Source organism: Microtus pennsylvanicus, chromosome 3, assembly GCF_037038515.1.
Source record: "Microtus pennsylvanicus isolate mMicPen1 chromosome 3, mMicPen1.hap1, whole genome shotgun sequence".
Taxonomy (NCBI): domain Eukaryota; kingdom Metazoa; phylum Chordata; class Mammalia; order Rodentia; family Cricetidae; genus Microtus; species Microtus pennsylvanicus.
In genome coordinates this window covers 77,198,785-77,341,773 of record NC_134581.1, presented here as the reverse complement: position 1 = coordinate 77,341,773, position 142,989 = coordinate 77,198,785, and the positions used below count along the sequence as shown (strand labels likewise).

The following is a 142,989-nucleotide window of genomic DNA, read 5'->3' as shown; positions in this document are numbered from 1 at the left end:
CTTGGACAGAGTGCTATCCAGGGATGTCACAGAGAGATGGGACAGAGCCCAGGACTAGGAGTGAGGGCGACAGCTCTCTGGAGACCCCACTCTTCTGCTGGAAAGCCAGCATCAGTTTCCAAATCCCTTTGGGAGAATCCTGGGTTGTATAGTCTGAACCCCAAATGCCCCATCACACAGGGGATGGAGGTAGGAAATGGGGACAGGAAGGATTCCTGAAGCCCCTCTCCAGTGTCCCTAGTCTGATGAGTGTGCTAATTTGAGCCATTTCCAATCATCTAATAGGTATCAACCGTGCTGGCAGGCATAGAGTGTTGGTGAGGGTACAGGTGATTAAGATATTGTCTCAATGCTTAGCAGCTCCCTGTCAGGAGTCTGCAAGAAATATTAAGCAACCAAAACACTGTGAATGATTGTGAACACAGAAACACAGCTGTGGCCAATTGTGTGGCCAGCTCATTGGGCTCAGAGACCAGCCGCGGTTTCACAGACGTGGTGTATCTTGAAGGACGAAGCATGGTAGGCGTCAGGTCAGTCCAGCACTGTGTGTCTGAGATTGCTGGGTCCATAGCCCAAACATGGGCGGGGGCGGAAGGCAGCTGCTGAGAACAGGGGCTAAACTTGACCCAGTGCTGCTGTGCTCACAGGTTGAGATGTCATTCTGTCAATGGTAAGGACCTAGTGAGGAATTTGAAGCAGAGGAAGGTCTGGACAACATTTTAGGGTGTCAATACCCTCTTAGGTGCAGTGGTAGGGGTGGGTCGAACTGGAGACAGGAGAGCCCTGGGAACACTGACACCTTGGTGACAATGATGGGAGCTGGGGTCCTTGCCAGATCTAGAGGGGCCAGTGGGGAATGCCTCATGAGGAGTGTGGGTATAGCAATCAGATGGCAGGGAAGGTCATCTGCCAGCCACTCTAAAGCATGACCCACTCCCAACAATGGCTTTGGTCCTGGCACGCGTCTCTGTGTATCTGTGTGCTTCTCTCACTCTGGTGTTCCCACCTCACAAAGCATACAGAGGAAACAGGGAGATACAGACAGGCTGTAGGCAAATGAGGCCGTGAGGGTCATAAGAGACACAGACAGTCTCTGTAGGCAGGAAATCCTGAAGCTTTCACCTACTCTTCTCCCACCCTTCTATTGGACAGCATCTGTGAGAGGAGCCCCCAGGAAGAAGGATCAAGTCCCTACGTCCTGAGCACTCTGCCAACCACAAAGCGATAGCCTGGTCCCTGAGAATCCAGATGAGACTGTCGGGAAATCGTGATGTCCCAAGTTGGTCACTCAGCTGCTGTGAAGTGACCCTGACTGTCTCCCCAGGGTCAAGAGTGTCACTGAGCATGGGACTGAACAGGACAAGGGGAGGGCTAGCCAGATGATCTCTTGGCTGGAGGGAGAAGGCCCTGAGTGCCATTTAATGCAGTGTGACACCAGGGCCCCCTGGCAGCACAATATTCCATGTGATGGTAATGAGGTCTGACATCTCCTCCCGGTGCTCCAGCATGTGCCTTGCCAGCCATCCCTACTCCAGAACCCCAGGGGTCAGGGCCAAGCAAGGGAGGTCCCCAAAGCCCCACCCTTGTCACCATGGGCGATGTAGCAGGAGCCAGCTGCACTGTAGCAGCTCGGGTGGGCAGAAGGGCATCCTGGAGGGGCAAGAAGAAAAGAGATTCACGGGGAAACCAGAAGCAGATGAAGAAAGACATTTGGATGTTTGCAGAAAATCCTAGAAGTAAAGAGATCACATCCTAGCTGGTCATGGTGGCTCATACTTATTGCCCCAGGACTTCTGGGAGGCTAAGGTAGGAAAACTGTCATGAGTTTGAGACCAGTCTGGGATACACAGATTGAAACCTTTTCTTGCTAGTGTGTGTGTGTCGGGGGGTGGCTATGTTAGGCCAGTCCTTTGGGTAAGTGAGTTTACCTCTCTGAAAGTCAACATTTAAAAAAAAATCAGGGGAGGTTATTACTATTTCTGTCAATATAGGGTTTGTTTAGTTTTTGTTGGTGATGGGTTTTGTCTTGTTTTGTTTAGAAAACAGATGTTCATTGGAAAGAAAATACCAAACAAAGACCAATAAAGGTTCTGGGAAGATGAAGCCAGATCTTACTCCAACACGAGCTACTAGGGAACGAATGGCAGGGTGGTGGGGTTACCCACTCAGTAGCAAGGCTCGGCCCGCCCTCTCAGTGGGTAGTTAGGACAGTGAGGGCTTTGCCTGTTTTATCCTGGCTCCAGGGAATGTCTGGGAATCAGAACTCAGGCAGTGCACCCACCCTAATCCTTCCCCACCTTGCTCAGGCCTCCTAACTGGAGAAGACAGAGGGTAGTCAGGGGTCACCTAGGGCCACAAACACCCAGTAATCCCACTCGCCCTGTGAGTCTCAAGGAGCGAACTGTCATTATGGGAACCACCATACCAGACATGACATCAGTGGAACCAGCAGCAAAGCAGAGCTCCCTTATCTCCCACAGTAGAAGCACCTGCAGCTCCAGCATCTGAACGGCGCTGCAAACTGCACAACGAGCCTCTTTAATGATCTCTTTTAGTTCTCCCCAGGGACCCTAGGGAGAAGGTAGGGAACCACTCTCCGTGTGTGTCAGGTGCAGAAACAAAGACTCCGAGAGTTCAGTTACTTTTATAATCTCACGAACCCCTGTGGTAGCAGAGCCCGGCTCTGAGTGCTCCCTCCTCCTCCACACCCTTGAGGGTACTCACAGAGCCCTGAATAGGCCTCACATATTACAGGCCAGAAAGCACAAGGGTGGTGAACTAGGGACAGGCGGAGCGTTCAAGATTGGGTATCAACTGAGTGTCGCCTGCTAGAGCTCTGGGGCATCGAGGATGACCACACCCTGACATCAACGTCAGCATCTCCTGAGCACCTGCGTGTACAGGGCTGGGGTTGCTGATGCTGGAGGAAGAGCACAGCCGAGACCCTAGGAGATGAAAATGGAACCATGTCGCCGTTGTCACCATCGTGGTACCAAACTCAGGTACCGTTTCACGGGTGAGGAAGTTGAGACAGAGACGGGATTCTAGAGCAGAGGACGTAAATTTTTTCTGTGGTGGCTTAAGCTTTATAGCCCATGTCTGTCTCTATAATATGCTATCTGTCTTTAGTTGTTTTTTTTATTTTTGTTTTTGTTTTGTTGTTGTTCTGTTTTTTAAGTATTTCTTTTCGTTTTTTAAATATATATTTTGTTTATTTGGAGGTAGGAGGCATATGCCATGGAGTTCATGTAGAAAGCATAGGACAGGGAGTTGGAGAGATAGTTTCGTGGTTAAAGAGCACTAACTGCTCTCCTAGAGGTCCTGAGTTCAATTCCCAGCAACCACATGGTGGCTCACAACCATCTCTAGTGGGGTTGATGCCCTCTTCTGGCAGAAAGGTGTGCATGCAGATAGAGCACTCATACATAATATAAATAAATAAATCTCAAGAAAGATGAGAAGGAAGGAAGAAAAGAAGGAAGGAAGGAAGGAAGGAAGGAAGGAAGGAAGGAAGGAAGGAAGGAAGGAAGGAAGGAGGAGAGAAATCAGTTCTCTCCTTCCACCATGATGTGGGTCCTGGGGCTCGATCTGAGTCAACAGGCAGGCAGCAAATGCCTTTACTTGCTAAGGAATCTTGCATTATTTTTTCACTACAGCTCTTTAAAAACAGACACTCTCAAAGAACACATGTATCAAAACATCGCATTGTACCCCCTGTGTCTGTACAATTACTACCTGTCAATTAAGAACGTGTTTTAAATGAAGTTGGAGAGATGACTCAGTCAGTGTAAGTGCTCACTTTGAGTTAGATGCCCACAGCTCAGGTGAGAAAGTCAGGTGTGACTGACTGTGTGTTTATAATCCCAGTGCTGGGGGTCATGGGCAGGTGTGACTGTGTGTTTATAATCCCAGCACTGGGCGGTCGGGGGGGTCATGAGCAGGTGTGACTGTGTGTTTATAACCCCAGCACTGGGCGGGGGGGGTCATGAGCAGGTGTGACTGTGTGATTATAATCCCAGCACTGGGGGATCATGGGCAGATGTGACTGTGTGTTTATAATCCCAGCACTAGGGGGTCATGGGCAGGTGTGACTGTGTGTTTATAATCCCAGCACTGGGCGGGGGGGGGGGGGTCATGAGCAGGTGTGACTGTGTGTTTATAATCCCAATACTGGGCGAGGAGGGGGGGTCATGGGCAGGTATGACTGTGTGTTTATAATCCCAGCACTGGGCGGGGGGGGGGGAGGTCATGGGCGGGTGTGACTGTGTGGTTATAATCCCAGCACTGGGGGATCATGGGCAGATGTGACTGTGTGTTTATAATCCCAGCACTGGGCAGGGGGGGGTCATGGGCGGGTGTGACTGTGTGATTATAATCCCAGCACTAGGGGGGTCATGGATAGGCAGCCTTGCTGGACAGACATTCTGGCCAACTTGGTGAGTCCCAGCCTAGTAAGGTGGACAGCACCCCAGGAATGACAGCTAGAGTTGTCCTCTGGCCTCCGCATAGGCAATGCACATGTGCACCTGCACACACATGAACACACACGTGCACACGCACACACACAGAAGAATTTAAGCATTCTCAGTTTGAGGGCCAGATGAGCCTGGCTGGCTGCAGGTGGAATTCGGTCCCCAGCTACAGTTTGTCTGCCCCTGCTCTGGAGAGCCAAGCAACCAGTTGCTTCCTGAGCTGAGGTTCATCCACCTAACCAACCAAGATTCTGCAGCTACTCTGCTCTAAGCCTATGCCAAGACCTGGAGCTACTTACTACATAGTTCATGTCCTGCGGGGAGGGGTGCCGGCAACACTGGGGAAGACTGGGAGGGGAAGGAAATACTGTCAGCTCAGTGCATGTTGGGAGGTGACTCAGGAAGTTTCTCCAGAGGATCTCCTATGTGTCTGGGGTGGGGATGAAGATGGGCATCTTAATCTCTCCTTCTTACTTATCTGCCCCCTCCCGAAGTGGGCGTGGTCCATGAGGGTGATGACATGTGACTCTTTTTTGATTATTTTACCCAGGCACCTACAGTGCCTAACAAGGGCAAGTGCAGTCACAGCACAGGAGGTGGGGCCCCTGGTGACAGCTGCGGAAGGAACAGGAACAACAAAAGAGCTGCTCACCCTTCCTGCTCCAGGGTGAACGAAGTGGGCTCATGCTGCCGGCAATTGCCACCCCAACCCCGTCATCCTCACCCTGGCCACTCTGCTGACTCACCCAACACTCGATAATCACACCCCAGTCAAGCATGCTTAATTAAGGCCCAGTTACCCGCAGTCGCCCAGTGAGAGGAAAAGATGGGCCTCTAGTTTCATGCAGAACCCGAAGGAGCTGAGGGAGCTTTGGATCTGCAAGGAGACACACACCTCATGGGCACTGGCTGAGAACCTTCAAGAAAGAAGAACCATGGGTTCTCAGAGCTCACAGCTCACACTGGAGGCCAGGCCCTGTCCATAGCTTTTTTGTTTATTCATCTTAAACCTCCTTGTACTAAACACACACTACCTCCCTTTTGCAAATGGGGAAACTGACACTTGGAGAGGCTGTGACTTAACCAAGGTCACACAGCTAGGGACAGAGTTGAAGGACTCTGCTTTTTCTGTATTGCTTTGCCATTAGGAAGGAGAGGGGGAGGGGAAGTCTGTTCGGAGCCCTGACCTCCTTGCCCTGTAACCTGGGCTACTCCAGGTAGCAAATCCCATCCTCACCCACAACCAGAGGTACCACAGCATCGTCATGGTGACTCCTCTTTATATTGCATCTCTATGTGCCAGGATCTGGAGCCATGAGTTAAAGACAGTCCCTCACGGCAAACCAGGGGAAAAAGGAACAAATACTGTTAAGACACACTGGTACCCTAGAGAAGTAGTGTATGATATATCTAGATGTAGCAGCTGCCAGGGACTCCACACCCTTGACTGTGGTACCTGGTATAAAGTTAGGGCTTAAGCAATAGTCTGGAGTGAGTGAGTGAATGGATGAACGAATGAATGAATGAATGGTTGAACCATAATTCCTACTCCCCAGAAGCCTGACATTTAGAAGTGAAAATTAAAATATGTATGGACTCTTGTAATATGCTGTGTTGAATGCCACAAGAACAGCGAAAGGAAAGGGACCCAATCCCACTCAGGGAAGCTGGGCAAGACATCATGGAGAGGGAGATGCTGTAGGTGGCCATGCCTTGAGAGTACCCTACAGCAATGAGGAAGGGGGATCCCTGAGCAGAAAGGACAGCACTCGCAAAGATAAGAATACACAACCCCAGCCTGGCTTTCTGAGCACTGTTGGAGAGACTCTATATGGTTTTATGAGGTTGGATTACAGGGGAGGGTGTGAAGGGAAAGCAAGGAGCCACAGCTAGAGATGGTTGTGGGGAGGAGCTGGGACAGTTAACTCGTGTCTTCCTGTCATGTCAGAGGACAGACCTTACTCCCAGACAACTGGGATTACTGGAGGGGGTTAAGCAAAGAGATACAGTTCATCTGTGTGTTAGAGAATGGCCCTGCAGGGGTGAAAACGATGGGCTGGGAGAGGGGAGCTCTGGCAGGCAGGCAGGCCAACAGGAGACTGGAGGAGAGTGGGGACTGTGAAGAGCAGCGAGCACCGAGGGAGGAGAAGCGCAAGAGGGACCGGGAAGAAGCAAGCAGCCATTTGGCTGCGAGTGAGGAAAGAGGTCACTTAAGCTCTCAGAGACCCAGTCTGCCTTGCGAAATGAGGATAAGATGAACTACCCAGCAGCGTCATTGTGAGCTTTCGCGGAGGGAGACTGAAAGACCGGAACAGGGTCTGGCAGGCAGAGACGGCTTTTCCTCGCTGCACCTTGCTGTTTCTTTGTGCCACATCTTATACTATTGGGCTTTTAATATATACACACCATACCACAAAAATACACAGGATGTACAACTTACCACCACTGAGGGTACCATTCCACAGGACTCAATACACAAGGTTGTGCGGTCGTCACCATCCATCTCCATAATTCTGTTCATGCTACAATCTGAAAGACTGTAACCGGCAAACACTGACTCCTGTCTCCCCTTCCCCCAATCCTGGCAACCACAGATATACTTCTTGTCTCTGTAATTTTTGACTCCTGAAGTATTTCACATGAGTGGAATCATACAGAATTTGTCCTTTCACGCCTGGCCTATTTGGCTTAGCAAAATGTCCTGCGGCTTATCCTTGTTGTAGCCTCTGCCATATTCCCATTCCTGGCCAGGTATGGTGGGTTACACCTATAATCCCAACACAGGAAGTTGAGGCAGGAGCACTGCTGTAAATATAAGGCCATCTTAAGCCTCAGCGTATCCTGTCTCAGATAGATGATAGATAGATAGATAGATAGATAGATAGATAGATAGATAGATAGATAGATAGACAGAATACTTTTCAAAGTATGAATAGTATTCTTTTGGTACCCACCACATTTTGCAGATGTATTGATCTCATCGCGGTAAGTGACATATAGATTACTTCCACGTTTTAGCTACTATACCTACTAAGGACATGAGTGTACAATAAGTTTTGATGACTCTGTTTTCAGTTCTAAAAATATATACCCAGAACTAGAATAGTAAGATGTTGTGATGATTTTATGTTTAACTGTTGGAGGCACCACCACAGTGTTTTCCAGCTGCACCATTTCCCATTCCCATTACCAGCTGTGCAAAGGCTTCATTAACGCTTATTGTGGTCTGATTTTTTGCTAGAGGTTATCCTAGCGGGTGTGAGATGGACCAGCTTACCGTTTTCAGCAGGGAGTAGAACCAGGCTCACAGGGTACAAATGAGCTGTCCCAAGATGGGAAGGCAAGGTGCCTGGGGCTGGAGCATCACCACTTGCCAGGGACCTGGGAGCAGGGCTCCCCCCAGAGCAGGCTTCTGCATCAGAAGGATTCCAGGTCCCCAGCAGATCCAGCCTCCTCGAAGCTGGAAGCTCATGTAGAGCCTGTTTCTGAAGGGGTCATGCAGCATGCTCGTTCACTAACACCCCCCCCCAAGTCCACTGAGAAATCAGAAACTACTCCAGGCTTTCAAACAGAGGGATTTAACTGATGGGCTCAATTCCTTCTTATGACAGAAGAGGTGGGGAGCCCACATTAGCGACATAGGAAGCTGTTCACTTCATGGGGCGGAACCTAGGGCCATGTTCTAAGAGCTCAACCCAGATACCACTAGACAGGACATGGAGCACTGTAGTCAACCAGACGGAGGAGAGGCTTGTTCACAGATGCTAAGAAAGAGAGACGTGCTGTAGAAATATGGCTCCACAGAGACAGAGAAAGATCTTCTTTCTCTACCTTTTGGTGACTTTAATTGTCTGGACTAATCTAGAATCCAGAAGGTAAGAGAGTCGGGGAAATGTAGTTTCCTTGGGACATACCAACCAGAGCTGGGAACAGTCAGAAATGATCAGGAAGCCACAGGCAAATGATGGGCACGTTGATCCCTCCTTCCGTCCATTCACTTGTTCGTGTTTATTGAGCATCAACAAGCGGGAAGATGCAGATGAAGAACGCTGGGTCCTGTCCTCAAAATGCTTAGGATTTAGCAGCACTGTGGCTGTATCTTGCAGCATACACCCAGAGCTGGCCAGAGATTTCTGTTCATTCATCCTGGAGCAGGATGTGGAAGTACGAGTAGGGGGCGGGGCAGGGGCTGGAAGCTTGCAGGGTACCAAGAGGCTGGGGCTGAGTTCCACCCAAGCTGGGGATTAGGAAGGGCAAGTTGCTCAGCTGCTGTGCCTCCTCCCCAGCTGAAAGCTCAGCTCAGAAGGAAATGCCTCTAAAAAGGAAAGCAAAGCCCTTCAAACCCACTGTTTGTCTTTGGAACCTGGGAAGTGAGGGTGTAATGAACATGAAACGCGCGAGGCTGCTCAGAAGCTGCCTTTGAAACCGCGCGGGCCGCGTTGTCAGGGAGCAGCCCTCCTTTTCAAAGCCTCTTGGCTCCGAGCTTCCCTCTCTTCCCGCTCCTCCCTCGTCCCTAGCAGGCTCTGGCTAATTAGCTGGCCTTGTTAAATGTTCCCCGGCTCCATGAAATAGGAGTCTCTGGTTTTCTGGGGACCGGGTAGCAGGGCTGGTGAGCCCAGTGCCTCTGATATCCCCGTACCCCCATGCGCTCCTCTCCTCTTCTCAGAGCTCATGCAAGGTGTCTCTCCAAGTCCAGCCAGCCCCCAGCAGCCGCTCTCCCTGGCTGTGCTAGCATACACTACTATTTCCTCAGATTTTGTCTTCTCCTAAATGTGCCTCTTCCCAGAAGCCTTCCCAGAGTTATCATATGAGTAACGACAAGTCACATTCTATGTCTTGGGCTCTTGTACATACCCCTCCTTAAAAGACCAGGCCTGGAAGTATCCCTCACCAACCACCATTCAGCCTTACTAAACCAAAATGGCTCCAAACACAACTCCTGCTGAATATTCATATCAATTTGGGGGACCGGGGACAGGGGTGCAGACAGATGGATGACCCCCAACAGGTGTCACAGGTGAGTGACCTAGCATCGCAACCTGTCCATGATGCTGCATGGCATGCTAACCTTGAGCAAGCCCTGCCTCAGTTTCTAGGTTTCTGGCCTCATCTCCATAGGGAAGGGGAGGGAGCGCTGAACCAGCCAAGCCCATTGGTTCTCAAATGGGCTTACCCCCACCACTCTGATTCAACAGGTCTGGATGAGGCCCTAAAATCTGGATCCTGCCTCCACCTCACTGTGTAGTCCTGGCTGGCCTTGAACTCACGGCACCCCTTCTGCCTGTCTCCCAATGCTGTGATCAATTCTCTCTATTACACTATCAAGCCGACCCTAAAGACCTGCGTTTCTAATGTGACTCCAGGTGCTGAGCCCCCTGCTAAGGGCACTATGGTGAGGAGCCCAGGGGAGGAGGGTGGCCAGGGTTGGTAGATGGGTTTGACTGTTTGTCAGAGGAAGGCTGTGTTTGTGGGGAATGCAGGCAGGGGCATGTAGACGCGCAGATGGGAGGGACTGGGAAGGACCCACCCTACCACAAGCATCATGCCTTTTGTGGGGTTTGCTTGCCTACGTGTCTAAGCAAGACTTGACCAGCATTCAGGATCCAAGCTGGAAGAAGTTTGGAAGGCTGCCAACTAAAGGAGAGGTCAGGGAAGTCCCTTGCTGATGGCATTCCAGAATCCTGTGGTCCCTGCACGACCTTCCCAGGCCCCTCCAGTTTGCCTGTGCTCACAACCAGTGGATGTAGGAAGCAAGGACAGGTGTTGAACTGTAGGGGAGAGGACACAGGGAAAGGAGAGGAAACTGGTGAACTCTGAACCATTGTCACCTCGGGGCATATTTCAACAGGGATGCACCATAAAGTAATGTAGATTATAAACACAGACTCTCTCTATCTCTATCTCTCTCTCTATCTCTCTTTCCCTCCCTCCCCCCCCTCTCTCTCTCTCGCGCGCGCGCACACACACACACACAGAGAGAGCCTCTTTACTCTGCTCAAACACCCCCTTCCAGAAACAGCCTGAGGACCAGCTGGGTTAGACAGTTCCTGCAAAACCTGGCAAGGCTAAGAGGCATGTAGACTTGCGAGGGGGTAAGCATGTACACATGTGTGATGTCGGTGTGTCCATAAAAATCACCAAGAGAGTTTTGATTGGAGAGACAGGATGCAGACACATTTTAGTGAAAGGAGCCTCCTGGAAGCTGAGTACAGTGGAGGTCTCTTTAATTCCAGCACTCAGGAGGCAGAAGCAGGTAGATATCTGTGAGTTCAAGGTCAGCTAGTCTATGCGGTAAGTTCCAGAACAGTCAGTGTTATATAATGAAACACTGTCTAAAAGAAGAAGAGGAGGAAGAGAAGGGGTTGGATAAGGAGGAGGAAGAGGATGAGTTGGCATAGGAAGAAGAGGAAGAAGAAAAGAGGATGATGAAGTCTCCTCAACCCTCAAAGCTTCACAGCCCAAGACCCCCAATTCCAAAGCGCTAGACCCTAAGCTCCTGGAGGATCTGGTAAGCAGACAGGTCCTCTGCAACCGGAGCCAGGGCTTCCTGCTGCCTTGGGTCAGGGATCTGCCTTAGCTCTCCCGGATGTCAAAGGCGCTCCCGCACACCACGGTGACATCAGCTGAAATGAATGGAGCACTGTGGCAAAGAGACAAAAATTTCACAGAAAAGAATCCAAAGCAGACAAATCCCTGCCAGCCGTGCCATCCCCACCCACATCGCCATACTCTGCCCAGATGCTCCTAGGATGCCACTTCCAGGAAGGAGCCTGCCCTGCTTACAGCCAGGCTAGAAAGTGTCCCAAGAGTTATAGGAGCTTCAAGGTCACCAGCAGGCCTGACAGTCCCTCAGCTATCCGAGCCCATGGGACATCTAGAGACAGGTGGTCACAGGAAGAGAAGCAGAGAGAAGACAGCCAGGCCCTTAAAGTGAATGGGGTTCTCTGGAACCCAGAGGTGTGGACTGGACAGAAAGACTAGCAGACAGAGCTAAGAAACTCTGTGTGTGTGTGTGTGTGAGAGAGAGAGAGAAGAGAGAGAGAGAGAGAGAGAGAGAGAGAGAGAGAGAGAGAGAGAGAGAGAGTGTGTGTTTTGTGTGTGTGTGTGTGTTTATCAAATTGCTTGAAGATGTTTGAGCAAACCTAAGAGGGGCTATGAAGGTCTAGCAGAGAACTGTGAAAGCCAAGGACAAACACACAAACTAGGCATATACCTCCACATACATGTGCTCACACGTAAGTACATACACATACATGCACATGGGCATGCACGTACACATGCACACATATGCACTCGTGCATACACGCACAAACAATCACACACAGGCTGCGTGTAGGCGGTACTAGGAATGGGAGAGCCAAGGGTTGCGCTGCTGTCAGAGGAAGCCAAGAGCAGACTTGTTTGTGTCTGTGACAACAGGCTGTGACAGAAGAGGACAGAGCATGCCTGTGCATGCGGGCCACATGGGTGTGTGCCTCGGGAACCTGTGGCTATCCCTGCAGTCGACAGCCAACAATGTGCCCTCACGCTTCTGGGGGATCAGACACTTCCAGGGTCCCCTCCCCTGTTGTTGTCACAGCCCACCGGCCCCCGGCCCCCACCCCCACCCGCTACCTTAAGCTACTACTCAGAGTCTCTCTTTCTTTCAATCCCAAGATGCTCCTCTGCCCCTCTACTTCTTCCTCCCTAGGGGCTAAGATGGCAGTCCCCAACTCTGGGACAAGCCTCTCTGTTCTGGGGATGGCAACAGCACCCCAGCCAGTGCAATAACCATAAATGCCTGTTCCACCCCCATCCCCCTCACCTGACTCTGAATGTAAATAATGAATGGACTAAACAAAGGCCTGAGCCACAGCCTCCACTTCAGAGTTTGTCTCTTAAACCTGGTGACCTTGTGCAAGTTAGTTAGGTTCCCAAGTTCTTCTTTCTTCTTTTACTTCTTTAAAAAGAATAAACTTCTTGTAGGGGATTAAATGAGATAATGAGATAAAGAACGTGAAGCCCCTGGCATTGCACCAACTACAAAGCAAACACTTCCTTTCTGGCCTCAAATTCACTGTCCCAGGGGCTTCCCAAGTCACACCTTCTGCCTGAAACTGGAGGTGACCTTAGAAGTCATATGTTCTAGGCCCCACCTCACCGAGCTGTAAATAAAGACTCTGGTTCCTGGAGAGGACTGAGCACTGATCATAGAGCAGAGGTGAGCTTACAGATTCTGGCCTCAGCATTCAGCCTGCAGTCAGAGCCAGAGAAGAGTCACAGCGATGAGCTTCCAGCGTTGGCTTCCTTTGGCTTGGAGATAACACTGGGACTCTGCTCCCCGCCCCTCTCAGGAGTCTTGATCAGTTCAGCTCTGGCTCAAACTTGCACGGCCCAAGTCAGATCCCCTCCGTTTCCTGCCTGTACCTTGCTCCTCACCTCAGCTGTGACCCGCAGTGCTAAGGATAGCAGGTCTGTGCTGGGACTTGTCCTTCCCTCGAGCAAGAGTCCCAAGAAGGAATGCCGTGAGGACAACAGAGGTCACGTCCCTTCTGTTTGCAGACCCAGCACTGGAGGATTCTGAGAGAGGAGTAGGTGTGTGAGCCAGGGGTGATGAGGCCCAGAAGCTATCTGGCTGGAAGAGAGAGCACAGGAGAAGGGCTACAGAGGACAATGGGGCAGAAACCTAGCTGCCTTATTTCCAGCCCCCTTGTCTGATCCAGACTGTGTAACACGGATGAGTCATGCAACCCTTCTGTGCTTCCCCTTTCTCACCTGCATTAATAGATGCTGCATAGACATATTGGGATTTTTATTTTGGTTTTGTTTTGAGAGATGGTCTCCTCACTTCACGCTAGCCTAGAACTCACTAGTCCAGGCTGGCATCAGACACAACAGCAATCCTCCTGCCTCAGCCTCCCAAGTACAGGGATTATAGGCATAAACCATCACATATTGTGGTATATTATAAAGAAGTGGCTTAGAATAACAGATGGCACATAATAAAAGTTAAATAAGTACTAACTGTGATTATTATTTAGTCATCTATTGTAGAACAGCCACAACAACAAAGGATAAGATTCATCTGCCAGGGTCATCACCATAGGTAGAATGCTGAGGAAGGAACCCAGGACCCCCAGCATGACATGCTAGGGAAGCCCTCTATGACTGACCTCCATCCCTAATTCAGTCTTCCAATAATCATGTACAAACTACATATTTAACAAATTCCTATGAAGATAAAGAATAGAAGACTGTGGTGGTTTGAAGGAAAAACCAACCCCAAAGGGAGTGGCAATAGTAGAAGGTGTAACCTTGTTGGAGGAAGTGTGTCACTGTGGGGGGAAGGCTTTGAGGTCTCCTGTGCTCAGGCTACACTCAGTGTGGCACACAGTTGCTTCCTGTTGCCTGTGCATCAAGATGTAGAACTCTCAGCTCCTTCTCCAGCACCATGAACACTGCCAAGTCCCACCATGAAAATGATGGACTGAACCTATGAAATGGTACCTCCCCCCAAATGAATGCTTTTCTTTATAAGAGTTGTCATTGTCATGGTGTCTTTTCACAACAATCGAAATCCTAATGAAGCCAAGCACTCTTAGGGCTGATGTGGGATCCTCCTCTGTATGCTGTGAATATGTTTTATGACCATTGGATAATAAAGAAGCTACTTTGGCCTGTGGCAGGGAAGAATAGAACTAGGTGGGAAAACTAAACTGACTGCAGGGAGAAAGAAGGTCGAGTCAGGCAAATGCCATGCAGCTACCAAAGGAGAAAGGCGCCAGAACCTTACCAGTAAGCCACAGCCTCATTAATAGAAATGGGTTAATTTAAGATTTACGCTCTAGCTAGGAATATGCCTGAGCTGTTGGCCAGTGTTGTAATTAATATAGTTTTATGCGATTATTCAGGTCTGGATGACCAGGAACGAAAACACAGTCTCAGATTACAGAGGACCTTTAGCACAAGACTTAATGAATGTAGAAGGTCAAAGCAGGCTATCTGGAAGGGACAAGTCCCAAATAGTCCCACTGTGTCTGCACATCTATGTACACGTAAGCATCCACAGGCACATCAAGTTGCTGATCTAGCCAAGGCATATGCCAGGAACTGAGACCTTTCCACTTCAATTGCTACTACTTCACTTCTGAATCCCAGGGCCACAGAACTGGGGCTGGGGTGTGGCAGAACCAGGCTTCCTCCTCCGAGGTTTCCCATTGTCCAGTTGTAAGCAGGTCCTCTTCCTGCAGACTTCCTGCACCAGCTGGCCTCCTTGCAGGTCATAGCTGTTTTCTGCCAACTGTCCCAACCCAACGCCTCATCAGAAGGAAAAAAAAAATCAGTGTATTCTGCAAGGTGTGTTACTGTTTATTGTTACAGTTATTGTCTCCACTTCACCAATGGAAAAAGGAACTCAGAACAGTGAAAACACTTTACTAAGGTCATGCAAACCCTGCTTGCCTGGAAACCCTGCAATCTTCTTCCTTTTCAAAGGCATGTTTAAAATTTATTCTGTAACAATTTCATACATGTACATAATGTATTTTGACCATATTCATTTCCCTGTCTCCCTCCCCCACATTTTGCAATCTTATGCCAAGATAATGCGTTTTTCTCTTTTCTTTTTGTTAATTTAATTTGTGTATGCATGCACGTGCCACAGTGTGTGGTGGGGAGGGACATCAAAAGACAACTTTGGGGAGGGAGTCCTTTCTCTCCCTCCACCATAGGTTTCAGGAGCTGAGCTCCAGCTTAGCAAAGAGCCTTTACCCTCTGAGCCATCCCCCTGGCTTCATAATATGCTCTTTTAAATAGTATGAGTAATAACTATTATTATAGCTAATACTTATATAGCACTTCCCTTTCTACATGTTGTACATACTTGAATTATTTAATCTCCATCATAACCTGTGGGACAAGTGCTCAGTCTGATACCCAGAAAGGTTGAGCCCCCTACTCAAGGGCAGCAAAGTGAATCTTCCTCCTCAAAATCAGACTGGAAGAACCAGGAGTCACTTAGTAACCCTAGACAACAGACAGGCTCATAAGGAAGACAGATGAGTCCTGGTATGGATGGAGCAGTGATACCCAGAGCCTAGCGTGCACCACCACGAGCTGTCTCTATGAAGTATCTGCAAGAAGCCGAGGGTCTTGCTTCCTCTTGTACATGGCCTCTTCTTTTTCCCTCCAGTTCTCCCAGGTTGATGATGGCTGGAGTACTCTTGCCCAGCTCTGTCATCCACCAGCTTGGCCAGAATTCCAGGGCTCCTAGGTCCTTGGTGATGAAAAAGAATCAGCTGATACTCTGCCCAGGGGCCTCTGAAAGATGGAGGCCAGACACTGAAACTCCCTCTTATTTCTCTCCTTGGCTTTATCTCTTCAGAAGGTAACCGGCCCAGCACCATGGGCTTGACCCAGAACCTAGAACCCAGAGCCGAGACAACATGACACCCGATACCCTTGCATTATCCAACTCCACACAGAGAACAGGGTCAATGATCAGCTCAACTTAGGTTCCGTTAGTCCCAGCCCCTCAAGGGACATTTACAAAACCAGCCTCTCCCACCTTCATTGCATAGACCCAGCTCTGTTCCTCTCAACTCAGAACAAGGGCGGGGGGGGGGGGGGGGAGGGCTAATGAAAGACAAGAGCACAAAAGGACAAGGGTGAGAGCCTTACAGAGCTTGGGAATCTAGAGGATTAACCTGGATTTTGGTTTTTAGCCTCAGGCACTGTCTTGCCATAGTAACACCACAAACGCAAAGGGTCTGCACCTCTCCTTTTTCCTGGAGATTTCAAACTAGACAACTGGTTTGTCCCAGAGTTACCCACACAGAGAAGAAAAAAAGTGCCTTCCTGCTGGTGTGGGGATAGGCACACTGAGGGAGGTGGAAGTAGAGATCAGCTGACTGGGCCACCACCTCAAGGTGATTGACGTGAGTTCCCTCCCTCCTCCAGGTCCCCAGGCTCGGGCCTCCAGAGGTCTGTGTGAAAGACAGATCCAGTGTGAAGAGAAAATGGCCTGCAACAGGAAGCTAAGAAGCTCCACTGGATGAACGCTGACATTAGTGGTCCCTGCGGATGTTTGAGAGAGGCAGCAGGTAGGAACTGTGGATTCTGTGGAGAGGATGCTCACTTCTATCTCAGAGCATCCGAACATGGCTTTGTGCTGAGCTGGCATGTTTCTGCCTCCCAGTTGAACCACAAAGTGGGAGGGAGCATCCATAAAGCTCCAGAGCAGCCTCTGTGGCCCTCTGCTCCACCAGGAGCTGCTGCCTCCCCCTTTAATTGGTCATAATTTCTGAGATTTGCAGGTCCCAAGCTTGCCCAAGGCCCATTCTCCATCATGAGGGATGGCCAGACACAGTAAGCCATCCCCATTAGCCTAGAGCTGACCCAGCCTGGCCACCCAGAGCTGATATAGCAGGAGTCCCTGGGAAACAGGACCCCCCAGCTCTTGCCTTCCCTGAGAAGAGCCCAGCCTAGACCCTGGAGTCCAGAAACAAGTGCTACACCTTAACTTTTATCCAGGAGAATCTTTCATCAGACTTCTAACTCTGGACAGGATTGCGAGATAGACACAGGGTTGTTGCTGTGAGCCCCTGAGTTTGGGCCATTTGTTATAGCATCAATAGGAAACACATGAACATGCTGAGCCCTTGGAGAGTGCCTGGCACACAATAAAAGCTCAACAGCCATCACCTCATTGTCACTTTCGTTATCTTTATGGTTGGACAGGATGGAGGATGCACAGTTGCTTCCTATGTGAGCTGCTCAAAATCTGTACCGCACTCTGCTGGAGAGCAGGGACTGGATGGAAGACCGCCAGTGGGTAGGGACAGCCTTGAAGCAAAGTGTCACTTGGCACAGCCACTTTGTAAATATAAGACAGATGATCAGCATCCCTGCAGTCCCTTTCTTTTAAAGAACAGTGGTGGGCACCCGGGAGAGAGGGGTGGGCCCATCTAGCACAGACACAAAGATGTTCCTATAGTTGCCCCTGCAGAGATGACAGCTGGGAGCTTAATTGTACCCTATTCCACTCCCTACAATGGTACTGCCAGGGAGGCAGGGTGACTGAGGAAGTCTTGGCCCTAGGAAGGGTTTGGCATCAAACCTTGCACCCACTGTGCAATGTAAAATGAACACGATATGCTATAGGAAGGATTTGGAGTTAGACAAAAGGAGGACTTCTCTGGTGCCCAGATAGCGTAGGACTTACTCTGAAGACCTGATAAGTGGGAATGGCTATTTATTCTTCTGTCCTGCTACGAGTGGAACATGGGAATGGGGAAGGAGATGAGACGGACCCCACAAGCTCAGTCTGGCTAATCAATTATGGGTCACCCTATCCACAAAATATAGCTCCCCAGTAGTCCTCCTCGGTTTCTGCTCTAACCAGTGAGACTTTCCCCAGCACCTCCAGCCAGTCTCACCTTCCCCTCTGCAGAAACTCTAGTCCCCTGACTTCCCCACAGTAACCACACAACCTCACTAGAGCATGAAAAGATGTATATGCATCTGTCCCCAGTGGATCTTCTACTTGGTGGCCTTTCATAGTCCTTGGTTCTAAGGTAAAAGGCTTCTTATATAACCAGACTGAGTCCTGTGTAGAATGGTCTAGTGCTCATAGATTTCCCTGTGACAGGAACACTTCCTGTCAGACCAGGCCACACTGGACCTAGGTGATATGAGCTTGCTAGTAGCAAGATCTAGGGACTACTTATTCACCACAGGATCCCAGAGGGACTAAATTGTTTGTTTGTTTGCTTGTTTTCTGAGATAGAGTCTCACTATGTAGCTCTTGCTGTCCTGGAACTCACTATATAAACCAAACTAGCCTCAGACTCACAGAGATACACCTTCATCTGCCTCCCAGGTACTGGGATTAAATGTATTCATTGACTATACCCATCCAGGACTGAATTTAAAATAGCCTAGAAGACACGTTCTTGGGCATGTCTGTAAAAGCGTTTTCAAAGAAGTTAACACAGAAAGAATGTGGACAGCATTGTCTCATGAGCTTGGTCCTGTACTGAATAGAAAAATGGGAAAAGCTGAGCATCTGCATTCATCTCTCTCTGCTTAGTGACCAGCTGGGGATGCAACATGACCAGCTGCCCCAGTTCCTACGGTCACAGCTAGAGTCACTCTCATCATGGTTCCCTGCCACGATGGACTGTACATGGACTGCACCCTCAAGATATGTGAGTCAAGACACACCCCCATGTGCTTCTTTCCTTAAGTTGCTTAATTAGGGTATTTCATCATAGCAACAAGAAAAGTGACTAAACTGAGTGGTAGTGGCACATACCTTTAATCCCAGCACTCAGGAGGCAGAGGCAGGTAGGTAGTCTCTGTGAGTTTGAGGCCAGCCTGATCTACAAGATCTAGTTCCAGGACAGGCTCCAAAGCTACAGAGAAACCCTGTCTCGAAAAACAAACAAACAAAAAAGAAAAAGTAAAATAACTAACTGAAATTGGTACCAGGAGTGGGGATGTTGCTCTGAAGAACCTAACAATATGAAGTTGTTTTGTGAAACTCTGAAATTGGTTTGTAAAAGAAATATGGAACAGTTCGGAGCATTGGGCTAAAGAAACTCTAGATACTATAAGCAAAACTTAATAGGTCATTCTGCTGGGGATTTGAAAGATCAAAATGTCCAAGAAAATGCTGGCCAAGGTTTTACAAGAAGGCAAGGACCCCATCAAGAAGTGGGCTACAGGCTATTTGTGTTATGTTCTGGCAAAAAATCTGGCCACAGTCTGTCAGTGTCCTGTAATTTCAAGTAAGGCTGAACTTAGAAGCAATTGACTAAGTTATTTGGTGAAGGAAATTTCAAGTTAGCATGACATCCAGGCTGTGGTACGACGACTCCACACTGCTCTCAGTCAGATGGACAGCGAGAGAGGGCAGACATATATGGGAAGATACGCAGTCTGATAAAGGAGTGTGAGCAAGATTAAGGTTGCAGAAAGGCCAGTGAAGAGAAAGCAACCATAATTGTTACAAAGATCGATGCCATTAAAGATAAACCTCATGCTCCATACTGGTGTAATAGGAAATATGCCCTTAGAGCAAAGCTCTCCCCCTCCCTCAATTAAAGGCTCTGAGTTGTGAAAATGCAAATTAGTTTATAAAGAGAGAGCCTGAAGTGGGAATATCATGAAAAGGGTTCCCTGCTAGAAAACAATTACATCACCCAGGAAAGTGTTTTTTCAGGTTAGTCTTGGAAAGTGCAGTCCAGCTATGGTAAAAAGGAACCAGAATTTGCCTCAATCTGACCATACGATTTGGCAGCAGCATCCATACAGGGCTCGTTTTGCAGGCATGTAAAATGCAAGCGTTACAGATCGTACGGGTTTGCACCAAGGTTCCAGAAAGCTGCTGAAACCACATTGAATAGCAGGGTTGGATTCTCGGGCAGGGAAGGCCTGAGAGGCAATTGCATGAAGCTACAGACATGACCTTCAGGTTGCAGTGAAGATCTCAGGTTTGGGGGAACTCCCAATGTGGGGTATCTGCTGAGGGAAGCTGTAGGCACTAGGCGGAACCTAGCTGAGAGAGTAGTTAGGTGTAATACAGAAAGAAGAATTAACGAAGCGGGGCAACACACGGCCATTGGAGCCCAGATGATGCCGTCATAGCTCCAGATGCCACACAGCTTCAAGGTTTGATGTCCACACTGCTGGGTTTCAGTCTCGCTTTGGTTCAATCTTTCCTTGATATACTTCTGATCCTCTCTTTTTGCAATAGAAATATTGGAAGTATATTAACTTTTTAAAAATTATCTCAGAGGAGCGCACAGTTAAGAGATTGCCTTGAGGCTCAGAGGGTACTTAGAACAATTTATTACAAGATTTCCATGAGGCTTTGAGGACCACGGGTGGAATGTTATGATTCTAAAATGATGTGTTGAGTAGCAAGTTCACAAGGGGTAGGTTTGCAGTACGTAATCTTCATCGTCAACTTGACTGGGTTTAAATTACCCAGGAAACATCTGGAAGCATCTGTAAGGGCACTTCCAGAGAGGTTTCTACTGAGAAGACCCTCCACGAATGTAGGTAGCTTCATCCAATGTGCTGTGGTCCCAGACTGAATAACAAGGGCAAAGGGAGGAAGCCAGATGAACACCAACACTCATTTCTCTCTCTCTTTTGATTATGGACTCAAAATGACCAACGCCTGCCACCACGCCTCCCCAACCATGATGAACCAGACCCTCAAATTATGAGCCCAAACAAATACTTTCTTCCTTAGATTGCTTCCCTCACAGGAGGGAGAACAGTAATTAACACAGGCCCCAAATCCAGGGGTTAGAGAAGGAAACGTCCATTGAAAAGGAACCCTAGAAACCCCAGGGTTCTTCCAACAGGGAGCTGAGGGGGGCCACTCTTGCCAGAGCAGATGCCTGTGGGAACAGAGCAGAAGTGAACTAGGTGGCAGGGAACCAGTGCTCCATGGGGCACACTGTTCCATCAGAGGGCCCTTTCCATGCAGGAACCACTGGCCGCTTAGGTGACGTCTCTTCTTCACTTCTGAAGTCCAGCGCCATTCCCACTGCCCTTGCCCTAACTCCAACTCACATCTCAGCTTCTGGTAATCCCTCTTTTGGACCCCCAACTCCAATTCACCTGCACAAGGCCAAGCTGAAAGAGTATTTCTATTTGACAGACTTCAGGAAACATATTCACTAACTGAATCAGCTCACCCCTTTATATTACAAACGAGGAGAAGATCCAAAGACCGATAATTTGTTCAAGGTCATATGGCTACTGGTGGCAAAACCAAGGTGAAAAAAAAAGACAGATCTGGACTACAATTCCACTGTTCATTCTCTTGCCCCTTTCCACCCAAGTCTTACTCTTGGGGACAGATGGTAAAGCCAAGACAGCAGGAGAGCTCCCGAAAGCAGCGCCTGGGGAAGCCTTCCCGCACTAATTAGAGAAGTGATAACCTCATCCCAAACTCTGTCTAGACATAAAATTGAACATAAAGCTCCCTGAACCGTGCACAGTCCAACTTGTGGCTGGCACGGAACATAAATACAGAGCCCCCTATTTATTTCCCATCCACCAACCACATTTATTCCACACCACCTCAGTGGGTACGCACGTAATGTCTGGATAGACCAGTGCATCTTGCTTGGCCTGGCAGCTCCCAGGTAGAGTTACCAGGATTGGGGAAACCTCAGAGCATACACGCTGAAAAGAAGATTGTCAATTTAGCTGGGCATAGTGCTGCGTGCCTACAATCCCAGCAGAGACAGAAGACTGTCAGGAGTTTAAAGCCAACCTGGGATACAAAAAGTGTTCTAGGCTAGTTTATGCTACAGAGGGAGGCCATGTTTGTTTGTTTGTTTTAAGTGGTTTTTTGTTGTTGTTGTTGTTTTAAGATGAAGGTGACAAATGGTGGAGGCAGATAAAGAGGGGTCTGGCTGGGGCACTCAGGAATAGAGCATTTGTCTCACAAGCATCAAACCCTGGGTTCATCCCTGAACAAGGGCAAAGGATAAAGAAGAGATGGGAAAGGGTGTGGGGAGGAGGAGAGAAGGAGAAGGTGATTCCCAATGTCTTAGTGTCTTATCTAGGGTTCTTATTTACCCACGAAGCTCTGCTTGGGCAAACTGGTGAATAGAAACACATGTGTGCCTGCTTACTCGTTCTTTCGCCGTCATTCTTTCTCTGGACACGAGTACCCTGTCTCTTTGTTCATAGTACTGAGATATATTCTTATTCTTCTTCTTATTATTATTATTATTGTGTGTGTGTCTGTGTGGTACTGATTGAACTCAGACAGAACCACACTTCCTGGCTTTGAATTGAAGTTTAGCTACTTCCTGGCTATGAGACTTTGGGCCAGTGCCTTCACTTCTCTGGGCCTCAGTTTCCCCTTCAGTTACTCCTTCAATGACTCTTTATGACCATCATGGGTGTGAATATAGAGGCTCCCACAGCACCCTATTAGTAGCAGGGCCTCTACCCGTTGCCATCTCCAAGTAAGTACTTTTTCTTGGCACCTGCTCCTGGTCCTGTGGTCTTTGCCCTGTTTTCCTGCAGAGGGGGGTGAAGCTATTGTCCAGGTAGCCTGGCGGTTTCCAATTCAGCATTCCAACCGATAGCAGGATGGGTCATCTGGGAAGGAAGTGAACTTGCAGTCATCAGGGATAATCGAGAAGAATCTAGATGAGTGGGGGAGGGGAAGTCCTTTCCAATCCTGAAAGTCTGTGAATATATGGGGAAACTCTCATCAGCACCTACATGAGGAAACCCTTGCATATGAATTGGGACACTCCCTCCACAATGCCTATAGATAACAGAAAGACACACCATAAACCACACCAGCCAGCACCTCCCAGCCAACTCCTGTGCACACAACAATGGCAGGTGGCCAGCAGGAGCTGAGAGAGATCAAGAAGCTAGTCCCAGGAGCCTGTGCCCTACCACTCCCACAGCTCCTTTTACCCTAACCAGCTGCCTGCCCCGCCCCCCACCTCCAGCTGCCCAGCTGGAGGCTGTGAAGGCTGGGACCAGGAAGGAAGCCAGCTCCTTGGATGTGTGGACGGACCTGTAGGGAAGCGGGCAGTCCTGGGGCCCAGAACGTTGATGTTTTGCTATCCTAGCTCGAGTCACAAAGTCTTTTGTAGAAGGGTCAGAAAGCCCCACAGACGGGCACAAATCCAGTGCCATCCTGTAGCCTTGGCAGTTTCCCAATTAAAGAGGTAGAAGAGGCATCAAGAACTCCTACCCCAGCTCTCCTCCTATCTTCTCCTCCCCTCCCCCACCTCGCCCAGCCTCAAGACTTCCTCTTGTACACAGCCTTCTGGGTATCCCTGGGGAGGGCCAGGTGAGCCACAGCAGCCGACAGGCTTTGCTGCATCGTATTTATCTGTGCAGCAGCTGCATGGCGGTTCCTCTTTCCTAACAGTATCGGCTTTGCCTGGTATTAAAGGGGGCCCCCAAGTGCCACGAAAGAGCTTTTCAGGGAGGGTAGAGCCGGCGCGGGAAGGGTTGGATGGGGGTGGCTTGCTGGCCAGAATAGAGGTTTAGAGCTGGGGATGCATCCAAAGGCGCTTGCAAAAATGAGGCATGGAGGGTGAGGGCAGGGAACCTGCAATCGCAAGGCAGATCTCTTCCTCCACACCGGGTCCCCACTCTGCCCTCCCCCTGAGTGATGGGGCTGCAAAGAGGCATTGTGAGTGTGTTGTGTGTGTGTGTGTGTGTGTGTGTGTGTGTGTGTGTGTGAATGTGTGTGCGCGCGCTAGTGTGTTCGTGAATGTGTGTGTGTGTGTGTGTGTGTGTGTGTGTGTATGCGCGCGCGCGCGTGCCTATCCCCTCAGTTTCCCTATCACAGCCCGGCTACTCTTGCTAGTCAATGGCCTCTTTGTGGCACAGAGAGGAGGAGAGCTAGGACACGCAGTGTGGGGGGAGGGGTACAGGATGCTACTGGGACACTGGGCCACGGGACCCGGGCCTACTGCTCTCGAAGTGACCCCTGAAACCCCGGGAAGAGTTTGTCCGGGAAAGTCTATGCACTCTGTGGATGCAAAGAACACGAAGTCAAACTAGGCAGTGGCCAGAGTCTCTCCGTACTGCGCAGTGACCACCGGGGTGAGCTCCATGGTCCTATATACCAGGAACAACCCGGACATGCAGCCCCCGTGCCCCACACCCGCTAGGTGGCGCTGGCCTCACTGTGCTCAGGCAACTTGGGACAGGCCCAGCAGTTTGGGAGGCCATTTGGAGCACCTGGAAGCAGTGGCCACAGAAGGATGAGAGGCACATAGGAAGCCAGACTCACGAAGTCACTCATTCAAACTGAGTTTGTACGTGCCCATTAAATCGGACAGAGGGACAGTTATACTCCTTTGAAGATATACAAGCCTTTATCCTCAAGGTCACAGACTCAGAAACTAGAGCTGCACATAGAAATGTCACCCAAGGTTGTTTGGAGAAAGCTTGCAGAGAAAGCCAGTGCTGGGAATCCAGACCCAGAGAGAAACGAGGCCTTCTTGAACTCGGATGTGTTATTCTGTGGCAGCCAGCCTGAGCTAAGCCCTAAACTCTGTGACCTGGCACAACGACTGTGCTCTGGAGCTCACGTGCTGGGGGAGGAAGCCCTCAGCATTCACCTCCAGGGATGAGTGCCCTCCGTGCTCAGCAGAGGCTGCAGGCTCCCATCCCAGCCATGGCTGGAAGGAGGGGAGTCTGCAGCAGGAAGAATACCAGCCAAGCCCCTCTTAGGTCGAGGCTGAGATGAGAAAGGGTTGCCTGGCATCTAGAAGAACACCATCATCTAGGCTTCCTCAGCAAACTAAAGCAGGAAGTGTGGATCCTGACTCCGTGTGCAAGGCATAATGAGTATCTTCTCTTTTAGCCTTTGCTCCACTCAGGAGTGGATGTTAAGACCACTACAGTGAAGAAGTCTGAGGCTCAGGGAGGCCTAAGGGACTGGTCCAGAGTACCACTAGAGCATCCATGGCCGACTGAGGCCTGGGATCCATGACAGACTGAGTTCCACACCTCTTCTGCTATAGGTGCTGGCTGATTCTGGACCAAGACTAGATGGCTTGTACCAGAGAGCCGGAACATCAGAGCAGAGGAATCGAAAGGAGATCAGGACCAGCCAGGCTAAGAAGCCTTCAGCTGAGATGCTTAGAATCTCTCACAGCCCTTCCAAGTCAGCCCTTTCTCCGAATCTCCTGACCACGCTACCATCCGCTTAACATTCTGCTCAGTTCCTTCTGCTCCGACTCCAAATGTTTATCAACACATGCTGTAATGTAATCAGCTCCTGGGAAAATACACACCAGGTAACGGATGCCGACAAGAGTGTCAAACAGATGTCTCCTCCCTGCCCCTCCTTCCTCCCTCCCTCCCAACCTCATCAGGCACACCCAGGAGGCCTCCTCACCAGGCCACCTCCCAGCCTTGTCAGTGAAGGCATTCCTCAGGAAGCTGGCAACACAGAGGGCAGGGTCTGACCCTGGGGTGCAGCAGTGTGCCAGACACCTTCCTGGGGTCTGTGCGTCTCATCTCAACTGGCTCTCAAGGCAGACATTGAGGTCTAACTGTGATGACCAACCAGAGTGAAGCAGCAGTGACAGTCACTCTTCCTGCCCTCCCAGCAGGCGACCTCCCTACTGGGCACGGGCTTTGAAAGGGAACTCCCCCTCATGGCCTTTTGAAGGGTCTAAGAGTCTGCCTGAACTCAGAGAACATGGCAAGTAGGTATTTAGAGGCTTGAAAACTGTTCTTCATTTTAGCCAAAGTATGTGTGTTGCAAAAGAGGGCTCTGAGGGAGGGGCCATCCCATTCTTTGTCCTTTCCTCCTCTCTTCCCCTCAACAAGAGCCTTGAGACTCATAGACAGCCTAAGGACAAGGAAGTATACAGAGCTGGGGAGAGTCCAGGGAGGACAACCTCCCCTTCACCCCCTCCCCCCAGGCCTTTCTGGGGCCTCGGGATCAGCTGTGTGAGGCTGGGTGTCCTAAAGGAAATCGGTATTTGCTTTTCCCTCCAACACATTCAATTGCTCCTTTCATCTGACAGGGATTGTAAATGAGACTTTATGGGATTTCTAATGATGGCAGTTTCCCTTTATCAGCCTCCAATTCCCACTTCTCTGCTGGCCTGAGTTGACTCCGGGGGTAATGTTTGGACCAGGAATCGAGACTCCAACAGGCGCTGTCCTGGTCACTGCTTTCCATGATGAGGGCTGGAAGTCGTCAAACTGGCATCCAAGGTGACCATAGGAAGCTCACCACCAAGAAGCTGACTACCTCCCAGGGACAGAACTTCATCTCCTGGTTCTGATTCTTCCTCCATAAATGTGGAGCAATGATGCCTGTTCCTCCCATCTACCCCAAGAGCTGCTCGAAGGTCCCAGTGAGATTCCAGACCTGAAGGCCTTGGAAAAGTAGAAAGTGATCACCTGACCTGAATTTGCTAAGACTATCACTGCTGAGAGAGTCTATGTAGGCGCAACAGGGAGAGGAAAGGATGGCTGTAAGCGAGGGTGAGCTTGTTTGTGTGCACATGAGTACCCACCTGTTCTGGGGAAGGGTGGAGTCCTCAGATTTGCACCTGCTTCCAAAGGCAATCGATGAGGCAATAGATACGTGTCTGTGAGTGTGTGTGCACACACGAAAGTGTCTTCATATAAGGGTATACATGATATAAAATACAATACAAAACTCCTACACGCCAGGCATTGATGCGGATGCTCCTTTTAACTTCTGTGATGTGCCTTTAAGGGCGTGAAAAGGCCCACAGGCCAACATATTACACAAGCATCTATTGAGGCTGTACAATGGTGTTTTCAACACAGGTATGTCAGTATTGAAAGAGTCATGTCTCAGATAAATCTAATGTAACTGAAAGCCTATTCGTCTCACCCAACTAGCAGGGAGGGCCTCTGTGTGCTTGCCTGACTTTCAGTACGCGTGTAAGCAAAAATGTCAGGCAGACTAAACATACATGTTCTCATGTATGTGTGAATGCATGTACATATGGGTGCGCACCCATCTCTCCACTCCTGGACCAATTAATATAATTATTCCTTGTCTACCAGCTGCCTGCGCGTCCCTGGCTGGCTCTGAGCACTGTTGCTGTGAGCCATCCAGCCCACACAGACACAATGTGGTGGCGGCAGTACATTTGGGATGGGTAGAAATCAGCATTTTGGAGTCACTGTCTGTGAAGGTGTCAGGACCCCTTCCAGAGGAAGGTGTAGATGCATGCACCAGGTTAGGAGCAGCAGGGATGTGCAGCAGGTGGGAAAGACTCAAAGGCCTTCAGAACAAGACAGAAAGAGCCAGCACTGCCATGTTTAAAGGACCTGGAGATGACAGGACAAAGCCGTGCCTGAGCAGTCTTGGGGTGAGCGGCTGCTGAGGGGACAGGCCTTACTGTAGCTCCTGACTGCCCTGGGAACTCACTCTAGACTTCAGGAGGTGACACATAAAGCCCACACAGGATGTATCTCCCAGCCCTTCTCCCCTCCCTCCCTCCCTCCCTCCCTCCCTCCCTCCCTCCCTCTCTCTCTCTCTCTCTCTCTCTCTCTCTCTCTCTCTCTCTCTCTTGTTTTTCGAGACAGGGTTTCTCTGTTTAACAGCCCCCCTAGCTGTCCTGGAACTAGCTCTTGTAGGCCAGGCTGGCCTTGAACTCACAGAGATCCGCCTGCCTCTGCCTCCCAAGTGCTGGGATTAAAGTGTGCACCACCATCGCCTGGCTCATATTCTCCTCTTGCTCAGCCCCAGTCGCCCTGAACTCTCACCCAATCCCTAGGTTCCCAGCCTGTGGGCCTCCTGCCTTTCATGGACCTGCTTTGGCCTGACTGGGACCATCCTCAACCTCTGCGGCATACTTCCCAGCCTTTCCCAATCTCCTGGACTAGCAACAAGTCCCTACACACATGACAGTCCCACAGGTTCCTAATTTCCCTACGATCCCACTTCCTGATCCCTGCCTACCCAACTAGACTTTGCTCCCAGGAAAGGAAAGGGGCATAGCACCTGGCTGTAGACTGGCTGTAACTCCTTTCTAGGTTCTAGGAATTAAATCTAGGGCCTCTCATATGCTAGGTAAATCTCTACCACTGAGTTCCATCCTCGGCCCCCATAAATATACGTTCTTCACCTATAAATTGCGGTGTTAATCTAGGCAAGCTTCGGAGCTATAAGGTCTTAAGGCCAGAACCATTCTTCCCCAATTCCTTCCCCCTTAACCCTTCCCCGTCCCAGTAGCTCCTATCATTCCCAACAAGTAGGAAGACACGGAGTTTGCAGTGCACTTAGGGAGATTCTCGGAGTCGTCAGCACCATCTCACAGGTGAGGCTCATTAAAGTGAATGAGGGGCTGGAGAGATGGCTCCGTGGTTAAGAGCAGTGGCTACTTTTCCAGAGGACCCAGGTTCAATTTTCAGCACCCACATGGCAGCTCACATCTTTTATTCTAGTTAACCTCACACCGACATTCATTCAGGCAAAATAATAATGCACATAAAATAAATAAATTTAAAAATAACCACAACAAAAAAAAGTGAGTGATTGTCCTAGTTTCCCCGTGGCCCTTCCTAGATTTCACAAAGGGAAGCCTCGTGTCCTGGAGTCCCCCCAATTTCAGGCAAACCATTACAGCAGGCCACTCTTGTCCCCGGCTTCACAGCTAACAAACGGCTGATCCAAAACCCTACCCCAGTTCTCTTGACTCTATGTCACACCACCATCCCCTGGCTAGGCCGCCCCCTAAGCAACAGAACAACACATGGTCTCTGTTCCTTTAAATCTCAGTTACCTGCATGGGCACTGTCTGTGCTTTGGCTGTCACCCCAGGCCACTTGCCACCTTCTTGGAGCACCTCTTCCCAGAGGCATGTGCTCAAGGAGAACAGGGCATAGATATTAACCTAAATCAAATATAATTCAGAGCTCGTTTCTGCAGGAAAAGCACTTTTCATAATACAGAAAAATTAAATTATTAAAGTAACTTCATAATGGTATTAAAGTAAAAATTTAAATAAAATTAAAATAAAAAAATCTTCACCCACAATTTATTTTCATTCCTCCACATTCCCTTCTCTATACTTGCCTGTTTCTGAGAACTATAAAACAGTATGTGAACCCTGCTTGATCGTTCCTGCTTCACACCATAAAAACCTGACATGGATTCTCTTCTTGCCGGGGTCTTTGTGCCACTGTCTGATGACAGGGAACCTGGACACGGAACAGCACCTCCGTAAAGCCTGCTAGAGCTAGCTTGCCATATGGACACTGTCCTTACACAGACGTGTGGGCTCCCAGACAGAGGGACACAGCTTTCTTCCATCCATCTTTGGAAAGGTTGAGGCCAACAAATGTAACAGCCCTAACTCTCGGGCCCAGCCTCAGCTCAGCATGCCCAGGGCAAGTGTCCACAGTGTGCCCTTCTCTGCCGGATGGCAGCCGAGCAGGAGAAGTCAAGCTTCTCTACTTAAGAGTTCTATTGCTTAACCTCACATGGCTCTTGAAAAGTCTGCTCCCCAACTAAGAAGACACCCCCTTATAATTTCCTTAACCCCTAGATGACATGTCCTCTTCCTTTCTCAGAATCTTTTGTCCCTTGGGTCCCTGCCACCGAAGCGCTGCCCAGTCCTTCCCATCCTCATGACCTAAGATGACTCATCTGTGCAGATCTTCACTCAACCCTCTTCTAGACACTGCTGCAGAGTTTAAGAACCCTCATTCAGGACAGGCACAACACCTCAAGTCACACGCAGAACTCCTTTGGATTCAGGGTGGTAAACGGCCTGAATGCTAGGAAGGCACCTGGACCAGAAGCAAGAAGGAATGCACTAACTTTCTTCCAGGCTTCATTCTTTCTGGAGAATCGGATGGTTCTAGATGGGACAGGATGTAACTCAGTTGGTAGACGGTTCATTTAGCACGTATGATGTCCTGGGTTCCATTTCTATCAATATGCAAACCAGGCATTACAGGGACACATCTGTAATCTCAGCATTTGTGAGGTGGAGGCAGGAGGATTGGAAGCCTAAAGTAACCCTTGGCTACTGTGGTGATTTGAAAGAAAATGGTCCCCAAAGGGAGCAGCACTATTAGGAGGTGTGGCCTTGTTGGAGGAAGTGTTTTGTGTGGCCTTGTTGTAGGAAGTTTCACTGCAGAGCAGGGAGCAGGTTATAGAGGTTTCTTTTTGTCAAGCTTTCCTCAGTGTGACAGTCAGTTGACTTCCTGTTGCCTTTAGGTCAAGATGTAGTCAGTTCTACATCTGCCTTCATGCCACCATGTTCCCTATCATAATGGACTGAACCTCTGAAACTGAAGGCGAGTGCCCCAATTAAATGTTTCCTTTCTGAGAACTGCCATGGTCATGGTGTCTATTCACAGCAATAGTAAACCCTAACTAAGACAGAAATAAAGTAAATTTGAGGCCAGCCTATAAGAGCTTGTATCAAAAACAAACAGCAGCAACAACAACAACAACAAAACCAAAACAAAACCTTTGGACTTCAGTTCTACCAGCCATTAAGGTCCCTGGAACATCTCCTGAGGTGGCCCTTCAGTTAACCATCTTGGTTCCCTTTTGACTTACTAAATCACTGGACCTGGGGGTGAGGTGAAGCTGTATTCAGCTGGTCGTCCCAAGAGCAATGGCAGCCATGGCAATGAGGAAGCTCTGCGGTGATCTCTCTAGGAATAACAATAATTAATGCTGCTCAGCACTGTGGGATACAGAAGCACAATCGTAATCACCACAGCTACCATGGCGATGATAACAGTAATTAGGGGCTGTGGTTGCCAGCTCCCCCCAACAGCACAGCCCAGGGTGATGTTGGCCTATCAGGTGAGGGAAGGGAGTACCTATGGCAGGTGGGGTATCCTGGGGATTGGCCAGAGCTTTGGGCATCCTTTCTCCATGGGATTCTGTCTTCCGATCCTGTTTGTGTTTGTGGTCCTGCGGCTCCTCCCTTCCTCCTCCACCATCCTCATCATCTTCCTCTCCTTACACTTCAACCGCTGCTGACCTTACCCTGAGGGCCAGAGACCCTGGGTGGGGTAACCTCTTAATCAGTGTAGCACTTCTCCTGCCAGCAGAGTTCAGGGTTTGGGGGAACCTTGGGGATTTCATAAGGGTTTCCTCACATCAAAGTAAGCTTTATTAGCTAATTACTGAATGACACAGAGGGGCCTGGGAGATGGCCGGGAGGGGAAGTCATTATTGTGTTGACTTTGGGCCTTTTCCAGGCCCAACAGCTGCCTGTCTGAAAGGGCCTGTGGAAGCGGAGAGTGTGCCTCAGGGAGACTCTCCTAGAACTGTGCTTTCCCAGGGCTGCTCCCATGCAGATCAGTTGCCACTTCTCTACCCCTGTGGCTGGACTAGGTAAGAAAGGAAAGACCAAGTGCCCGCTCTGGGAGGGGCCTGTCACACTGAGGCATGTCAGGTTTCAGAGCCCGAAAGGGAAGTAGGACCCACTGTCCAAGCCAGACCCAGATTCCATCAGGAGCAGTCTGATGAACGGACTGCAGCCTCAGTGGGAAGATGACCTGGAGTTCATTCCCTTGCCTCTTAGCTCGAATCTCTAAACAATCTCTGACAGATTAAATTGAACCCGAATTTTTTTAAGTGGACACCCTCTGTCCTGACTCCCCAGGAAAGGCACACCCATCACTGCATTCCTTTCCCCAGTGGTGGGGGACACTGTTGATCATTTCTCCCCTCCACTCTCTCCAGCCTTCCCACTTGTGAAACCTGAAGCCACCTTCCAACCTCTCCCTGCAGGGAACTCCAGCCCTCAGCTCCTGCCAGTGATCCTGTTACTCACCCCTCCTATGTTCTGTTTCCCAAATCCTCTTCACCCCATGCTCTCCTCACTTCTTCCATGCACAGAAATCCATACCTCATCTCTTTTCTGCCCTTGGTTTCACCATCACCCCTATCCCATTGCCTCCCCTACCTTCTACCACTTCCAGGGCTTGAGTCCCACCCACCCCCATCTCATTGCCTCCTCCTCCCCACTCCCTGCCACTTCCAGGGTTTGAGTCCCACCACACCCACCATTCCATTGCCTTCCCCGCCCACTTCCAGGACTTGGGGCTTGAGTCCCACCCCCATCCCATTGTCTCACCCCGCCCTCCCCACTTCCAGGACTTAGGTCCCACCCTCATCCCATTGTCTCATCCTGACTCCCCCCCCCCAACTTCCAGGGCTAGGGTCCCACCCCTCATCCTATTGCCCTCCCCCCACCACCACCACTTCCAGGGCTTCTCCCTAAAGGATTTTCACTTCCAATTCTTCCCCAGCTTCCCCAGTCCCTCACTGGTCTTTCATTTCCCACTCAGAAGGAGAAAGTGAGACCCTTTGCCGGCCGCAGCCGGCTAGCTCTCTCTGTGCTTCTGATCGTCTTGCTTACTCAGCACACCAAACACCAAATTTCTAGGAAGCGGGACACCTACCGCTCCCCCTCCCCCTTCCTCTGACCCCCTACTGGGATCTGGGTTCGGCTTCCCCCTGGAGGTCAACACCATTCTCACAAAGGTCACTGGTGCTTCGGCCACTGTTTCCGAGAGCCATCTGATCCCTGCCTGCACCTGCAGACTCCGTCACTATTGGTGGTGGCCTTCCCGCCTCCCCCCCACTCCCCCGCCCCTCTCTCCCCTTCCTCTTCTTCAGTTAAATCCTCTTCTCTTCTTACTGGCTTCCATGACAACCCACTCTCTCTGCTCCCCTCCTCCCTCACTGACCAATCATCATCTGTCTGTCCCGCTCACATCGTTGCCAGATTCATCTCCTGGAAGCCCAGCTCCAGCGGTTCCCAATAAGCACTTCTCTGTTCAAAACTCTTCAATGGCTCCCTATTGCCTTTAAAAAGAAGAAGAAAGAAAAAAAAAGAAAAAATATTTATTTAAACCAACCATCATGAAATTGTGAAATCATGAACATTTATGAAATCATAACTTATAATACAGTAATCGGTCAGGAGTCTCAAACTTTCTGAATAGCCATATCCTCAAACTCCATTAAGAGAAATACTTTTCAGAAGGCCAATGTTTACAGCGTGTGAAAACAACATGTTCTTTAAACATGGCTCTTTTGAAGCAGGGAGCGGGGACCCTTGAAATCCAGTGGGGACATTAACCTCCTCAGTCTGCAGATGAGAGAGCATAGGATGAGCAGGAGGGGACACAGGATGCAAGTGACAAGACAAAGCTTTCCCATCAGGTGCCTAGTGGGTATGTGGTGTGTTCCTAGGTCCTAGGGATACAAAACAGGCATTGTCCCTGACCTAGAGTGGATCAAACATTGCAAATAATCAATCACCAATGAGACTGCGGGAATACAGAAAAGAGCTGTGGGGAGACAGGGCACAAGTCTGGTCTACCTACCACCACGAGAATGTGGCACAAGTGAACAAAAGAAAAGGAAGCTGACCAAGAAAGGGGGTGGGGCTTACAGAAGAAATACATTTGTTGGCCCCCAGGAAAGTAGAGTCTCCCCTATGCAAAGCCCTAGAACAGAGGAATGTGAGGCTTCTAAAGCAGGAATGATGCAGGAAGAGACATTGCTGAGGCCATGATAATGGCCTGAATTTGGCAGGCCAGAGAAGGAAGGGATCAGCTTGGAGCTGATCACTTGCATTAGAAAATTACTTGTGAGCCGGGCGGTGGTGACGCATGCCTTTAATCCCAGCACTCAGGAGGCAGAGGCAGGTGGATCTCTGTGAGTTCGAGGCCAGCCTGGTCTACAAGAGCTAGTTCCAGAACAGGAACCAAAAAGCTACGGAGAAACCCTGTCTCGAAATATAAAAAGAAAAGAAAAGAAAATCACTTGTGTTAAATGCCAGGTGGTGTCCTGATTTAGATCCTAGAAGAGGAAATAAAGAGAAAATAGACATTTAGGAACTTGAGAAAATACAAACAAATTCTTTATTTTATTTAATAGAGATATAGTAATGCTAATTTCTTAATTTTGCTACATGGCTCATATATAAGTCATTAACATTTAGGAAAGTAGGTGAGGGTCAAATGAAAACTACACTATCTTTTATGCTTTTAAAGATCTTTTTTCAAAAAATTGTGCTTGTGTGTATGTCCATGCGTAAATGCAGGAAAGTATGTCATGTCTCTTGGAAATGGAGTTACAGGTGATTGTGAACCACTTAAATCGGACTCTGGGAATTGAACTTGGGTCTTCTGGATAAGTAGCAAATACTCTTAACCATGGAGCCATTTCTTCTGCCTTTGTTATGCCTCTTTTGTAAATCCAAACCTGTTTCAAAATAAAATATACTTTAAATGCACAGGATGGGAATGCAATGTCTGTATCATACTTTGATATTATATATATATATATATATATATATATATATATATATATATATCTCCCTGGCAGAGAAGAAGACAAGTGTATGTGAAAACAGAGATTATAGGAATGATGATGACCAACATTAAAACAGTTTTCTCTGTTTGCTAGGCATTGTTCCAAGTGTGTACCATGTTTAATCCTCACAATCCTAAAACATGTATGTTATCTATTCCTATTATACAGATAAGGAAGCTGATCACATGGAAGTTAAGCTGGCAATTGATTGCAAACCTGAAGGATGGATCAAATTTGAATCAAGGGAGCAAAAGAGAGAATGACAGGTTTATGGGACAGCTTGTGCAAGTATGGGGGAATGAACTTGTCTAAAGACACATAGTTACTGGGGGCTATCGTATAAAGACACATAGTTACTGGGGGCTATCATATAAAGACACATAGTTACTGGGGGCTATCGTATAAAGACACATAGTTACTGGGGGCTATCGTATAAAGACACATAGTTACTAGGGGCTAGCCTATAAAGACACATAATTACTGGGGGCTGTCATCTAAAGACACACAGTTACTCAGGGCAGGAACCGGCATTTAAGAATCTGAATCCAGAGCTGAAGAGATGGTTCAGTGGATAAGAGTGAATATTGCTCTCCTGGAAGACATGAAATCAACTCCTGGCACCCACTTTGATCTGATGTCTCTGGCCACTTCAGGCCCTGCACTCACAGGTATATACACATATTAAAAATAATAAAATACATATTTTAAAAATAATTTGAAGTCAGAGCTGACCATGGTGATGCACAGCTATAATTCCTAGTACTTAGGAGGTGGAGACAGGTGAATAGCTGTGAGTTTGAGGTCAACCTGGCCTACATAGTAACTTCAAGGTCAGCAAGGACTATGTAAAGAGAGCCTTCTGTCTGTCCAGTTGGCGGTAATGCATGCCTTTAATCCCAGCATTTGATCTACAAAGCAAGTTCCAGGACAGCCAGGGAGGTTACACAGAGAAAACCCTGTCAAAATAACAAAACAAAACAATACCAAAAAAAATAAACCTGTCTCAAACACAAAACCAATAACCAAAATAGCAAAAATGAAATCTTTAGGATTGGGGAGGAAAAGAAAACAAAAACAAACAAAAAACCACCTCTTAAACCGGGTGGCCAAGGCCTTTAATCCCAGCATTTGGGAGGCAGAAACAGAAAGATGCCGTGAGTTCAAGACTAGCCTGGTTTACATAGTGAGTTCTAGGACAGTCAGAGCTGTCTTTAAAAAGGGGGGAGGGGTTTGCTCATGCCTTTAATTCCAGTATTTGGGACCAATAGGCAGGCGTATCTCAGTGAGTTCAAGGTCAGCCTGGTCTACAAAGTGAGATCCAGCACAGCCAAGACTGTTACACAGAGAAATCCGGTCTCGAACCCCCACCCCCAAATGGAAAGTGTGTGCCACCACCACCCAGCTTGTGGTCCCATCTCTTAAGCTAGGAGCCCAGAAGTCCAGGAGTCCTTTTATCCACTTAATTGTCACATTCCAGTTGGAAGCAAAAGCTGATGGTTCTGCCATGTCTTTGCCAGAGGGTGTTGTGAGGACCACACAGAAACCAGGAGCACAGGACAAGGCTGATGTGCGCAGAAGTGAAGTAGTGTCAGCATGCAAAGGGCAGGACAGTGGTGACACACACCTTTAATCCCAGCACTCCTAAAGCAGAGGCAGGCAGATCTTGGAGTTCGAGGCCAGCCTGGTCTAAAGAGTGAGTTCCAAGACAGCCAGGGATACCTTACACAGAGAAACCCTATTTCAAAGAAACAAAAAAAGAGTTGGAACCACACCTTGCACCTTTCTGATGCCTGGTCTTATTTTCCTTCCTATCAGCAGAGGAAATCTGATGGAGAAATAGGAAAATTGAAAGAACTTGGTGTATCTGAAGTACCCCCCTTGAACCCAAACCTATGATGTGTCAGGCACAAGCAAGAAAATCATTTTGGCTTTGGCAAACTTAAAAGCACTTGCCAGCCAGATGGGAGCTTCCTGACTGCCAGCCTGGCCACCACTTGCTAAATTTAACAAGGCATTCACCAGCTTAAGACCCTCCTGCGGCCACTAACCTGGCATAATTCTAATTTACAGATTTGACCTTACTTCAAGCTGAGGCTGGCTTAGGCCCAATTATTTAAGAGTTCCCTACCTAATACCCTAGCTGTTGCTCAACTTTGTGGTTTTCCCTGTGCTGACCCCTACCTTAAATCCAGTTGCTTGAGGGACTGAGTCTGAGACCTTCAGTCAGTCCCAGGGTTCCCTTCTCATAGAAGGGTCCAGCCCAGCTCAGGCTAAGGTAGATGTTTTCCTGGTGATTCTGAAAACTCACTACACTGTGGTGAGTGACTCCTCGGAACTTCGGTTTCTGTGTCCCTCCCTAGACTAGACCCAGCTTCGGGCAAGGACCAACTGTGAGACCACGCAATGCATTCCCAGGTCTGGCAGTTACTGGGTTAGAGAGTTGTTCCTGAGTTACGCACGTGACACCTAAAAGGCTACAGGGAGTGAGTGTTCGGGTGAGTGGAGTGGCTCCTTTGGGAGACCGAGGCCAGGAGCTCAGTAGAGGGAAAGGATCACCCTCCTTTATCCTCCTGCCCCTCCTACTCCTGGAAAGGGAAATTTACATTTTATCAGAATGTGGCTGCTTCCCGGTGCCTCTGTGCCCTTGGGGCTGGGCAAAGGGCAAAGGGGGCGTTGTCTGGTCAGGCCTCCTGGGTGTGTTCTACTCTCTTGACTGGGAAACCCTGTCTGTCTGCCTCTCCCTGGCCAAGGATGGGGAACAGAAGGTCCAGGCTTCAGACTGCTAAGGGCCCCTCCGGCTCAGTCACCTTGGCAAGAAGCCACCCGGATGTGGTGGGTGGCGAACAGGATGGGGCGGAGAGTCCAGGCCGTTCTGGGACACCGACTGGATGGACCACTTTCGCGGGAATCCCGCAAACCGCTCAGAAACGAGGTGCGAGCAATGGTAGCAGACTTGGTTTCTTGTTCTTTGAGGGAAAGCAGAATGCTTCCATTTCGGGACAAGGACCCTCTGAAGGCAATGAGGATTATAAAGGACGTCCCACTAGAAACCTGAGTGCCCTGATCTCATCCACTAATGCTTTCCCTCCGCTTCTCCACAGCTTTCGCGGTTGATCCTCCGTTAAGCAGCTTCTGTCCTACGTCCACATCTCGGGGTGCAGATGCTTAGCCAGCTGAGTTCTAGACTGTTCTCTGTTTCTTTCTACCCGGGACCACTCTCTACGCCCTCCTCTGGGCCTTTGTTTCCTCATCTGTGAAATGGGCCCAGGGTTGGAGGAAAGGGCTAAAAAAAGCCCCCGGAGCTCGGACAATGCCAGATCCAACGTTCACACGGCTCCCCACGGCCGCCCCCTCCCCATCTTAACTCCACCCCTACCGAGCAGCTTCTCCCCATTGCCGGCCGCTAGGGGTCACTGCCTCCCTTTGTCAGCGACCGGGGAGGGCAGCCCGCCCTCCGGCCCTCTCCACGGCCGAAAGGCGACTCGAGGGGCATCTTGCTAGCGAAGGGGTCTGCGCGGGACCCCACGGCCACGCTCGCAGCCGCAGCTGCCTGGGGTTGGGAGGTGCAGGAGCGCGGGCGGAGACCCGGCCAGGGTTGGGCCGGGCGCGTGGGAGCCAGGAGGGGGTTAACGCTAACCCCTCCCCCCGGGCTGACATCACGGGAGAGCGGGTGAGAGGCTGGATCGGCGAGTGAGAGAAAGAGAGGGAGAGCAGCAAGCGCGGCTCGCCTCGGCTCCCAGGCAGCTCCACATTGTTGCGGATCGCCCGCACCGGGCGCAGCGGCAGCGGTGGGGACCCGTGGCGCACCCGGCTCGCTCCCCTCACACCTCCAAGACCGCGCAGCCCGGAGCCTCGAGGGCAGCTGGCCGCCGTAGCCGCACACCACCGCCTGGGCCCCGAGCCCTCCGCACCGCCCGGCCACCCTCGGAGAACGGCCGGCCATGGACGCCTGCAAGTTGGAACCGAACGGGAGGGTGTGAGTGCGCCCAGGGCCGGGAGCCTGCGCCGCGCTAGTCGGGCAGCCGGGCGCGCCGGGGGTGGGTCCCTCTCCCCAGCCCGGCTCTGCGTGGAAGAAGAGGGCGGGGACCGGGTCGAAGAGGAGGAGAGCGGAGGAGGCGAAGGGGGCATGACTCGTGCAACTTGCGGCGGGCATCTGCTGAGGCTCTGAGCCGGCGGCAGCCCGGGCCCGGATTGCGGCCGCGCGGATCCCACCCAGCCCATCCCGCCCCGGCCGACGGCTGCGGCTGACCTGGATCCACCGAGCGCCAGCCGGCCGCCAGCGATCCGCCCTCGTCTTCCAGGCTGGTTTCTGGAGCGCGAGGAGCGCCCTCCTGGCCGCCCCTTTCGCCGGACCCCCGCCCTCCGATGGCTCGGATGGGGCTTGCGGGCGCCGTTGGACGCTGGTGGGGACTCGCTCTTGGTTTGGCCACCTTCTTCCCAGGTAAGGCGATCGCCTCTGCTTCCCACCCCCCATATCCCCCACCCAACCAGAGCCTCCTCGGGACTAGGAGCTGGATGACGGGCACGACTGGGTTGTAGGGAGCGAACGGAGCCAGAAAAGTTGGGTCACGCTTGGATGGGGGGGGGGGGCAGGAGGTGGCACCGTGGAGAAAGGGGTTGAGAAGCCGAACAGCCTGCCCTGCAGGGAAGCAATCGGATGCACGTCTCTGTGTAGCAAGAAAGCACTTTCTCCGCTTAGTTCTTCACAAAAATAATAATATGTAATAGGGTTCTATTTATTTAATAACCAGTTCTCAGCTCGAGAAGCAGTTTGGAAACACTGAGTGTTACATAAATGCAAAATAATCACGGTAATCACGGGCTTGGGGTATGAGACAACAGCCCCAGGGGGAGGGCGTAAGTCTCGGAGCTGGTGGGCTGTGGGCTTAGAGGGTTGCAGGGGGCTTCGTTTCTTTTGGCGGCCTCTTGTCAGACGGTTTCGGGCTCGCGGGGGGCCCCCTGTTGTCCCACATCGCCCCACAGCGGGCGCTTGGAGCCGGCTCCTGCGGCACAAGCAGCTTCTTGCTCACCTGCGGTTCCTTTTCTGGAGGGTGAGGCCGGGCCGTCTTGGGATCGCAAACTCCCGGCCTTGCGCGGGACTGGGCTCCGCCTTGGAACTCCACTTCTAAAGCAGAGGGCTCCCCCAGGAGGAAGCTCCGTGGGCTTCATGCCAGCCAGGTGGCCGCATGACCCACTTTCCCGAGAGGCCCCGAAGGTGTCCCGCGAGTCTTTCCTCGAGGTGTGAGCTGCTGGCAGAAGAGGGGTTAACTCCGCGTCCGACCCTGAGGTGGCCCGTGGTGGCCCGTTCTGACGGATGGGGTGGGGGGCGGAGGCTGGGACCGGCCCAGGCATATTGTGCTGGGGAATGAACTGGAAAATGCGTTTAGGAGGCAAATCCTACCAAGTCCCCTCGCCTGGATTTAACCCCTTGTGTCCCTGGGGAAGCAACTGAGCTGCCAACAGGACACTAATTTGGGTCAAGGTGGGGGAAGCATCTCTCTAGCCACCCCTCCCCCCCACCCCCGGAAACAAACCTGAGATGAGCTCTGGCCTTAGCAAGATGGGGCTTTTGGGGGCTAGGGGAAGCTTGACTGTAACTGGTGGTCGCCAGCCTGGGGTGGTACAATACGGTGTTGGATTAAGAATATTGGCTTCCCAGCCAGTGTGATTCTTCAAGCTTGCCAGGCAGTTTGTTAGGAAGAGACTGGCCTGACTGTCCAGGTGTGGCTTGGATGCACTCCTGGAAGACAAGAGCCTGGCCTCATTTACTTCCTTTTCTGCCTCCTTCTGCCAGCCAGCTCACTGCTAGGGCACTGCACCTCTTCATCAGTGGTGGGTGCCAGGAAAGCGATTTGGGGAAGCAGGGGCATGGGTAGTGTGGAGTACTAGCCCCTTGAGTGTCCCAGGAGGGAGCATTCCACACTGTTCACAGGAGCGTGCTGAACCCTCGGCCAGTATGGTCTGGGTGGTAATGAGAGGTTTTCATCCACTTTCTTGCTACTGATGTCAAGTGCAGTATAGAGAGAAACTCAGCCTCTAGAATGTATCTGGTCAGCACAGGCTTAAGAGAACCTTTTAAATCCCTAACCCTTCCCAGAACCCAGAGCAAGGAGAACTCGCCAAGAGCCCTAAGGATTCCTAGCATGCTAGGGGTTAACCTAATCCTGGGATGGACAAAGGGCCAGAGGATTTGAGGAAGGAGGCTCACCCCTCTCTATTTGTTGCTCTATTTCTCCGTTTTGGGTTAAAGCATGGGTTGAAGCATGTTTAATTCCATCCTTGGGGGTTAATGGCCCCATGTGCTCCGCCTACAAGACAGGGAGGTGACACTCACCTGGCTCAAAGCAGCTGCTCCCCCACCAAAAATCTAGCAAGAAGCTAGGATACCCCGGAAGGAATCACAGCCCAGAGGTATTTTAGTAGGTGCTCTGCCACTGATTGTGACTGGTGAATGGGTGCCGTGGAGGCAACCGAAGTTCCTGGGCTCACCCAGCTCCTAGATGGAGCCTGTCTGCTGCTCTGCTTGCTTTCTGAGTCCGCTGTGACAGAAAGTGGGCAGGTATAGCTACACTCAGTCTGGTCCTCCGACTGAGAAGGCTGGGAGGCCCAGCTGGCACCCCATCCCCACTGTGCACCTTCCTCTCCCTTCCTCCGCTTCTTCCTACTCTGGCCTTTCTCTGGGGATTTGCCAGTCTGCTGCTCTTTCCTGGGTTCTCCTGGGCTGTGACAGGGAACACTGTGGAAGTGGAGAGGAAGGAGACCCCAGTGTATGTGATGATTCCCGACTTCGTAACACAGCTGATCGGGCTCTTGAAGTGTACAAAGAGGAGTATGTTTCTGTACGATAGACAGTACAGGTAGGGTAGAAAGGGGCCAGGACTTTGTTCCCGGAGATGATAGGTTCCTTCCAGGGTGCTCACTTAGAGGAGAGGGTCAGTGTTACCCACGGTGTTACCAGAAGAGGATGGGGTGGAGAAGCTGCCTGGGAAGTAAGTGTCCCACCTATACCACACCCTCTCTAATTGGCTTCCCCACACCTTTGGTCTAGAAAGAAACCCACACCCTAGGTGTCAAGCTCACCATGCAAAGACCTGTCAAGCCACAGCACCCATTCCTGGTGCTTTCCTTTGAAGCTCCCCCCCCCCCCCCCGAGCTAAGCTGTTGGGTTCTTTTCCTTTTGCCTGTTTCTCAAAGACCATGGTGGGCTTGGATTTACTGGGCTGGGCATTATAGCAGCATCCATTCTCCTGGCCTGGGGTTTGCAGTGTCAAACACAGCCGTCTCCAGGCCTATTAGTCAGGTAGCCTTGCAGAGAGCGTCTGAGTCAGATTCAAGGCCTAACCCTCAAGGCTGGAGGGAAGGCTGGACACTGCAGAGCATGAGCCCAGCAGTCCCGGCCGAGTGGCCTAGAAGCTTTCTGAACCTGGACTAGTACACATAACCAGTGGCTTCCTAAAGCAAGCTGGGACCAGTTGTAGGCTGCCGGTTCCTTCCTTGGCCACTTGGCTCTGCACAATGAGTCCACCTGGGCGATCGCCTGGGCTGCCTGGCCTGTGGGCCCAGTTGTAGGCTGCCAGCGTGGCTGTGCCCACAGCTGAGCCAGCGGGCTGGGTTGTAGGGCCAGAGGGTCGGCTCCCATTGCTGCATCTATGATGCTCCCATTGTTTAGCAGCTGACTAATGTTCATTGTTCAGCACAAATCGAAAACACCCAAGGGAGGTGTGACTGTAGCTTCTGCTCTTCTGATGGTATCTTTCCTGGTTAGCTTGGCAAATTGAAAACCTCTCTACTGAGGAAGGGGCAGAGAGATGTCTACATCACCTGTTGGGCCTTTTTTTTCTCTCACCTTTAACTTTGAACAGTAGCCAGCACTTCAGGTAAGAAGGTTCTGTAGCCAGTTGTGGGACTTGGCCTCTAACACTCTGACCGGCTCACCTTTGCTCCAGAGTGGGTGTGTATACACATGTGCATGGGGCTCTGTGTGATGATGTTGGTCACCTCCAATTCACTGTTACAAGCACAGATCTGCAAGGACTAGAATTAGTATCTGTATTCATATTTGCGATCACCATGGAACTGGGGCTCTAAGTACCAAATGCATGTTCACACATAACTGACTTTTTATGGCATTCGGATGGGTTCCATTGGTAGCTTTGAGCCTTGGCAATGCCTGTGTCTACCTCAGTGACTTGAGGGTGACTTTGGGAAGAGACCCAGAATTTGCTCTTAGCTAGCTTACTCCAGGAAAAACTGCTGGGTCCCAGGAAGCCTTGGTGCTACTTTCTTGCTTCTCTGTCCTTGACTTTCCCCTAAATCCTTACAGGGAGGAGCACAAGATCTTGACGACACCTAGAAAGGCTTCTCTCTTCTTGTGAACCTTCTGTTGTCTCCTCCTCAGCCATCAGAGCAATGCTGGAGCCATAATGGGCCTGGCTTACTCCATAGGCTCTCAAGATCCTGAAATGTCTGGAAGGGGCCAGGGGACATAGGTTTTCAGTTCCTCCTTATGGATCTTTGCTTCCTGCATGGGCACTTAGGGAAAGGAATTTAGGGGAGTTAGGTACCACACTGTCCTTTTTCAAAGATAGGAAGTCCTTTGGTTCCTGTAAGAAGTCTGCAGAGCCGAGTGGGTGGCCAGGTCAGCAACATGAATGTACCTGAGAGAATCCTAGGCTTGGGCAATAGAAGGAGAGAGCTCATTTGTTAGAAAAGGAGGTGGCAGGAAGAAACAAGGAATAGGACACAGCGGTCTTGGGGGCTTAGCCTCCTCACCCAAGCCTAGCACACAAGTATTCCCCTGGGCTGCCGACCCCACTCCATAGAGAACAAGCCCACAGAGCCAACAGCAGATGTGCTGGCTGAGACAGGAGGTAACTTAAGATCTGAGCCAGATCACCTTGCAGAGGGAATGCCCTGAGCTGGAGATAACACCCCTGCATCCAGTTAACCCTTGAAGCTCCGAGTGCCTGGTGGAGCTAGAAGAGGAAAATGAAGAAGTGTGAGACAATGTGTCAGATACACTCTCAAAACCTCGACCCTTCCACAAGCAGAGGCAAACCCAGTGTAACAGGAGAGATCCAAGACAGACCCAGAGACTGTGTGATAGCAGAGGGTAGGGTCTTGAGGGCAATTGGTAGATAATCCTTATCCTGGGAAATGCAGAAGAGGAAGTTATAGGGTTTTATTCTCCAGGGGTAGGGCATGAGAACTGTGCCTTTCTCAGACTCTCAGTAGAAGGCAGAGAAGCAGGTCGCTTAGCTGTCCTTCTCCCGTAACCAAGTGTTCACCCCATCTTGGTGGCCCAACTTAGTAAAAACTGGCCAAGCTAGGTTGGAATCCCAGCTCTACTGATGACTAGTTGAGAAACCTTAGCAGGGTTGCTGCATGAGCCTCAGGTTTCCTATCTGTAAAATGGAACTAAATGTTGCTATGATATCCAGGCTTTCAAGGAGAGATGGAGAATGATGAACTAAAAGTGTTTAGCTTAAGGCTAGCATGTGATAGCACGAAATAATGAAGAGCCCAGGTTCTCTCCCAATGTCTTTCCTCTGAGTGGCCCTGTCCCTATTTGGGCATGATGCTGCAGCCACCTGGGAGCTGCTGGCATGGTGGGAGGACTCGGGTGGCCTGACTGGCTGAAGGTACCTGCCCAGGCCAGTCCTGTGGAGGCTGGGTACTCCACAGGCAGCAGGTGCTGGGCAGCCTTTGTTCTGCAGCATGTTGCCCAGGGCTCTCCAGGCACCGGCTTCACTCCCTGGCTGCAGCCCAGCTGGGGCACCATTGCCCATCTGGAGTTCTTGCAGAGGCAGCGGCCCAGGGCTGGCAGGGAGAGCCTGGGACTCTCTGCCCCCTGCTTTTCTTTAAACTTTTACATCTGAGGAGAGGGGAGATAACAGCTCTTGGTGAGGCAGTAGAGGCCGGGTAAAGAGAGTCCTTCCTGGGGTTACCTCCTTCTCTTCCTGGTCTTCCACTAAATTGTCATGAAAATAATGCAGATGGAACCCGTGTGTGGTGGGTACCACTCTCCACTCGGAGCTTCAGCTAGAATTCGCGTGAGTTGTGTTAGAATTAATATTGTTTTCTTTTCACAAACAAAGAAAGTGGATCTTAGTTTGATGACGTGTTGCCTTCCCATGCGAGTGTGGCCATTATTAGGCACCAAGCTTCTGGGGTGAGTCCAGTAGACCAGAAAGAGGAACAAGCTGGGATGGGCACACAGAAGGGGTTGAGCCAGGTCACCATTGTCCCCATGATATAGTCATTGGCTTTGTCAGCCACCACCAGCTGCCACCTTCCTGCCCTACCTGGAGGGAGGTGAGGGGTAAGTGGAAAACATGGGGAGTGCTTCTGGAGGTGACACAGAACCCGGGTTGGCACAGGGTAAGCCTACCAGTGGAGCGGTGAAGGAGAGCGATACAGGGAGCATCTTCCCCTGGAAATGTGGGCTGAGACAAGGGCAGGGCCCTGAGGTGTGAGCGTGGGGCCCCAGGGTATGGGCATGCCAGGACAGGGTGTGGGCTTGGCTCAGGCAGAAAGCAGGAGCCCAGAAAGCATCATGGGGTGGATGGAGCACCCAAGAGAGGTTTGGGGGTACAATTTGGCACTTTGAGTCAACTCCCTTGCCCGGACAACCCCCGCCACCTCTAGCCTACACAGACCCCAAATCACTCTCAGTTTATGAGGAGTCTCATTACCCAGCCACAGACAATAAAACCCGCCTGACCACTCTGGCCCGAATCTCATTAGAGGACATTAGTTCTGCTGGCTCGTGGCTCCTTTGGGACCCAGCTGCAGGCGTGGTCCAGGAAGCAAAATGGGCCATTGGCCATGGGCACAAGAATGTCCCATTGAGAGACTGAGGTCAATCGATGGGCTTAAATGGAGGCCATCCCTCCAAAGTCCTGGAATGCTTATACCACAAAGCTGAAGCCAGCTGGACTCTCAGTTCTGCCCCCTGCCTGCAGGGAGAAGCCCCAGCTCCCTCCCGGGCTGTTCCCTGAAAGGAGCTGACTGTAGGCTGCACCATCATCACCCCATAGATGAGGGCCCTTGGGGAGAGGGACAGCATACCATCCCCACATGCAACTGGAGCAGAGATACAACCCGGGGTCCTCAGTGGCCTTGGACTAAATCTTGGCCTGTCTTTCCATTCAAATGGCAGAGGGTAGAGGACTAGAGACCCTGTGGCCAAAGCATTTTCCTCATCTCTAACTGGAGTTTTCATCCAAGACTGAAAGAGCCAATTCCTACCAAGAACCACCAAGGTCCTGTCTCACCTGCTCCCTGGAGTTGGGTGCCTTGACCAGAGTTCTGTTCCCCAAAGATGGGGCTATCTGTTTCCTAGCAGGCTCTAGTGCCCACGAACAGCCAGCCTTGTTCTGCCTGTACCCCGTGTTCCTGTCTTATAGTCCCACCTGAAACCCAGACTACCAGGACACCAGCATGGCTCCATAGCTGTCACTGTGAAAAACAAACAAGATCCCTCTTGGTGCCTCGGGCTTATTGGGAAAATGCAGGCCAGACTCAAATAACTGGTGTGAGCACACTCAGGCTCCCGGGTCTGCCCTGCTCCCATAAGAGGGTCATGCAGGGCAGCCCACGCTTTGGCAGGTGAGCTGGTAGGACCGCCAGATGAGTCAGTGGAGAGGGAAGCATGATCTCTTTGGGCAGACACAGTCAACTCTGCACTGAGGGAAGGGGGCAAGTGGCCAGTAATGGCTCCAGGGCATTTCCTGGAAGCCCCTTCAAGCCACTTCTGCTGTGTAAGTGACACTGGGATGGGGAGGTGGTGCCCCTCTATGCCTCTGAGCCACACCTCAGGTGTCACCCCTTCCCTGTCAACTGCTAAGACGAGTGTAAGAGAAGGTGCATCCGGGTCAAGCCACTGCTATGAACTCTGGTGACAGTATCTCCTTGGTGAGGCTGCTACTGCAGCTCCTGGCTTGTATCTGGCCCTGACTCCAGGCTCCCGTATTCCCACACTCCCAGGCTACACCCGAAAAGGACTCTTACAAGCTCAGGAGCCTATGAGAGCTGCTCCTTCCCTGTAGTGGCTCAGTGCCCTCGCCTGCACACTCAGTCCAGGTCAAGTGTTTTCCCCACTCCAGTGCCTTTGCACCTTCCGTTCCTGCACCTTATCCACTATTTCCTTTAAAGGCTAACTCTAAACACTAAATTTGAGCTAATAGCATCATGAAGCCTTCACGTTCCGCCCTCTGGCTGCGGATAACTTCTCTCATCAGCCTTGCCGTACCTCATTGGTGCCCCATCGTTATTTGAACCTGGGCTTTATCTTCTTCACAAGGCCACGAGGACCTCTTGGTTGAATTTTCTCGTGGCCTAACGCTGGCCTAACGTGGAGCCAGCCCTGTAGTCGGCTAGGAGTGCTGCTGCGTGGAGGGACTGGTGCATGAATAATAGTGATGGTGAAAGCAAAGTTGTGTTCAGAGATCTTGGGTGCCAGACACTGTTGGCAGCATCATCTAATAACGTATGATCATCACAGATCACGTGGAATGTTCATGGTAGATGCGGTGTGCCGACTTTTATGTCTGGAAGGATGAGACCCAGACAGGTTAGGTGACTTGCCTGTGGTCACTCAGCTGACGAGTGGCAGAGTCAGAGTTCGGGTCTAAGAAGTCAGACCCAGTGTCTATGATGCTTCCACTTGGCTGAGTTGCTTCTCTTCCAGAGCTTTGTGGGCAAATGGTGGAGGAGCCTGTTTGCTAAGCGTGGAGCATTTGCAAGATAGTACATTAAGAGTGGTTCAGCTCTGTGCTTAGCGTGCTACTGCTTACACCTGTGTCCCTTTGAGGATCACACATAACCCCGTCCTGTGGTTGCATGGCCTGGGAGCTATGTGGTGTCCTTTTGCTATGTTAGAAGTTTTAGAAGCGCAATGAGTATGTTCCTGGACCATCCTGTCCCTTCTCATGTCCCTACCCCTCCTGGACCTCAGGAGTGTCCATTGGCTGTGCTGGAACAGATAAGCTACCATGTTATCCTTCTTTCCTCCCTGAGTCTACACATTACCAGTGCCATTGTGGGAGCCTCCCACCGTGCTCCATGCAGAAACAAGAAGCAGGGCAGTGGCTTCTCTCAGTAAACTTCATAACAGGTATCAAGCTATCCTAGGTGGGTCCTGAGCTCATCTTACGCTTCTGGAAGGTTCTATCCTTTGCTGTCTCCTAGGATTCCCAAAAGATAGAAAGGGAGGGGCCTCTGCAGGGGCGGATTTAGGGTGTTCACCTGTGTAGGAAGCTTTGATCTCTTGGGATGAAAGGACCAGTGCTTCCTCTGCCCCAGGGAGGCCAGGGACCAGGAGCTGGAGAGGGGGGCAGTGCATCCCTTGGGGCCTGGGATCCTCAGCCATGCAGTAGGGTACAGCCAGATAAAGAATTGGAGAAGCCCAGCAGAGACAATCCTGGGAGTGAAAAACTCAGACCTTTCCCCAGGTTGTGGCTCAGGACTAACAATGGCCTCTGCACAGGACGTGAACACATTGCCCTCAGGGTCACCCAGAGCTAGTGCTTTTTCCTGGGCCCTCACGATCCTACAGGTCACCCAATGGACTCTGGCCTCACGGCTCCACTGGCTTAATTGGGAAGTTAGCTGGGCTGAAGCAGAGTCATCTGATCGGTTCCGAAGCCAAAGAGAAATTCCTCCCAGACCCTCAGATTGTCCATGCTCCACTAGCTTGAATCATAATGCGGCCCCAGTGGCCCAAACACCAGCTGGAGCCATCCCAGACTGGAATCTACTTGAAAGCCCCCAGAAGAAGCAGACTTAGGATCTGCTTGGATCCTCCCCAAACCCGGGAATTGCCCAGTGATCACAAAGGAGCCCCCTACCCAGGAGGTTTTGCATCTATGGTGGCTGTATTGTACAGCTTTTCTGGGAGTCTCAGTTGGAGCACAGGCAGGGACAGACATCTCCCAAGTGTAAATAAGATACTGACGGAGCAGCCACACCGTGCACAAGATGATTTTATTATTACTGCCCACCACCCCCGCCCTGAAGCATCGCCATCTCATTGGCCTAGATTGCTGCATCTCTCAGAATGATGGATGGGCCTTCTCTCCCTTCCCAGGCAAGACAGCAGCCCTGCTACCCAGATACCTCCTACACAGCCCCTTCCTAAATTTATTCTTTGTGTCTGTGGTACCCAGAGAGTCATCAGTGTCCTGAACCAGCTGAGCACTGATTATCTCCGACGACTTGATGGATGGGCCTATAGAGGAACTTAGGCTACAGACCCTACTCCCCTGCTCCCTCCTCTGTCCCTGCCACACCACCCTACCCAGTCCTCCCAGGAGGCAGATAATGGGCCTGGGTCTGCACTGAAGAGAAGCGGGGGTGATAAAGGAGGGGATGCAGTGACAATCCTTGGCGCCCACCTCACAGCGCTGCTGCCGCAGGGATAGCTGGGAATTCTCCATATCCACCCCGCCCCAAGCCCTGCTTGGAGGCATCATTCCCAGGCAGCGCTTCTTACCGCGTCCACGCCCTATCACTCCATTACCCCATCCCCTCAGCGCTGTGGACACGGTTTGCGCTGTGGTAATAATTTGTGTGGTTTATGTGTGTTTCTTCATGAGTGTTTTCGTGTCTCCTGTGTGTGTACTAAGGAGGTTTATGATTGTGTATGTGTGCACACGTGAGGTCACATGTGATGTGTGTATCTGCTCCTGATTAGCTGCTCGACATCTTCGTGGGGCGGGGGAGCTCTCGCCAAACTACTGATGCTGGCTCAGAGTCTGGGTCCCTGAAGGTGAGAGGTAGCCCCTGACGACCGCTGCCTCCCCTAGCCAATGTCTGCTCTGCCCCCAGTGCCATGTAGAGACACTCGGAGGTCACTTGCAAATTTTTTTTTTCTGTATGATCAGTAACAACGTGTTTCACTATTTTTCTTCTCAAGATTGAACCCACAAGTTGTTTTGGTCGTAAGATTTTACGAGTGACCTGTGTTGGCCTGTGGATCAATGCCATACAACCTGTAAGCGTAGGTTCCCTTAACTGTTAGGTTTGGGTGGAGGCTTTGAAAGAGGAAGCAACTGAAAGCTGATAGAGAGCCTGGTGCCATACCAGGGGCCATCATTAGCTCTTCATCCATGGACCCTGAGCTTAGAGAAGGAAAATTCAGTCTCCAAAGGAGGGCCCCCTTCTAGCAGCTCTATCATATGGTCAAGATATCCCCTCCTCCAGGCTAGGGGCAGAGATGTGCCTTCCCTACCACCACCCCAGGGGGTCGCCTGGTGCCTCTTTGGGGCCATTTGGTCTCCTTTCTTAAGAAGTTGGAAGCCACGATTAAATGAGAGAGGCTCAAGATTCTGACTCTCCCACATACTCCTGACCACCCTTATGCAAGCATGGTGCATTGCTACATTCCCTTGGAGATGGCGGCCGAGGACTCAGCAGCACACATAATGTCCTGGCCAGCAGAGGATGGCATCAACCCTCTGCCCTCACATACAGCATATGACACCTCAGGTGAATTCTCCCTTAGGCAAGAATGCCCACAACACAGATGCCTGGGAGGCTGTGTAGACAGAGTGTTGCAGCCTGGTGGGTCATGTCAACGCTTATCTCCCTGAATCTTCCCTGTTTAGAACTTAAGGATAGACGAGCTAGGTCAGGTTCTCCTACACCCTTCAAGGAGAGCCCCTGCTTCCCCACCAGTCCCAGAACTAGAGAGAGCCTCCCAGCAGAACCACAACTTAGGGAGTTTCCTTGTCCCGTCAAAGAGGGCAGAGCAGGTCGGTCAAAATTCTGGAGTCTCAGTATTAGAGGCAAAATCAAATAAAGTATTAGCATGTTCACATCCTGAACCCCCTTACCCAGACCCCTTCCAGATGGTAGAGCTTCCAGCTTCAGTGTGAACCCCTCTAGGGACAGGGAGCTCTCCACCCTCCTTGGAATCCCTACATTCCCATACAACTATACCCAGATCTGTGTCCTGATACACCAGCTCCTTCACTGTCCCCTGAAATTGCCTGGGGCACATCTGATGCCCTTATCATCTGCTCAGAGAGGCCTCAAGCCACGTCTTTCTCTCCAACCCCATGTGCTTTGGTGGTCCAGCGTCACACACCTCTCAGTCTCTGGTGCTGTCTTTGGGAACAATTTGTCTGGAGAGCTAGTAGCAGAAGTACTGCCCCAGACTGAACCCAGTGTACCAGAAGTAGACTGAGCAGCCTGGGATTTTGGCCTCAATTCTCAGTTGACTGTGAGAGATCTAAGAGGAGGTGGAGTGGGCAGGCTGGCTTCACACCTCCCTCCATTGTCACCCCCATCCTCTAGTCCAGCCCTCACCCCTTCCCACCCCTGTTTTCTTTTGGATTAACTATAAATTGCAGTGGAAGATCGGCTTATCTCCCGTGGGAATTAAGGAATTAAGTTAGTGATGGGGAAAGGGGGATGGTGGAGGGAGCATATTGCAGAGGATCATGATGTGTGGGGCGGCCCTGAGGCTGCTTGGGGGCAGCCAGGGTGGTGGGATGGGACCCTTTCTGCCTGTGTCTGTTACCTGGGAGGTTGCAGTGGGGGGGGGCATGCTGTTTGTGGGCTCCAAGGTTCCTGTGCCCTCCTGGGGACCAAATTTCTGACTGATTTGGAGAGTCGGGTGACCCCATGGGGTGCCGTAGGTGGAGTGATCTCCCAGTAGCCTCTCCTGTTTTCTGGTGTTTCATGACCCAGTACAGGCAGCAGCTCTGGGGCATGTCACAACACAGGAAGGGCCAGACCCAGCATGTGGCAGGGTGGGGCGCTCACTTTTTGGCACTAGGATACTGAAGCAAATTCTGCAGGTGGAAGTTCAAGGGCAGAGGTAGTCTGACCGAACTGTCCTGGCACCCACACAGCCACTGGGCTCCCAGTTCCCCAAAGCCAAGGCTGAGGGGGTCGATAAGCTTTCCTCTACTTTCAGGGCCACTCAGAAGCCTTTTTGAGCATGCCAGGTGAGAGGTGAGGGGTCACCCAGGATCTACTCAACCTGCCTCCACCTTAACCAGCTCCTGCTTCCCTGAGACTGAGCTGTGTAGAGCCCACACCCCTGGCTACTCACTGATGCTTGCCGCCACGCCTGTCATTAGTCCCCCTCTAGCAGAGACGGTGTCTGATCGTTCTTCCCTCCTCTCCTTCAGACCCCCAGCCTGGTCCAAGCCTGAGTTTGGGGATGTAAGATGCTAACAGCAGTCAGCCAAGCCAGCCATTAGAGAGGTTGAAATGAAGACTTGGACAGGGCTGAGGACCTCCCTGTTCACTCAGACAAGCTGGGGACCTGTCCCAAACAACTATCAATCCTACGTGTAGGAGTCATTGGAGAGTAGCAGCCATCAGGGCACCGGAAGATAAGAGCCAGACCACAAGTAGCCTAATTGCACAGGGTTGGGGGTGGGGGTTGGGGGTGGGGGTTGGGGGTGGGAGTTGGGGGTGGGGGTTGTTCAACTTAGATGACAGAGGAAGCCTGAGCCTAAAGGTCTAGGCGTTTGGGTTAATCTTTGGCAACTCTAGTTAATAAATCATTGGCAGTTTTGTCCCCAAATTTCAGCCCCTAATCCTAGAGGTCTTTCTGGCTATGTCCAGGTCCCAGAAAAGAAGCCCCATCTGCTTGGTCCTGCCGCCTCCCCCACCCCCATCCCAGGCAAGAGCCTCCCATCATGCTCCCATCCCCCCAGTTGGTCTCTGGCACCCAGATTCAGCCTGCTGTGTAATCTCCAAGAGAGATTAGTGACCAGCCTTCCCTGCCCTCCCCCACAGGCTGTGGATGTCCCTAGATTCTTTCTGCTGGGAGGGCAGGCCACCCACAGAGGGTCTCCAGGTACCCCAGAGAGCAAGGCTGCCATTGTATGTGGGCCCTTTCTGCAGCCCTGTGGTGCCTGTAAGAGGAATGAGCCAATGGATTCTCCTCGAGCCGCTCCAGGTACTGTGTGTCAAAAAGAAATGCTTAAAGCAACTAGAAACATGATTCGCGAGTTTATTCATGGACCATGTTGGGGGCACCTGAGACCAGTTTGTACCGGGTCCTGCCATGTAAGGTAAAAAGAGCAGGGGAGTCACATGTTCTGGGGTTCTAGCATTTTCTTCGTTGACTACGGGAGCACTTGCTGGTTCGAGGTTGGCCAGGTTTCCCACCTCTGACTTATGATCTTGGGTATAATCCTGTCCTGGTGGCCCTTAGAACAGTTTCCCTAGCTGTTTTTACAAACCAGCCATCAGGGGACAGAGTGGTAGAAAGGGAAGCCAGAGAAAGGCCAGAGCTGAATGAAGGCAGGGCCCAGGGTGGACTCCCCTACTCTCCCTCATATGCATACACAAAGTGGGGGTCTATCCTCAAGACAGGGGGTTCCCAGCCCCTGGGAGTTGTGTGGAATGTCAGAACTGCTTGAGTGGATAAAGAGACTGGGATGGAGATGCGGAGAGCTGGCCTTCACGAGGGTGGGTCTAGAGGCTGCTCCAGGACAGAAAGCTTGACATTGAGCCCCGAAGCCTTAGGAGACAGACAGGGACAGCCCCAAGTGGAAGACCTGTGTGTGGAGGTGGGCATGGAGCCTTGGGAGGCCCTGAGGAAGAGGAAGGGCTAACGAGAAACCCTCCACCTCTTAGTTCACCCTGACCTGTGTGTAGTCCTGCACCCCAAGATCTTTACTCACCTGTCCCCCTCTGCCCAAGCTACCGCCCACCCTGGACTCTTCCCGTTTGTGCCATTGGAACCCCCAGGTCTGTTCGCTGTCCTTTCCTCTTTCCCCTTTGCTGCTGCAAGGCCTGGCGCTGTCCTTGGGACACCTCTGAGCTCAGTACTGTCACTCTTCCCCAATGTCTTTCCCCATTCCTGAGCAGCCACTGATCACTGGCAGAATGAAGAGAAGTTTGAGCATACCACTGTCCCATCCCACTGGGAAGCCCTCATGGGCTCTTCATTGCTGCCAACCTCAGTCCATGCCCGACGATCTAGGCCATGCCTTTCAGCCTTAGCACTGCTCCCTTGGAAGCCAGACATCCTTTGCCATGGGCCACCCTGCACATGGAAGCACGTTTAGCAATTTCCCTGGCCTCTACTCACTAGAGGCCAGTAGCATCCACCCCTTTATCCTCTGTGTACTGTGACAATAGATATCTTCAAGCCAGGATTACAAGCCTGTAATCCCAGAATTTAGGGAAGTGGGGGCAGAGGCAGGCAGATCACTGTGGGTTTGAGGTCAGCCTAGGCTACCTTGTCTCAGACAGACAAACAAACAAAACCAAAACAGAACAAACCACCAAAAGCATTGCTGCGGTTCCCCCCAGGCAGCACACTGAGCATCGCTGGGCTAGCCTTCTGCTGCAGCCAGACATGTTTTTCTATAGCTACTTCCCATCCTGTTATCTGGGCATAGAGTGAAGTACTCCAACTCCTGTTCCTGGGCCTTACTTCCTGCTGATGGCCGAGCCCCAGCCCTAGCACATCTGCCTGTGAGACACCCAGTTTGTTCAGGGTGACTGTCTCCTCTCCCTTCCTCTAGGCCTTTTGCTCCTTAAGGAAGGCCTTCCCACAGCCCAGCTCAGAGCCTTGTAGGCAGCAGGTGCCTCGTGAGTGTATGCTAACGTGATGGGAGCCAGCTGGCTCTGGAGCACCCCGTCTCTGTGCCGCTCTTGGCACCCTTTCTCACCCCGTAGCCAAGAGAGAACTTCGGATACTCTGTTTTTCCTGACACCTCTAAACCCACCTCGCTTTTTTCGGAGCAAACAAATCTTTTTTCCCCATTTGCTAAGTACTGGAGCACCGTAATTGTGTGTGCCAGGCTGTGTGTGGCTGGGTGGCTTTGCAAGCGTGAACCGAGTGGTGGCATGTTTCTGTGTGTCGGATATTGGCGTGTACGCGTCAGAAGTGGTACCGTTTGCACCAGGCCTCGTCTAGGGGTCTTTTCCTCCCACTAATTGCTCTACACATCAATTCCACTCAAACGAATGTATTCCCCTGCAAGCTGCATTCTTTCCCAGCTTTGTTCTGGCCTCACTGCCCGGCAAGCTCCTACTCACCCTTCAAAGCCCCGTGCACCCTCTGCGTAGGCCCTCTCATCTTTAGTCGCCTTCTGCAGATCTGTCATTTCCTCTGCGGCCACCGCACTCCGTGCACGGTCGGAACGAAGCAACAGCGCTCATGTTATTAGTCCATTTGTCCTGTGTCTTTGAGGCCAGGGACTGTATGTGATCACAGGTGTATGTTTATATCTCTATTAGAAGGCTTCTGATGAGAGTCTTCCAAGATGTTAATTAAATAAATGGGAATAAATTGCTTATTTTGTTTCCAAAGCATTTTCTTTGTACCATGTTAAAAGTGTGTCTCTGTAATGACTTTGCTTAACCTTTCTGCACTGCTCCTGCGTGCTTCTGTTCCTGTAGATGTGTTTTCGGTGCACAGGCGTGCTTGTGTATATGTGTGTGCACGTGTGCATGTGTGCCTTCATTTTGATGCGCTGAATTTAAAGGTGAATCCCCCAGTGCGTTCCGCACAGCTGACATTTCCTCGACCTCCCTGCCCTGTATCTTTAAGGACTGAAGGCGTGAGGACACGGGTGCCTGGCAGTAAGACTCTCTGCCCAAGTCCCCCGTCCATCCTAGGGGAGCCCTGGGTATGTGTGAGGTGGGCTGTGGGGCAGAGCCCTCCATGGCCCCATCAGATCACACCCCCTTTCCTATCTATCTCTGCCCTGTTTAATTGGAATTTGGCTAGTAGAGACCATCTGTTCTATTCCATCCTGTTTCCATGACAACCAAGTGGCTTGAGACTGAGGTTTGTGGTGAGAGAAGTGGCCTGGGGGATGCTGGGAAAAAATAGCTAAGTCCTCCCCTCAACCTGCTCTGTCTCGTCCCCTCGTCTTTGCCATGCCTTCACCTGCGAACTCGTGACAAGAAGCACCGCTGTCCCGGAGCTGGAGTTCCCTGGGTCTGTCTATCATCTCCCTAGCCCATTCCCGGGCTTCTTGTGGCCTCCCACACACACTGCTCCCCCTCCTTCCACTTCCATTCATAAGTACTTTCCATGCGTGCACACTGGGGCGTGCAGGGGCTGCCCTTGTCCTTCACCCCGGCAGAATGAGAACCTGCAGCTTCTGCAGGTACCTCCTTCCAGGTACCTTTTCTGTCTCCGTGCCCACCCCACTTCAAAGTTTCCCTGTGGTGGCCTCACATCTCCCCACTCTACAGTGGGAGGGTAACCCCAACTTCCACAAATGAACCACCTAAGGAGCAGGGCCTTCTACGCCCCCCCACTGGGAAGTAGGTGTCTTCAGAGCACGGAGCCTGTGATTCAGTGTCCTACAGCAAGGGCCATCATTAGAAGGGGTCCTGGCTTCTGAACCCCTCCCCACCTGCTTCAGGGAGCACCTTAGGCCCCTGCAGGTATAGTGGCGGGGATAACGCTGACTCCAAGGAGACAGTGTGGCAGTCTGAAGTCAGGTGACCCTTGTTCTCCCAGGAGCTCCGGCAGGCCCCATGCACTGGGATGTGAGGGAGTGTGGGATCCGTCCTGTCTCCAACAGCCAGATCTGCTTTCATGATGTTATTTTCTGCCCTAATTTCCTCATCTATAGCAAAGCCTTTCCGTGCCTGCTCTATTGCCAGGGGACTTGTCTGTCTTCAAAAATAAGTGGTGGAGCTTGTCAGGTGACCTGTTTGTTATGCTGGTCCCAGACATCATGTGCAGGACGTACATGAAACATTGACTAGAGCAGGGGGATGGCGATGTGCCTGGGGGTGGGGTCCTAGGGCCTTTCCAGTACCCTACCCAAGCAGAATCAGCTCTGGGCTTGGGAGGGAAGAAGGTATCTCACACCTTCATGGAGACCCTTCCTTCATGGCTGGCCCACCACCCAACCTTCTCCGTGTACTTTTAAATTACAATATAATTGACATACCATAAACTTCACCCTTCTAAAGTATGCAACTCAATGGCGTTTATTATATTTGCTGAGTTGAGAAACCATCACCACCCTAGCATTCAGGACATCTGTGCCCCCCTAGACCTGTCACCCCTTCTCTGCCCCTGCCCACATGCCCATTTAAACACATCACTTAAATGAGACCATACAGTGTGTGACCTCTTCCGCTTAGCACTCACTCCACAAGCCCTCCCCCTTAAGTGATTATGTGGCAATTCTGCCCAGAGAGCACTAATGGCACCCAGTGGCTCAAAGGCAAGGTTTACAACCTTGTCTACTACAAGGACTACTTACTTAGGGGGTCTCCTGTAGATCAGGCTGGAATACACTATGTAGCGGAGGCTGTCTGTCTCCTTACCTTCCCGTCTCCACTTCCCAAATGCCAGCATCACAGTTGTGTTGTGCTGGAGATTGAACCCAGGGTCTCATGCATGCTAGCTACACCATTACCTCCCTTGAATCCTTCCCAACACTCTCCCCTCTGCCACGGATCCCCATGTCTTTCCCTCCACACACCTTTAAAGGTACTCTTCTCTTCTGTCCCCTCTTGTCTTCCTCTCTGGTGAGATCCAACTAAAAGCCTCATCTTGGTTGTAGTACCTCCATCACTCTCAGACAGCTTCCTCCCTCACTTTTGATTCATACTTTACAGAACAAACAAAACCCAGCACTTGGCGTGCAGTAATTGTTTGTTTTCATGCCTGGGATTCTTGTTAGCCTGAGAAAAAAGAAAAAGAAACTATCTCTGTCTTTCTCATTCTCCCGTCTTCTAGTGGTCATCACTATTGTTGTCTCCACCTGTAACAAGAGGCACAGTGTGGGCACACAGCGTGTGGTCAGTAGCATCTTACGAGGGACAAAGGATGGGGGAGTAGCTTCTGTGATATGTCCAGGTTGCCAGTAGTAGCATGGAAAATGGATTTAGAAAATTTGGCAGAGGTGGGAGCAGAATGGGGATTAACCACAAAGATGTGGTAAGGTAACTTTCAGCCAGAAAGTCAAAGTGGTGGGCCTAGGGGAAGGTAGTCCCTACAGATGGGGAAACAGTACAAAAACCCAATGGGGGGGGAGGCCAGTGCCTAAGATATGTTGGCATAGAGCCCAGCACAGGAGAAGAGAAGAGCAGTGGTAAGCCTGGGCAGGTGGAGTGAGAGGGGCCAGCTGCCCTTCACAACTGCACCTGCTGGGAGCCTCCTCGTGTGACTCTTGTCACACAGAACACCTGGAAAATGCAACTCAAGGGAAGAAGGCTTATTTTGGCTCACGGTTTGGGAGGATACAGTCCATCGTGGCAGGAGAGGCAGAACAGCTGCAAAAGATGACTGAGAACATCGTAGCCCCATTCAGGAAGAAGAGACTGACAACCTGAGGAGACACTGAGACCAGCTGGAACTGCTTGCTTCCTCCTTTTTAGTCAGTCTTGGATGCCAGGCCATAGAGTGGGTTTTCTCACATCAATTAACTTAATTTAGAAAAAAAAAAACAAAAACCAAAAAAAAAAAAAACCTCCTGACATGCCCAGAGGTTTAGCTCCTAGGTGATTTTTAAATCCTGTCAAATTGACAATCGATATTACCCATCAAACCCCTCATCCTTCAAGGTCACTTAAGGATGGCTCACTTGACGGAAACCACTAGAATGCAAACAGTAGATGCTAATGCTTCTCCTTCCTCACCCATGTAGCTTTATATGGAAGAATTAAGGGGTTGGGACTTAATGGAGAGATAGCTCAGCAGGAAGAGCACTTGCCAACTTGCTGTTCTTGCAGAGGACCCAAGTTAAGTTCCCAACACCCATGCCAGGTCACTCACAACTGCAGGTAACTCCAGCTCCACTTCAGAGGCTCCAATGACCTCTGACCTCCATGGCTGTGTGTACTCATATCGCACACCCACCCACGTGTGTACTCAAAAATAAAAATAAGTTTTTAAAAATAGAATTGAGGGACAAGGGTTGGTCTGAGGGCCAGGGGTCTGGCCCTCAGTTTCTTCTTCTGAAGTACTGACCAGCTGCCCACAGTGAGGCATTCCTGTCATCCCAGCACTTAGGAGGCTAGGGCAGAAACATCAGGAGTTCAAGGCAAGCCTGAACTACTACTAAATAAATACATAATTTATTTGTTCATTTTGTTATGCCGCCAACTCCAAGGGTTTTCATGAGGACTGAAAGAAATGGTGGAGACCAATGAGCTGGAAGGGAGTGCCAGTGTTTGCCCTCGGGTGTGCCGTGGACACCATTAACCGAATGGAGGTAGAGGCTACACCAAAGCCTCTGATGTCCTCTATGCTGTTTCCAAAGGTTTAAAAGCCACCGTGGGGGCAGGCCCAGGCCGTGCATTTGAAACAGATTGGAGAGAAGCCCATGCTATGATTTCTGGGTATAGGAGGAAATGGGTTTTTCTGTCCCTTCTGCTCCCAGGGCTCAGATGTGCAGAGAGAGACATGCAGAGCCCTGGATTGCAGGATCTTCCTGGGCTATGCAAAGGCCTGGAGGCAGAAGTTCTCAAAGCCTAGAGATCTGCCTTTCCCTACTCCTTGACACTGAAGTAGGGGTTGGCCCAAGGCCCATGTTACTGCCTTACAAGGGGGTTCAGTTCCCAAGAAAGGTGCCAAACAGACCCCCTGCCCTAACAGAAGCCAAGTCACCAAATCGCCTTTTAATCTGGGTGCGGGCCTGCTGGTGTGTGCCCAGTGGAAAGGAGAACTTCCCCTGGAGTGAAAGTCATTTGATCTCGAAGTGTCTGGGAAAGTGTAAGGAGAGGGAGGAGTGTGGCCAGGCTCCAGTTCCTGGGGGGGGGGCACCCCAGAAGGCTCTTCTCTGTGTGACAGCTGACCCGAGGGCATTGTTTATGCAGTGTGCCCCCTCTCCCACCCCGTTCCTCCTCCCTCACGCCAGGATGGGTGAGACAGCTTGTCTGCAGGGTGAGGGAGTGGGCTGCCAGCTGTCACCTGCCCAGGTGGGACAGGTTGGCTATGAAGAGCTGGAGGCCTCCTCCCTCACGCCTTGCTCCACCATCATGCCTGGGGGCTTCCATGAAGTGTCCTGGCTGGTACAGTAGCCGAGTGCAGCTCTCTGCCTCCATTCCCTCCAGCTTTATTCCCAGCAGTTATCGGTGATCTGGGAAAAACAAGCCAAATCAGACGCCGCCTCCGCGTGTCCTCCAAGGCCTCCCATCTCACTCAGAGGACCTGTCTAGGCCCTGTGTCACGGGACTCCTGTGTTTCTCACCTCAACAACACAGGCCAAAAATTCCAGGTCTCTTGCCTCAGGGCCTTTGCACCTTCTGCTCTCTGCTGGAATGTGGCTCTCCCCGGTAAATACTTGTCATGGTTGCTGTTTTGTTCCAATGTCTTTTCTCAGTGAGAAACCTAGACACTGCCTCTCATTTCTTGTCTTTTCCATCATTAGCATCCATGCTTCTCAGGAACAGAGGATTTTCATGGTTTATCTAGTGCTAGATCCCTGGATCTGATAGGACCCAGTGATAACAGTACTATTTTACTGAGGACCTGATAGAACCTGTGATAACAGTACTATTTTACTGAGGACCTGATAGGATCCTGTGATAACAGTACTATTTTACTGAGTGGACATCCCAGAGGGAAGCCACTGCCAGTGCCTTTGCACACACTGACCCTCCCGTGCATGTTCATGTTGCAAACACGTGCACATATCTTCTGTTCACCTGGGAGGGCTCCAGGAAGCTGCCTCTGATGTCCACATGGCCACAGTGAGCTTCCTGTCGCTTTCCTGAGTCTTCCATTTGTCCCGTTTGTCCCAGAGTATCTTGAGGCACTTTGGGAGTAGAGAGGGGTCTCTACTCCTCCAAGGAGGAGAGAACTCACTCTGAGCCCTCCTGATGTTAGTCCAATAGTTACAGATGGACACAGGACCTGGAAGGGCCTAGGAATCTCTCCCTAGGCTAGAACCAAGGAATTTAGTTTGTGGCCTCTGACCCCATTTACCCTCCCTCCTGAAGTTCTCCCCATCTGACTACATCTCAGGGAACCCTGAGGCTGTCCCAGAAGGCCAGAGGAAGGAGGAAGACAGGCCCTACTCTCTGGTTAAAGTCCAGGAAAATGGTACAATGAGTGCCCTTAGTGAGCCACCTATCAGAAGTAGCTCCTTCCAGCCTGAAGAACTATGCCCCCTGGATGTTTGGGCAGGAACCCTAAGAGGTTCCTGCAAGGAGAGCTGACTGGAAGAGAGGAAAGCCCAGTAAGTGTGTGATTTGAGTCAGGGGTAAGGAAGGCTGATCGAGTCTTCACGTGACGAGCGCCTGTGTATGCTGTCCCCCCCACACACTCCACTCGCTGGGCAGGCCTTGCAGGTTCCACGATCAGTCCTTTGAGGCCCTTAGTGTTTGAGGACAACAGGGTACTTCAGTGATAAGCCAGATGGTAGACATCCACGGTGGGAATCGTACAGGAAGTGGCTTGCTATCACCCTGGCTGTCCTCTGGCCTTGTAGCTCCTCAGAGGTTCTTGGGATCTTCTGTCCCATGCTCTGCGCACAGCGGATGTATGTGGGTCTGTCACCCATTCCTACTCCTTGTCAAAGCATTAACAAACTAACAAGCAAGTTACACAAGAGTGAGGGCCAAGACCTTTGTGGCCTCTGGAGATGCCTCCCACCTCTTGTGTAAGGCCTTTACTTAGCTGTCCCTTTGGTATGCTTAGGAGCCCTTTGAGACAGCTAGGGCCTTCTGCATGTGGGCTCTAGAGGGTCAGTCAAAGAAACCTAAGGTCAAAACTCTACTTAAACTAAGCCCCAGTCCTTTCCACAGGGGCTGGAGAATCAGTAGGATGCCCTGGCCTCTTGGTCACGTGGCTCACCAGTCAGCTCTTCATGGTCTCCCATGTGAACACCCTGGAAGACTCCAAGCACCCACTGTTAGCATAGAAGGACCATGTGTGCTCATGAGACTCGTGGGCATTACTTAGCAGGTGCTTCGAGTCAGGGTCAGCTTCCTAGACTCAGCTTATAGAAAGTCCTTTGATCCATCAGAGCCAGCAGGATGCCTCAGCAGGTAGAGGTGCCCACCACCAAGCCGAAGGACCCAGCTTTAATCTCCATGTGGTGGACAGAAAACTGACTCCTTGCAAGGAGCTCTCTGACCTCCACATGTGCCATGGCACACAGCAACCTATACAAATAAAATAAAAATGTAGTTAATTTTTTAGTCATTTGATCTTTCTAATAACTAATCAATGAATAAGAAAATGATCTTGTCTCCTCCTCTTCCCCCTTCCCTCTCTTTCCTCCCTCCCTCTCTCCCTCCCTCCCTCTCTCTTTGTCTTCTGTGAAACAGTTTTTCTGGATAGCGCAGGCTAGCTTAAAGGTATGGTTCTCCTGCTTCAGCATCTTCAGCCATGGGATTTCAGGCATGTGCTCCCATACTCGGCTTTCTTTCCATGGTCATAGATGAGGACATGGGTGTCGAAAGTGTAGTCATACAAGCTAGCGTGGTAGAGGAGGGCTTTGGATCCAGCAACTGGAGAAAGAGGGTTCTCGGCTACACAGTGAGACAGAAGAGTCCCTGGTTGGGTGGAACAAGGAGGCAGCATGAGAGAGGGACCCAGCCCTAACCCAAACAGAAGGGAATCTCCCAGGATTTAGCACCGGACGTGACTGGATAGTGGATGGACAGTATCCATCTCTAACCCTAGCCGGGGTGGTGTCTGGCATAACAGATCCACTCCTGGGCTCAGCATCAAAAAGCATGGGGAAATGGACTTCCCCTTCAGCGAAAAAGGATGGAGATTAAACAGCAGGAAGACCTTCCCAGCTGTCAGGACCATACGCTTTTAAAACGGGCAGCCCAGGAAGGTGGAGGCCCTCGCAGAGAAGGTTAATGCTGTCATTGCCCAGAGCTCTTGTGGGAGGTGAAGTGAGGGAAAGTGTGCAAGATGACCTCGCTAGGGTCTGGAGGTGAGACCCTGTCCTACAGACCAAAGACGCTGCCCGTCCCCACACTGGTCCCACCTCTTTCTAGGACCCCATCTGCTCCAGCCCTGCCACTGGACTTCATTAAATTGCATTTTCCCAGAGCAGGGCAGGCCGGTGACAGAATGAGTCAACACCAGCTTGCTACAACTGTCGCCCCTGAAGCCAGCGGGCATAGAGGGAGATAATTGGGAGCGGTTTGACAGCTTAATGTCTGGGGCTGGCTTCCTGGAGCAGAGCAGGGTGGGGTGGGGGCAGGGCATGGTGCCAGATGGGGGCGGTGGGAGACTGGGCTGTCTTCAGACCAACCCCACCACTGCTTCCGCTTTTCCCCTCCATTTCCCCAGCACCAGCTTGTTGGGCAGGAAAATAAAACACAGAAAAGGAAATTAGATACGGAAAATAAATTAGGGTCTCTTTATTAATTTGTCAGAACTAATTAACGGCTCCCTGAGATTTGTCTCCTCTCCAGATACCCTCAGCGCAGGAAGGAGGAAAGTCTGCAAGAGGTCAGGTTTGGGCTTCCGGGTCCCTGCCCCTGCCACGTCTAACAGCACCCCTAGAGTAGAGGACAGAGACCTGTCACTCAACGGGAGTCCAGCTGAGAGACCCTACACTCTTGTCCATTTCCCTGGGTCCCTGAGCCCTAGGACACCCCTGTCTCATGTCAACTTTGTCACTGAAGCAGTCACTGCTTGCCTCATGCAAGGCTCTGGGGACCGTGTCCAGCATCGAGCGCCATTCTATACACTTGGGAGACAGGACTTAGGAGAACTGCCAGAACCTCTTCAGAATTCTTCTTTCATCCTAAGCCTATAAGTGGTAGTTTTTTCTCATAAGCCTAGCACTCAAGAAGCTGAGACAGGAGGATTGTTGCTAGCTCAAGACCACCTTGGGCTGTGTAGAGTCTAGATCCTGTCTTGAAAAAAAAATAGTCTTCACCCTCGAGGTCCTTAGGGTTTCATATTCGCAGTGTTCTCCAGAGTACAGATTAAGGGGTTAAATGTGTCTTAGTGGCTAGTGGGGAGGGACAGAGCTCTCAAGAGCTCCCTGGTCACGCCTCCTGAGCCCTGCCCACCCGTCTCCCCCACCACAGGGCCTGACTCACCTCAAGGAGTCTTACTACTGTTGTCTCACTTCCTGGTTGTGAGTGCAAATTCACCAAGCCGGGAAGCCACCCCAGCTGCCCCTTGATTTGGGTGAGAGCCTGGCTTGGCTTCCCAGAGTCGGACCCAGCCCTGCTGTGTCAGAGTGGTTTTCTGTGAAACCTCTCCACGGCCACACCTTGCGGTAGACACTGCCTTGGAGGGTTGCAAAATTCAGCCTGTTCTGTGGGTCCCACAGTACCGACAGCATCTAGACATTGTCACCTGCCCACAAAACACCAGACGCCTAGGAACTGTAGAGATGAAACCCGCTCTCCTTCCCAAGCCTGTCACCCCTGGAGTTGGTTAGAGATTGCACAGAGCTGAGATTTCCCCAGACTGGCCAGGCAAAGGGGAGAGAACACTGAGTAGCCTCCTGTAACCCAGATGAGAACACTGAGGCCTGGAGAGAGAGAGAGCCATAGCCTGCTGGGTCAAGGCAGTCCCGGGATTAGCACTTGTGTCTCCTAACTTCCAGGCCATTTGCCTCATGAACAGGTGTTGAGGCTTTATAAATGACATTGAAAGTAAATTAATTTGTCACCTCAGGGACTCTCAGAACCAAGAAAACCTCTGGGGGATGTGGGGTACATGCTCAATGAGGTCAGATTTACAAAATTCATGTCCAGGGGCAAGGTCACAGTCCCATGCACACCCCTCTGACCTTGGGGACATTAAGGGCTCTGCCACATCTCTTCTTTAGCAGTATGAAGTATCTAGAATGAGCATACCTGGGTTTGCATCCTGGCTTTCCTGTAATTGTGACCTTGGCTGTCCTTGAGTGCAGCTGAGACTCAGTTTCCCTGCTGTCATTTTAGAAAACCTGCTTTTGAAATGTAAGGACTCCAGGAGCCGTGGGTGTGGTGTTCCTAGGGTGGCTCCAGTGCCCAGTGACCTCCCGAGTAGCTTTCAAAAGGCCCCGCCCAGTCTCCTGCCACTTTCCCTCCTCACTAAGCAGGGATGGAATGGGGCCCTTGCGGCCATCCTGTGACTCTAACCAGGGCTGCCCGGCTGCCCTGCTGCACGCCTGCCAGGAAGAGGTGCTGAATTGCAGGAGTGGAACAGGCAGTTGGCATGGGGGCCTCTGCTCTCCAGGTTTCAAAGTTAGGCAGGAGGACTTTGGGTGGCCAATGGGGAAGGGGCTGGAGACAGGGGGGCCTGGCAAGGCTGGTGGCTGTGTCTGTGGGCTGGACATGGAAGGGAGTCTCAGAGTTCCCTTGAGGCCACTTGGAACTGCCTTGGACTTGAGAAACTTGAGGAGGAGACTGAGAAGCCCCTTTGCACCGTAGAGACATGCCCCATGCTTCTTACCACACCCTTGCACCCCGACCAGGCAAGACACGGGCCACTTGTACTTAATCTCTGCGGGAAGGATGCCCAGTGCCTTGTGGAGTTCCCTTGGGTCTCTGGCCCTCTGGCCATGGGATCTCAGGACCTGGCCCAGCTCTGTAGATCAAAATGAGGATGCTGATTGGATGGGGAGCAGTTGAGCTCTCCAGCTCTGAGACTTCTACAAGGCAGCTTAGAGAATCTAGAAAGATGAATCTAGATGGCACCTTAGGGAGCTGGAAAAGGTGCCATCAGCCCTGAGGGTTGGTGTCAGGTTCTGGCTCTAGCTCTAATCCCACGGTAGCTCTATCAAACTCCCCCACCTGAGCAATTCCTTGACCAAGCAGCTGTGTGTTGTTTTATTTCAGCCATTTTGAGATAAGATACCCACTTTTTGAGTAAGGAAACTGAGACTCCTGGGATTGTGGCAACTTGCTAGTTATTAAAAGAGCCCAGACCAGGCTCTGTTGGCCTCCCAAGCTCTCTCTCTCTCTCTCATCTCCCACTTCTCTCCTTTGGAGGAAAAGTTTAATGACCCCAGCTTTGCTGCCTGGCCAAACAGGTCTAATAAGCACACGGTGGAACAGGGTGTGCTTTTTCTGCAGCGGGAAGAATTGAGGACAGACATCCTCAGAAGTGAAAGGGTCAATGGTAAAGCACCATACTCCGGAGACCTGAAAGGAGAAGGAGCTCAGTCAGTGACTGGGTGGGAGGTGAGGAGGTCAGCCTTGCCATAGGCAGCGTATGACAGCCCCTCTCTGAACCCTCCGTTGGGAAGTTTCTTTCTGGGACTAAGAAGGGTAGGGTTTGCTCCTACCTGGCCAAGAGAGTCAGGTCTGATCTGTATGTCACTTTTCCAAAGACTTTTTTTATTCCAGTCCACTTGGGCACCTCTGCTAGCCAAGGCCTGGGGCAGCGTGAGAGGTTGGGCGGGTATGGCCCAACTACCTGTCTGGGTACCAGCTGATTCCCATCTAAGAATACTGCCGCTCCAAGCCCCACCTGCTTCCTTCCTTCCCCTTGAAAGGGGCAGAAGGGACCCCAGACTGGGTATGTTACTGAGCACGTCAACCTATAATGCCCTTGTTCTCTTAGGAAAGAGATTTGCAGACTTCAGCAAATACACTGCTATGCCAGACAGGGAGCAGAACTCCAAGACGCAGGACACGGTTCAGACAAAAGGCCTAGCTAGTGCCGAGTCCTGGTTCCACTGCCCTGGCTGTGTAACTTGGTGGAATTCTCACCCAACCTGGGGCCACAGTTTCCTCCTCTATAAAATGGGAGTGTCAAGACTTGCTCCAGAAGATGGCAGTGAAAGGGGAAGATTCCAGAAGAGGGTGCCCCATGCATAGAAAGAGTCCGGGGTAGAGCCATCAGTTCTCTGATTAAAAGGGCCAGAAGCACAAACCCTGCCCACCAGTATTTGTTGTTTTAGGGTTCAGAGAGCCTGAAGGATGGGGAACAAGCTTATTCAGTCTGTGTTTCGGAAAGGGAAGGTTGCTGCTGCTGGCCTTCCAATGGGACCAGGGCTGGAGCAAAGATGAGGGCTTAAAATCAGATGTGCATTTTTAGTTGCTTGAGTTGACATCTCATAAAAGGGGGAGAAATAATAATAATAACAATAATAATAAAAAGGCAGGAGCCTTGCCATTCCCCACCCCCTTTCTCTGCAGTGAGTCAAGAACCAGTTCCCACCAGTCTTTCTGGGGTTCAAAGCGTCTCCCCGCCCTAATCCTCACTTGGACCTCCCCGCCCCCACCACCACTGTGGGCAAGAGGCTTTTCCCTGGTGGGGTGTGGACTCTGCCACTCCCAAGGCCAGACTGTGCCGCCATGGTGGGCAGTGCCTGGAGTGCTGGCCAAGAGGGGGCACAGCCAGGCTTCTTTCTTGTCTTTTGAAGTGCACTGTGCGGGTTCAAGCCTCAACTCTCTCGCTTTTATCTAGTCCAGGCCTAATTTCTCCCTGCACAATGGAGGTACTCCCGCCTTGCCCCTACCTACCAGAGGCTGCCTTGCTCTACAACCTACCTTAGTCATACTAGGGAGACAAAGATCTGGGACAAGGGACCCCTGATCCTAAGTGCCGCCTTCCCACGTGGAGATGCCACCTTGGCCTGCTGCCTGCCAGCCCCTTGATCCTTCAAGGTGGACAGACCTTCAAACTCCCTCCCCAATCTACCCCCCTCTACCCACCTCCAAGCCCTGACTCACTCCCTCACTTCCCACTCAAGCTGTGTCTCCAGGACGTGTCAAGACAATGTGCTGGGTTCTGGTCTTACAGGCTTGGCTGTGCTGCTCTTGCTGGGGGTGGGGCAGTGGGGAGAGTTGGCTTTGGCCTGTTTCTTCAGGCCTCCTTCCCACCCACCCCCCTTACCCTGTGGGGGGGCAGGGCTGAACTCTAGAGCACCTCCTGTGTGTACCCACAAGAGGCCCTGCCGGGGCAGCTGCAGCCTAGGGGTGGCAGGGGATGAGGTACCACCGTTTTTCCCCCTTATCCTGCTGTACTGGGTTTCCCAGCAGTGTGTGTGGGATACCAACCTGTCCCCCTACCCCCGAGAGACACTCTCAGAGTGCTGTTTCTCACGCAGTGGCTGGCGCTGCTTCCCATTTTTCTACAAAGTGAAAAGGGTCCTGGGTTCTCCTTGGTTCTTTCATTTATTGTATAACTAACTATAAGTCAGGTTGCTATGTCTCAACTTTATTGTCCTCAAAATGGTCAGCACTTCCTCCTCGATTGCTTTAGGATTCTGGATGCTGAAAGTCAAAGAAGCTGGAGGAAGGAGTGGTAGAATGGCCCTGGATGGCCAGCCTGGCTAGCAGAGGTGAGAGGGAATGCTCCCCCAGCCCGTGGCTCTCAGCCCTCCTCTCTTAGACAATTCTCTCTTTTGGCAAGTAATCGTGGCTTTTGCCAGGGAGCCCAGTGCTTCTTTGATCCTTCAGCTTCCTAAGGAGTCATGATTAAAAGCCCTCAGTGACCTGGGAAGCCAATGGGGACCATCCCCGAGTCTGTTCCCCAGGGTTGGACTCCAGTGCAGAGTTCGTCAGGGAGATCAGATGGAATGTGGTCCCAGGGCAAGCATAGGCTTCTGGTTCTGATTCTGGCACAGCCAATCATGAAGCACCCAAGGATTGCTCTTTGAACAAGGCGGAGCTAGGGGCTGTGGGAATCTGAGACCAGAACAGGTGATTCTGTTGGAAGTAGGAGTTTTCTACTTCCAAGAGGTGTGGCGGGTGGAGACCTGGGAGGGGTAGGAGAGGAAGCTGGGAATTTAAGCGGGGTAGATTGAAGGGCTGATACTGGTTTAGATCTGCCCCACGGCAGTGGAGAGGGCAAGAGGCTGTGTCATAAGATCTGGTTTACATTCAGATCCACCTGTTAGCAGTGTTGCTTGAACAAATCACTTTGCCAGCCTGAGCCTCAGTTTCCCAGCCTGACAGTGACACCTGCCTTAACAGAGTGTTTGTGAGATCTGTTGCCCAACCTCACACAATTAGACGTGGGTGCTTCTCAGGGAAGGTGCGCTGTCTTCAGAGTTACCTACCCTCAGTTTTGTAAAGACTAGAAGCTCTAGAGCATATCTAGAAATTCCCATGGAGAATTATACAGAAGCCACTATACTGCTGTAACTGAAGAGTTGAGTTTTTTGTGTTTTTGTTTGTTTGTTTGTTTTTTGTTTTTGTTTTATTTTTTTGAGACAGGGTTTCTCTGTAGCTTTGGAGCCTGTCCTGGCATTAGCTCTTGTAGACCAGGCTGGCCTTGAACTCACAGAGATCGGCCTGCCTCTGCCTCCCGAGTGCTGGGATTAAAGGCGCACGCCACCACTGCCCGGCAAGAGTTGAGTCTTGTGGGTGGTAAGGGAGCGATGGGCAGGCAACATGCTCAGTAGTATTTATTTTTTACTTTATGTACATGAGCATTGGCCTGCTTATATTTGTACATCGTGGGCACTACCATGCTCATGAAGGCCAGAAGAGGGTATGCAGATCTCCTGGACCTGGAGTTGCAGACCGTTATGAGCCTCTATGTGGGTGCTGGGAACTGAACTCAGACCCTCTGTAAGAGCAGCCTGTGCTCTCCCTTAACCATTCAGCCATCTCTTCAGCTCCTGGTTGGTTGGTTGGTTTCATTTTGTGGTTTTAACTTTCAAAACAAGTTCTTGCTAAGTTGCTCGGGCTGGTCCTGAACTGTCAATCTCTCCTCAGCCTCTCTGACCCAGCTACTGTCCAGCTACCCACTCCTCTATTATCTTTAATTCCTTCCCCATCTGCCTCTTCTGAAAGTCATAGAAAGTCCCTAAGTTATTATAAAGTTCCAGGGGCTAATTCTTTGGCCTCCCCATCCCCCCAGTTCTGCAGCCTGGCAGAGTCAACCAAGCATGAAAGAAATGGAAGGTCAGGAGACTTAGGAAACATTTGAACCTGGAGAAAAAGGGGGAGAGAGACATATGACTAGAGATGTATAGCTAGAGGCATATGGCTAGAGATGTGCGGCTAGAGACGTACAGCTAGAGACGTTGGCTAGAGACTATGGTCCTTCTAGCCACACACCCACTGCTCTGACTGCACCTGGTTTCTTAGATGAGCCATTTGCTTATCTTGTGACCCAGAGGCAAGGCCTTTGTAACCACAACATGAGAAACAAGTATACTACATTTCTAAGGTCTTGTGGCTGGCGGATGAGTCTTCCCCAGGTGCTCTCATGGCCATTATGATCATATTAAACCCTCACATGCCAAGCCTTGCCTTCCCACACCTCTTCAGGCAGCTCCTCAATTCTAATCCCTACTACCTCTTTACAACTGTCGGACCAGTTAATTCCTCTATGATTTTTTTTTTCTTTCCTCCTGGACACATGGGGAGCCAGGACAGCTGGTCCCCAACTAAAGGGACCGCTGGAGAATCCACAACCTGCTTCTTCTCCACCCTAGACTTTCCTTGGATCTCAATCTAAGTCCTCTGTCCCTTTGACTTTCCTATTTATGTACCAGAATTCACCCACCACACTTTAGTTTCCCAATCAAATCATTAATTACCCCAGTAATTAAATCCAATTAGCAGTTGTAGGGGCCTTTCTGAGTGAGGAACCATTAGCCAGGGTGAAAATGCATGGGAGAGGGAGAAGAGAGAAAACCCAACCCCTTCCCAGCTTTAAAAATGAAAACAGGAGTCAGTGCTACAAAGCCCAGGGCCCCAATTAAAGCTGGGGCCTCACTCATTAAGCTAATTTGGCATGCTATCCCAGCAGCCTCTGGTGGGAAGGCCAGCGATGGAGCTGGCCAACATTTGGTGGTGGTGGAGGTGGGACAAGCCCTGATCACCTCGAGGGCTGCCGTGGAGCTCCAGGCCCACTCACGGAAGGGCTGGGGTCTCATGGCTTCCTGGACTTGGGGCCTGATGATGGCAGGATGGGCGGGGGTAGGATGAAACAGGAAAGAAAACCAACACCTTTCTCCTCCAGCCGTGGGAAAGGATAGCTTGGCAGTTACATACCTGCCTAGGTCTGCAGCTGAGGGAAACTCCCCTCCTGCGGTGGCTGTAAAGATTAAATCCATATATACACACATGCATACATGCATACATACATACATACACTCCGACTCTAGCTCCTTGGTGTCTGGTAGTCACCATTACCCTCCACTTCATGATTCCTGGAAATCCTCAGTGTTTTGTCTCCGGTTCCTTACAGCTCACACCACACAGTTCCCAGGTTGAGAAGCAGGGGACTAGAAAAACTAAGCCCGAGTCAGGCAGCGTGGAAGAACAGAGATGATGTGTGTTTCAGCCCTCAGTCGGGTCTCTTTGTAGCTCATCTGGCCTGCAGCCCTGGCGGGCAGAGGTAGGGGGCAGGGGTGAGCTATGCACCAGCAGAGGGGATGGTGCCCACACTCCCGTAGGGACTCCTTGCCTCAGATAGGTTCTGTGTTTCTGTCATGAAAGTGTAGACCACTGCTACCTCCAAAAGGGACAGGAGCAAGATACGTACTTATTATCAGGTACCAGGATGGAAGGCCTAGCCTCGGAGAAGGCTGTCCAGACCAGAACTGACCTCACGGACTATTTGACCTTGGACAGGTTACTTGCCCTCTCTGAGTTCATTTCTACGATGAGAATGGTCGTGACGCCTAGCACTTAGGAGTCCTGAGAATTAACAAATTACCTGTGAGCATTCAGACTTGGGCCTGGCCCAGGTGACTGACACACTACGCTAACTGTTCTTGCCATCTCCAGGAGGGGCCCAGCAGGGAACATGACCCTCTTGTGTCTCTTCAGGAATCTGAAGGCTTTTGTTGCTCAGGATATTGTCCCATTCTGGTGGTCGAAGGGGACAGGTGATACTGCTCCCACACTTGAAGGACGGGGGATGGCTGCACATCACTGCCACTGGCTGCCCCTAGGCTCTCAGGCCACTCTGGGCAGGGTCAGAAGGACAAGGGAATGGGAAAGGGAAGCAGGTGCCCGCAGAAGCCGGCTACATCCCTGTAGCTGGGCGCCATGCCCTGTGCCTACGTGCTGGCTTCCTCTGCAAGGCAGGATGAGGAACAGGCCCTGGCATGCCAGCCCCTACCAATGACTCCTGAAACCTTGACAAGTCTGAGCTGGAAGCGGGACTGGGTGAGGCCCCTGATAGACTCAGGTTGGGCAGAGGGACGGTCGGTGTGGGGAGGAAGCTGGGAAAGACCCCACACTTGAAACTGTCACTCCACAAGGGGAAGCTGGGAAGGAGACTTGGGAGGATGTGGGGTGGTGACTGGACTCAGAGCTTTTTCTGACTCTCGGGTCCCCTCACCCGATGCGTCCCTGCCAGGCAGAGCAGGAAGAGGACAGGCTGCAGTGGCGACAGGGAGGTGTTCCCCTCAGCATTTTGCCAAGTGTTAGGTGATGATTTTGAGTGCTGTGGAGAAAGAAGGAAGGAACAATGACAGTGTGTGCCAGGAACAGAGGAAGCTGCCCAGGACTGGGGAGGTGACCTCACCCCAGCTGAGTGACGCTGGGGCTCACTGTCGAGGTGAAAAGACTGGGTTTGGGGATGGGCATGAGACTTGGCCGTGGGCACTGACACTGGGAACCACGGAGCCCATTCAGATCAGTCAGGGAAACCTGAACCCACTACTATACCCACAGCCTCCTGGGTGTTCGGGGGCAAGGCCACCGAGGGACAGTTAGTTGTGCAGAACCTGGACCTGTCCACGGACCTGCTGAAGGTGACAGCAGGGTGCCCCAGTGAGGCAGCCTCCTTCTCCCTGAAGTGCCATGTCAGGACCCTCTGAAGGGCTTGCCATCTTCTACACACACGCACACACACACACACACACACACACCGAGTCATAAGTGTTCTGCTTCTCTGTGACACTAAGCTTGGCTGAATTTAGACCTGGAGTTCCACAGAAATCGAAGGGAAGCCACCATGGTGGCATCCACTTGTAGTCCCAGCTATCCTTTTTAGAATGCTGAGGCAAGAGAATCCCTCAAGCCCACCATTCCAGACCCAGTCTGAGAAATCTGTGACTAAAAAGGAGAGACCAGTACTGTCCTTGCAGGGTTGGAATGCTGGGTTGGCTGTGTTCTGTGGTTAAGACCTGGAAGAGGTCAGCACTCAGGTTGAAGTCACGGCCCTGGTTTTGTTGTGGTCTGGGTTGCCATGAAACCAGGCTGGAACTGCTGTGGGGTTTATGTTGGATAGCTGGGGGAGGATGGTTTGGAGGTCTACACTGAGCATGTTAGGGAGTTGGGCTATGACCCCTAAAGTTAATATTCTAAGGGCATCCGTGCCATATATAAGAGTTTGGGGTCACTGTAGTTCTGGGCTACAAAGCATCACCTTCAAGTTCTGTATTTCAGCCTTAGGAACTGATAAGACAATCCTTCCAGAGGGGCTGGAGCAGGAGCAAGGCCTGTCCTATCCCAGGATCTCTCAGTGGCCCTTGGTTCCCTGCGCTCAGTCCTGTTGGGATCATGGAAACTCAGCCTGCTGTGCAGTTGTGTGTTCCACATTGCATTGTCCGTGTCCCTCCGCTGGAGAGGCAGGCCCTCACTCGGTAGTCTGGAATACTCCTCTGACATTTAGCCTTTCCTATAAGGTAGCTCCAAAGGTGCCATGTGCAGGTGCCTGGGGGTATGGACACAGGGTCAGGAGGGACAGATGCCAGTCCTGGGTGGGACAGCCATCAGGACTGGCCAGTGGAATCTGAATGCCACAGGATGCATGCATGTGTGAGTGTGTGTGTGTGTGTGTATGCATGGGGGGTGTATGCACGCACATGCGTGTGCACATGTTTGCATGAATACCTCCTGAGCCCACCACGCTGGAGGGACCTGTGTTTCTCCGGTTAGGCCTTCCCACATTAAAGCAAAAGCAGGAGAGCCAGGCCCAGGGTGAGGAGAGCAAACAGCAAAACTTAATGACTTTAATATGAAAGAATTTGCCACTAATTAAGCACAAACACTCCACTAATGCAGAGAACACATGTTGTGGATTTCACTTAAGCAGGAACCAAATGAGGTGAAAATCCTTCCAAAATGATAGCAGTTTACCCTCGAAGGAAGATGCTACCTCACCTTGGTTCTGCCGAGCGCAGCCCTGAGCGTACCAAGCCCTCTGTCTTCACAGCCTCCCCACCCTCTGTGACGAGGGGTTCTGGCCATGCTCCCTCAGCAGGTCTACCTGCTTGCATCCATTCCCCTGGCTGCCCATCCTCCAGAGGCAAGAAAGTCTCTCCACAGCCTGTATTCTGTCAGACAGCCACCCTGTGAGCCCACTGTTCTGACCACCTGTCTCCCCATGCATAGCTCAGCTCTGGCCTTCAGACAGGAGGAAGCCTGCATCTCTCTTCTTACTCAGGACATACAAGGAAGGTTTCCCCATTGGAACGTCCTACAGTAGAATGTATTCCTCACCCCCTCTACACCCAGCTTGCCATGACTGGCCATACACACCCATCATGCATTGCACCTCTCCTACCTGAGCTCACAGTCCCCTCCTCTAGTCCCATGGTCTTCACCAGGGCCATTTTGTTCTCCTGGGGGCATGTGATAGTATCTCCATATGATTTTTATTTCATTTCATTTTTGTCACCAATGAAGGCGATGCTCCTGACATCTCGTGTGAAGGTGCCGGGGATGTTGCTAAGTGACTTGCAGGGCACAAGACAGATCCCACCAGAGGTGATTGTCTGGCCCCAAATGTCAGCAGTATCTAGGTCAGTTGTGCTCATGCTCAGGAAGCCGGCTCACCTGAATCCAGGCAGGTCTTTCCCCAGGCGTCATGCAGCATCTCCATGTGCCAGATGCCATACTAGGAGCACACAGGAATGGTCTCATTCCACCCTCATGGCAGCTCTAGGAAACGGCACTGTCATTAGCCCACTTTACATATGAGTAAACTGAGGACTGGAGAGATCCATGCAGCTCAAAGTTGTCCGGTTCACGAGCGGCACATGCCAACCCTCGTCTTGCCCGAACTGAACTGGAAGTCAGTGCTCATGGACTGATTACTCCATACATCCCAATCCTCTCCACAGACCACAGCCACTAAATCTCCCAGCCCCTTCTCTATCTGTCACCCCTGCCACCCAAGTCCTTTGTCTTATAGTGATCACGCCTTCCCTGTCGGCAGGCAGCTGTACCTGCCTGATAGCCCCCCCTCCCTGCAGCCATCCTAAAAGAAAGAGCATCTGCAGAGGTGGGTGCTGGGGTGGCCCACCCTGCCCTTCTTGGTACAAGGCAGACCCGAGAACTGAATATTTGTATTTGGAACTCTGAGGGCTGAGGCAAGGAAGGCACATGTCGGTCCTGAGCCTTGTGAAGGTTCCCCTGGGGAAGCCTAGGGAATTCTTCCTCTGCCTTCTCAGCAGCCCCCAGCCCCTCCCTCCTCAGCATTCGTCTTCCAAAGAGGCTGCTGCCTATACTTTCCCAAATGTGTCGGTAGCGATGCTGCGTGCTCACGGAAGGAAACCCACCCAGGCCGTGTCTGCTGAGAGACAATGGGGTTCACTGTGGTGTCGGCTGCCCTTGCCTCACTGAACCTCTCTGAATCTTGACCTCAGAACCAGAGGCCTCTCTGCCTGCAAGTCAAGAAAGGCCAGGCCAGACAAGGAGTGGCCCAGGGCTGTGGAGGGAGGGCGTTGAGCTGGTGAACACGAAGGCATAAACAGGCTTAGGTGGTGGGAGCGAGGGCTCTCTGCGGCAGCTTAGGTGAGAAAACAATTTTTCACCTTCTACTCTGGTGTGAGGAAGGCAGGGAGACGGGGTGCTAGGAACTGGGACAGAAGAGAGAGAAAGGGAATCAAGTCTGTCAGCTGGGAAGCAAGCAAGCAGGAAGGTATGAAATTGAAAGGTGGGCAGGTGGTCAAACTGACCCCCAAACTGACCCACATCCTGTGGGGCCGTTGCTTCTCATTTCTGGGCAGTGAAGACGAGTCAGGCCTTAAGCTGTGTCTCTTCTATACAGCTAAGTGCTTGCTTTCTGTCTCTGCCCCTTGAATAATGTGCTTCCCAGGATGCTGCCACTGGACCTGAGACAATGGCTAGTCTTGGCCCAGGACCACAAGTGGCTTACAACCTTCACCAACCATTGGGGGTGCCCTGTGAGTTCTGAGTGTCAGGCTTTGGACTAAGGTGCTATGACAGGAACATACCCATGTGTGCACCCTGAGCATATAGCACCACCTGACCCCTGACAGAGCCAGGAGAGGGCTCCAGGAAGTCGAGTCCTGGGGAATTTGGGGAAGGACAGAAGTCACAAGTATGTGTTTTCGGCAGGGATAGCAAGCCAGACCTCTAGCCATCTCTTGTGTCCTCATTTTCTCAACCCTCCTGATCTGGGGCTCTTCAGCCTCTTCCCTTGGAGCCCAGTGGCTCACACTTATAATTCTAGCACTCAGGAGGCTGAGGCAGGCAGACTGCCATGAGTTCAAAACCCACTTAGGTGACCTTGGGCTTGATCTTGGAGTTCAGAAAGTTTACTCTATGACTTGGGAGCTCCAGGCAGGGTCTCTACACTCAATGCTGTCCTGCAGTGGACCAGTGAGAGGTGCTCTGGGCACAGGGGTAAGGCTTGAAGAGAATAAAGGAGGCATAAGACAAGAGGGTTGAGGTTACAAAGGAAGGGGTTATGCATGGGGGCCCAACACAGGAACATTGAGAGGCTATTGGAGATGAGGGTACTGGCGGCTTAGGGGGAGTTCAGATCTGGACAGATGCTACAGAGGGAACAGAGCTGTTAAGGACCTTCTGTAGGCTGGACTGAGTAACTGCCTGGCTGTGAAAGAACCACAGCAAAGCTGGGGTACAGCCTGGATTTGATCCTGCAGGACTTCCAGCAGTTGGCCAGCATACCAAGACTGAGACCAACTGGTCAGGCCACAGGTTCCCGAACGCAGATCCAGAGGAGGAGAGCTGAGGCAGAGTGAGCTGAGCAGGCTAGAGCCACAGAAACCCTCCCGGATTCTCAGGTCCACCATTCCCATTTACAGAAAAGAACACTGGCCTTACTCAAGCCCAGGTGACAACAGGGACCAGGTAGTAAGAACCAGAACCTGCCTCTCCCAATTTCCCGCTGCCCAGAGGAAAGGTGGCAGGGATATGGCAGGTGTAATGCCAGAGAGGAAGTAGAATGGTCCAAGAGCTAACAGTTTGAAGGCTAGAGATGGACATAGACAGAGCTAGGAGCAAGGCCCTATGTTCTCGGGGTACCAGTGTAGATTCCCTGCTTGCCAGAGTTCCTGGGGGATGGGGTGACAACAGGGAATGAACCTGCAGGAGGGGTGGTCCAGGCATCCTCAACCCCTTGTTCCTTGATGGGAGAATCAAAGTCCAGCTCCCTGACTGATCTCTGTCCCCTAGCCTGTCCTGCCAGGTTTCAGGAAGAGATGGGGTTTGTCAGAGCACCCCCATGGCTGCTGCCATCCCTGGGGTTTCTGCACTGCCAGGGGGATTGGGGCTGGCCCAGTCTGTCTGGAAGATCCTGGGCCCTGGCTCCTCCTGGGTCTTTTCCCAGGCTGCCTCGCCCCCTCTTCTCCCACGCACTATGCTCCCCCACCCAAAGGCAACCGGCGCCAGCCCCACAGCCCATCATTAGCCAACTCCATATGGGGAGTTGGGGGGAGCATTTAGCCAAGAGGAAAACATGGGCAGTTTCTGTGACCCCAGAGCTGGGGGTGGAGGCGCTTGGGCTCAGACAGTAGCAATTAGCCCCTGACTGTGGGATCATAGGACATTATCACTACTGTGAGTGGCTGGTGGTGAAAGTGCAAGGAACACAGAGACCTGGAGTCATCCCAGAAGCTCTGTCCCCAAGGCCTTCTCACCAGCAGAGGTTCCTGAACCGCAGGAGGTGAGAAATGGAGATGCTAAAGCACTGTGCATAAAACATACGTACTATGCCTTCTTGCTGTGGCTCCCCTGGGAGGACTGGCTGGGCACTGGGATAAGAAATGGGACACTTATTCTGTCTGCCCCTAGTGCCCTCTAAGCCACGTCACTGTGGTCCTGTCCTGGGTATGAAGGGGAGTTTGGAAGCAGGCGATGCAGCCTGGGAACCAAGGAGCTCCTGAATTAATGGGGAACCGTGCCTGGGGCGTAGAGACGAGAAAGGACAAGTTCAAAGGGCTTTAGCAAGTGCCCTGCCCTTATGGGTTCTTGGCTGGCAGAACCATCGGGTCCAGATGACAGGCTGGCAAAAACCTTCCGAGGAGAGATGGCCCCAGAAAGAGGGTTCTCTCCTGGCCCCACGTCTTCTTCCTTGCCGGTCTACCCAAAATGCTTCCTGCTTGGACTTCCTGAGGGATCACATTTCGGAAAGAAGCTGTGCTGAGGGGAGGGAGGGTCCTAAAGCTTTAGGTCACCTCGCTGACTCAGCAGAGTTTCAGGGACCCTTCCCCCTCCCCTTTGTGAGTCATTCCCACTTGCACTTAGCTGTTCCTCACCACCGGAAGTCCTGTCCTGTCTGCCAGCTCCTGGAGGGGAGGGAGGGAGCATGCCTAGAAAGCCCTAGAACTAGCAAAGGATATTGGTTTCAACTCAGGATGTACCTTGTTGGTAGGGCATTTAATTAGCTAGTATGTGCAAGGCCCTGGGTTGGATTTCCAATACAGTCCCAGACCTAAACACACACACACTTGGAGGAAGGGGTCATGGCAGGCGTCATGGTCATTGTAGCTCTCACATATAACTAATCCCACACTGGGCAGGAAACTTAGTCAAAAGGTTAAGACAGGAGACTAGCCATGAGTTTGAGGCCAGCCTAGACTGCATAGTCTTGTTCTAGGGTAGCCTAGGCTACAGTGTGAGACTTTGTCTCACAACAAAGTAAAACCCTCCCCCAAAAGAGAAGTTGTTTTGGTGCAGGTCCTTGTCAGAGAGCCCCGCAGCCCACACCTGTACACACAGACTTTATTCTCTCTCTTGTGCTAACACTCTGCTCAAGCCGCTGCTGGAGACACTGAGGCAAGCTTCAGGAAATGAAGGCCTGGAGAAGATCTGCCCGGCCAGGTCCGGGCACAGTGGTCCTCACAAAAGCCCTCATTTACACACCCACCTCCTGAGCTCAGACCCAGCTTGCCCAGCTAGGACAGGAGTTCTAAAGTCAAAAAGGGCAGGAAGAGAAACTGCTCGTGTGGCCACGCCCGATGCATGGGAACTCTTGCCACCCCCCTGCAGATCAGCTCCACGGCAAGCAGGGCAGGGCCCTGGGGAGCAGGTTCCTCTGCCACAACTGAAGAGCCTTTGTGTCTTGTTGCTGAGCTTGGGCTTTTGCAGCCCTGTGACGTTGTGGGGGGCTGGTCCGACGCTTGCCTTGCTGGCTCAGCACTTCTGAGAAGCCAGGTCGCCCCAACCACCTCACCTGTGCTCTGTTAGGGAAACTGAGGTCCCAGAGACGTGTGTCTTGGACCCTGACCATATAGGGTGGTCAGGGGGGATCTAGGCAGTGATTAAGGTCGGGGCAGGGAAAGACTCATTGTGTACCCTAAGGTGTAAGAACCCCCCTTCTTGTAGGTACAGGTCCTATGATTTCTGCACCCCTTGCCCCCTACTCTTTTCTCTTCTCACTGCGCACATAACAGCCTTCTGTAGGTGCTCCAGGCTGAGCTCACTAGATTCCATTTCTAACCCCCAGTCAACACGAGGCACCTGTAAGTACCAGGGCTGGGTATTGGAATTAGCTTTTGTGTCATTTTCAAAGGTTTCTGGGGTTATTTCCCAGAAGATCACCACCCAGAACAAGATCCCTAGGAAGATAGATTGAGCCAGACTCTGGTTTAGGGTAGGAATTGCATTAGGCCAGAGGGGCTATTAGTCTGTTCTTGGGCAGATGACCTAACCCCTCCTGACCTGGTTAGTGGCAGGTTGCCCGACCCATTGAGCCCTCATGCACTACCATGTCATAAGCTCTACTCTATAATCTGCAGGGGAAGCTTTCTTATTGCTCGGTTAACCAGAGAGTCTGCAGATTCCCCAAACCGTGCTGCCTACCATGGCAGGCATAACGTGATCAACGCAGCCCAAGGTCAAGGACATCCCTGCTTTTCCCTTGGTAGCTAGACACCCGCTGAGTGACGGGATAAGCACTCCCCACAAGTGCAGGAAATAGTAATGGGTACAGTTGCATGGTTATATGCCATTGGATTCCTAGTAGAAGTGCCCACCAGAAAGTCAGGAGTGAGAACTATCTCGGTATCCCAGAAAAGGGGGCCTGTAGCACCCCGTTCAGTGCCTCGTGCCAGGTAGTTAATCAGTAAACATTTGTTGATTGAAGTCCCAGAAGGGGAGGCCCACTGCTTCACAGATAATGTTGTTGGTGATGATGACGACAATGATGATGGCGACAGCCAACATTATTTTGTGCTGGTACTGCTTTCTAAGTTTCCCATGTACTCCTTCATCTCATCCTTACAGGAATTTTATAAAGCAGGCATTAGCTATTAGAACCCCCATTTCTCAGATGTGTACCCTCGGTGTAAACTGAGTCACAGAAAGGTCGAGTCATTGGCCCACTGGAAGGCACCGAGGCAGAATGCAAACCCATATTGCAGACTCTTCCCAATCCCATCGCACACCTCAAATAAGGGTGCGAGAAAGACCTTGCAGAGGTTGGGAGCCATCCATGTCATTTTCCGGACCATGAAGCTGGAGCAGGCATGGAGAAAACTGAGCATGCTCTAAGACCTCCCTTCCTGACACCTGCCCCTGCAGGCACCCACCAATCCTGTTCCTTTTCTCAGGCTTTCCACCCAGCCCCTCCTCTCCATATTCAAGGGTGAGCCCTTTTCCCTTTGAAAGCCACCCAGTCTAAGAGCTAGATACTTAGATCTGATTTGGCATGCTTAGTCCAAGCCAGGGAGCCCCCACAGAAGCTTGGGAACCAGGTCCCTCAGGCTAGAGTGTTGAAGCGGGGCCTAATTGTGCTAATCTTCCCCTCTCAATGCCAAGACATTGGGGGCTTTACCCTTAATACTTCAGGAGCCCCACATGCCACCCATGGACTACCTCCTAGGCTCTGTTGATAGCCAGCCATGACAGATGCCAAGACTAAATGTGAGCATGCCTACTACTGAAAGGTCCTCATGTCCCCACCCAGTCCATTGCAGGGCCAGAAAGGGCCAGAAATGCCTTTGTGTACAGTGAGGGGACACCAGGAATGCTTCTCTCTACACCATGAAGCTGCTTTTGGGAGAACCCAGAGGAGAGAAAAATGGCCTCTATCCAGGGTAGACTTAGGGACACACACACACACACACACACCTGCTTTGGCACAGAAACCTCCCCAGCTTACATGGGGCATCAGCAGCAACCTCCCCTCCTGGCACCAACTTATCCCTGAAGGGTGAGGTCACTGCTTGGGAAACAGCACAGGAATATCAATCAGTCTGTGCATCAGGGCCTCCCCCCTGCCTGCCCCACAACTGCAGAAGGGATGAGAGGAGACGGGGTAGTGGGGACTCTGTGGGCCATGTATTCCTCCAGGCCCACCATACCTAGCACCAAGATGCTTCCTGATACCTATGCCCCTTCCCCCAACTCTCACGTTGTGGCCCAAGCCCTCCCAACTGGCTTTTCCAGTTCTTGGCTTTGTGTGGCGCAAGTTCCCCAATTATGCCCACATTATCTCAGCTGCTGGGCAGCCTCCAGCAGGCTTGGGGAGTGGAGGCTGGAGGAGCATCAGGGAGCACCCATTTATCCTGTCAGGGAGGATGGAAGAATTAATTACTTGCCAGCTGACCAGTCAGCAAGAGTGCTAGACCATCTGACCCACTGACCTCCTCTCGGGCTGCTTCTGGGTAGGGTGTGGGCGGGGCTGCCATGAGACAGTTAGAGCCAGAAGGATAAGGGAGACCCAGGCAGCCAGCCTGCTCCTCTACAGAGGCAAAGGAATTGACTGCTAGGGTCTCACAGTAGGCGGAAATTCAGCCCCCAACTATGGGCCATACACCCTCCTCACCCTGTCTCACAGCTCCCCCAGCCCCCAGCTGCCTGAGGGGTCTGGGACTTCCAAGGGCCGGTGGGGGCAGGAGGGCAGGAACACCCAATAGGTTCGTTAAGACTCTAGTGTGAATGGCAGAAAGAACGGGGATATGTATGAAATTCTCCATGCCAAGGACATGGCTTGGGAAAGCCAAAAACATGTCTTCGGCATCTCTCTCTTTCTCTCTCTTACACAGACACACACACACACATACCTCTCTTTTCCTACGCATGCCTCCCAAGGTCTCACTATGTAGTCCACACTGGCCTTGAACTTAATATCTCCTGACTCTAACTCCTGAAGGCTAATATTATAAGCACATCCCACCGTGCCTGGCTCAACATGCATTTCCTGAGAACATGTTGTATACTAAGCCCCTAAGATCCCATGGTCAATGTGATCTCTGGAAGAGAGGAATGGGAAGCAATGTGCTGAACTGACCGTGGGCTTTGGGACCTTCCCAAGAACCCCCACTTCTCCATCACACAGAGGAGGCAAGGAGAAGGAAGCCCCAGCTTCCCACTCTTGGATCCCAGGCCTCTCAAAGCCTTCCTCCTGCCTCTGCTATACTGATGGTACTCAGTAAAATGAGGATGTTGGGTATAAAGAACACAAATGTAGTCACTCGTCAATCACAGGAAGGACAGACTCAGAGATGGACAGAAGTGGAGGGCAGAGCCTGGTCTGGGGTGGTTGTCTCAGGCTAAGGGTCTCAAAAGCAAGGATTCTAGTGGAGACTGGAGGGAACGTATGCCTTGCCACCCGCTGCCCACTCCTTCCTGGGAGTCTCCATTCTCCTGGCTACCACTGCAGTTTGCCCAGCAATAAATATTTGCTACACTAGAGAAAAGAAAACACGGAAGCCTGCTGTGTAAGCCAGATGCTGAGCTGGGCTGGGCTTTAGAGACCCAGGAAGGGAAAGAACTCCCTGCAAGAGTTCCTAGACCAAGAGAGAAGTCAGGTATACACAGCCGTATTCTGAGGCAGGGAGGCTGTACTGGGAGGAACTTGGAAGATCGGACTGGGAGCTTCCTAACAAAAGGGCCTGAGTGGTTCCTCACAGGAGCTGAAGGGGAGGGGCCCGCTCGCTGCTGTGCATCTGTGCACCTTCTCCAGTTCCTGCCCCCGCCTCCTTGCCGTTTCTTACCTGTATGCTGTTTGGTTCCCCAGCAACGGGTGAGGTAGAGAAGAATGGATTATCTGGCTCATTTGTCAGATGAGGGAACCGAGGCCCAGGAAAGCTCCTAGCTAGAGCTCTGCTTGGATAGTAGAGCTTTCGACCCTCAAACAAACAAACAGCATGCTAAGTTCCTAAGGTGCCACCACTTATATCCTAAAATTCTGGAGGCTGAGGCAGGAAGATGGTTAGTTTAAGATCAGACTTGACTATATAGTCAAAACTGCCTTCAGAGGCATCTTGGGAGGGCTAGGGGAGGCAGAGCTTGAATGTAGCTCAGAAGTGGAAGACTTGACAAGTGTGTTGTCTCCATCCACAGAACGAAAGGAAGAAGCTAGCATGTGAACGTATGTACTAACATGGAACACTGACCCAATCACTAAGTGAAAAGCACCATTTGGATAATCTGTACAAGTATGATTCTGATTTTTAAAAAAAATATATAGGAAGCTAGGGAGATGGTTCACTGGGTAAAGTGCTTGCTAAAAGCATTAGGACCAGAGCACCTACACAAATGCCAGATGGGCGTAGTGGCCTGCTAGGAGGCAAAGATGGGATCTCTGGGGCAAGCTGGCTAGCCAAATTAACACCATCTAGGTCCAACTGAGAGATCTTACCTAAAAATAAAAGGCAAAGAAGCTCATGCCTTTTAATTCCAGCACAGAGGAGACAGAGGCAAGCAGATCTCTGCAAATTCGAAGCCAGCCTGGCTATTACAGTGAATTCCAGGCCAGCCAGATAGTCCAAAGAAAGAAATATATGGTAGAATCAATTAAGGAGGATACTTAGCATCAACCTCAGACCCTCGTGTGCACGTGTAACACACATGCAAAAAACAACAACAAAAAAAACCCACAGATAGTAAGCCAGGCATTGTAGTGGCATTAATGGAGAATCACAGCACTCAGGAAACTGAGACGTTGGTCTGTGATGGTGTACACCTTTAATCCCAGCACTCAGGAGGCAAAGGCAGGTGGATTTCTGTGAGTTCAAGGCCAGTCTGGTCTATAGTGTGAGTTCCAGGACAGCCAGGGCTATTTTACAGAGAAACCCTGTCTCGGGGAAGGGTGTAAGGGAAGGATGCTGAGATATGAAGATCATGAATCCAGGGCCATTCTGAGCTACAAGTGAATGATGTCATTGTCTTCGTGGTATTTTTCAGAATTATCTAGAGTGAGATTTTATTGTTAAATTCATTTATTTATTTTATGTATGTGTGTGTATGCTGTGGTGGGCACACGGAGGTCCGAGAACAATTTAAAGGGGGTCTCTTCTACCGTGTGGGTTCTAGGGATCAAATTTAGGTCATCATCCTTGGTGGCCAATGTCTTTATCCACTGAGCCACCTTAATAGGTGGTTTTTATATCGGGTAATTAATTAATTCATTTTGGAGGGGATTCTAAATGAGTTTCATTCGTGGCTCAGGTTGTCCTGGACCTTTCTATGTAACCCGGACTGGCTTCAAAGTCTCATAGCAATCTTCCTGCTTCACCTCCCAAGTGCTGGGGCTCTAGGCGCAAACCACCAGACCCGGTGATTGTTTTCATAAAAGTAATGACTTCTGTAAAAGTTAAGAGCAAAGAACAGAGAATGGTAGGTGTGGGGCATGGTGCCCGTCACTGACCACTTCCTGTCTTCCCGTCCACCAGGCACTCACACGCAGGTGGTGCAGGTGAACGACTCCATGTATGGCTTCATCGGCACAGACGTGGTATTGCACTGTAGCTTTGCCAACCCACTGCCCAGTGTGAAGATTACCCAGGTCACATGGCAGAAGGCCACCAATGGCTCCAAGCAGAACATGGCCATCTACAACCCAACTATGGGCGTCTCCGTGTTGCCGCCCTATGAGAAGCGAGTGGAGTTCCTGCGACCCTCCTTCATTGATGGCACCATCCGCCTCTCCCGCCTGGAGCTGGAGGACGAGGGCATGTACATCTGTGAATTTGCTACCTTTCCTACAGGCAACCGCGAGAGCCAGCTCAATCTCACTGTGATGGGTAAGATGCCCTGGGCCTCTTTCCCTTGCCTGTCTAAAGGGGTTGACCATCCTTAGCATGTGTCCCAGTGGCCCCAGACACCCCTGTTGGGTTGGCATGTTCCCATAGCTCCAGGCATAGAGCCTCTCACTTGACTAGCCGGATTGTCCACAATTCCCAAGATTGGGGATGAGGCCTTAGCAATGGGCAGGGGCAGTATTTAGGTTGAAGCCTCCACTGCGGGACATTGTGTTGGAGACTAGGACACAGGCAGGTGCATAGGACACCGTAGTAAGGAAGGAAGCTGCTTGGCTTGATCATGCCAAGACTCTAGGAAATCTAAAAACAGGACTGTTCGTGCAGCAAGAAGGATTTACTGGCAGGAAGCACTTCCCAAGGGAAAGCACAGCTGAGAGGCAGGGGTGACGGGCAACTTCAACTGATGCCATGGTGTTGTGCCCACAGCCAAACCTACCAACTGGATCGAGGGCACCCATGCAGTGCTTCGAGCCAGGAAGGGACAGGATGACAAGGTCCTGGTGGCCACCTGCACCTCAGCCAACGGGAAGCCTCCCAGTGTGGTGTCCTGGGAAACGCGGCTAAAGGGCGAGGCAGAGTACCAGGAAATTCGGAACCCCAATGGCACAGTGACAGTCATCAGCCGTTACCGCTTGGTGCCCAGCCGGGAAGCCCACCGGCAGTCCCTGGCTTGCATCGTCAACCATCACCTGGACCGCTTCAGGGAGAGCCTCACGCTCAACGTGCAGTGTGAGCCAGGGCCGGCCCCTCCCACCCTCTGCTGTCTACCCTCCTCTTCTGTCCCCTAGTCTCTCCCCTCGATTTTCTCCTCCAAGATTCTGCAATTTCCTCATCCTCTCTTTCTGTCACTGCCCCCTCCTTCTAACCTTTCCCCTTGCTGCTTTTGCTCTGAGGTCTTGGAATGCCAACTTGCCTTTCCTTCCAGCTGCTCCTGGGTCCTCACTGTCTCCCTTCCTTAACTGTTCCCTCTATCCCTTCCCTGCCTGCTCCCTGACCTCACCCTCTTCCAACATCCTCCCTTGCCCCACAGATGAACCTGAGGTGACCATTGAGGGCTTTGATGGCAATTGGTACCTGCAGAGGACAGACGTGAAGCTTACATGCAAAGCAGATGCTAACCCTCCAGCCACCGAGTACCACTGGACCACGTGAGTGCTGTGGGCTGACCCATCCCCTGAAAATACCCTTTGCTGGACCTCACACCTCCAGGGAGTAGGGAGGATTAGAGCCTAGGCTCAGATTTTCCCATGGGGGTTGATTTAAGAGATCCCACGTACGCACACAGACTGTGTACACACCTCTGCATATGAGTGCTAGGGTTTGGGACTAATAATAATCATGCCAGCGGGGGTGTTCCTCCTGACCTGCTTCCCTTCACTCACTAATAAAGGATTTTGTCACTTTTCTTTGGTGAATCACCCCACCCCAGTGCCCATTATTTATTTTTTTCCAAGGTATCCCCTGGGAAGCTGGTGTTCTGGAACAACCCAGTCTTCCTTTGTTCCTAGTCTTTCTGTACAACAGCCCCAGGTTCTCTGGGTGGAGGCAGCAGTGGACGCCCGTGTCCCACTCTCCCATTCTTGACTTTACAGTCTGGTTCTTGACCTTCAGAGGGGAATCGATCCCCCGCTAGCCAACTTGAACATCTCAAACCACCATTCTTGCCAGAGACTAGGTGGGACTCAGGGTATGGGGGGAGCTAAGAAAGTTGACATGGATGGCCAGAAGTCAGCAGCTAAAAGTGAGTCTAAACCATTTCTAGGAAGTAGTGGACCCTGGCAGACCCTCCCTATCAGCCTGCACTTGTAGGCACAAAACTGCTTCTGAAGGAGAGGGTGGGCAGAACCTGCTTGCCCATCAGCCGTGTACCCAGAGCAGCTGTTGACTTTACTGAAGAACAGCTAACAAGGGAAGGATGAAGGTTTTCTGTACTTGGCAAACTCCTAGAATGTTCCCCACACGAAAACGTCTTGAGACATTTCCAGCAATGGCAAGATGATCAGTAGGAGTTCAGCCATGCCTGCTTCCGCATCCGAATAGCTTCTCCCAATGCTCTTGGCCTCAGTGGCCCCACCAAAGGAGAACTAGGATCAGGACCCAGGTGTCCCTGTTGTCAACCCAGGAGAAGCCGCAGGAGCAGTAGGACAAGCACTCTCCTGAAGCCTGCAGATCCAGCTGGCCTCTGCTCTGCTGCTTCCTAGCTGTGTGCCCTTGGCCTTGAATCTCAGGTTTCATCTGTTAATGGGGAAATGGTACCCACCTGCCTTGAATAGGTTTCAGTGGCATGATGCTCAGACATGAACTGCCAAGCATGGTGGCCCAAACCCTGTCATCCCAGCACCAGGGAGGCTCAGTCAGGAGTGCTGCAAGTTCAGAACTTACCTGGGCTACGTAACAAAACCCTGTCTCCAAACCTATGAATTCCTGAATAATAGAAAACTGAGATGCAAGACACTATTGTTGTTCCTATTTTCCCTCCATTCCAAACAGTCCCTAACACATGCACTCAGCAGAAGAGCGGTAGATGCCCGGGGGCTGATTCTTGGAGCTGAAGAGTCGTTCATAACCCTTCCCTGTGTCTCCCAATACCTACAGGCTGAATGGCTCTCTCCCCAAGGGTGTGGAGGCCCAGAACAGAACCCTCTTCTTCCGAGGACCCATCAACTACAGCCTGGCAGGAACCTACATCTGTGAGGCCACCAACCCCATTGGCACCCGCTCAGGGCAGGTGGAGGTCAATATCACAGGTATGAGTCTGCCTCCCCTCCCACTCCCCATCCTCCGGTTCCTCCAAAGCCGCAGCCGCCGCCCCTTTCATTGCACCCGTTAGGAAGTCTCTGTCTTTGTAAACCGCCCCCCCTTGCTTCTCTGCAGCTCAGGCCATGGTTCTTTCTTCACACTTTCCTCTCTGCCTTATGGGGAGGGGGTGTTATAGGGTGCAGTCAGAGTGACCTTCAGGGGGCCGGAAGTGCTGTTTCCAGCAATGGCTGAACGCTTGTACGAGGGAGTCCTGCTGCCTTGGTGGAACAGGTCTGCAGGTGGGCTCACATCCTCCAAGTTCTGCAGCTGGAGTTGAGGAAGCCTGCAGGGTTGCAGGGCGAGGCTCGCCTCCAGACAGACGGGAAAGTAGAGGCTAGAGTGAGCAAGCACCCTGAAGGCATTGGATACCGAATTGCTCTTTTCCCAGATCTTCCTCTGTCATTACAGGAGAGGTGAATCAGTCAGGGGAAATGAGGGCTGTGTTGCTCCACAGAGAGGCTTCACCTGGGATGTGACCTGAGTGAGCCTCGTCTGTAAAATGGGGGTAGTGTGACCTGCCTTGAAGAAAGGGCTGCTGTCCAATGACACATAATGCAGGTCACATAAGCTAGCACAACCCAGTCTGTCAGTAAGTGGCCAAGGCTCTGTTATTATTGTCACGACCTCCATCATTATCACTGTCATTAATAGGAGCATCAAAACAAATGCACCAAGGAGTAAATTGCCACCAAATTGCCACCAAACTTCAAAAGGGGGAGGTGTTTTCAGTATCAGACCTGAGCTGCTTGCAGAGTGAGAAAGTGACACAAAGAACCTTCAAAAAACAGGAAGGGGCATGGCACTGCCACCTAAGGAGACAGGATGTAACATGCACAGCGTGATCCTGGGCTTCCAGGAAACGAGGCAGTAACGTAGTCTAGCTAGACACAGGTTTGGGGGAGCCCTGAGGATATCATCTGTGAGTACATTCCAAACACATCTGCACAGAGAGCAGCTGGAGCTATCCAGGGACCACACTGGGCTGTCCTTGGGGCTGTCCTGTCACCTAGGAACAAGAGGCTGTGGTCACTTGCTATTTTCTTCAGCACCCTGCCCCTGACTCTGAGAATGCTTATAGGAGTAGAGGTGCCGGGGTTGGAGCCTGCTAACAGCCAAGGTCACCTGCCAGGACAGGGACAGACAGCAGAAGCGGACTGCACCACTCTTTCCCCCTTCTGGGACAAGTTGGAGACATATAGGGTCTGGAGCTCTGGCCCTGAGGCTGTGGAAATGCACAGCTGCCTTCTGTGAGGAGCCATCATACCATGTGTGATGAGCAGTGTTACCTGAGGGCCAGGGATGTGTCCATTTAAGGACTCTTCTTGGCTGTGTGACTTTGAATAAGTTCTTTACCTCTCTGAACCTCAGCTTCCTGATTTGTAATATGAAGGTAGTCCAACTTACATCCCATTGTCCATGTGATCATGGAGCGCTCCCTCCAACAGGACACCAAAGCCACCACAGCATCCCACTCTGCCACCCAAGAACTCTGGGGAGGGGGAAGCTGATTGGAAATTTGGTGGAAGTAAGGAACCCAGAAGCACCCTCTCATTGATGTTACTTCTCAGCATGAGAAAACTGACCAGAAACCCTGCTAGGGCAAGTATGCCCAGCCTCAGAATCACAGCCAGCAGGAGGGTGCATCCTCCCTTCTCCAAAAGCCCAGGAACAGAGGTGATGGTCTTGAGGAAGGGCTACTCCTTGGGGCTCAGATGTAGGAGCAGAGAGGAGGAGAAGGAAGAAGAGACTAGCCATGGGGAGGAAGCGGCCATGGGTACCTGGTACCTGCTGTGTGTCCCGTGATCAGGTCTATCTAGGCGGTGGTGTGTGCTCGCCTACACATAACATCTAGAGTGTGTTCGAGGATAGGTGGTCTAAAGCAACCCAGAGCTCTGGCTGGAAAAGGGTCATACCATGCCAGTTCTGTTATTAGTCAGGAGCCAAGAGACAAGAAAACATGGCACTCCTGGCTCTCCTGATGGGCTCAGGAGCTGTGTGGGTCAGCCCCACCGGGAGCAGCTTCCAGCCTTTTTGAAGGATTCAGCCAGATGTTTAAACCTTTCCAGTGATGTTGATTCTTTAAGTGACAGGTTACCTCATCGCCATTTTCCCCACATCAGCAAGTGGCCTCTGCAGTCTCTGGGGACCGCCCTCAAGGAGCATAGCGGGGCCCCGTGTTCCCAGCCCCACTGCTCTGAAGGCAATGCATGAGTGAGAGGGATAAGTGGGAATTTAATATTTCATTCTGACTGTCCTTTTAGGTAATAGCTTTGCCCTGTGCACATCTGGAGAGTGGAACAAAGAGCAGTTGGGGTGGGGTAGGCAGGGGGCACACGTGGAAGGGGGGATGGAAGGAGGACGGCCCATGATGAAGCAGCATAGCAGGGCTATGTTCAGATTGCTGCATGGTGGCACTAGGACTAGTCAGTCACTGTCACAGTGAACGACCCCTCGTGTGACATAGTCCCAAGCTGGTTATGGGATAAGAAAGCTGTAGAAGCAACCTAGCGGAATTTGTGGATGCATTTAACAGTGTCTGGCCACTCAAAGAAGCCCATGTCCAAGGCCTTGTACTGAGAAGCAGTTTCAAAGTGCTGGGTAAGGGATCCCACCACAGTAGCTAGAGGACCTACCTTCTTCCACGAGGGCTAACACTAAATGGTGGGGAGGGGTCCAGGATATGGCCTTGACCAAATAGGATATAGCTTTCCTCCCTAAGGATGTTAGTGGCAGATTGGCCTATTGCCACTCCCAAGAGCGGGGCAGCGAAGCTACTCAAGCTTCGTGTGTCTGTCCCAACTCTTACTCTCGGTGAAGTTTGGGCTCGTCCCTTGGGCATGCCAGTTAGGCCAGTTCTTTGGACCAAGGATGGTGGGCCTTCACAGGGAGTGTCTCTGCAAGTGTGCGTGCCCAGGCATGAGTGTGGGTGTGTTCCTCTGTAAGCATGTGTAAGCCAGTGTGAGCAGGCAAACCACTGTCTGCCTGCTGAGTGTGCAAATGGAAGCCTGGGGCTGTGCTGAGGGCAAATATGCCTGTCTCCAAGCCAGCAAATGGCACGTGTTTGGGAGTTGAGGATGCAGCTGAGTCCCTATCTCTGGGAGTTCCTCTTCCAACTTGCAGGAGCCCTGGCAGACAACGGAGGAACTACACAGCTGCTTCAGCTGCAGGAAGACAACAGGGTTTCTCAGGGTAGGACCCCAGGCCTTCCCATTCTCCCTGTGGCTGATCTCATTGCATGCTGGGAAGTGTAGTTCTCACAACTTCCTGGCCTGATCTGTTGTAGGTCATTTCCTGCCAGCTAAAACATTCATCATTGGTTGTGGAAGCAAGCCTAGACATTTTCTTTGAACCTAGAGCTTAGTTCCAGACTATAAACCCTAACTCCAGTTCACCTCCAATCAACCCAAAGCCCCCCCCCACACACACACACACTAGGTCACCCATCTTAGTCTGGGAACTACTGACCCGGAACGAGAAGTCCCCCTGCTCTGAGGTCCAGTCCGTCTCAGAGCCTGCAATCCTTCAGAAGCAGGGCCAGGTGGGCCACTTTGTAAGAGGATGTGAGAGGGGCCAGCTGGGCCCCCAGCAACAAGAGCAAATGACCCCAGTGCCCGGTTCTTCCCTCTACCCAGCTGTGGCCCTTATGGTTCTGCTTCTGACATAGAGACAGATATTGCTGGGTGTGACAAATGGAGAGGTGGAGGAGAGGGGCAGGGTGTCTTTTTCCCCTGCTGGCACATGAATTAGCCATCCCTTTCTCCCACCTCACTCATTTGATGTGTTTATTTTGGCCGCGTAGCCATTCCTCTGTTCTACACAGACACTAAAGTAGTCAGAATAACGTGGATTCCCTTCGGTCACAAAAGGGCCCATAGGAACAGTAAACCTCCTTAAAGCTTACGGAAAATAAAGTAGAGGACCTGGACGGAGGAGCTCAGAGGTAGAGAACCAAGTATAACCAATCCCTAAGACACTGCTCTCCTCCTACCCCGACTCCTATGAAATGAGGTCCCCAGTGTGTCCCAGGCCCACGTTCTCTGTGGACTGAACGCTTTCCGCCGCCTGCAGTGAGCCTCACTTTTAAGGCAGAGCCATGGCATGAGAGAATATGTTCTTTAACCTAACAGAGATTTCATTGTCATGTGTTCTAGGCATTTGGAATAAATCAGTGAGCAAAACAGATCAGACTCCATCTTTGTGAAGTTTATGGGGTCCTGAGGGTGATATAGGGAAAAGAAAGGTCACTGTGCAGAAGATGGGGGACTTGTACGTTGCATTTTTAAAGATGGTGGGTGGGGAAAGTTTTCATGAGTAGGTGATGTTCAAGCCAAGCCCTGAAGCAGGTGATGGCAAGAAGCTCCAGTCCATGGCAAAAAGCCCTCAGCCTGCAGGAAAGCAGAACAAGATGGTATCAGAGGTAGAACAGGGCACAGGTCATGGAGAACTCTGTGACTTTGGGCATTCTTTGAGGGGAAAACAGTCATTAGGGGCTCTGGGCAGGGTAGTGGTGGGATGTGACTTGTACATTGATGGGATCTCGCTGGCTGCTGTATCAGATATAGTCCTTCTAAGCCAAGGGTGGAAGCAGTTAGGTGTCGATAGCCATAAATCGTCCAGGTGAGAGATGGCGGTGTCTTGGATGAGGGTGGTTGGGATGGAATGGCGAGAACTGGCTAGATTCTAGATTTACTTCAAAATATAATTTACAGAGTAGTTTGGGGCACCGACCATTCTCATCAGACAGATGATACAGCAAACCCTGTCATTCTGTGATTAGTGGGGTCAGGAAATCCAATCTAGCTGAGTTAAATGTAAGAGCATGGTATTTTTCATTGGTTCTTTGCTGGGAAAGCAGGAAAGTAACCATGGTAGAACTTCTGTTATGCACAGCGGTCATGCTGCAGTGAGTCAGCCCCACAGGATGAGCGGCTCCTTCCCTCGGCCCTTCTCTTATCCCAACTGAAAGGGGAATCAGAACCAACTGTGGCTAATCCTAATTTGCATTTATTAGTGATGAATTTTTAATTAATAAATTGGAATCTGAAATGGTTTAAAATAGAGTAAAGGGTGGTATGAGCCAAAGCTTGTTTGTGAATAAGGACTCACTTGAAGCTGGGTCTGTAATCCCAGCTACTTAGGGAGCTGAAGCCAGAGGATCACAGGTTCAAGGCCAGCCTGGGAAACTTAGTGAGATTCTATCTCAAAATGTGAAGTAAAAGAGAACTAAGAATATAGCCTGGTGGTCGAGTATTTGCCTGGCTTTGTGCTGGGCTCTATGTTAAATCCTTAGTCTCTCACACACACACACAACCCACTTAGATAGCAAGCATAATGTGTTAATCATCTTTTCGTTACTGTCACAAAACACCTGAGATAATGAATTTAAAAGGAGGAAAAGTTTGTACTCCTTTGATTCCAGCACTCCGGGAGGCAGAGGCAGGCAGATCTCTGTGCGGTCTAAGCCAGGACCACATAGTGAGACGGCAGATCTCTGTGCGTTCTAAGCCAGGACCACATAGTGAGACGCTTGTTTTAGTCGGGGTGGGGTGTGTGTGTGGTGGCAGTGAATTAATTCTAGCATACAGTTTCAAAAGTTGTAGCCCATGGTTGTTTGACCTAGGCTTTAGGGCCTATGATGAGACAGAGCATGGAAAGACTGTGAGGTGGAGTAACTCATTCATTCTGTGGAAACCAGCAGGCAAGGGTCATCCCCAATGATCGGAATTCTTTCCAGTAGGCTCTAATGATACCACCACCTCCCAGCAGTGTCATGAACTAGCAACCAAGCCTTTAGTATCCAGGCCTTTGCTGAGGACAGTCATGAAGGTGTGTGATAGAGGCCAGGTTCTAAGGCCCAGCAAGCAATGCGCAGTTGCTGCCAGTCATTGGGATAGAGAGTGCCCGTGACTACACAGTGGAAATGAATCTGCTCACTCTGAGTGGGACAGCTAAAAGGGTAGAGACCCAGTGAAGGTGAGAGGCCCGAGAATCTTCTACAAACAGCCAAAGCCAGAGAGGAACACTGGCATAATAAAGGGAAGAGTCAGAGTGGACAGATGCTGGTGGCACTGGGAGCCCAGTGGAGGACCGGTGGATGGAGAGGATGAGAAAGGGGGACAGACAACCTGGTTGGAGCAGTGGGATTTGCGTTGGTGATTCCAGAAGTTTCTCAACTCTATAACCCTAAATGTTAGTTCCCTGTCCTATTTGCAGGAAGATAGGGTCAAGCTCCAGGAAGCTGGGAATTACTCCATCCTGCATCTCTCTCAAAGTCCAGCAGGGTGTGGGAGAAGGCGAAGGGCCCCCGTGTGTCGTCTAAGCCAATGGTTCTCAGAGTGTTTATCCTACTGGTTTTTGCTGAGCTCTGAGTCAATGGCTCAGGGTCTCATGGGGTACAGTTTGGGAATTGTATCCCAGAAACCTTCAGAGATACAGTTCTGCAGCTGAGTGAGAGCTGTGTACTTGAAGTGGCTTGGCACACCAGGAGGATCACAGTTAAGTCATGAAACGGAGATGAGCTCTGTCGTGAGCAAAGACAGCGGGGGACAGAGGTCCAAAGACAAAGCCTCCATAGGAGAGCTGGAGAAAGCCCAAGAGGGAAAGCCAAGGACCCAGGGAGTCTCGACGCAGCAAGCTAGGGGCACAGTTCAGAAGTTCTTTATGGACACCTCGCTTACTATCTTGGCTTCTCTGAGACCAAACCATCCTTCCAGACAGGGCAAAGTCCAGCCTCCAAGAAGCCTTTTCTGAGTGTGTGCCACGGCATTCTCTTTCTCCTACACTCCTGAGCTCTTTAAGGCCAGCTCCCTATTGCCTGCTTGCTGCTGAGACTCCAAGCATATCAATTTGGTTCCATAGCAATGCCATGACTAGAGAGAAAGATATTTGGGGTATATTTGCTAGCTGAATAAGGAAAGAGACAGGTAAGGGTGGGCCAGGAGTGGTGGTAGCCTGTGGCCTCAACATTCAGGAAGCCGAGACAGGAAGATCTCAAGTTCAAAGCCAGCCTGCCCGAGTGAAGCCTTGTTCCAAACCAGCCAAGCAAAGAAAGACATGGAGGTGGATGCAGAGGATCCAGTCTGAGAACTGAAGGAGGATGCAGGCTGACAGTACAGATGTGTAAGGTGCTTCCTTTCTAAGGGCAGTGAGCAGATGGGACCCAGGAAACCAAGAGGAACTTGAGACTGCTCCCAGAGACTGTTGCAGGGATAGGCAGTCGAGACAGATATCAGTAAACATGTAAAGACCATCTCCTCTGTGACCTACACTGAGGACACACTGGTGACAAACGGGGAACCCAGTCCCCCAGGCTTGTGCTTCTCTCCACCAGCTCCAGGCTCAGGAGCATCTGGGTGGCCACAACTCAGCCATGTGATCTCAGGCAAATGTTTCCCCCCCTTTGGGGCCCCCGTGAGCCACGGGAAAGCCTTTCCCCCATTCTGAACCTCCGCCCTGCTCCTGCCTGCTAGCCAACAGCACCCCACACACTCACATGGGACCCATGGGAGGAGTAGGATTCCGATGAAGTGAGTGATGCTGAATTAGGGAGTGAGCCAGCTGCAGCGGGCTCCCAGGAACAGACACATGGGTCCAGACAGGCATGCTACCTTGGCCTTGGCCCTCCTGGGCCAGGCTGGAGAGAGGACTGGACAGCGGCTTGCCCTGAGTCTACACCCCAGCTCCTTACCAAGGCCAGTCATGGTCTCCAGTGCCACCCTGTGGTCGTGCTGGGAACCGTCTCCCTGTGTCTTGCCCTGGGACCTCTTGGCCTCTGGCCTGGTGTGGCCTGACTTAGCCTTCTCCCATCCATTCCAGGCCTGGAAGACAAAGGAGAAAAAGAGATCATAGGGTTGTCAGAAAAAGTCACCCACCTCACTGTCTCTTCCTTCCAAACTCTTTTAGTCTTTTCCCCGCCTTTATTATCTTTTTATTTCTACTCTGCCACATTATTGACCTTTCTTTTCCTTTTCTTTCTTTTTCTATTTTTCCTTTTTCTTTCTTTTTTTTATTTTTGGAGATAGTTTTATTCTATAGCCCAAACTGGCCTTGAACTTATAGCAGTCCCCCTGCCTTAGTTTCTCAGATCCTGAAATTATAGGTATGCGTGATTATGCCTGGATCAGTCTATCCTCATTATCTGCATATCTTTATGCACACATGTGTTGTGCTTGGCACGGCCTGCGAGCCATTAAACATGCTCGTACATGTGTATGTTCCTGGTCTGTACTACACATGTGGGCCTCCACAGCCCCGTTCTGCCTGTCCTTACTTTGTGCTTGCCATCTGTCCCGTTGGTGTCTCAACCCCAATCTGGCAATCCCAACAGATCTCCACCGTGCTCTGCATGGCAGGGCCACTACCAAGAGTCACAACCCTGGTCTGTAGCACACTGGCAGGTGACTGGCACTTATAGGGTATCTATTGAGCCAAAAGTTAGAAACCCATTTTCTGTATGTCCAGAAGGCAAAAGAAACCGGTCCTGGAATACCTACTAGACTCCTGGTGTTGGGACAATGATGTCTACCTGTCAGGCAAAGGGACACTGGTGGCATGTGCACAGGGTTTATTTTTAAAAACAACCAAAAAAAAGCAGCAATACTATATCTCATTAGCTAAGTGGCCTCGGGTAAGTTAACCTCCCTAACTGTCTCCTGCACTGAATAGAAACGAATAGCAGAGCACCCTTGGAGGGCGGTGGCGGTGAGGGACACAGTTGGGTACCTGCAGATGAACCCCTGCACCATGGAGGGATGGAACGGGACTGGCACTACCTCCAGGGATGGTCAGGATGGAAGGCTGCGTTCTCTGGGTGCTTTAGCTGCCTCTCTCCTCTCGCCTGCCTTATTCTAGCGCTCAGTGCTGCAGCTGACATGACCTCAAGGAGGTGGGGTGCTAGAAACCTCTGGAACCAGGACTGCTCAAACACGGGGTGTGGACATCCTGTCCTGGGCCTTTCCCTCCCCTGCTTCCCTGCACCCCCTACTGACTTCCGAAGAGCAGACACTGACTCTGTCCCCTCCATCTCTTTTCCTCACCCAGAGTTCCCCTACACCCCGTCTCCTGAACATGGGCGGCGTTCGGGGCAGGTGCCCACAGCCATCATCGGGGGCGTGGCTGGGAGTGTCCTGCTGGTGCTGATTGTGGTTGGAGGGATCATAGTGGCCCTGCGCCGGCGCCGGCACACCTTCAAGGGCGACTACAGCACCAAGAAGCATGTATATGGCAATGGCTACAGCAAGGCAGGGATCCCCCAGCATCACCCGCCCATGGCACAGAACCTGCAGTACCCTGATGACTCAGATGACGAAAAGAAGGCCGGCCCACTGGGCGGGAGCAGCTATGAGGAGGAAGAAGAGGAGGAGGGCGGTGGAGGGGGCGAACGCAAGGTGGGCGGACCCCACCCCAAATATGACGAGGACGCCAAACGGCCCTACTTCACTGTGGATGAAGCGGAGGCCCGTCAGGACGGCTATGGGGACCGGACTCTGGGCTACCAGTATGACCCTGAACAACTGGACTTGGCTGAGAACATGGTTTCTCAGAACGATGGGTCTTTCATTTCCAAGAAGGAGTGGTATGTGTAGCCCTACCTTCCGGAGCCTCTGTCTGTGCCCACTTCTCCCTGGCTCCTACCCGCACGCCCCCTGCCCACCCTCACAGTCCACTGCCCCAGGAGCTCAACAAAGACTTGACCAGCTGCCCTAAACCAGCCCCAAACTCCTGGGGAGCCAGGGGAGCTCAGGGCAGACCCCACTTGGCTTCGTTTTTTTATTTCCGCCCTTTCCCACCCTTCCCCGCGGTGTTGTGTTCGACTGTGACTTTGGTGTTGCTGTATCTTTCCTTTAAGGACCCCATCCACTGCCCTCTGTGTTGGGAGCCCTGTTCTTGTCTTGTGTACTTGGGCGTCCCTCCAGGGTTTGGGGAGCCAGTCCTCTCCCACCCCCCAACACTGGAATTTGTTTGTGTTCGCTTCATTGGGGAGGGAGGGCAGAGGGGGCTTCAAGATGAAGAGCACCCTCACCTCACCCCGTATGCTGCTCCTTTGCCCAATGTCCCCCCACTCTAAACTGGTGATGCAGCCAGGGCACCTAAAAGGTTATAGGGGAGTTCTCTGTGGTATCCAGGGGAGTCTTGTCTGTGAAATGATGGAGCTGGGGTTCCTACTGGGGTCCTGGGCACTGTGTTTTCCTGGTAAGAGTGGCTTTATGCTTTCTCTGTTCTGCTGGCCTACAAAATGAGGTTGGCCTAGCTGTCATATACTGCTTTCCTTTACTCCCAGGCTGTTCTCTACAGAGTGGGTGACCCCAGCTGGACTCTACCCACAGTCCCTGTATGCCTCCTCCAACACATGCACACACACCACTGGGTCTCCCCCGGTGCTCTCACGCCCTGCCCAGGCTAAACACTGCCCCAGGCCCCACCCTCCTCTGCTCAGGGAGGGATCAGCCCACAGAAGCATCCAGAGACAGAGAGGATGAACCACCCAGCTGCTACCGCTCTAAGATTTCAGTGTAGCTCCAACCTTTCCAACGGTGTGCACGTTTCTCGGATTTCTCTTTATCTGTCAAGTTCTAGCAACACTTGACTCTTCTGGGAAGTCGGGGCTGGAATCTCAGGAAGGAATTTGAGGCAAAGAAGTATTTATATGGCGAGGGCGTCCTCATGGAAGCTCCGTAAACACAATCTGGGGGTAGACTGCAGAGGACTGCTAACGTCTCATACAGGAAGGAGCATAGATGTCACAGGTCTCAAGGAAAGTGCAGGAGCACCCAGGAACCTGCTGCTTGTCCACAGTTTCTACCAGTGCCATTCTGAGGTGAGGTGGACGACGAAGGGCCCTCCCTTGAGTGCATGGAGAAAGGCCCTCCCAGCTCACTGTCCCCAAGCTCAAAGTGCCTCAGTTTCTCCATCTGTGCCCCAAATTCCCCACATTCTAAATGGGCATGCCTATGCCCTGGGGTAGGCAAAGTGGGCTGCGAGAGCCCTACGTCCTGCCTGCTGGGGTCCCAACTCACTCGGCCCAAGGTGACACTCTGAGGGATAGCAGGTGTTGGGGAGAGGGAGGCAGAGCACTCTGTGCCCCAAGGGCACTGACCCACCCTGCCATAGGCTTCCTAAGGGAGCCCCAGCCCTCGCCCCATCCCCCCCTCCCTGGTGCTGCTATTGAATTCCCAGTCGAAGCGCCATCTCTGGCACCCCTCAGCCCACCAGCTGGGGCCATTTCGCCAGGCCTTCACTGCCCTAGTCCCAGCCCAGGCCGCCCAGTAGCCACGTAGCAGAAGTCTGAAGCCATGCCAGCCCTGTGGCGGCTCTCCCCTCTTGGCATTGGGGACACTGGATAGGGCGGAGTTCAGGAAAGAAACTTCTAGGGCCTTTCTAGCCACAGGGCAGAGGAAGATGGAGGAGCTGGGCTGCTTCTTCCAGCAGTATTAGTGACCCTCCCATGTCACAGCACCTCTCTCCTCCTCATGCCAATTCTAGCCCCTCTGCTTGGTCCCCTTACTCCCAAGGCAGGAGGCATTTCTGAAAAGACTCACCCTCCTGCACCTCTCAAACCTTCCACTGTCACCCCTTATTTCTAATTTTATGATGGACTGAGGAGGCCCTGGGCCCGGACAAAGCACCTAAGCTCCCCATAAGACACCTGCACGCCTTTCCCCCAAGCAAAGCACAATTTACGGGGTCTCTGCAGCAGGATCCAGGATCCCAGCTGTGATGCTGCTCCCAGGCATTTGCTACCTGGGTTAAGAGAGGAAATGAGGCCGGCATCAGTCTCTGGGCCTAAGGAGCAGGGGCTTTCTTGGCGCTGTGTTTGTTGCGGGACAGTGGCGACATCCAGCTGACCGCGGAAGGCCCAGTGCAGCAGAGCAGAGGGCGTTCCGCTTCACCTTCATGGCCCCAACCCAAGCTGAGCATCTGCCTTGCTGCACAGAGAATAAACTTGGTGTGTTAACTGTGCCAAGGCCTCTCCAGTTGTCATCTCTCATCGCCCTCCCTCTGCTGCCCCTGGACTCCTGTTTCCCTGCAGATTTTGATATTCTGAGTCTCATTTACCGGAAGGCCCTGAAAAGAACAGCAGCACACATCAGTGAACACATGCCCAGCACACTGGCGCTCACCTTTCACAGACCAAGCACAGGCGCGTGTGTGCACAAGTACCCACATGAGGAACGAGAAGCCCTTAGGAATGCTCAGGCCCGAGACAGTGGACGGGGACCCAGCCCTGGGAAGGTGCCCTCTGTGCCCCAGTCACTGGTGCAATAACTTTTCTGCTACCCTTGAGGTGGGAGAATCAGGACTCATGTCAGGTGGGTGGGGCCGCCCTGAGCCCAGCAGACACCGCATTCCCTTTACTGGGAGGAGGGGGGTGCTCCCAGGCCTCTGGGGGTCCAGGTAGAGACTTCCCCAAGCCTGACTGCCAACTGAAACACCCTCTCCTGGTGAGGGCAGGTGGCTCAAGCTGGCCTGGGCCAGAGGCACCCAGAGGTGAGGAATCCAGTCTCGCCGATGCTGCTTTTTGACCCTGGCTGTGAGGAACGGGCTTGGGGTGGGGGGGTGAGTTTTGTTTTTGTGTTAACCAATGGAAACAAAATCCAGGAGAAGCTGCCACCCTTACCGCCAAGTGTGGCCAGCTTCCTTTGCTTCAATTTCTTTGTCACCATTTTCCTCTTTGGTCCTGGGGGACAGCCCAGCAGATTCTCCGGTTTCTGACCTGGGGAGGGGGGGTGTCCCACCCCCTTTTACTTGTATTAAAAAAAAAAGATGGGTTGAAAATGTACTGAGAAAAAAATGTACTTTTTTATAAATAAAGTGTTTAAAAACAAGTCCATTTGCATCCTGTCACTGAAAGTAGGGTTTGGGCAAAGCTAGAGAAGACAGCCGAACCGCAGAGAGGATGCAGGAACACTGTAGATAAACAGAACAACTGGTCCTATGACAGGGACTCATTGAGGTGCCCTATCAGCCACCTTGCCGGCATCTCTGGTTGAGCACCGGTAGGCTGCAATGGCACCATCTTGCAGTGAGGAGATGTGAGCTGGGTATAGCAGTAGGGCACAGGGGGATGGTTGGCGTCTGCTGGGCAGGGTGGGGGTCAGGAAAGGGATGACAGAAGGACACAGCTGAGGACCGCGTGCTCTGGCTCGAGCCACTGTTCCAGAGCTCTTGCCTCAGTCACCACCCCTCTCCCGGGCTGGTCTCCTCTTGCCCACTTCCTTCGAATGCTGTTCCTCCCTGCCGGGTCCCCTGTGGCTCTGAGGAGAAGAAAACATGCAATGGAGCACCTGCTGTGTTAGACAGATCCCCAGAGATGGGGGCGGGGTGACTCTATACTTCCCTCTTCTATTCTGAGGATGTAGTGCCGCCCTGTCCCCCAAGAACTCTCCCTGATCCCAGCCTTAACCCTTCCCTCTCAGGGGGCTGGTTGGGGGAGAAGAGAATGTTCCTCCATTCTCTTCTCCTCCCTATGCCAGCAACATCTGCTTCCCATCTCCTGGGCTGGAATGCAGGACAAATCGACCCTGAGGGTGGGAGGACAGGGGGCTTCAAGGACTGCCCCCTCCTATTCACCCCTGGTGGCATCTCTTTTTACCGAGATCTATCCCATAGAGCCTCGGGCTCTAGAGGGGGCAGGGACCATAGAAGCCAAGACAGCTGCTTAGCAAGTCCTCAGGTCCACGTGGGAACAAGGCCACCTCCTCCACACCTAAGATTAGATCCCCTAAGAAAGGCAGAATCCAGCGTGGAAGAGGAGCCCGCAGCTGTTGGCAGCTGGCTGAATCCCTCTCTGGAAGGCTAAACCAAGGCACCCAGGACAGACAGAGCTGTGTTTAGATGTTGATACTCGAATGAGATGCAAATTGGTTGTCTAAGCGGTTATTTCCTCAGTTTTTCAGGCTGTCTGTTTAAGTTAATTTTTAATTTGTGCGAGCAATAAATGCTTAATTACATTATTAATATATTAGAAGAGAGCAGTGGACAGACATCCTAATTGGCATTTAACTAGAGCGTTCCGGCAAATTAGCCAAGACTTTCTCCAGCTTCGAGGAAGGAGGGCAAGCCAATTAGTCTCAGGCACAGCCTCTGTGGGCGGAGCTTTGTGCTGGAGAAGCCAGACCCACACTTTCCCTAGGCCTGAGGCTGGATACCCAACTTTGAGGATACTAGCTAGTATCCGCACTCACTTCCTAGTTGAGTTAGGCTTAGGAGAAAATTCCTGCTACTTAGGCCATGGCTCCTCCTTTTGTCCAAACCCAAAATCCTTGGCCAGAGTAGGGAACCCAAGGCTGGGTAGCCTAAAACAGTCCCTGCCCAAGTAGGGCTGTCTGCCTCCTGCATGCCACCATTGCCTACTCCCAGCTGGTACCCTGTTCTCTAGAAACCATTCTCCGAGCAAATCTCTCACTGCAGGTGACTAAGAGAATAAACTTGATGTTCAGGAGTCATGTATTTGGTCGCATGTTCTTTCACCTAGGTCACAGATTCTTTTTAAATGTTTATTTATTATATATTCAATATTCTGTCTGCATGTATGCCTGAAGGCCAGAAGAGGGCACCAGACCTTATTACAGATGGTTGTGAGCCACCATGTGGTTGCTGGGAATTGAACTCAAGACCTTTGGAAGAGCAGGCAACACTCTTAATCACTGAGCCATCTCTCCAGCCCCCCTAGGTCACAGTTTGGGTCACTGGAGGCCAGACCACTCTGCTAGTCTGTGATTATGGCCGCTCCAAGAATTCAGGATAGCAAGGACGCTAGATTCCGAATGAGACATTGGCCTCCTGACCAAGAGCTCTAGCAGGGCAGAGCTGTAGCAGCGCAGGGTGAGTATTGCTAGCTTTGTCTGAAAGGGGGTAACACGACCTCTGCCTTGACCTTGAAGAATACACAGGGGTCCTGCAGATATTGGGGTCACAAGTATTCCGGGCAGACATCAGACATTATTTGTCCCAAAGTGATCATGCCAGTCCAAACCCCTGACTCTGTATGCGGAGATCTGAAGTCTAAAGTGGAAGCTAGGAACCCAGCCGCACCCCTGTAAATGTATTCTGAGCTTGTTCATGCTGAGCAGGGCCACCTCTGAGAGTGGGGTGTGGGAAGAGGCGTGTCAAGAAACTGAGGGGACAGGAAAACAGATCTAGAACAGATTTTTATTGACCGAAAATCAATACAAGCCCCCAGTGGAGCATAAGGTAGGCACACAGGAGCTACGTTGAGTACCGAGTATAGCTGCCAATCATATTAGACTCATTGAGGAAGACTTCCTTGGAAATATGCCAACAACTGGTTTAAAACAATGGCAGGGACATGGATGGTGGCACAGTGGATGGAGGAAGGCTTCTGATGGCTGGAATAAGCGCTGGCTGGACTCTGCTTCTGGAAACACCTCCGTATCTGCCTCCACGTCCAACAGCTTCTGACTTTCGGGAAGCAGTCTTCGGGCTTGACCTTGATGCTAACCTCCGTGGTCCTCAAGCCCTATTCTCTCCCCCTGGTTGATGGTGCTTGATGATGACCACCAAGTCCTGGTCTTCTGGGGACTGCTCTGTCACTCCTCATCTGTGCCACCAACTCTTAGATGACTGACAGAGGCATTGTCCCCTCTTTTTCTCCCTCTGACCACCACTCCTCCCCAGGTACAGATACACACACACACACTTCACACCCCAGGCTGGCCTCAAACTCACAAAGATCTGCTTTCCTCTGCCTCCCAGGTGCTGGGATTAAAGGTGTGCACCTCCACACTGGGCCACAATTGAGGTTTTAAAACACTAAGCCTTGCCCCAGGCAGGTTTAGGCAGAACCTCTGGAGTTTGGGAGCTTGGGCAGTCTAAAAGACAGTCAGATTCAAGCCTCCAACATGAAGTTGGGAGCATCCTCAGGTGTCAGTCGTGAAGAAAAAGCGGTTCCTGAGACAAGAGCATGACTAAGCATGAGTTCTGTAGTTCCAGAACTCAGAAAGCTGGGGTAGGATTGTGAGTTCAACACAAGCCTTGGATAGAAAGCAATACTCTAAGGAGAGAGAGGAAAAGAGAGAGACCTATTGGCGCATAACAAGTGTGATATCTGGAACAGCAAAGTGGAGGAGTAGTCGGATGATGGCAAGACAGTGTGCGTAGGACTTAGGTAACGACTATGTCATTATCATCATTATTAGCCACCCTCATCATTACCCTTCAAAGCACCATGTCCTGATGATGACGCCTGTCACAGAAGCCACCACCTGGAGGTAAGTAGGGAGCCAGGAGATAGCAACAGCTGTGAGCAGGTGTTCTGATGCTACACTGCTCCTAGATGTGAGAGCTCTAGGCATCTTCCAGAAGAGAAGGGAGGTTCCATAGACCCTCTGTGAATGAAGAGTCTTGGTCCATGGTGCTGAAAGAAGTGAATGTGCTTCAAGAAGGAAGCTGAGTTCCCTTTATAGGAAAGGTGGCCGTGATTATACCCTTTAGGTCCTTTTCCGTGTCTGAGAACTGGCCCCACATGTCCTGAGAAGGCCTGATTACCCAGTGAATGAAAACGTCGGGAGGATGGCTGATTCAGAGCCCTGCAAGTCCCCTGCACCTCCTCATGCCTAATGTCGTCTCAATGGAAGGCTCTAGCTTGTCCTAGTTGGGATTTCTGTTGCTGTGGTCAAACACCATGCCCAAAAGCAACTTAGGGAAGACAGGGTTTTATTTCACTTCCACTTCGGCATCACAGCCTGTCATCTAAGGAAGTCAGGGCAGGAGCTCAGGCAGGACCCTGGAGGCAGGAACTGGAGCAGAAGCCGCGGGGGAGTGCTACTTACCAACTTCTTCCCCAAGTATCACTCCACCTGCTTTCTGGACATCCCAGGGCCACCTGCCATGGGTGAGGTAAGTACCCACAGTGGGCCGGCCCTCCCACATCAGACACTAAGTAAAAAAACGCACCACAGGATTGCCCACAGGTCATCATGGGGGCATTTTCGCATATGAGGTTTCTTCTTCCCAAATGACTCTAGTTTATGTCAAGTTGACATAAAACTAGCCAGCACATAGCTCCTCTGCATTTTGCAACGTCCTTGGGACCCTCAAACTCAGGAGAAACCCACAGCTGAGACTGTGGGAGGCTGTTTGTACATAAGGGCAGGGGGTCTCTAGGAAATTTCTCTGCCTTCCATATAGCCTTACTGTGAACCTGAAATTACTCCAAAAAAGTAAAGTCTGCTTTTTCAAGCCCTCAGTTATCCCAGTGTTCCTGGGAGAACGAAACACTATCTCCCTCTCATCCTGAGCCAGATGAAATATTGTGGCCTGCAACTGCCTGACCAGGAGATGATTAGGGTGCAGGGGTGGGAAACTGTGTGTCCTTCCTGATGCCGATCTACCTACTCTTGTGCAGTGGGCACAGCCAAAGCAGCTGTCTTCATAGTCATGGCATGGAACATAGAAAGGCTCCATCCTGGTAGCTGAGTTTCTGAGTAGATGGAGAGGAAATAAAGGGGAAAAGATTGGGAGGAAGGGAAGGGAGGAGGGAAGGAAGAGGGAGAAAAATTGGGAGGATGGATGAAGGAATGGATGGAAGGATGGAAGGAAGGAAGGAAAGAAGGAAGGAAAGAAGGAAGGAAAGAAGGAAGGAAAGAAGGAAGGAAAGAAGGAAATATAGATGGGTAGGTAAGGAGTGAGGAAGGGAAGGGGGAGGGAGGAAAGATTGGGAGGATGGATGAAGGAATAGATGGATGGATGGATGGATGGATGGATGGATGGATGGATGGAGGAATGAATGGATGAAAATGTCGAATGGGTAGAATGAGGAAGGGAAGGGGGAAGAAGGACGGGTGGGATGGAGACAGGGATGAAAAGAATGGGTGAGTAAATGGATGGGCAGAGAGAAAGGAAGAAACAATGGATTGGATGAGTGAGTGGGTGGATAAGTAGATAGGGAGAAAAAATGGTGGGTCGGTGGACAGGCAGATGTTTAGACTTTTGAGACTTTATATGTCCCCGCTCTAACCTGGTCTCCTTGCTCTTATACTAGGGTCCCCTATCCACATCCCCTCACCTCAGAATGTGGTGGTTTTTGTGGGACTCTGCTACATGTAATCTCAATGATCAGGGTCAGAACTTCAGCCTGTTGCCATTTTTTTGGACTCTGACTCTATCATCAGTTCTGATCATCACAGACTCCTCCTGTGGATGTACATGAGATGTACTGAGAGGAAGGGGACAGGGTTCAAGCCCTGTGTCCAGGTGTCAGCTGTGTGGACCTACGTACAGTGCCAGCTGTCCTTGAGATTTATGTCAACAAGTTGCTAGGATGAATAAAGATGGTTCAGAGTTAGCTATTCGGAGAGCCAGTAAGAATGGTACCCACCACAGGCTGCTGCTATGCATGGAGCAAACAAAAACAACCTCCTTGTCAAGCATTCCGCATATATTCCTGGACAGATGGGGGGCTCAGTGAGGTTTAGCTGAGAGGATAAATTTCTCACCATAACTTTTAGTATATGTATCTCAGGATTGGTCATGAAAACATCAGCTGTAAGAACATGTCAAATCATAGCTAAGATGCCAGCTCTGCACCGTACATGCTGTGGTGACCACCACCCTCTTAGTATTTTCCTCCCAGCTCTGCCTCATTCCAACTTAAGGCTGGGTGTGGTAGCTGGCAGAGGTAGCCTTGGCTAAGATCCCCATACTGGTTTATCTTCACTAGTGGGGAGTTGGGACAACTGCAGGAAAAAAAGACGGTGCTTACTTCAGAGCAAAGACTTCTGGGTTCCGCCCCCTGCGAAGTTTCATCTGTAGAAAGAGGGGCCCGGAGCTGTAGCTCATGATGGAGCTCTTGAAGGCCTTGGGTCTGATTCTCATCCCTGCAAAATAATTAATTACAGAAAGAAATAGAAAGACTAGGTCTCAGCTTTGGTCTGTTTTACTTATCAGGACTTTGTGTATGAGTTAGTCACTTTTAATTTTTAAGCTTCCTCATTTGCCAAGGGTAAAATGCTTAGACTGTCAAGATTCAGCTCCATACACACACACACACACACACACACACACACACACACACATACACACACACACAATCAGCTCTCTATCAAGACAGAAGCTCACAGGGCTGGAGAGATGGCTCAGTGGTTAAGAGTACTGACTGCTCTTCCAGAGGACCCAGGTTCAATTCCTAGCACCCACATGGCAGCTAACAAGTGTAATTCCAAGATTTGACACCCTCACACAGAGTTACATGCAGACAAAATAAATAAATAAATAAATTATAAAAAGAAAAAGAGAGAAGCTCACACATACTACATCTATAGGCAAGACCCTCATTTGGATTCACGAAGTGTACCCTTCCTTGACAGTTTCCAAAGATTTATTTTTGTCATCATTGTTGTTGGTGGTGGTAGTAGTAGTAGTTGTGTGTGTGTGGTACACATATGTCATATGTGCATTGCTGTGGCATGTGTGTAGAGGAGATCAGTGGACAGCTTGCAGAAGTCAGTTCTCTTCTGGTGCGTGTTTCCTCATCATGGATTATTCTGTTGTGTGTGGGGGCCACAGTGTATATATTCTGTGAACAGGGATCACCTGTTTGACATGATTACACATCCAGTTGCTACCCACATTGTAGTAGTATGAGCAGCGGGCTGAGTCCCCGCACCCGGCCGCCTGAACGGCTAGCTTTACCCGAAATAATTACACGGAAACTGTATTCTTTTAAACACTGCCTGACCCATTAGTTTCAGTTTCTTATTGGCTAGCTTTTACATATTGATCTAACCCATTTCTATTAATCTGTGTAGCCCACAAGCTGGCTTACCAGGAATGATCTTAACCTGCGTCTGTCTGGAGTGGGAGAACCATGGCGACTCCTTGACTCAGCTTCTTTCTCCCAGCATTCCGTTCTGTTTACTCCGCCTACCTAAGGGTTGGCCTATCAAATGGGTCTAGGCAGTTTCTTTATTAATAAGAAATCACTCCCACATCACCACATCACATCGTGTGAAACTGTGGGGCCCATCACAGTTGTGTCGGCTGGCACCTGCCTGAGAATGGATTAGAGACACAAGTACAGCCTGGTTTGTTTAAGCAGAACCCTGCCAGCAGTGTGTGAGTGCCCGTGGTCCTACTGCCTTGCTGCCGTCTCTCTTCAGTCATCCTAGCAAGGACCTAGTGGTGTCTTACTGTGGCTTTAATGTGAATTTTCCTGATGACTAGTGACATTTTGATTGTTTTTTTCCATGACGATAAATGATTTGATCTTTTGAAAGGGTTCTATAAAAATAAAATAAAAGAGTTTGGCACCCACCTGTAATCCCAGTGCTTCAGAGGCAGAGACAGGAGACAGCATCCTTAGGGGCTGCTGCTCAGACGTCTGGCCAAATCAGTGAGCTCAACATTCAGTGAGAGACCCTGTCTCACAACCTGAGGGAGAGAGTGACAGAGGAAGGTGGACCGAATGTCCACCTCTGGCCTGTGAGCACGTGTGCACACACACCTTCACGCACATCTTCATGCACACATGAACACACACACACGGAGTTTGGAAGCCCACTGGTACATGTTTCCCAGAAGGAGGGCTGATGTCTGCCCATCCAGGTATAATCGAATCAAGTCAGAAGAGGGGGGAGAGAGCCAGGAAGGGGGGAGGGGCTGCCCAAAAGTAGAAGGAAACACCAGCAGTAAAGAACATGACAGCTTGCATGGCTGGCTGGCTGGCTGAGGTGTTAAGGTTGCTGCCTTGACTGCCCAGTAGAATTTGCTTAGAAACTTTTTCTGTCCCCACCCCCACACACCCCCCCATGGTTGACTCCTAAATAACTTAGAATTGTAGTTTTTTGTTTTTTGTTTGTTTGTTTTGCTCTTTGGAAGCCTGCCACCCATATATGGAGACTTATTCTTACTTATAAATGCCCAGTCTTAGCTTGGCTTTTTTCTAGCCAGCTTTTCTAACTTAAATTATCTCGTTTCTCTTAAACTACATTTTGCCTCTGGACTTTTTTTTTTAACCTTCTTTATTCTATATTTATTTATTCCTTTTTCTTTCTTTTTTCTCTTTCTTTCTTTCTTTCTTTCTTCCTTTCTTTCTCTCTTTCTCTCTTTCTCCATGGCTGGCTGGGTGGCTGGGTGGCTGGCCCCTGGAATCCTTCTCTCTTCTTCTCTTTTTCTCACTACTCCCCCTTGTCCCTAGATTTCTCCTCCTATTTGTTCTCTCTGCATCCAATCCCACCTTTCATTTCTCCTACCTAGCTATTGGCCGTTCAGCTCTTTATTAGACCAATCAGGTATTTTAGGCAGGCAAAGTAACACAACTTTACAGAGTTAAACAAATGCAACATAAAAGAATGCAACATATCTTTGTATTATTAAACAAATATTTCGTAGTATAAACGAATATGACATATCTTAAACTAATATTCCATAACACAGAGTTCCTGGGGGGTAGCAAAATGAAGGCAGTGGACAGGGAGGCACCCCTCACGTTTCTTCTCCAGTGACTACCTATCATGAGTTGCAGGGGAAGAGCATTGCTTAGAACTGGACCCCAGGCAGGAGGCAGGGAAAGCACTGAAGAGGACTGAGCTGAATCCCAGGGCTGGGCTCTCCTCCCCTACTCTATGTCTCATCAAGCAAGCTCTCTGATTCCATGACAGAACTGACTAGGTCATGGTCCCTGTCTGCATGTGGAGCCGAGAGCAGGGGACATGGGAGCATGGTGGCTTCTCCTGACATGCTCCTGGGGACAAAGCTGCAGGACCAGGACAGTGAGTCCCCAAGCTCCCCACAGACTGACAATGATGAATTGCCGTACTCGATTCCAGCTTATGTCTACCTCAGTGGATGCTGAGGCCAGGTGCCTGGGGCAGGAGTGTGAATGAGGCTTGCAGAGGAATCTGGCTGCTGCGGCAGCAGTGGGGAGAAGGAACAGTCCAGTCACACTGCTTGACCCACCTCATCAGTGACAGCCCCCACCCCCATCACTCTGTCTTCCCCTGCGGAGAAATGAAGGATCTGCCGTGCTCCACCGTGGTAACAAAATGATCCAAGCCTCCTCTATGACAAGATGAGGAGAGAAGTCCTTCCTACGGGGAAAACCACAGCAGGAGTGCCTTTCCATGTCGTAGTGGAGGCAGAGATAGACCCCCAAAAAACTGTGCCTTTACTCTGTCCCCAGAGTTTTCCTCTCTGTTCACTGGAGGAAGAAGCGGGTTTAAGCAATGAAAACTGGATTCGCTTATGTAAAAGTCTTTCAGGAGACATCCTCGACCCCTGTGGTACTGAGAGCAGCCGATTGGTTGGTACTGGCTTTCCTGGAGACTCCAGGATAAGCATGGCATTAGGGCCCAACTAACTAGGGAGCTCACCCTCCAGCCCCTGCCACCAGCCCTTCTCAGAGGTCGGAGGCTTCTCTCAAAGCCGAAGACACTGGTGTTCTGCCCTGTGCCCTTTGCTTTTGCCCTCAAAGCTCAACACACGAAAATCTCCAGCAAAAGATCTATCGTCTAGTCTTTAAGAGACGGCCATCCTTAATCTCATTAGAGTCCAAGACTTTCATATACCAAAGTCCATAGGTGTTCCGGCCCCTTATATAAAATGCCTCAGTGTTTGCACAGAACCCACACAATCCTCCAGCATAGCTCATGCTGTCTTTAGATGACTTCTAACACTAGATACACATAAGTGTCATGTAAATAGCTGTCATGGTGCATTGTTTCAAGAATGATGACGAGGAAGGGTCAGCATGTGTTCAGCACAGAGGAGGTCTCAGTGTTCCCACCAAAGTGACCTAATACCTGAGGGGATCTTAGTGGGGAAAGGTTTCTTGAGACTCTGTTCTAAACTGTTCGCCTGTTCTGTATCCAGGCCTGGGTGAGAAAGACCAAATGTCACCTAGTAGAGGAAGGGTGCTCACTTCACGGCAGTCAGGAAGCTGAGGGTGGGCTCACTGTACCTTTCCAGAGCACAGCCCAGTGACGCGCTTCCTCTAGCCATGCCGCACCTCCTAACAGCACATCCATCCCTGAGCTCCTCAGTGGATCACTTCATTGTGAGGTTAGTGGCACAACTGCCTCTCAGTCAGCACCAGGGACCAGATCTTCAGCATACGAGTCTGAGGGCGACATATCAGACCCAAACCATAGCCAATGCCTTGCTTTCTTTTTTAATGCAGTCTTCCCATAGACCAGGTTTCATAACCCTAACCCTTACCCTGATGCGAATTCCCCTGACTTAGTCCTTCAACTGTTGAGATTACAGCCACACACAATCACATCCAGGTGTGCTTACCTCTGAATATTTTTTTACATTTGTTTATTTATTTATTTTTGGCTTTTCAAGACAGCCTTTCTCTGTAGCTTTGGAGCCTCTCCTGGAACTCGCTCTGTAGACCAGGCTGGCCTCGAACTCACAGAGATCCGCCTGCCCCTTACATCCACATCTTTGTTTGTGAGGATGGGACAGCACATGTGTGAAGATCAGAGAACAGCTTGTAAGACTCAATCGTTTCCTTCCACCGTGTGGGTTCCAGATACCAAACTCAGGCCTCTGGGTTGTGTGCACAAGCACCCCTACCCACTGAGCCATCTCACCAGCCCCTGAATATCCCCAGAGGCTGGAGATCACAGATACTTGATGATCTCCAATACAGATCACAGATACAGGGAGCTCATGGTATAAAGCCTTAGAACCGGTGGAAGCTCGGCCATCATTTCCCCTGCCTTCAAATGAAGACACCGAATCCCAGGAATATAAATATGATAAGAAACCCTTATGTTTATATAATGTTTAGAAATCACACAGTCACGTCGGCTATATTAATAGCAACTTGACTTACGGCATCACGCACTGAGGACTGGGTCTGGTTTAGAACACTTTACTATGTCAGCCCCTCGCCACAGTCCTGGGAGACATTAGTATTACAACCATCATCCAAAGACACTGGGAAGTGAAGAGCAGACAGCATTGTCCAAAGTCACAGAGTCAGCCTGTTAGGAGCTGGTCGTCAGCTCCAGCCAGGCTGCCTCAAAGGCTATGCACTCCTCTAACCTCTTTGCAGTCCCTCCCTTTCCTGGCCACCACCACTATAAAGACCAAAGACAGGCCAGAGGTTCAATTGGCAGACTGCTTGCTGGTATGAGGTCTAGCTGGGTTCAATTCCCAGCCCTGCATAAACTGGACATGCTGATACACAACCAGTCCGGCCATTCTAGTGCTCAGGAAGCAGAGGCAGGAAAATCGGAAGTCCAAGGTTATCCTCAGCACACCTACATCACGTATTCGAGGACAGGCTGGGCTCTGTGAGATACGAATGTGGGAAAGGAGGTTGTACGGAGGAGGGGAGGCTCACAGGGTGTGAGCGGGTGAGCAGATGCCATAGTCGTAATGCACTTCATACACGTATGGAATTGTCGTAGAGCAAATTCAATAAAAGTGAAAAAAAGGCAAAGAATAAAGGCAAGGGGAGATACAGTGACCCACACCTGTAATCTCAGGGCTGAGAGGTCTGAGACAGGAGGATTGTCCTGAGTTCAAGACTGGTGAATTCAAAGTCAGGCTGCTACCTAGGCAGACTCTGGGGTGGGGGGAGTGGAGTGTGTGTGTGTGTGTGTGTGTGTGTGTGTGTGTGTGTGTGTGTACACCAAAGAGAGACATTGGGCCCAGGAAAGGGGGCACATACCAGCCTTACTTACTCCTGGGAGGGGAATGTGGGCCCCATACATGTTTCTGTTCATCCACAAAACAGTAAGTGCCCCAGGCAGGCAGGTACAACCTGAGCTTGTGAGAATCATGTTTAATATCAAATCGGGTTTTGAGAGGCAGGCAGGAATCATGAAGAAAGAAGATTTCTTGGAAAAGATGATATCAGGGTAACTTCGTGAAACAGACGTGATCTGGAGAAAATGGCAGAGCCATAGAACTAGGACAGAGCAAAGCCCTACATGAACATGTCAACAGCAAGCAGGGATTCGAATGACTAGCTTCTCTGGACTTCTGAAATGGGACCTTGTGTCCTATAATCTCCATAACCCCCAGATAGGTAAGCAAGAGGCAGACCTGCCCGACCTAATTAACTGGAGATCACCCAAGGTCAGGGGTGTTTGACATCTGCCCAAAGTCACAGAGTAACGCGTAGCAGATGTAGAACTCACACCCAAGCCTTCTGACTCCAAGCCAAGCGCTCTGCACTGTATTCAACTCACTGTACATATACGTGTGTGCACGCACACATTCACACACACACACACACACATACACACGCAGAACTCACATTCTGAAGAACTAGGGGATTTTATGGACAATTCAGAGCATACCGAAATTAAGTTAAGCACACAAGGAAGGTTCTTGAAACAAGTGTGTTCATTTTCTCGCTCACTCATTGTTTTAGCAACTTATTTACATTCCCTCCTTCCTCCCACCACTCCTGTCCTTAGAAACATTCACTGGAGATCTGAGGTGATCCAGGTATATGCCTGTTACCCAGCACTCAGTCAGGAGGCTGAAACAGGGGATTGCAGTAATTGCAAGGCCAGCCTGAGCTACAGAGTAAAACTCTGTTGGTTTTTTGTTTTGTTTTGTTTTTGTTTGGTTTGGTTTTGAAAGACTTGGGCTGGAAAGATGGCTCAGTGGTTAAGAGCACTGGCTGTTCTCCCAGAGGAACTGGGTTCAATTCCCAGCACACACATGGCAGCTCACAACTATCTGTAACTCCATTTCCAGGGACTCTGACACCCTCATACAGGGCAAAACCACCAATGCACATGAAATAGAAATAACTAATTAAAAAGACTTGAGCTGAAACTGTGGTTTCCCACAGCTGAGCATGGGAAGGGGATAGGGATCCCAGGGAAAGATCCCAGACTCAACCCCAAGGCTCCTGGACCTGACTCCAGTGATCTTAGCCTAGCCTGGGCCTTGAATCTGCTGTTTGCATTGCTCCCAGGTGACTCCGTACTACCAGTGAGGTTTAGTTTCTATGAGGTCAGTCTTGAGCCCTTTGCTCTTTCCAGATTTCCTGCCGGATCCTGGATAGTGACTCCAGAACTTAGGCCCCCTCCCCTGCCTGCCATTTTTATCCAGAGAACAGTGAGAACTGGAACTTGGCAGGTACTGTCTGTGGCCTGCTCCCTCTCCACATGACAACGGCCATCACGCCCTGCATCTGTTCCTTCCGAGAGGCACAAGCAGGCTATCTCAGCCTAGTGAAGGCCATGCTACTAAAAGTGGAGAATCAGGCCTCTGTCTTCTCACTGTCCTCCACATTTTCCAGTTTGGGTCCTTGCTCCTAAGTCAAGGCAGCTCTCTGAGACCAGATGGGAAAGAAACAGGAGCTGACAAAGGAGAGGAACCAGGGTGCCCAGAAGGGTAAGGGATGGCTGTGTGACACGGTGGCCTCTCCTGATCTTCTCACTTGGCTGGGCCATACCCTACCCTTCAAGAGGCTGAGGGTCAGGCCCCTGCAGGGCAAGGTCCCCACTCGGAAGATAGTTCCTCCTCCCCCAGGAACGTGCATGAAATCCCAGTAACTCTCTCCAGCTGCGTCTGATGTTGGACGGGCTCAGCTTAAGTTGCCTCTTCTTTCCTAATGACAACTCAAGGTGCAACGGTTAGGTAGGAGGGGCAAGGGAGCCTGGCCACTCTGAAGAGCTCCAGAATGGAAAATGACTGTCCTCAAGACACACACACACACACACATTTAGTTTTTCATCCTAAGCCTGTAAAGGCACTCATGATGGTGTCTTTATGAGCTAATCATAATGGTGAGGAGACTAAGGAACACTATGGGTAGGAAAAGACTAGCATGCATATTTTCCTGAGGGGCCCTACAAGAAGAAATGCTTATCAATAGTGTGTCCGGGCACTTATTGCGAAAGCTTCAAACATGTGTTAGCTGAATAACACCTGAAACCTTTGTGCCACTGTCCCCATCTTCCAGATGAAAACCTCCCTTGGATGTTTTGAATGACTTGCTAAGAAGCTCAAGGCTGAGCTGCCTGTCTCCCTTGCAGAGCACCAGAGAGCTGGAGGCGGGTCCAAAGGGGGAGGGGACTCAGGCAGGATCTTCCTCCATGCTACCCAAAACACTGCCCTGAGAATCAGGCCTCCCCCAGTTCCTCTCTCATCTCCACCAGCAATGTGGCTTCAACCCTGTCATGAACTCTCTCTGAGCTTCAGTTACTGATCTGTCTACAGAGGTTAAGCACTGGAGATGTCAAATGAGACAATTTAAGTAAAAGTATATGTACGACACAATTGATATGATGATTCAGTGGCAAGTATGATTTGGCTGAGTGTCACTTCTGTCAAACCATGTTTCTGAGTCAGGCACTGTGGTACACCCATGTAATCCCAGCATTTGGGAGGTAGAGAGAGGATGCTCAGTACTTCAGGGCCAGCTGTGTCTACACAGTGGATTCAAGACCAGCCTGGACTTCATAAAACCCTGTCTCAAAACATTAAAAAAAAGGAGGAGGAAGAGAAAGAGGAGAGGAAGAAGAGAAGGAACCATCTCATCTCCACCCAGATCACCTCCAAAGAGGGGAGAAGCAGTGATAATGTGTCCATTATCATCATCCCCCATCACCACCACCACAACCAGCATCAGCAGCAGCCTCATTCCCATCATCAGCAACTCCAGCACCACCACCATCAATTGCTACTTATTGAATAGCTAATAACAAAAATAGTAACCATTTATTACATATTGACTATGTGCCAGGCATTGGGCTGAGCATTTTACATCATTTATGCCTGCCCCAGGCAAGCCAAGTGGAAGTCAAGGGCAGGAGAGCAAAGAGACTGTAGACGGTGACTACGAAGTGACCTCCGGCCACTATCCAAACCAAAGCAACTTCTACACCAAGGAGAAAGGCTCTTCCTACTGGAGGGGCCACCAAGCCAGGCACAGACAGCCCAGATCTTAGGCAGGTGCTCTAGAATGAGGTATTCAGAAGCTCTTAGCAGCTCCAGCCCAGGAGCACCTTGGTGGTAGAATAGAGACCATACCTAGCCCTGTAGCCAAAGGGAAGGAAACAGTAGAGCTTGGCTGTGTCTGAGTCACATAGCCATTGGCTATTTAGAACAAGAAAAGCAAACTATGGCTCCTTTTCCACATGCCTCTAGGTAGATTCTTACCGGCCCAGGTCAAAAGGAAGAGCCTGAGAGAGTTGGCTCCCATAGGCAGAGGAGAGATACAGGCATCTCTAGGCAGGAAGGGGACAGTCCTACAATCCCCAAATATGCTAATACTGCAGCCAGTTACACTTGGGGTCCTGGGAAGACAGAACTGAAGTGAGACAGTGTTGGAGAGAACTGGAACAAGCAGCAAGCTGCGGGGCTCTGTAGGAAATGACTGGGGTCAGGCTAGGGAGTTCGCACATGGTCTGAGGGAGCTGAGGCACTCAGTCTAGATGCCAAGGCCATAGGCCTGTAGGGGCGGTGGCTGCTAATTACTGACCGTGATGTGCCACACCGGAAGTCCTGATGTCCTGGTATGTCACCTGGTCCCAGCCTCACATCTGTTGTGACCTGTACCGCCAGAAGTTTCTCGTTCCCATGAAACAGGTCATGTGACCCAGGCTCCTTACAACTGTGACATTAAAATGAGTTAGATGTGGTGATACAGACCTGCAATCCCAGCACTTGGGAGGCTGAGGCAGGAGGATTGTGGCAGTTAGTTCAAAGTCAGCTTGGGCTTCATAGCAAAACCCTGTCTCAAAAGGCCAAGGGAAAAAATAATTGTGAAACACCTGCTCTACTTAGACCTAGAGAGCTGGGTGAGCCTGTGGAAGGCTAGGTTTTGCCCTCAGATCTTCTGGAGTTGTCCCACTGTACCCTCCATCCAGCCCTCCCTCTAACCAGCAGACAGAAGCCACCTTGTACATCTGGGCTGGGGAAGTGGTCATGTGACCCACTGGGTGCCCCCCCCCCCGAGCAGAGAACTCAGCCAGCCCTTCCTCTGTCCTGCCCTCCCCTATGCCCAACCAAACAGTCACCAAAATGAAAGCCCCATCTTCTTCCTCCCCTACCAGGGCAGCTACTTTCCTTTACAACCCATAGACTCCCCCAGAAAGTTTGTTTGACCTACTCCATAGGAGGTGACCCACCCAGGACAGCTCTGGGTAAAGGGCTCTTGAGGAAGCTACACTGGGGAAGTCAATCCAGCTGCTCAGAAAGGCAGGGTCTCTGTGCCCAGGCAGGGACACCGTGAGAGGCTGTTCCCATTTAAACCTCTAAGCATGTTCTGCCCAGTCTCCACTACCAGCTTCCTGCCCCACCCACTTTGGAGCCCGTTCCCTTGCCATGATAACTAGGCTCCTTCTGATGCACCTACCTCACAGTCCATACGCCCGTCCCCACAGCACAATCCCGTCTGTACTGTTGTCCCTTTCCTATTAGACTCTCAAAACCCCACCAAGGGGTCCAGCTCTGTGAAACCTGAACTACCAGAGATAAACACGCTCGTCTCCATCCTCATCCTGGACTTTGTGAAGACCTCTCGAGGCAGGTATCTTAAAATGGGGTACTTGCTGTGTCTATGTCTGATCCCACCTTCTCCAAAGAAAGGCCCCTGCCCCAGTGCTTAGCATCTAGAGCTTAAGGCATGACTGTAGAGGAGGCTCAGCAGGAACAGGCAGCAAGCTGGAAGGCAGGCTGCAGCCCTGAGTCAAGAGCACAGTCACCTGGGCAGGCACAGAGAGGAGAATAAGATCCCCAGCTCCCCAGGGAGCCTGTGGGACTGGTGCCCGAAGGAGCCTTGGTCCCTCCCTGTCTCTGGTCCAAGCCACCAGACCCGAGCCCTGACTGGATTCCATGTGCTCGGTTTGCAGGATGGAAAAAACTTGTTGTCAATAGGAGCAGGAGTTCAGGGTCAGCCTAGGCTATGTAGTAGGGCCAAGGATATCCTGGGCTACATTGAGGCTGGAAAGGAGGCTGAGCGAAAGAGAGGAGAGGAGAGGGGAGAGAAGGAGAGAGGAGGGGAGGAGAGGGGAGAGGAGGGGAGGGGAGAAAAAGGAAGGGGAGGAAAGGGGAGAGGAGGGGAGAGAACAGGACAGGACAGGGGAGAGAAGGGGAGGGGGGAGAGGAGAGGAGAGGAAAGGGGAGGAGAGGGGAGGGGAGGGGAGGAGAGGAGAAAAATAAAAAGGAAAGTCATGCTGGATCTATGTGGTGATCCTGGCTATGGCACTCTGGACTGGTGACTTAACCTCTCTGAGCATCCTCAGTAGAACAAGAGGCACACAGGCAGCCTCACTGGGCTCATATTCAGTGCAGATTCTTTGTGGAAGCCCTCACTTCTCTTCCACATGCTTTCCCAGCTTTCTCTGGCCCCTTACTGGTTCTCCTCCCAGCCATGTCCGGCTGCCTGCAGGTGACAGAGCCCGCTCTAAACCCGTGGAGCTGAGGCTGGGGAACACATTTGTCACGGTGTAACCAGAGAGTGTCTGGGGGCTTGATGCCAGTGCTCCAGCTGGGGCCAGCGCCAGACCCCCTCCTCACAGCTGTCAAGAGGAGGCTCCGAGACAAAGCAACTAGGGGCCCTCGCTGGGGGCAAGGGCTCTGTGGGGCCCTGTTTGCAAAGGGACAGGGTGGCCACAGCAGGTCCGTACAGTGGAAGGGAATCAGGATCTCTAAGAAATCCTGAGAGTCTGGGCCAGGGAAAGCCACACACTCCTGGGTCCCAGTTTACTCCGGACCACCTGGAGAACTTTGAAGAAATGACTTCACCTTTCTAAGCTGAACTTTGCTCATCAAGAAGAACATTATCTAATTCTGTAAGCTTAAGGTAAAGATCAAATGAACCAGAAATCAGCCAAGGTGCCGGGCAGAATGCCTGTCAAGCCACAGACATAAGCCAACTTCTTCCCTTGGCCTTCTCTTTTCTAGATCCCTTTTCTTATCTTCTCTCTATTAGTACCCATTCCTCTGAGTCGGGGGAAGGGATCCTCCAGGTCAATGAAGCAGAGCCCAGGGACAATGTACATAGCTTGTCTTTGAGAAGGCAAACCTCTCAAAGAAGAAACAAAGTCAGAGGCCTTCACCCTGGCCCTGGCTCATGTGAGGGCTTGCTTGGAGCCTGCTACCCTACGTGGGCCTTGGTTTTCCTAATCCCATCCACCCATCCACTCTAGCACATATACAAACCCTTCCCAGATGTCTTGTTTTGTTTTGTTTTGCTTTATGTCACACAGTTGAATACCAGGCCCCTTATTAGGACAGCTGCCATCTTCCTTGCCAAAGTGGTCCCAGCGGGTGATGGGTGAAGGCCCTGTATCCTGGTCCTTCACGCATAAGCAGAGAGTGCACGTGGGTCTGAGACGCCAGTCCTTGGCCCTAATGCTGCCCCTCCCTTCTGCCCCAATGGTGTAGCTGCTGCCCTACAGGTGGACTGGTAGAAGGGACCCCTGAAATATGAGTGCCAAACAGGGGATGTGTTCATTCCCCTGCCATTCCACCCACTCAGCACCTCTGAAATGCCAGCCTGCTTTAGCTGGGCCCAGGGTACCAGATACACTTGGGTTTTAGCCAGAAAAGCATGAAGGCAGCTCAGGGTGAGAGCACCCCCTGGTGGAAGGTAAGATTCCAGTGCTTGGGCCCCCTAGCTCCCAGAACTGCCCTTTGGGGACCAGCTAGCCAACCTCCACTAAACTACTTGATCCTGCACATGACAGCCATGTCAAACTAGTTACTCAGGCACAGTCCATAGACCAGACAGTGAAAGAGAGTGCCAGGGAGGACAGCCATGGGAATGGAGGGAATAGGAGGACAGTAGATGACAGGTTGACCTAGTAGAGAGAGGAGTATATGGGAGCAGCTCCCACAACACCTGAGCAAAAGAGGTAGCCGGAATCCTGCTTTGAGGATCCAGCACAGTCAGAGGAGGACACAGAAACATCAGGACCACTCCTCGACGAGCTTCAAAACCTTGTAAGGGAGAGGGGGGAACTGATCAGATTTGCAGTTTAGGAAGATCACTCTGGGGATGGAGATGTAGCTCAGGCAGTAGAGCACGTGCTGGCCTAGCTTATGCTAAGCCCTGGGTTTGAGCTTCAGCATTGCATAAAGTGACTGTGGTGGTACACACCTGTAATCCAGAATCTCAGGGAAGAGACCGGAGGATCAGGAGTCAAAGGTCACTAGCCTGAGCAACATGAGACTGAATCCTCAGAAAGAAAGGAAGCCGGGCATGGTGGTATCCCAGCACTCGGGAGGTAGAGGCAGGCAGATCTCTGTGAGTTTGAGGCCAGCCTGGTCTACAGAGAGTGATTCCCAGGGCAGCCAGAGCTACACAGAGAAACCCTGTCTGAAAAAAATAAATAAATAAGGGAGGAAGGAAATAATATCACTTGGGATTGGAGGGTGGAGAACAGCTCAAGGGGACAAGACTGGCTGCAGAGAGACGTTTAGCTCACGATAGCAGCTGATGATAAAGCAGCCCTGGAGGTAGGCAGAACTGGTGGAGTTCAGAGGCACAACCTCGCCCTCGCACCGACCAGGACCGGTGCAACTGTGGAACAATCCAGGTGCTCCTACCTGTCTGCATCTGCCAAACCCAAAGGGAAAAGAGAGAGGAGCATTAGAGAAGGTGGGGAGAGCAGGAAGGTTGGGGATACGGATGAGAAGTACTCGTGCAAGATACCAGCACGAGTTTCTTGGTTTGTTTGGACAAGGTTTGTTTATCTGGTTAGAGTATCCCAGTCTGAGATGTCTGTGAACAAAAGACACGATGCTGAGGCAGAGGGTCTAAGGGAGCCTGAGTCACCCTAGCTCCTGTGAATAGATGCACACACCATGCACACACGTGTGCAACCCGGCCCCAAGAGCTTATAACTACCACACAAGGCCTCCCTCCAGCAGACACAGCCCTCCCAATGGAGCCATAGGCCAACAGCTGTGTATGTATGGATGCCGGGATGCTGAGACTGGAGCCGTAGTGGAGAAACTGTCCTCTGAATACCAGAAGCAGTAACTAAAGGGGGGCTATAGATTCTATGATAGCCAGGCTGTATTGGGGTACCTGCCAGACAGTCCTCCTCCTCTCCTTCACAGCATTGGGACTGTGGAGGAGGGGACGATACTCGTCAAATCCACTTTAGGAAAATTGGCTACATGATGTTTATTGCAAACTGCAATTTAGCATCTCTATTCAGGTCCTCTCCACATTTAATTGGGTATAATGTGGTGGAGGGGAGGAAGGAGAGAAAGGGCTCCATTGACTCCCTCCTCAGGTTCTTCCTCTCAGAGTGTTACAAAGATCAGAGGTGAGACATGGAGCCCAGCAGAGGGAGGAACAAGGGCCTGGCACCTTCTGTGTCTTCACGTGCCAAATCTGCAGAGTCGGAAGACTGCTTGTACTCCTGGCGCATGATGGGCTGGAAGCTCGGCTCAGACTGGGACCTCGCTCCCCAGTCCCAACAATTCCAAGGCCCCTTTCTTTCCAAGGCCCAGAGACATGGCATACCCCATATAGAGCAAGTTGAGAGGGGCCACCCCACACCTCAGCCCAGACAGGAGGTATACTCAGCTCCTCCAGACTGAAGAGACTAGGGTTCCCTCAGGAGCCTCCAGGCACCCCTTTCCCATCTAATCTCCTAGCCTTCTTCCCCTCAGGATCCCATCCTCTTCAAAGCTGTGAGGGCAGGGTTCCAATTAGCTCATTTGCTTGGTTAATTGGGTGGGGAGGGGAAGGAATTAAACTCCTCATCAGGGATCTCCCCTGCAGGGCCAGAAATGAAATAAGGGGGTGGGGACCCCATCTCGGAGCACCCTCAGCCAACCCTGGGTCCCCCCCCATACACCTCCTTGCCCTAGATCTGGATCCAGGCATGCACTGGAGTGACAGCTCTGGGAGAGATCTGACCTCCTGGTCGAACCAGGCAATCACCCTCCTAGAACCAGAGTGCAGTGAGGGACACGGGATGCTGTCACAGGGTCTGATTCTATTCACTTCTAGGTTTTGCTGACCTTACTGACTCTCCCTGGCTCATAAGCCTCTCTCTTCCCCTCTCCCCCCCCCCTTCTGTCTCCCCCTGGTCTCTCGGTTCCAGAAAAGCCCCTCCCCCAGGGGGGGCCGGGAAGTGCAGCCAGGCTCTTTGGGGGAGCATTGGCCATGGTCCTCGTCCTTGTCGTGACTCTGGCTGTCTTCCTTCTGTACCGCTGGCAGCAGAAGAACCAGTTAGGAACTGACATAGACGGGTGAGTGTGGACAAGTCTGTCTTCCTTGCCATCCCCCATGGCTCTTAAACTCCCAGCAAGCACTTGCCCTCTCAGGGATTCCGGGGGTCAAGTGCTCCTCAACCCGTGTGGGAGGGGACAGGCATTACTAGTCTCAGCTGGAAGAACAGTCCTGTGCACAGTCAGTCTGCCTACATCCTATCACAAAGATGCAGTTCACCCTACACCAGCTCAAAGTGAGGCAGAATGTGGCCCCAAGAAACTGCTATATAGCTATAACAGCTTCATCTTCTCCTCACGCTGCAACCCTGAGTATAGCTTCTCATATTGTGGCGACCCCCACCATAAAATTACTTCGTTGCTACTTCATACCTGTAATTTTCCTACTGTTATGAATCATGATGTAAATATCTGATATGCAGAATATCTGATGTGTGTCTCAAAGGGGTCACGACCCACAGGTTGAGAACTGCTAGACCTAGTCACTGACCAAGGGTGAGCTGTGGGTTGGAGACCATTGAGGTTTAAAGTCCGTGGAGGAGCCCCAAACTCTAGCCAACACCATCAATACCATTTTAACTCTTTTCTTTCATTTTATATATTATATTTCTTTCATTTTATATATTATATATGTATATGTACATATATAGAGACTGATGGATGTATTTGTTTTATTTTTTGGTTTCTTTTTCTAAATAAGGTCTAACTATGTTGCTCAGGCTAGCCTCAAATGTCTGGGTCCAAACCATTCTCCTGCCTCAATTCTCATGCCAAGTTTGAATGCAATATTTTTTTTTATTAAAATCAGTGTTTAAAAAAATCTAGGATGAACAAAACACCCACATTTTAAATAGAGACAGAGTTAGAATGACTGATTTCCCCCATTGCCTCGGGCTCCAATACGGCTCAGCATGCTAGTACTGATCCTCTCTTTACTTAAAATGTTACTTTGTTCGTCATGGATTTCTACACTAACTTTCATTTGAAAAGCATGGCATTAAATATGGTTTGCTGTGATGGCTGAGATGGTCACTGGCCCACACTTGGTTCCTAGGTTCTCCTTCCTCTGGCCCTGGGAGCAGTCAGTAGAGTTCTCACTATTGCTGGGAGCTAGGAGACCCGAGACTCACAGGATTCTTACGGTGTCCTAGGTAGGCTGGGTTGGACTATCGCAAGGATACCTGGGAAGGACAGGTCGCCCTCTGCCTCTCCTCACCACTGCCTCAGACTGTCCTGCGGCTGCCTGGGAGCAGGACTCGGGGCTCTGAGGATAGTCATGTTCAGGTGTCCTGACGGGAACAAAGGTCTCCATTCGAGCCTGCACTGAACTCACCTTCACTCTGTTCCTCTAGGATGGACATGTCTCCCCACCAGAAGCTGGAGCCACCTGCTGACAGGCAGAGCCAATCCGCACCTGAGGACTTTCAGGTGGGCCTAGGGCAGCACAGGGCAACATCCCTGGCCTGAGGGGATGAGGAGAGAGTCTATCCTGAAGAGAGTATGGTGTCCTCGTGCACCAGTGTCCCCAGGTTAGGTCAAAGCCTTCCATTGCCCCACGCTGAAAAGCAGCAAACTCAGGCTGTCCTAGTCAGAGCCCTCACAGGAACCCAGAGTCCTCAGAGGAAACTTTCACTGCCTCCCGACCACACACAGGGAGGTGGTTCAATTGGTAGAGTGCTTGCCTAGCATGCATGAAGCCTCGGGTTCAAGGTCCAGCACTGAATAGATTCGGTAAGGTAGTGTGCTCTGGACATGGAGTCAGGAAGACCAAGAGCTCAAGACCAAGCCAAGCTGAGTGGTGGTGGTGCACACCTTTAGTCCCAGCACTTGGGAGGCAGAGGCAGGCCAACCTGGTCTACAGAGTCAGTTCCAAGACAGCCAAAGCTACATAGAGAAACCCTGTCTAAAAAAAAACAAAAACAGAAGCAGGCAGATCTCTATGAGTTCCAGGCCAGCCAGGGTTACATAGTGAGACCCTCTTTTTAAAAAGATGAAGAGAGTTAGGGAGGAAAAAAAAACAAATTAAGAGGAAGAGCACTCAAGACCAGCCCTGGCTGCTTCAAGGCTACTCTGCCACGTGAGACTGTCTCAATCCCTGAGCACTTGTGAGGTGCCTGACCTGCGCTGGCTCTTGCCAGGGTGCCTTTATCACCTCTAAACCAATCACCACTATGGCGAGTATGGGGCCCATGGACCAGCAGGAGCATCCCCACCAACTCCAGGGCAGAAACGATCACCTGGAGCATAGTGAGGAATGAATGGTCTGTGCAGTGTCCTCTTTCCTTCCAGGGTCTCCATCTAGACCTGGGGAGACAGCAGGAAGAAGATGTGCCCCTACAGCCCCCCTACTATGACCTGGGAGTCTCCCCCATCTACCGACCCTTGGTAAGGTTGGCTAAACCCGAGGCACAGTGCCACAGCACAGCTCCCCCCCCCCCCAAGCCTAGCTGCCTGAGAGGGAAAGAAAACAGACAAAAGAATGAGATGCTGGGCTGGGAATAAAGCTCAGTTGGCGGAGTGCTGCACTCCTGTGATTCCAGCATTTGGGAAGTCAAGGGGGCAGGGTCGAAAAGTTCAAAGTCAGTCTTGGCTACTTAGGGAATTTGAAGCAAGCTTCAGATACTATGAAGATCCTGTCTCAGAATTTAAAAAAAAAAAAAAAGACAGTAAGATGCCTCGGCAGGTAAGCCTGGGGATCCACATAAGGTTGGAGAGCACTGACTTCACACCATCCTCTGACCTCTGTGTGTGCTATGGCTCATGTGTTTCATGTTTCTTATGTGCACACATGCGTGCACACATGCACACACACACACAAGGTGGTGGGGAAAGAGAAAGAACACAAGATCCTTAGAAAGGATGGGGAGAAGGAAGCCCTACTTCAGTCCCCCTGGGCAAGGGGTGCTGCATCCGACATATACCTGAGGGGAGATGGGACTTCCAAGTTTGCTAATACCAACCTGATGCCCAGCTCTCACTCCCCCAAGCATCACCCCCAGCTCTGTGCCCGCACCCGTGTCTCCAGGCTCTACCAACCACCAGAAAGCTCCTTCATGGCTCCTTCTCCTGGCCCCACTCCCAGCTGCTCACAGGGCCAGCACCACTTGAATGGTTGCTACCTCTGCCCACGGCCGGCTCCTTTCAGAAGGCTTGGGAACTGAAGGTGGTACCATATGGTGCCAGCCTAGAGACCCAGGCCAGAGCGGCTGGGCCCAAAGATAACACCCTCTCTCCTGGCACTGGTGGCCAAGGCAGGCTTTTGTCTTCTAAACACAGCTATCCTCCCTCTTGGCTGGAAGTGCCAGTGAAGGCCCAATGTAGGTGCCAAATCCTGGCCCCAGGGTGGTCACATTCCCTTCTGAGGGACTGCACCCAGAACAGCCCAGCCTCCACCTTCTGATACAATGCAGGGTACAAAAGACCACCCTCTGGTCAGACCAAGAAGTGACATGAAACTGACTCCTCAGAGAGCAACCCTACTCCACTTCCACCCCCACTGGAGGCAATGCAGTATGGCCCTGCCAGCTCCCACAAAGGAGATCAGGGTGGCAGTTCAGAGTGCTGGCTGGGCCCCAGGCCTCGTGCCAATTGTTCTCCAAACTCTGTTTCATTTAATCTCCCAACAATCTAAACCACAAGCCTTGTTGATATTGACTGGATAAATTAGGAAACTGAGGCTCAATGAACTTGAGAGCCTGGACAAAGACCACCCAGTGAGCGGTTAGGACAACACCGTCCATCCTCCACGTCCCTGGGAGCCTGCTTCAAGGCGCTGTGTGTGCAGTAGCCAGTGTGACCACCAGACACACAGTGAATGAAGGGAAGACTCGGGCGCCCAGAGCAGGCCCTGTGCAGCTTCCTGCTTCCTACTGATGCAGAAGGACCTAGGTCTGCCTGTCCAGTCCATTGTCTGCCTGTCTAGTCCAGTCCAGCAAGGAGAAGCGTGGGCAAGGTGACTGGGAGTGGGTGAGGTGAAACAGGGTGAAGAGGTCCACCATCCCCAGAAGAGAAAATCACCCCCCTTCCAAGATTTGCGAAATTTTCCTTCTGCCTCACCCTTGAGACTGACATGTGGGGGATCAAGGGAGGAGGGGCCCAGGCTGTGGCACGGGGAGAAAAGATGATGGAAGTCTGCAATTTGCAAAGTTGTGGATAGACTCCAGTGGGGTCCCCTGTAGAGCGGGCCGAGACACACCGTAACAATCGCTGTGATGCACTGAGACAGCTGTGCCTGGCCTTAATCCCCATCACAACTTCCTCCATCTCGCTCTCGGCCAGCTGCCCCTTCCACCGAGCAGTCACAGGCCTCCCTGGGGAGGTACGAGGAGCCAGGCTGCACCCTACAGCTTCCACTCAAGGACAGGACCTACCCCCAGACCCCACTACACGCTCCTCTTCCCTTGTCCCCACCAAGTACCATGCCCCATGCTCATGGCTCTAAGCCTCCCTTCTGAGCAGTCTGCCCTTCTCCGCCTCTGCTGCCACTGGACTAACAGAATCCTCTACAACGGGGTTCTCAACCTTCCTAACGCTGCACCCCTTTAATAGTTCCTCACGACGTGCTGACCCCAACCATAAAATCACTGCATCACTACTTCATAACTGTCGTTTTGCTACTGTTATGAATCATAATGTAAATATGTGTTATGCAGGATATCTGATATGCTAGAGGGTGGAGCCCCACATGTTGAGAAGCACTATTTTGTAAGCTTATCCATCAAGAGCCTCTGAGAGGAGAGGGAGTTGCCTCTGCTCACCAATCACGGGTGGGAGATGGGATCAGGATCTGTCTCCTCCCTGTGTCCTGCGTGAGCCAGGAGGCAGTGTAACGAGGATATCTGTGTGGACAGAGGCCGCAAAGAATGGCCTGTGGGGTGGGGTGCGCAGATCTCCAGGGGAAGGAGAGTCCGGACTCTGTGGGAGACTCCACTCTTGTTGCCAAGAAAGGTGTAATTCCTTTTGCCTTACAGAGCAATTACTGGCCAGGAAAGGATTTATCCCTGGTGCTCAGGTTTGTTGTCCCTGCAGCTTGTATACAAGTCACATTATTGATGTTGTCATCAATTCTCCTCAACAACTAGTGAGAGAGGGAGTCAGGGAGTATTCGCTCTTCGCTGAGAGCTCCAGAGAGCTCCAGAGAGGCCAGGAAGACTTCGGAAGGCTCCAGGCTAGCAACTTCAGGCTCATCCAAGCTCAACCAAGCTCAGTAGCCCTAAGCTAAGTGGGCCTAAGTTCTCCTCCCTCCACCAACACATTCTCCCAGGTCATCCCTGGTAGAATATTCAGTGGTGGCTGCCGCCTTGTGCTAGGGACTCTGTGCCCTGCTTTGTTTTTCCTTGTTTTATTTTTGGAGTTGATTGTTCGTTGAGACAGGGTCTCATTTAGCTCAAACTCACTGCACAACCCAGGCTGGCCTAGAGCTTCTTCTACATGCCAAAGCTGCGTGTCAAGCTATTAGGGGGTGGGGGTGGCCACTGGCTTGTTTTTAAGGTTGCTGTAATTGGCTTGTATTTGTGTGTGGTGGTAGGGGAACAACTTCCCAGGGTCAGTTCTCCACAGGGATTGAAGGCAATCATCAGGCTTGAGTAACAAATGCTCTTACCTACTCAGCCATCTTACTGGCCCTTTTGTTTGTTTGTTGTTGGGGACTTCATTTGTTTGTTTTGTTTTTGGAGACTGGGTGTCATTCTGTAGCCCACACTGGCTGGAAACTCCCTATTTAGACTAGGTTGACCTCTTGCCTCTGGTCTCCACGTTCTGGGATTACAGATGTGCACCAGCAACCCCGTGCCCCACTTGCTCCTGGAGCCGGAGTCTTTACTGCCCAGCAGTGAGGAAACTAGACAAAGATCTCCATTCTACCCTCTGTGCCTATTTTCTTGGATTGCCCCTGGCATTACCCAGCAGGAACCAGAGGTCACTGTTTTCTCTTCCATCTCTGGGAGGTTTTATTCAAACTTTTTTTCAGATCATGTGTTCAGGGCTCACTGGGCCCCCAGCCCTTGAAACTTGTAAAGTGAACACCCCTTCTACCCTCCACTTACCTTATTAAGGTGTTCCCAAACCACCTTTGCCAGCACCCTGCCTTCAATCTCCTGGGGTCAGAGCCACAGTGGCCCCCATATGATAGCGTCATTGGGAAGGACCTACAGAGAGCTTACCAGAACACTCATGGTCTCTCCACAGAAATATTGGTGGGCTCTATGGAGCCTGGAAAGTCCCCAGAAACCCCTGGCCTCCCATTCACTGGAGCCCCAAATCTAGGCTCCCTGTGACGAGGAGATGTGCAATGGGCATAGGCTCCACATGTCAGACGGACCCCTGCCCCAGCAGGACGGCTCCACACCATCTTAGCATGCAACTATCCTCTGCTCAGTCAACATTCCTACACTCTATGATTGCTAAATCAGACTGCCCTGTTTGCCTGCATTTCTCTTTCCCACACACAACCACCTTCCAAGCCCTTGAGTTTAGAGTTAGGACCTAGAAAACACCTGCCAGTCTAGACCCTTCCCCTTCTTTCTGTCTCTAACCAACTTCCTTCAAGGGCTCTTGTCTTCTGGAAGAGATATTGTGCACACACACACACACACACACACACACACACACACACACACACACACACTACAGTCTGACTCAGAGGACAGGAGGCTGCAGAGAAAAGTGCCAGGGTGTGACTCTCACTTCTGACAGATCGGAAGCTAATTGTCCTCATTTTAGCTCTGCCCTGTCCCTGAACTCAGGCACCCATGGGCTTCACCTGAACGTTACTGGAGGACAACCAAAATCAGGACACTGGACCTCGTCTGTTGCTCAGATGACCCAACCGAGAGTAGGCACAGCCTAGGGCCAATCTAGGAGGGGTCCCCTCCAATTGCATGGATCCCTAATCCTGTTCCCTGTCTCCTGCCCTCCTGGGCTCTGTAGACAGGACATTCTGTCTTTCCGCCCAAAGACGAGCACAGAGTCTTGCAGGAGGTGGCAGCCATGAAGAGCGAGCCAGAGGTAGGATCCGGAGAGACCTCGGACTGTCAGGCCACCCTCACATTTTGCTGGAAAGGAAACTGAGGCCTGGGAAGAAGAGCTTGGCTGGGCTCCAGTGCTGAATTAATCAGCCAAGAGGCGGAGGGTGTCTGCCTTTCAGCCGCTCTTGGTAATTTCCACATCAAACCAAGAGCCTAAGTAAAGCGGTGCCACAAATAGCCCAGGATGGGAGGGAAGCCTGGGCTCTAACGGGAGTGATAATGCTCATAAATTTTATGTCTGCATGTCACAAATGAAAAACTGAGTTTGGGTGGGTTGAACAATCTGCCTGGCAAGTCATAGCAAGTGGCTCAGCTACAACCCAAAGGCAGGCGTCCCAACTCCTCTGCAGCCACGCTGTTGAAAGCTTCCATGACCCCAGGCACATCAGAGCCCCTCTCTTCCCCTAAAAACTGAGAGGGGAGATCTAAATCAATCCTCAGAACCCAGCCCAGGAGGAGCAAGAGGCCCATTGGCTCCTCCCAACCCACACCCAGGGTCTAAAGCAGGGATTCTCAACCTTCCTGATGCCCTTTAATACAACTCATCATGTCGGGGAGACCCCCCAGCCATAAAATTATTTTTGTTGCTACTTCATAGCTGTAATTTTGCTACTGTTATGAATTGTAATGTAAACATCTGATATGCAGGATATCTGATATGCAACCCCAGTAAAAAGGTCATTCAGCCCCCAAAAGGATCATGACTCACAAGTGAGAGTCACTGGTCTAAAGGGTCACAGCTTAGCAGAACACATAAATGATGCCTTCTGGCCCGTTCTCTCTCCCACAACATCTCTCCCCCTCCTTAGTTTTCTGTTGTCACTAATGAATTGCTTTTTTTACCCCCCTTCTTCCCCAATGCCCCATTCTGCCCTCCACTCCCACTACACACACACATACACCCTCCCATCTCTCCCTGCCCCCTTCCACCCTCTGCCCAATTCCCAGAGTTCTTGCTTAAAAGACACTGACGTTCACTATGCAGAGCTGGACACCTCAGTCCTGGAACTTGCACCAGGGCCACAGACTGCTGTGTCGGGGCCTGGAGAAGCTGTTGAGTATGCCACCATCCAGCTGAGCCCACCTGAGCACTGACCCCTAGCCTCTCACCCAGCTCCGGACAACAGGTATATCCTGCCAACGCCACCCTACTCTTCCCACTTCCTGACGACAACGATGCCCGCCGCACAGTGGGCTGGAGTGGGGCAGAGCTGGGTCCCAGCAGTGGGGGAGGGGCAGGAACCAGGTGAGGTAGAAGGAGACCAAGTTCCCAGAGGTCTGCACTGCGGTCCTGTTCCTACTGCCAACCTTGAAGACTTGGAGTAGGTTGTCTCCGTTCTCCCCCAAGCCTGTGAAGAGAGAGGAGAGGCCCCATTGATCTCCACAGATTCCCCCTGCACCAGTGGCCCTCACATCTGTAGAAGGTGGTTCACTGCCAGCATCACAGATACAGATGGCCCTTGAGCCCTCACCAGACACCCACGTGCTCCATCTTCCTTTCTGGGGTCCCCAGTACCAGGCCTGGGTGCCCACCTTTGTCTTTGACATTCGGCTGTCCAACTGAAGAGTTACATTTAAGTAACTGTCATTGAGCACCTGTTTATGCCAGGCATTGTGCTGAGAGCTTCAAGGTTAGGGTGGTCCCTAGACCAGGATGGTATCCATTAGACATCTCAAGAACTCTGAGCCCATAGGCTGAAGAGAGCTGATTGGCTTAACATAGCTGAGCCCTGGAAGGTACTGCAAGTCACAGGGAGGCCAGAGAGCAGAAAGATCTTGAACATTGGCTAGGGAAGATGAGGGTAGGAATCCAAGAAACCTCCCTGAGGTGCAAAGGTACCCTCTGTCTGCTGATGAATATACCTGGCCTAGTCTAGTAGCCCTGGGCTTGAGCTAGTTTGGACAGGTTGGAGGAGATAGAATGGGCCAGGACTGACAGATAGCAAAATGAAAGGTGGCATGGGCTTGGCAGCTGGCGGGTCCTGTGAGGGCTGGCAGCTGGAGAGGCTCCCAGAAGGGACTTCTGTGGAGACCCCTGCAAAATGTCTTTCACTCCTACCAGCCAGTTGGGTTCATAAACCAACAAACTGTCCCCCAACTTCTGCTGCTGTATCTCACTAAATCTCAGCAAGCCAGTACCCCACATACTATGCAGGTGGAGGGTACTGGACCTCTAGCCTAGTAGAAGAGAGAGCAGAGGCTAGACCTTACAAGGGGCATGTGCAAACCATCCTTCCAGAGCCCAGCTCTGCATCATCAGGAAGGGGTGCTCTGGGCAAGAAGGAGGGTGTCTACCTGCCCTCCTTTTCCAGGGGCTGCTGCAACTTCTTGTGAGGTCTGGCTCCAGGCATGAGGCTCAGGATGGGGGAGACAAGCTGGTGTTGGGGGGCTGGGGAGATGTGTGGAAAAGCTGTTAATCCTGTAATCCTCATTTGGATGACCTCCCAGCCTCCCTGAAGTCCTTGGGGCTTGGGCTGAATTAATCCTGGGTGCTCCTGGCAGGAATCCAGGAAAGGGACAGATTTTGCTGCCTCCTCTAGGGGTTTCTTTTGCCAAACATTCCCACGTGGAGGGTGAGGCCCAGAGAGGCCCTTGCCCCAGAGGAGCCAAACCAGGATTGCCCAGGACAAGGAAGGAACTACAGAGCTGACAAGAGCTTATAAGGGGCGGGGTGAGCATGAAGAATGAGGGAAGGAGTTTGCAGCTGGGATTCTCTCTGTGAGTCCCTTCCTGCCATGTTCTCACTCGCCTACCTCCAGGCAGCCCCATAGCAAAAACTGGAATGTCAGACAGGAACAGGTGCACGGGGCCCATCCGCTCCTTCCCCTTAACAGGGCACAAGCCTGGGCCATAGACCCTTAATAGAAGTCTCTAGATGAGATCCTCCCTTCCCTCCTTCCTTCTTTCCTCCCTCCCACCTTGGGGCCATTTGGTATCTTCCATGAGGCCTCAGTCCAGAACTTGTACCATAAGCAGCCTGGGCAGAGCCAGCCTGAGAGCCTCCTCCTGGGAGAGGAGAGAAGGACTGGGGACTGGGGGTGAGGGAGCTGGGGGTACCTCTGTGTGGTTTACCCTGAGCTCAGACTTCCCTGTAGAACATAGGAAATGAGAGCCCCACAGCCCACACCCCAGTCCTCTCTCTCCAGCACCTTCACCCCACCCCAGGCCATTCAGCCTTGCCCTTTCTGCCTGACCATCCCAGTCCTCCCTTCCTGTCACCACCCCTCCACCCAGCCCTGTTCCCACCAGTTTCTCTTGTGCCTCCCCAGCTGCCTGACTTCCCTCTTGTTCACACATCTGTTTCTTCCTCCTGGCCATCCCCCAAGCTCCTCCCTCTATGCTTACCCCCCCCCCCAACCCACCCTTTCATCTCCTCCCTCCCCACACACTCTCCCCACTGAAGTCCCTGGTCCTAGTGCCAGAACTTCAAAAGAAGATCAAAGTCAGGCTCCCCCATCAAAGCCTTGTCAGAGCACGCCCCCCAACCCTGTGAGTATAACTCTCCCTGACAGGCCAGAGTCCTACATGCTCCCACCCTGGGAAGCACAGGGTCAGCTAGATCCTTGCTGCTAGAGCCGGGGCTGTGTGCCTGAAAGATCCTGGGCTGGGTACTCAGAAAATGAGCTGTATGTAATGTTAACCCAGCCAGCCCATAGCAGGCTCTGTGGGCTTGGAGAAGTCATCGAACCTCTCTGAACTGGAGTTATAGAACATTTTAAATGGAGCTAGTGTTGGCTTCGCGGGGCTAATGGGTGGATTAAAGAAGAGAATTCAGGCAGCAAATCAACTGTGCCTGTCTTACAATAGATTCTGGATAAATTGCTACTCTTCACTATTTAGGCCCTCAGTGTGGCAGCACACAGAGACGAAAGTGAGATTGCAGAGGAATAAGCCTGCTACTGTCCTGAAAAGCCCCCAAATCCCCCTTCTGGAACCCGAACCACATGAAGATTCCACTCGTTCCCTGAGTTTGAACCTCACAGAATACAGTGGCCACAGCAAAGTCTCCCACCCCCGCCCTTGCCTTTGCTAGACGCTCGGCCTCATCCCTTCATCGCTGGATCACCCAGGCCTCTAGCTTGGCTCCCACAGCTGAGAAGGCCAGTTCTTACCTTCTTTCAAGTCCACCCCATGCCCCCCCAAGGGATGATGGTGCCTGCATGGGGAAAGTGGGGCTAAGGGGCCATTTAGGAGGATGTCCTTGGCTCGACACATCAGGGATCCTCCAGGGATGATTTGACTCCTGAAAGTCTCTCAGCCTCAGGAAGCTTGTTCTCTCATTTGCAAAATAACAGGTTAGCTGCCTCAAACCCTCCTTAGGAAGGCACACAGTATAATTTCACAGAACTGCGAGACCTCAGAGGTCCCGCGGTGCAGCCAAATGTGGCCACTCACTGATTTTGGGTAAGGTGTTATGGCCTTGTTTTACTAAGCAAGTGGCCCAGCTCCGGAGGTGAAAGATTGCCCCAAAAGTCCTATTTGAAGGCATGAATGGTCATGAACCTAGCCTATGCCCCCCAGGTTGTCTTTGCTGTTCCACATGACTGATCTCAGGTTGAAGATGGAGTGTGACTTAGCACCAATTCACACTGACAGAGTTCTATGCTGCCAGCTTACCCTTTACCTAGGATACACCTCCCTCATTCCCTGTGTCCAGCACTGGCCCCAGATGTCCCCTCCGTCCTCAGTGGATTCTACTCTCTTCCTCTGATGCTGGGGAGCTGGGGCTCCCCACAACAGGACCAGAAACATATCCGTTCTTTTCTCAGTTTCCTGATTCTACAAACCCCAATTCCAACACCAGCACCCAATGTCCAAGCCTAGAGCCACAGAGGCACCTGTGAAGGTGGCTGCGCCAGTTAGCTCTTTTCTGTAGATGACCCAAAATGGGGCCCAAGCGTGCAACACCTGGGCCTTTGTTATGCTAATGCTGCTGTTGATTAATCTCAGCAGACAGAGACACGGGGCTGGAGGCTGCCACACCGGCCACACACACACACACACACACACACACAGCACCCCATTTCCCCAGCCCCTGCCACTCCCATCCTACCCCCATCACCCTCTTTCCCTTCCAGCCCCTCTTTCATTCCACAGTCACAGACTGCAGTGGCTCCTTCAGAAGCAGGACCATGGACTACACTGAGAGATAAAATGACCAGAAACATCCCTGCCTCCCGACTTTTCCAGTCCAGTCCAACCTCCACTGAGCTTCCAAATGTGCTGGCGAGAGGTGACCAGGTTCAGGGCGGGTAGGCAGGGGGAGAACAGCTGCCCCAAAGAGCAGCTCTCTGAGTAGGGGTGTGCTGAAACTTTGACGAGAGCTTCCTTCCCTTCCTGGAGGTGCCCTTTGCTCCCCGGACCTCTGACAGCTTCAGATAGACTTCTTTCTCTCCCAACCTGGAAGGTGGAAGGGTCCAGGTTCTCCTTTGGATGAGGTTTGAAATGGCCTAATTTCTATGTCCAACTTCCTAGGAGGCCACGAGTTGTAAGCCTGGCAGAAGGGGTTGGTTGGGGGGTCCTTTCCAAGAGCTAGCACATGTCCAGTCTAAAGCAGTCTCCACTGTGTTTAAAAAACAAGCTGCCTGTTATTCCCACCCTGAGGTCTATAAAATCTTGGAAACAGTAGCCGAAGTCCAGGGCTCCCCCTACTGGGAATGCCAGGAAGGGCACTTGGCCTCCACACCCAGAGACCAGAAGCAGTCAGTCCCTGGAGATGAGCATCTCAGAGAAGCCACACGGAGACTTCAGATGGCACTGAGAGGCATCCTGTAGTGTCCCCTCCAGGACTCAGCATGGTGAGGATCCAAAAGAAAATCCCTTCCCTTCAAGGTTCTAAAGTTAACTGCCACCTACGCCCCCCTCCCAGGGAAGGTCTTCCTTCTATCTGCTCCCCTAGACCCCTGCCACAGGTCAAAAGGAGACATCAGACCAAACTCTGCCATTGCCTTCCTTGAGCAGTGGAAAGGGGAGTGACGGTCACTTCCGGGCATTTTGGAGAAGCCACTATAAGCTAAAATGAGTTAAGGAACTGCCTGGCACTGGAGGGTTCTCGCTGTCCCCACCTCTCCTCTCCTCTCCTCTTCTCTAGAACTCTAGCATGAGAACCCCAGGACCCCAGAACTATGCCGAGAAGACTTCGAGAAAACTCCTGCGCTGTGACTGAGGCCGTGTCCTCCGGAACGTCTGCCACCCTCCTCTCACTGGCCTCCCTGGACTCTGCGCATCCCCTTGGCATCCGTGAGGCAGTGCTGGCACCCTGGCACACACACCCTTTCCTTCCTGCTACAAGTGGGCCGGGCCAGGGAGCAGCTTCTACAACGGAGGACAATTTACTTCCCTCCAGCACGCCACGTGGGGCAAACTTAAAAGTGGACAGGAGCGTAATACCTGTGGGCACTCGTGCAGTCTGCATGGGAAAAGATGGGTAGGGCAAATTCATAGAGATTTACCATCTCCACCGCCTTATGTAGGCTTCCCATCTTCTCATAGATACTTCCGGACTCTGCTTTGGCCGGCCAGGTTCAACATCAGTCAGGTTGAGCCATCAAGTTACTGATGGGACATCAGAGTTGACCCTATGTGGTGGCTACCCCTGCTTTCTAGTACCCCCAACCTGCCTCCAGATTCAAACCTGAAGCCTTTCATCCTGCCCACTTTAACCCCCATCTTAGGTATCATGGGCAGGTCCCCTGAGGAGCCCAGTAACTTGGACCAAATCACAACCTCTGCTGACTCCTCAGAGCCTGGGGCACACTGGTCTAGCCAAGTCTCTTTACCTGTGCTTTTAGGGCTCAGAAGACCCTGGTTACAAACTTTTTCTCCTTCTAAGGGCAATGAAGTATCTAGACCAGTCCAGTTTCAACTGACTTTCCCTTAGCTAGGGGAGACCCAATCCAGGAAGCTACAAATCCAAACCCTCAGGCCTGGCATCAGGCACTTTTTCCAAGCCAGGACTTACGGCACTGGTGGATGGGACCCTGGGAACACCTGAGCAATGCCCAGCAGCTGCCTCTGACCTTACCTGCCCACACCTGCCCACAGCCCGACTGAACCCGGACAAGGAGTCCCATCAGCACCCTTCTCAAGGACCAAGGGACCAAAGCATGCTGGGAGAAGAGACGGGCTGAGATGAGCAGGATCATGTCACCTCAGGAAAGCACTGTTAGGTAGAGAGGGTGAATTCCCTCTCTCAAATTGCTAGTGCCTCAAGACCCCAGTGACTAAAGAGGAGCTGAACCCAAGCCAAAACAACCCAGGCTCTGCAAACTGTACCCAGAAAGCCACAAAGGCCCAGCCCTGTGCATGTATACATGACCATGCACACACGCACGCGCATGCACACACCGCTGGGACACACACACACACGCGCGTGCACACACATACACACACACACACCTCTGGGAACACCCAGACCCAGTACCGCTTGTTACTACAACTTCCCCTTCTATGCATGTCAGTCACTGTGTCCTGACCTTATCAAGGCCTTGCCCAGATGGGAACAGCACAGAGAAACGGAGGACTTGAAGGCGGAGAGGTGACTCAGAATGTCTGTCCCTTGGCACTGAGAACTACCCAGTGTGGTGTGGCTAAGCACCAAGCTTTCTCTCTCACCTACATTTTCCCCAGGACTCACGCATTCTGAGCAAATCCTCTGCCACTGAACATCACGCCCAGACCTTTTTTTTTGTCTGTCTTTCCCACATTTGTTTTTTGTGTTTTTTGTTTGTTTGCTTGTTTTTCCATTCTGAAACAAGGTCCATAAATTGGCCAGGCTGGCCTCAAATTCCTTCTGCAGCCCATCCTGCCTCTGTCTCCTACGTAGCTGGGACTAGAGTCCTGCCCTAGAAGGCTCAGTCTCGACTTGCTTATTCCTTCCCTGAAAGAGGATGTTAAAGCTGAAACTTTACGAATGAAAGAGGGACTAGAAACACTCTGGACAGTTAAACAGTCAGCCCAACATGTGTGCAGAAAATGGACAATTAGGAAAACTAAAAATAAAATGAAGTAGATATGAATGCAAAGTCTTTTATTTAGGTTCAAAACAGCTACATACACTCAGGCTTAGAAGCTCCTGGATTGGTTACAATTTGTGTAAAAAGTTTCATTAACTACATATTTAAAAAGTATGTATCAGCCTTATTTCCAATTGCTTAAAGGCAAATGAATTACATTACTGTTGCCTCTCCCTCCCCTCCTCTCTCTTCCCCTCTCCCTCCCCCCCCCCTCTCTTTCCCTCTCTTTGTATGTGTGTGAATTTTGGAGTTGTTGGGGGTTTTTGCATACTTTAGTTCTTGTAGCCTCTGCCTGACCACACTGCCTTCATGTTAGCTACTCTCACAATCACAAGATAGCCACCACAGTTCCAGGCACCACATCTAGACTCAAGTTTCTAACACAAGAGGCAAGCTCTTCTATTTTAGAGACCTTCTTTGGCCAGGCACAGTAGCACATGTAATGGTATTTGAGAGGCAGAGGCAAAAAGATCTCCAGTTTATTGCTAACCTGGGGTACATAGTGAGACCAGACCTGAAGTTCAGCAGCAGCAACAACAACAGCAGCACATATATCCAGTGTGGCTTATATATATATGCATTTCCTGAACCGGAGCCCTAGGTGATTAATCAGATATGGCCCCTGTGTTCCAGGATCACCCTTACATTTAACAGTGGTCCAGCCTTCTCTCTATTACTTGAGCAGCACAGACACCCCAAATTCAGAAGTGAAGACACGAATAAAGACAGAATAGGGGCTTCCGGCTGATCCCAGCCTGTCTGCCCAGCTTTGGGCTACCAGAACCCTCCCAAGGATAGAGCTAGGCATGCCTTTAACCCCAGTCTTGGGAGGTAGAGATAGAACTGCCAAGAGTTCAAGGTTAGCCTAAACTATAGAACAGTTCCAGGACTGGAGAGATAGCTCAGTAGTTATGAGCACTGGCTGCCTTTCCAGAGGACTTGGGTTAGATTCCCACCAGCCACATGGTAGCTCACAGCTCTCGGTAACTGTAGTCCCAGAAGAAGAGACACCTTCTTCTTATCTCCACCTGTAGTGATAGGAGCAGTGGGCCGCTTCCCACCTCGCAGCTCCCTGCTAGCTTTACCCAAAATAATTACATGGAAACTGTATTCTTTTAAACACTGCTTGGCCCATTAGCTCTAGCCTCTTACTGGCTAACTCTCACATCTTGATTAACCCATTTCTATTAATGAGTGTAGCACCACGAGGTGGTGGCTTACCGGGAAGGGTCTTAACCTGAGTCCATCTTGGAGAGGAGAGCTATAGCGTCTCTCTCACTGCCTTCTTCCTCCCAGAATTCAGTTCTGTCTACTCCACCCACCTAAGGGCTGGCCTATCAAAGGGCCAAGGCAGTTTCTTTATTAACCAATGAAAGTAAAGCATAGACAGAAGACCCACCTACATCATCTACTGGCACCAGCACATGGTGCACACAAACACGCAAACAAAATACCTGTACACCTAAGATAGAAAGTTCCATGCCAATCTGGACTTCATAAAGGGACTCTGTCTAAACAGAGAACAAAGAAGACCATCATTGTGGGGTGCCCACCCATCCTCCTGGCTCTCCAGGGGTGGGAGCAGGAGGTTCAGCATCTCAGAACTCAGTGTCAGCTTTGGTCAAATCATGAGTTCAAGACCAAACTGAGCAACATGAGATAGTGTCCCCAAAAATGTAAATGTTAAAAGATGGATGTGTACAGGTCAAAGGAATGTGCCTCGTGCCTGCTGAAATCTCAGACCGAGCCTTCAAAGAGAAAAAAGTGCTCAAATCTGTTCCATGAGGCTTCACAGGAGGGTGAGGACCAAGCAAGGAGACTTAAGGGCTTGGACATCCTCCTCAGGAAGGGGTAGACTGGCAATCTAGAAAGAGAAAATTTAGAGGAAGTGTGAGTAAAAAAATAATAGCTAGTAGCCTGATCATCAAGGCTCTGGACCAAGGTTAACTCCGGTCCTGTCCTGTGACATCATCCCCAAGAGGACCCAAGCTTCAGTAGATAGTAGATTTCAGAGACAGCCTCCTCCCTGGGAGAAGGAGGAAGTGGGTAGCTTGGGGAGGCTTGGTTTTTAGCTGACTTTTTCTCTAGTTCAAAGTGCTCAGCGTGTCTGAGCTCTCTACTTTGGAGTGGTGCTTTCTGAGCACAGCAGAATTCACACCCACAGCAGAGTGCAGCAGACACCTCCCAGAGTCACTGGTGTGTGGAAGACACAAGAACCCAAAGGAAGGTGTCCCATTGATTTCCCACTCAAAGAGCCGCTGGTAAAACGGAAGGCAGGATGCAACCAAAGAACAATAATTCTATTTCTGTAACATGCATGTGAAAACCAGCCAGATTTCTTCCATCAAAATAGAAAAGCACTAATCCAAGACTGGCAAACAGAAGGCATTCTGGGGACGCAGGGGAGGCAGAGCAAGTCACTAAAGCACAGTCTGCCTGCAAGTGTCTGTAAGCACAGCACTCGGGGCTGAAGCAAGAACAGCACACAAGCTGAAAGACAGCCCTATCTACACAGCAAGTTCCAGACCAGCCAGGGCTGCATAGAAGACCTTACGTCAAAAACAAAACACCCAATCCAATAAAAACATATATATGTTTGTTAGTAACGACCCGGCATAGTGGTGCAGACCTGCATCCAGCACTAAGGAGCCAGAAGCAGGAAGATTATGAGTTAGGGGACAGCTTAGGCTACCTTGCATGAAAGATAGTCTCTCCCAAATGTGCGTGAATGATTTTTGGCTTTGGTTTGGGTATCTGTTTGCTTTCTTAGATAAAGTCTTATCACACAGACCAGGCTAGCCTTGAGTGTTTTGAGGGTTTTTTTTTTTAGGGTAAACTCTTATTGGGTGTGGTGGCACACACCTGTGTAATCCCGGACTTCAGAAGTTGAGCGGGAGATCTTTTGTGAATTCAAGGTCAGCCTCTGCTGCTTGGTGAGCACAAGGCCAGCTTGGACTGTGTAAAGAGACTGTTTCAAAACAAACAAAACAAAAAGACAAGGTCGGGGTTTGTAATGTATGTTGGGGCGTGGGAGGCAGTGCTGGCTGGGATACTGACCCTATCAGGAAGACAGGGAGGGACTTCTGTTTAGAGGATGTTCAAGTTTGCACATGTAAAAGACACGCAAGAGGCACCCATGGAGGATGCTCAGCTTGCTGCTCCCAGGCAAGCCTGCACTGGAGAGGCTATCCCTGCTGCCCCGTGGTAACTAAAGCCCCTGGAGGGTGAGTTCACGTGGAGAAAGGAAGAGAGAGACCTGTGCATAACTAAAGAGCACAGGGGTAGGGAAAGGGCACTAGCAAAGGAAGACTAAGAGCACAGCGTGGGTCTGCCTCAAGAAACCCAAGAGGGTAGCATCTCAGAGCAGGAGCCCATGCTGTCAAATGCTGCCTAAGTCAGAGTTAACATAAAAAGTCTAGGAGACATTGTTTTGGACTGAAAATCAAAATGGAGTCACTCACGCTAAAGTTCTACATCACCAAACTGAAACTAAACTGTTTATCTCCTCCTCCGAGAAATCAGGATTAGAGAGATAACAGCCAAATTTTCCAAACAGGCTGGTTTCGACTGGCATGATAATAAAATTACCTCTGGCTTAATCCTTAGACATGCACAGGAAAAGGTAACCTGGAGTAACCCCACGTCAGCCAATCGGTTCCTTCTCTATTGTTCTGTCTCCCATATCCCTCATATGAGAAGCGTCACTGAAATGATCAATTCGCTTTTGATTTGGGATTTGACTTTCTTTATTAAGCCCTTCTCTATAAAGCTGAGTGAAACAGAAGCATCTTGCTTGGGCCATTTGAATACTTACTCTGTTTTATGGAATGAGCTTTGCCTGATTCTAGAGTTAAAAACAAAGCTAAATTGTTGCCATTTTGTCTTTTGACAGCAGGAAGGCCTTGAGAACGGCTGCTGAGTTTTAAGTGGGCAGACTGATAACGATCCTCAGAGGAAAGCCACTGGGACTCCAGTTCTGAATGGCTTGAAAAGTAATGGAGAAAGAGAAAGCAGGAGAGACAAAGTCTAGAGATTTGCACTTGGGAGAAAGATAAGATGTTATCTGAACAGACAGGTGGGGCCCTAGGAGAGAGGGTTTTGTTTGTTTTGTTTTGTGAGTTGAGCAATTTAAATGATGCAGAAAGGAGCCAGCAGGGCAGAATGGCTTGGCTGGCGAGGACTCAGGTGGAGAGGGATCAGAGACTTGAGTGCCTCAGGAGTGGGGGGACCCTCTGCCTCCCCTAAAATCAGCAGAATCAGCAGAAATTCACAATGAGGCTCCAGATGTGGTAATGCACAACTGCAATCCCAGCATTTGGGAGGCAGAGAGGCAAGGGGATCTTCCAGGCCAGCCTGGCCCACACTACCCAACATAGCAAAGCCCTGACCAAGAAAACAAAACCACAAGGGGAGATGCACCTCAGTGGTAGAGGGCTTGCCCAGCATGCCCAAGGCCTTGGGTTCAGTTTACCAGCATGGAAGAAGAAAGAAAAGATGGAGGGACAGAGGGAGGGAAGAACAGAGGGAGGGAGGGAGGGAAGGAGAAGGGTGGAGGGAACAAATGGAACAGAAGGGAAAGTCCACTAGAAAATTTATCAGAACTGGAATAAGGTCCCAGGAAAGTCCCAGAAAGAATGGAAATAAGGAAGGAATACCCAGTCTCTGGGAACTAGGAAGCAGTTTGTTCTCAAAAAATATGATGGTAGTTACCCATGACCCCACCCCCCAGAATAGGAACATAGCAAAGCTCTCCCTGCCCACCTTCCTGGAGGCTGTCCCCTATGGCTTAGACCATCAGATGGCTTGCATAGGTATGACCCCAGTGCCCCCTGGGACTAGCTTGTGTGCTTCTAGCTGTGGCCTAGGTGCCAAATATCCTGGTTGCAGAAGGAAAGTGCCCCAAGTCTTTAAATAGTTGTCAGGGCTAGAGGGATGGCACACTGGGTAAGGGCTCTTGTTGCCAAGCCTGATGATTTGAGTCCCCCAGGACCCGCATGGAGGGAAGAGAGAATAGATTCCTGCAGGCTTTCCTCTGACCATGGCACATGTGTGCCCACACATCACACATACACACAAGCACACAGATGCACATATACACATAGAAAAAGAATATAATAAATTTGTTTGTTTTATTGAGACAGAGCTTTTCTATGTAGCCCTGGCTGTTCTGGAACTCACTCTGTACGCCAGGCTGGCCTCAAACTCAGAGATCCACCTGCCTCTGCCTCCCAAATGCTGGGATTAAAGGCGTGCGCCACCACTGTCCAGTTATAATTTAAAAAATTTAGAAACCAACTGAGTTGTCTTATTAGGCTGGCCCTTCCTGCAGCCCCTGGAAGATGCCCTCAGATCTGGCGGAGGCCGCCTGTGATCCCCCACTCCACTGAGTTCCCAGCAATCTTGTTCCATGACTCCAACACACAGGACTGAGCACAAGCTACTCACTCTTCCCTTTAGTGAACACTGAGGAGTACCTACCTGCACCTGCCTTTGTCCAGTTTATTTTATTCTGTTACTTCACTTGATTGACAGATGTGTTGACTTCGAAACAGGGTCTCACAAAGCCCACACTGGCTCACTAAGTAACGAGTTGATCTTGAACTCCTGATCACACTTCCTCCATCTCCCAAGTGCTGGCATTGCAGGCATGCCCCAGCCTACTCAATCTGTGCAATGCTAGGGATGAAATCCAGGACTTCCTGCCCACTGCACATATACTCTACTAACTGAACTTTCCAATGACCCCTATTTTATAAGGGGACACTAAGGCTCAATGTGGATAAGAATCATACAGCATGTAAATGGCAGAACTCTGGCCTATATCCCCTGCTAGGTTCTGTTCCCTCTGACTAGACAGACTCTATTGGTCTCCCCAAGTTCCCTCCTGGAATAACCCTTCCTCACCCTGCCATTTCTTTCCTGCCTCCTCTACAGGGGTGTGGTTCAGTGTCCTCAGCCCTGCTAAGGGAACTGGCTGGTGATTTCTCTGTTGGAAGCCCAGGTCCCTCCTCCATGGAATGAGGCCAGTGCTGAGCCCTGCCCTCCCAAATAGGCGCTGTGGGGATTAAAGGAGACCTGAGCTGTAAAGTATGGGGGTATTCCTATTGAAGCCTGTCCAAGTAGAAGCTCCAGCATCAGCAAATTGCACACTGGGGATGCCGGCTCTGGGTCCTTGGCTAGCTGGCCAGTAATGAAAGGGGTTCCCTCTTTGAAAGGGGTGGGGGGGACCCGTCAGGGACATCCTTGCACTTTTAAATCCCTGCCAGGAAGCATGAGCAGACTGGCATTCACTAAACCTAGCTGTGCACACAGCATCTCATTTGTTTCTCTTTTAAGGCACAGACTAAATTTTTTTTTTAAATAAGAAACAGCAATTTATTTGAGATTATAAAGCTGAAGCTGGTCACTGTGTAGCTCAGGCTGGCTTGGAATTTATCATTTCTGTGCTTGAGTCAAGATCCCCTAGTCTCAGCATCCCAGTGCTAGTTAGCCATGCCTGCCAAAAATCACAGAACTTAGAAGGGGTAAATTTAGGACTTAAGCACTCCCAGACTGATTCCCAGCGAGAAAAGCCAAATCCCGTTTCCAGTCTCCACTCCCAGTGGCTTTCCTCCAGTTGCAGCCCCAACATGATCACCCTGTGCGGACCACCGATGAGCCTCCTGCGGCTTCCGGCCTGGACTGTGGGCTTTTCCAGGGGATGGG

At 51.2% G+C, this 142,989-nt stretch overlaps 1 protein-coding gene across 1 annotated transcript; it reads left to right on the top strand.

Annotated features, from left to right (window-relative positions):
* Nucleotides 1-37,591: 37,591 nt before the first annotated feature.
* LOC142846180 (nectin-1) lies at nucleotides 37,592-99,930 on the top strand. Its single transcript, XM_075966257.1, has 6 exons — nucleotides 37,592-38,764; nucleotides 83,946-84,296; nucleotides 84,741-85,043; nucleotides 85,345-85,462; nucleotides 86,910-87,061; nucleotides 96,153-99,930. Exons 1-6 carry the CDS (start codon nucleotides 38,689-38,691, stop codon nucleotides 96,695-96,697), a joined length of 1,545 nt encoding a protein of 514 aa, XP_075822372.1. The 5' UTR covers nucleotides 37,592-38,688; the 3' UTR covers nucleotides 96,698-99,930.
* Nucleotides 99,931-142,989: the final 43,059 nt, after the last annotated feature.

Bases quoted from the DNA above. Each gene is read 5' to 3' on its own strand.
- LOC142846180 (XM_075966257.1), top strand. From the start codon at position 38,689: ATGGCTCGGATGGGGCTTGCGGGCGCCGTTGGACGCTGGTGGGGACTC. The intron at 38,765-83,945 runs GTAAGGCGATCG...CCCGTCCACCAG, and splicing joins TTTGGCCACCTTCTTCCCAG to GCACTCACACGCAGGTGGTG. The intron at 85,044-85,344 runs GTGAGCCAGGGC...CTTGCCCCACAG, and splicing joins CCTCACGCTCAACGTGCAGT to ATGAACCTGAGGTGACCATT.